This window comes from Lonchura striata, chromosome 1, assembly GCF_050655825.1.
Source record: "Lonchura striata isolate lonStrDom1 chromosome 1, ASM5065582v1, whole genome shotgun sequence".
In the NCBI taxonomy this organism is placed as follows: domain Eukaryota; kingdom Metazoa; phylum Chordata; class Aves; order Passeriformes; family Estrildidae; genus Lonchura; species Lonchura striata.
This window is the reverse complement of record NC_140703.1, coordinates 44,753,869-44,898,047: the sequence shown is the minus strand read 5'-3', so window position 1 is coordinate 44,898,047 and position 144,179 is coordinate 44,753,869. Positions and strand designations below refer to the sequence as shown.

The 144,179-nt window shown below is 36.2% G+C and overlaps 1 long non-coding RNA gene across 1 annotated transcript; it reads right to left on the bottom strand.

Moving 5' to 3' along the window:
- Nucleotides 1–84,652: 84,652 nt before the first annotated feature.
- Nucleotides 84,653–142,214, bottom strand: LOC116183739 (uncharacterized). The gene is made up of 2 exons (XR_004148425.3): nt 141,098–142,214; nt 84,653–84,906 (listed from the first exon to the last, which is right to left on the bottom strand). It is a non-coding gene; the product is annotated as an uncharacterized LOC116183739 (long non-coding RNA).
- Between the last annotated feature and the right edge of the window lie 1,965 nt (nt 142,215–144,179).

The following is a 144,179-nucleotide window of genomic DNA, read 5'->3' as shown; positions in this document are numbered from 1 at the left end:
GTTTTACTGAAGTTTAGTATTTCTTGGGATGATTAGTTCAAGAGCTGTATGGTGAACAAGAGAAGTTTGAGTCTTGCAAAGATGTACAGCTCAAAATACATCTCATAATAGATCATTATCTAAAAGATGGGTGTGTATTTCCAAACTTGCAGCATTACAAATCAATGTACACTGGCTGCTTCTGAGATACCTCTTTTCCTAGAACACATTTTTCCTAAATTTTCTTATATTGTGAGCTTGATGTCTTGCAAAATAACTGATGCCTTGTAAAACAACTGATGTAACAAACATCATTGTGCCTTTAAACACTCTCTAAAGCTGTAATGGGTCTTTTCTTTTGGACTTCCTGATTAAATCTTTCATTTTTAACCTTGAAGTTACTTTAAACTGTTCAGAACTCTGTTCAGAAACAGAAATATTTTGACTTGTCCAACAATATTTTTATATTATTTTGACCACACTGTGAGAGATTATTACAAGGTTAAAGTGTTATATGCCTTAACATTTTTAAAAACCTTCAGCTGCAAAATCTTGAATTATGTTTTCTGTCCTCCTAAACATGCTGTTTAGAGCCCCAGAATAGCAGCAGTACATTTTGTTCCACTTGGCAGCTGGGTGAACAACATGAACAGAGAGTAGACACTAAAAGGGGACTCATGACCGAAAATAGACTTTTTAATTTTTCCTAGTTATTTGCTGCCAGATGGTTTCCAATAGTGTTCCTCAAGTGTTTCCTCTGATATTACAGGGAAGTAAGAATTCAAAGTGCCCTTAGACCAATCTTTGTGCAGTGGATTGATGTGTTCAAATAGCAGGTATGACACATTCAAATAACTCTGAAAATATGTTTACAGGAATCAGCAGTTTGGTTGACTATGCATCATAACAATTCCAATCATTCTGATGTTTATTTCTTACCCCTTTTTTCATTTTTGGAAAGGAGTTTATGAAAGACAATGAACAATTTTAAGTCATTGGTGTGAATATTCAGCTAAAAAGTATTTTACAGAGAAAGTAGTGCAACAAAGTGCTGTGTTTGCTTGCTTATATTTTCATTTAGTTAGACATGGTAAGACACCTGAAATAAAAACTTGCAAGACACTGATTGCTGATCACAGTTGAATTCAAGTCTGCATTATTTACAGAAAACCAAAATTCAACTCAACCAATGAAATTACAAACTTTAGTTTATTCGCTTGCCAAATTTACTTCAATAGTAGATTTCTACAGAGCTAATTGAACCTTCCTAATGTGGATGAAAGTAATGACAATACCAAGCATTCTCTTAACCTTAAAACTGAATGGAGTGATATCTGTAGAAACATAACTCCTGAACTGTAATAACTTGGAATCAATGATAATGACATTTCAAGACAGGAATTGTAATGCTGGTGGAAATATGCAGAAATAATTTAATTTAAACCCATTTCTTCAGTAGGATGTAATTTTTAAGCCCTTCTACATAATGTATTAAATTAATTGAAAATATTTGTTCTTTCTTTTCATTTCACTGCATTTATACTTAATAGATAATATGCTTTGAACTACAACAAAGTCCTTTTTCAAAAGATTTGATAGGGTATTGAAGCACTGTCATATCTGAGGGCAGCAAGTTTCAAAATATATAATATGTCTCTAAGTATTAATAAAACCCAGCAATACTTCAAAGTTTTCAAGTAAATCATAGAATAGTTTGGGTTGGAATGGATCTTTAAAAATCATGTAGTCCAACCCCCCGCCACCACCAGCTGGATCAGGTTGATCAAAAAGTTCCATCCAATCTGACCTTGAATATTTTCAGGGAGAGAATATCCATTATTTCTCTGGGTAACCTTTTCCACTGTCTCACCAACTTTGTTGTAAAAAATATCTTTCTATATCTAGTCTGAATCGACCCTCTTTTGGTTCAAAACCAATACCCCTTGTCCTGTCACAGCAGGCTCTCCTAAAAATCCTGTCCCCATCTATCTTGTAGCCTCATTTAGGTACTGAAAAGTTGTTGCAAGGTCTTCCCCAAACATTTTGTTTTCCAGGCTGAACAGCCCAAGCTCTTCCAGCTTTTTGCCTTGGGATAGGTGCCCCAGTGTTCCTGTCGTCTTTGAGGACCTTCTCAGAGCTTGCTCCAGGAAGTCTGCTCCCTTGACCAGCTGGTCACTCTTCTTTTCATGCAGTCCAGTGTACCACTGGCTTTCTGGGCACCAGTGCATGTCCCCAGTTCATGCCCAGAACCCCCAAGCCCTCCTTGTCAGGGCTGCTCTAAATCCCTTTATCTATCTCTCTTGAATACCTGGGATTACCCCAACCTACATGCAAAACTTTTACACTCGGCATTGTTGAACTTCATGAGACCCTCATGGGCTGACCTTTTGAGCTTATCCAAGTGCCTCTGAATGGCATCCCGTCCTTTGGCCATGTCAACCAGTCACTCAGCTTGGTGTCATCTGCAAATTTGCAGTGTGTACTTATACTGCCTATGCCATTGATGAATGAATGAAAAGTCACACCAGTCAACTGAAATAGCCAGTGACTGGAAAACAGGATGCACAGTATTCGTTTTCTCGAAGGATAGGAAGGAGGACCTGATCCCATTCCTACACAACTAGTGCATCCCTATACTTTTCCTAGGACACCTGTCCCCATTTCCTCTGCCTGTGCATTTCTTTGTCCCCCTTTAGTTTGACCAAAAGTGTGCTCAAACTGCCTCATTGTGCCAGTCTTATCTTCCTTTCCTGATTACTTTCAAGCAATTGGGAGATCTGAAGATCACAAGCTCTTAGCCTGTCTAGAAGATGTCCTTAAAATCTCCTACTCTATTCTACTCCCTTGTCCCTGAGGGCAGCTTCCCAGAAGGTCTTCTTGTCCAGCTTTGCAAAGAATTGGAGTTCTGCTTTCCTAAAATTCAAGGTCCTTGCTTTGTTCTCACCTGACTCATATCCCTCAGGGCTGACTCCACCAGTGCTTAAGACACAAAATGAAAGATATTATTTAGCATGCACTAATACAGATGAAATGCAAACGTACCTACAAAACTAGAAGAAATTTAGAAAAGAAGGTACATGTGTCACAGTTCCAAAATTTTTACAGATTAAAGAAGGGACATAGTAGTTTACAATGTGTATGAGTAACTAGTGGCATTCGGACTCTAATAAGGTGAACTGCAAATAATTTTGTGGCTCAAAATTCAGATCCTGGACTCATAAAAACAGGGTTTGATGTGAATCTTCAGTTAATTGCAGGCATTTTAATCTTCAGTTTCTTGGAAATCAAGTTTGTTTGGGAATAAAGAATTTTCATTGTGTTTAGCTGTCGTGTTTAATACCTTTGATTAATACAATTGATATTGATGGTCTTGTTTTCTGGATTCCTAGACAGTAAAATTTAGGTCCTTTAGGTACAACTAAATAAAACTATAGCAAAATTACATCTTTCCTTATAAATATCTACAGTACCTACCCTTTAGCCCCTCAGAAAAAGATTTGCTTTTGGGAAGAGTACTGATGCTCCCCTATATACATAGGTGCATCAGTTGGACCTATATAATATGAGAGAAACCTGAAATGATACAGCACATTGTGAAAAGACATGATTTTTAATTTTCACAGTACTGCAATAAGTACAGCTTTCAGCTACATCAAAGCAGTAAATCTTGAAGCTAGAAGCAGAAAGGAAATAGTGCCATACTAGTTTAAAGAAATAATTTTACATGTGCTAATAGACATACCTTAACATACAAAATTTGTTTGGCTGCAATAATAAAGTAATTAGAAAATTCTTAAATGTGAGGGTGCAAGATTGACTTTCCAGCTATGCAGCTTCCTCCTGTTGTCTGGGAAAAGATGATGCCTAACATCCTGCTGCTGAGATCAAATGGCTTTTCAGCATTGAATTCAATAAAAAGAGGAGTTTGATCACTGCTTTGAGCAGTATTGCAGCTGCACATTCTGTGAAGAATTGGCAACTAAAGGTCTTGGTGATTTGAAATAACACTGTGGCATTTGTATTACTGCTTTCTATTGACTTCAACCAATATCAGTTGGTATAAGGTGAAATACCTAGATTTAAGAAATAAAGTTATAAACTTGTTATTAAGGAGTAAAATCAAAAATTCCCTCTAAGAAACACCATTATCACAGACTTGAATTCCTTATTTACATATCAGTGATACAGTGCTAAAGCCTTCTGGTAATAAAATGACCATTCAGCTATAAACGAGACAGAAGACATAAAACATTTTTAAAAGAGACTAAAATGCTTTTTCTCAAAGAACATTCTCTGTCTTTTAATTGAAATTAAGCCATGATTTCCCCATTTTGCTATCAGCTAATATAAGCAGCAGTTATGAGTCAGTCAGCTACATAATGTGAGCAGGCATAAGTTCATCCAACTAAATTATTTGAATGTAAGACTTTAAGAAGACAAAGCTCTACAAAACTTCACTCAAGCATATGGAAATGTACATGTAGAAGGATATTAACATGTTGTCTCCTCATGCATCATGATGGCAATTATGGCTCTTGTTAAAGTCTTGCAATTTTTGCCAACAGATCTTAAAATGTTTTGAGGTTTAAAAATACAAATTAACAAGAAAACAGTTCTTTATTCTTGCTTTGTATCAATATACAGTACAGTCAGGTCAAATTGCTGCCATTTTGAAACACATAGTTATTTGGCCTGTGTAAGCTTTTCCTTTCCTCTTCAGATTTTCTATCATTTTCCATAATAATAATAGCCAAAATGTTCAAGATTGATGTATTGAGTTACATAGGCATTTTAATAACATGAAAGTGTCAGACAATTTATAATTTTCTTCCTCTCATCTGTCTATTAAAGCAAGACATATAATAAATTTAGATTCTTATAGAAGAGCAGTGGTTAAATTATTTAGCAGGCCAGGAGAACTTAGCTGTGGATCACTTTAGCAGAACAAGATATGATATGCAATGGTCTTTTAAAATAAAATAAAAAAAAATGTAAAACTAAGAAAATTATTAAACTTTGAGACTGAGTGCCATTAATAAGCTGAAAGATTGGTTAAGAAACATAATCAAAGATATTGATTAAAATAATTATTATAAAAGAACATTTTAAATGGATTCAGGATTTTGTGTTATCTTTTCTCCAACAATTTGTCAGAAAGGAACTTCATTATCAATGTCAAAGAGGAACTTAATGACTGATTCAGATCTTGGTAAATCAAATGATAACAAAATAATAACAAATGAAATTAGTAAGAAATTAAAATAAATTAATATTTAGTACAGAACCTCTGCAATCTCTCACAGATTCAAATTATTTTATATGTGTAAGTTAAGAAAAGTGAAGCTTATTAAAGCATCCAGTCTAGAATGTTTAATTTATAGAAACATTATCTAATAATCTAAATACAAACTTATAAAAATTCCATCTTTACAGGAGCAACAACATTAGGCATCTTTTGATTTTTGCATCTCATAGTTTATATATTTATTATGTAAACAATTATTATGTGAATTACTGCAGAAAAAATGCTAACAAAATATTGTTCCTCTGTGTATATACCAAACATAGAAAATTATTATTCAAAAATCAAGAAAAAATATTAAAAGTGATAAAAAATTCAAAAGAAAAATATAAATAAAGAGTAGAAAATTAGTATTGTAGGAGAAAAATATTGACACTGGTCTTACTAGCAAAAATTATTTTTTTGAATCCCTTGTTAATGTCCATTCTCACAATGTCTACTACAAGAATAGGTTTACAGGCTTTGGGGAAAGTATGATCACCTCTTTTTTTATAATTAAACATATTTTAAGTTTAACTTTTACACAACAACCCATGTTTTTTGGAAAAGGTCTAGCAAAATCTAGGGTTTCCTAGTATAATACATTTGCAACAATGAGTAAAGGCATACAAGTCTATATTTCTTCACTTGAATATACTTCCCAAGGCAAAACGAGTGGAGAGGCTGTTTGTCAAGAGTCCTCCCATAAGGTGAAGTTCAGTTGTTTCTGTCTGGGACATGATCCCATGTTTTTAAAGCTTTTCTAATTATGCAAGTATCAATACATAATCTTTTTAAATCTGACAGGAAAAGCAACAGAGGTATGTTTGGATTTAAAGTTTAATTCCGAACACAACAGAGTATTGTGGCACCAGGCCGTGGAGCACAATATGGGATGGCAACATTCACCCTGTGGTAGCTGTGCTGCTGCAGTGGGGAGAGGAGCCCATAATGAGAATCTGAAACAGGGAACTGGGAGGAAATTTCTATGGCTCTGTAGATGTGCTGCTGGTCTGTGAGAGGGCAGATACAACTTCTTGATCATGCTCTCGGTGCTCTCAGTATTGTTTTTATTGCACACACATTTGTAATATTTCTGCTACATATTTCCACTGTAATTGTTGCTAACCAGAAGAAACACAGTGAGGGGGCACCATAAGCTCCTGAGCAAGAAGCAGGACAGAGTCAGGCATCATTGTCACAAAGCTGCATTCAAAGTAGAGATATTTTAAGTATTACTGTCTTGGATTTAAGGTCCTACATTTTACATTCATCCCATTTGGTGAGCTAAAGCCTTCTCTCTGGATCATAATCTCTGTAATAATATATCCCATCTATGTGAAAGGCAAAGAACATCTTTTCCTTGCAGCCTTTAAATCCTTTGAAGAAAATTCAACTGAGTACAAAGGGATCCAGACTGAAGATACCTTGAATGCTAATAGTACTATTTGTATTGTTTACTTTCAGTATGTTGATATAATTTTATTATGCAAAACATGAACTAAAGAAGAAAGAACAAAGGAGTAAAAAACCAAGAGCAGAACTGTGAAAAATATCGGTTAATTTTAAATTAGTTGAATGTTTCAGCTTCAGCGTTAGTTTTTTAGAAGACTTGGAGAATGAGTAAACAAAATTTTTCAATCATATGATTCTGTCACATAGAGTTTGATGACTTTTTAAATTACATGGCTCTCTCCGTCTCAAAGGAGAAAATGACAGTTAAAATTTGTTTTCATCATGTGAATGATGTTTTTTCCTCCACAGCATTAACTGCATGGCATCTACAGTACTGACAACATGCTATTTGAATACCCAGCATTTCAGTGCCAAAAGAAAATGAATATGTGTTATTAAGAAAATCCCCAAAGTTCTCTTTACCAATGAGGGACTACAAACATGGATGCTGTAATTATGTAAATAATAATTTATATTCAATATTGCCCAAGTGCCACTAAGCTGTTATATCCTCATGCTTGTAGATATATCTTCAAACATATCTGCATGCAACTCATTCATAATCAGAATATGTATTTGATCAGTTGAAGTGCATTTTTGGAAGGCAAATGCCTTGTTTATTGGTAATGAAATGAAGGCCCCAGAGTAGCTAATAGAGACTTAGCTAAAGCTTTTTTTTATACATCCATGTGCCCACAGAACTCCTGATGAACTGTGTGGTCCAGATGATCAGACAGTGTCACACAGGCATTGACTCACACTACTTGTGATTCTTCCCACAGGCTTGACTTGCTCCTGTATTAACCCTTCTCACAGCCCCAGACCTTTGGGAATTACATCTTCCACTAACATCTTATTGTGAGATATAAAATGAATGTCTTTTTACCCTGTAGATGAAATTTTAAACTTTACCTTCAATAGCATTTGAGAAATCCTTTAGAGAACCTTGTATTGCATACTACATCCTGGCCTGTGGACGTATAATCATGATTCAGTTGAAAATTTGACTATTTAAATGTACCTGTTTAAGTATAACTGTAACTGTCTGCACAGCAGTATTGGGTTTGTGTGGAGAGGTTCTGGTAGCGGGGGATCAGTAGAGGTATTTTCTGTGAGAAGTCACCAGAAGCTGCTCCTTCATCCAACACAGCCAAATGCCATCTGGCTCCAAGACGGGTCCTCCACTGGCCAAGGCTGAGCCCATTGGCAATGGTGGGAGTGACACTGGGATAATAGATTTAAGAAAGGAAAAAAAAATACTGCACAACAGCAGGTGGGAGAGAGCAGTGAGAATGTGTGAGAGAAACAACCCTGCAGACACCAGTGTCAGTGCAGAAGGAGGGGAGGAGGTGCTTCAGGCACTGGAGCAGAGATTTTCCTGCAGCACGGGGTGCAGACCATGGAGTGGCAGCTGCGCCCCTGCAGCCCACGAGGCAGCAGAGATCCACCTGCAGTCTCTGGAGATCTCCACACTGGAGCAGGTGGATGTACCCTGCAGAAAGTGGGATCCTGTGGGAAGCTCACGCTGGAGCAGGCTGGAGCAGGACAAGTGGACCCAAGCAGAGAGGAGAGCATTCTGGAGCAGGTTTTCTGGCAGGTTCTGGGATCCCGTGGTGGGAACCCATGCTGGAGATTTTTCTGAGGGACTGCACTGCATAAGAGTCCCCATGATGAAGCAGTTTGTGAAGAACTGGAGGAAGGAATCAAGGAGAAATTTGTGGAGGACTGTCTCATGTGGGAAGAATCCTATGCTGGAGCAGGGGAAGAGTGTGAGGTGGAAGCAGCAGCAGAGACAAAGTGTTATGAACTGGCTAGGAGCCCCATCCCCTATCTCCTTGCACAGCTTATGGTAAGAGGCAGAACAGTCATGAATAAAGGAAGTTCAGCTTGGGAAGATGGGAGTGTTGGGGAAGGGCTTTTTAAATTTTTTCTATTTTTCTCATTATCTTACTCTAATTTACTGGCAATAAATTTCATTAACTTTCCTTATTCAAGACTGTTTTGTTTGTGATGGTAACTACTGAGTGATCTCCCTACATTTATGTTGTCCCCATGAAATTTTGACTGTATTTTCTCCTCTTGTCCTGTTGAGGAAAAGAGCAATGGAGAAGGTTGGAATGCACTCAGCAGTCAGCCAAGGTCAACCCCTGTCTCTTTCACATTATTCTGTATTGCAGCAGTTATTTTGCACTGGGATTTCTGATAGGGAATATGATCATAATATATATAATAGTAAATTTCCCCATCAATTTTAATTTTAATGTTAATTTTAGTGTTAATTACAATATTAAGAGCATGAGACTCTAAAAATACTTATTGCTATTTTTGTCTCTATAGTTATTTTTGTCTTTTATCATATTTTTTCTCTGTGAAATGCTTCCTTTCCCCATGTCCAGTTTCCCTTCTCTCTTCTACTAATCAACCAATCTATCATGCGTATTGGACCACTACAGAGTTCCTTCAAATTAGACTATGGGACACAAGTAGATTTGTGTGCATTTACTTGATCATATTCTTGGCATCCACAAAGTAATAACTTTTTTAAGGATTGCAGTTATCCAAATGACCAAGTAGCATTAAGATCTTCAGACTATGTCTGGATAGAAAGTACATGGAAAACAATATTTTCTGAGAAACAGAGCCACTAAATTCACATCATTGCTGACTGTGGAAAGGAACACCAATGACTACTAAGTTGAAGGGTAAAAAAAGGAATACCAGTTCAGTAGGATAGTGTCCTATTTTCAGCGGTTTCTCTGAGTTGACCCAGTGAAAATATGTTCTGTGCAAGGCCATGTCTTGTGAAACAGCAAGGTTCTGTGCCTTATGTGTTCTTCTTCAAAACAGAAATAATTTATAACAGCAGAAAAAAATTTATTACTGTTATGAGCAACCTTGTTTAATACTAACCACTTTAAGACCCACAGGGAAGAGGGAAACATTAATTTTTCTTCTCATGTATCCCAAGCATTAATGTATAGCTTCATGACACTTAATCTTTCCCTTTTTTGCTCCTGTCAGTCCTGCAACCTTTTTTAGGGAAAGATGTATTGCAACATCAGCCAGGAAAAATGAGTAAGTCATTTCTTTTCCATGCAAGAGGAATGAGCAATCTATCTGGATAGGCTCAGGAAACAAAGATGAATAATGAAATGAATAGTTAGTTCACGAAAAAGTGTAGTGTTGAGGTCATTGAAATGTCACTATTTCTTGAAATGACTTTTTAATAAAGATTGTTTTGAAAAGCTCACATTTTGATCTTGATCTTTTTAAAACAGCATTTTTAAGCTTTTCATTTTAACATTTAATTTCAGGATTTTGTCAGTTCTGGTTAAGAATGTGAGAACTGATTATAAAAAAATATGTCTTCACATTAAATGAATTGATTTTTTTTCTACATTATTTAAGAAATCAACAAAAAGTTTTAATAATGGCATAAAAAAAGTGTCACTGAATGTATCTCAAGCAAAAGTATGTGTAAATAGCTCACCAATCTCAAGCAAAAGTATGTGTACATAGCTCATCAAGAAGTACTGTAATGCAGTTAAATGTATAATACACGCAAAAATTTTCATTTCTCTAAAATGTTGACAGCAGAGGAGACAAATACATGTAAACAGATAACAACGTAAAAATAAATTATATTGGTTCTATCTTACTAATTTCATAATCTAGTTTTTATAAAAAAATATGTTCATGTACAGAAAAATGGAGCAGATAAAGACCATTAATTCAGCAGAAAATTAATATGTCAGTACAATAATATCTACAGCAATAAAACCTTGGGGAAAAATTATTTGCCTGTATATTGACTTCAGAACGCTTGATAAAGGCTTGAAATGCTGCTCTGTGCATGAAGATTTGGCTGATATTTCTGAAATCTGATTGGAGGATTTCCTTGGTGTGTTAAAATCACTAGGCTTAAATCCATTTAATAAGAGTGAAACATAGCAGAATATCAATGCATTGTTACCATTTTTTTTCTGAATCCCTGACAAGGTGGAAGTGACTGGTCTCTCTGGCCTTGAAAATAGCCTTCTAACTGTTAAAAGAGAGGATGGAGTAATCGGATGTCAGACAGAGCAAGCCAAAGCAGAACAGAGAGAAGGAAATAAATCATCAAGCAGGTCTAGAAACTATGACTTAAAAATACATTGGAGCTGCAAATGTAAACATACTGGAGTTGTTTTCTCTTTTAACATTTACAGCAAAATATTTTATTTAAATTATTACTGACTGTTTTCTTTACTTTAAAATATCACATTGAAAGTGCTCAAATTCTAGAGTAGTCCTCTCTTGTTTTTTTGGGATTTTTTAAAGGTACTGAAGATCTGATTCAAGCCTAAAATTAATGATGATTATTGTGAGCCTTCATGATTTTACTATGCTTCTGTGGAAACCAATAACACATTCTCTGGTGCATACCATGAGCTACTTTCACAGGCATAGAGATAATTATAGGCTTAGTCAACTGGTAAATAGCAACTAAAGAGAAAAATGTAAATAATTATTGGAAACTACTTAAGAAGACTTATCAGCTCCTTAAAATACACAACTGTCTAAAGTCTTGTGTATTATTTACAATTATTTGCAGAGAATGAAGATCTCTACATATATTTCAATCAAAACACTCAATTGTTCACTCTCACAATATCCTCCTACTCCAATCTAATTTTTTCTATCTTCAGTTTTCACACTTTCAGCTTCACATTTTCTGCTGGAGTGGAAAGTCCACTGTTATGGGTCTCTTTCCTGAAGAATGTGGTCTAATTACCCACTTATGTTGTTCTTGTTGGACTGAGCTCCTCAGATTTTTCCTTCTAAGGCTTTGTTCAACCCTTTAATGAGCCTTGTTGCACTTCTCTGAGTCCTCCAGTTCACCAGCTTCTGAGAAATGCCATTCCCTCAGCCAGCAACAGCAGAATTAATACATGCAGGGACCACCTTAAGTGTTTGGACTGTGCTACCAGAGTGGACACAGATCTTTCAGAACATCATCCACCAGTATTTTAAGTCTTTTCAAGTGTCACTGCTTTCCCATGAAAATCTTCTGTGTGCTGCTGTGAGAGATATTCCAATATTTGGCCACACTGAAACTCAATCCTACACATATGTATATGTTTACATTAAGTTGATCTGTTTTTTGGTTATCTGCATCTGTCTGACTTCCTCCTAGCTAAACACTTCTCTTTGATGCTATCTGTGGATGCCCAAATCTCCTTTTTTTAACTTACAATGATATTTTTTTTCAACAAAAGCTGACAAATCTTTAAATTATTGTCTGATTAATATTTTTGTTTTCTAGACTCTCTACTAATCACCTAATTGAGGAGTTATTAAAAACTAAAAAGAATATTGACATACAGATCCGTTTTTTTAATACCCTGTTTAACTAGTGTTTAAACCATATGGAAAGCAGTACACTAATTTTGTGTTGCTCAAGTTTCTTAACCCTAAGGTGTGATGTAGAATGCATTACAAAATTCTAATGCATTATCACTTGTGCATCTACCAGATAAACTATTTTCACATAAAAGTGAAATTAAGCTGTTTTGGAATACCTAATTCTCAAAACTATGTGGGAAGTAACATTTATTACATTAACATCTTATTAAGAACCAGATGCTCAATTTCTGAAGCAGCACAACAATCATTACTATTTTCAAATTCAATGAATAAACAGGAGTTAGGAGCTCATCTTTGGAAGTCTTTGCTGACAGTATATATGAGGTTAGATTAGACAGTTGCAGTTACTTTACATTGAGGTTAAGAGGAGCTGCTTAGATGGAAGAATCTATAAAACAGTTTTAAAATTTCTGAGTAGACAGTAAAAAGCCCCTACACCAGGACACATTGAGCATACAAACTATCACTACAGGTTCAAATCACTAGCTAGTGATCATGGGACAAAGACTCTTTCAGGTAACTGAGATGTTTTAAAACAAACAAACAAAAAAAAATCCCAGCTGATTTTCAATGGGTCTTGTGTCACGATTTTACCATACATTAAATGTACTTTCATACATTAAATGTACTACAGTAAAATTAAGTGATGTTTATGAAGCACTACAGGAAACAGACTTTGAGAGGAGGTGAAATGTGATGTGTCATGACTCCTTCTCCAGATTTTCCCATGGCAGGATACACTGAATACACACTTAAAACAAGATAGTGGGTAAGTTCAGTTTTTTTACAGATCTCCTGGCTAAATTCAGCTCTATGGCTATGACTGAAAACCTATTCTTTTAATTTCTGATTGAAAGCAGCAGTGTTGCAGGCAGCTGGGCAACTCTGAGCTCTTCCTGTTTTACTCATCAATGTCAATCAAGGCCAAGCACTGGACCTGCAGACCTGCAGAAGCTGCAAGAACTTGTGTGTACTGACCAGCTGTGCTTTGGCAGCTGTATCCCAATGACACTTTCCAATGTTTTGGTCTGGAACTTTTGGCCACAAAATGGTTTTGTACTGATAAACTCATAGAGGTTTTTTTTCCATATACTTTTGAATTTCACCAGCAGTCAGAGTGATTTCCATGCATTTGTCCATCTGATGCATTCCAATGCAGTGCTCTGCTACTCTAGTCCCAATACATTAGACAACTGCTTTATTACATTAGTGAATATTAGACCCATAAATTTAATGCAAATTTAATTTTTCCCAAGAACAAGCATCTTCTGTGTATTGTCTAACCTAAAAGCAACAGGCTTTCTGCTCAAACTATTTAAAACTTTGATTCCATCAACAATTTAAACATAGTCTTTAATCCATTTTTAAAGTCAAATTATACTTTTTGAACACATTTATGGCTTAAAGGGTTTTTTTTCCCTAACTGATTTCATTTTCAGGACAGGAAAATTCATTCCTTATGGGCAGTTTTATCTTTGAATCTTCTGCCTATCTGTAAGCAGGAGAGTGTCTCATGGATTTTCTTTAATTCCAATTCCTTACTGAAGTTATACATTTAAACTAAAAACAATCCTTTCAGTGCCAATTTAGATCTAACTTTTCCAGACCTAGTGAAATCTTGATGTGAGGTGAATGTATACTGGTATAAGAAATTAGTCACTTTCTTCAGTATTCTTCCTGACGAATTTTTCTTTGATCCTATTAAGACTTTCAAAGCTTTAACATTAGTTAAAGATCTTCAGAAGAAAGCAATCAGAAATTACATATAAAGGAAAATTATTAGACTTTTTCCTAATTATGGTTTGAGGCTCATTTAACAGGCATCAGGGGAATGAAGTATTTTAAAATAAGCTGAGAGGAATTACAGCACTTAGAGGCTGTATTTTTGCCTGCTAGAGATTTAGTTGTGATTTCAGTGAACTCTTGTGGCAAGTAAGAAGATGTTGCATATGTACCAAAGGGACAGAGAGCCCAGGCAAAATACTTTGGCAGAAATCTTGTGGGAGAATTGTGTATGTAGCATGGGAATGTGCCCTGACATTCAGTGCACAGTCTGAAAAAATCCTTTTTCTTATCTAACCTGAGATTCCTGAAGGAACAACTTCTTCAGAAATGAGTCGTGTCTCTGGAAGGACACTCATGAGATGTACACTGCCAAAAGCTGCAGCAGGGTATCTGTAAGTATCTGGGAGGATCATGGAAAAAGAATAATTTTATGGAAATAAAAAGCTTTACCATGTGAATTTTTTTTTTTTTTTTTTTTTCATGTGCTGAAGACACAAATTTTCACAGAGAAAAATCAAACAAAAAATTAAAATTTGTGGCTGGAACTTCATTATTCTATCAATTTTGCTTTTCTAGACTAATGTCTAATATTGGTCCAGTTATTAAAAGTTAAAGATAATTTTGACATACAAGCTGGCTCACATCTTCTGATCCTGAAACTCCATGGAGATATCTAGGTAAAATTATATTGGTTTTATGTATTTTCTCAGATACAGTAGAATACTCAAGGTGTTTTAATAGTATGCTGTATTTTCAATTTTATTTTCTTTCATCATTATATTTTCCCTGGCATCAGAATTCTATCTCTTATTGAGGTTGAGTTTTTTTTGCTATATAGAATTCCATTTCCATCTTCCGTGTTACTGTTTTTCCTGACCACACCTATGTTTTCCTTTTTCTCATATAGTTTGTAGTTTGCAATCTCAGACTGTCTTTGCGAAAAAAGTTTCAAATTGAGATGACTCTTATCCAAAGATTAATTGCAATATAATATTGTTGCTTATCTTCTTTAAAACATTTGTAAATAATAGTGATGGCATTGGAATGGACCTGGGACAAGAAGAAATACAACAGTCTCCACCCACCTTGAAAGAAACAGTGGATATTTCAGGACAAAGAGAACATACATATGGGACATAAATTATCTGGCATAATTCATGGCAAATGCTTTTTCCTGTTTTAATCATATGTAATAAATTTGCAGTTAATTCCTTATCCTAAAAGTCCTTGAAATAAAGTTTTATTACAGAAAAGAGGAGTGAAAATTACTTACCTTAGCTCCTTTCCATAGTACTCAGCTGCATTTTCTTTAATTTTCTAATATGCAAGGCTTATTCCAATCTCTGCAGCTGTTAGCCTAATTGGATGATTTCCTGTTTGAAATGCAGAATAATTTAAAGTGACTAGCAGTTGTTCAGGGAACCTCCCTTTCTAGGACATAACTTAATCTGACATATTCAACGCTCATCAGAGATTCAACATCTTTTCAAACTGATTGCTGCTTCCTTCATCACACTCCAAGTTCCTTGACTTCCATTTAAGTCCTCCAATTCAGAGTCTGATTATTCAAATGAAACTAAGAGGAAAAATCAGCCCTTTTTTCTTCTTTGAATGTGCTTCCTCAAAATGTATACTGCATGCAGTCCTCTGTAATATTTGCTAGATAGCTCATCTTCTGTGATGCAACAGCAAGCTCTGTGTGGAGGGTTTTATCTTTGATGAGATTAAGAAGAGTGATGTGGGAGAAATTTATGTTGCATATGGCTAATATCCACCAGAATTTACCACCAAAGCTTAACCATCAAAATTTAATTTTTTACAAAAAAGGAACAACAATTTCTCTTGATTCATGAATTTCATTAGGGCATAAGTTTTGCAGGAAGAGAAAGTAATAGTCAAATGTTATTTCTTTAATAATTTTTTAGAGAAATTTTAGAGAAATGAAACGTAAAAATTTGAGTCTGATTTTCCAGGCCCAAAAATTCATGTGAGTCAGGTCACTGTGGAATCTGAAAATGCTGATTGTGTGAGAGATTATTCCCCTTACTCAGACAATTACTCAAGCACATGTTCCTCCAAGGAACCTAATTATACTCCTGACAAAATGCTTCTTACCTTCTGACTTGTTTGCTTGTTTTAGTTAATTTTTTATTTGATTTTGTATTTGGCTGTTTTTATTATTTTGCTGTATTGTTGATGCCTACAGAATTTTTCTCTTGGTAGGATAAGACACAATTTTTCTTGAGATCCCCTTGAAAAAAATGAAAGATTTCCTTAAGTAATTTTTCATTATTGTGAAGGATGTTACTTGGCTTAAGAATTATACCTGCAGAATAAGATTTGAATAAAGGAAAAGGAAATTTGAATAAAGGTAAAATAATAGATTTGAATAAAAGTAAAGGAAAAAACATTTGCAAACAGACTATGTCATAAACTCCAAAGGAGGAAATTAGGTTTCTTCTGTGTGGAAGAATCTGGGAGGCATTTACTGAACCATAATGGGAACAGTTTGCTTAAGATTTCATCTGGAAGATTTCATGCTTTTTAAGAATGTCTGTGACATGAGCAGCTCACTCATAAAAATGACTGGAGGACAGAAGAGACAAGTAATATTTCTTAAGATGTACACTGAATCCATGGATATCATTTGAACTCAAACAAATACAACACATTAAAAATTCAAAATAAATAAGTGCATTCTAATACAATGCTTGCATGTGTGCTCATGGTGGAGGAGATCAAAACACCTCTTCAAGGAAAATTTTCTAGCTGGTAATATTTTCTGGCTGTCAACTTGGCAGACTTATGATGAAAAGCAACAATCCTCTCCTGTTTCAAGCTGCCATTCCCTTTTTACCTTACATTGCTATGAGGCAAGGTTTTCCTCAGAGGTAGCAATGAAAAAGAAGTTCAAAAGTTGAGAATAAAAGCTGCCTGGGGTATAAAATATTGAGGGTGATTTTCTTTGTTATTCCTGATAGGTAGAATATGTTTCAACTGTTGGCCATAAGTGGGCGAGTATATATGCAGTTGCACACAATTTTCTGATTATTTTAATGTATTTATTTCTGACTATCATGACTAAATTTTACCAGGTCAAAGCTATAAAAACCCACAAAAACCCAAATTCCTTTTGTTGATGCTCAAGCATAGTGTCTGCCTGAATAATGCACAGGCAGAATGTGTGCAGAAATCTCACTGTCTCTTTGTCATCTTGAGAAGTCAAACTTTTTTATTTAGTTTTCCATTTTTATTGATTTCTACATGAACTCAATTGTGGCATCATGCATAATGAAAGAAAATGTTCATGCAATATTGAGGCATGGATTAAAATGCATCCCATGTAGATACAAAGTGATGTACTAAGTACCTTCAGGCTCCTATGAAGGGATTGCACCTTGCTACTCCAAGAGGAGAAGCATAGAGCTGTGCCTACGTTTGGACACAGTGACAAGATCAGCTGGAATGCACCATCTGCAAGGAAAGCAATTGACAGTGAAGTTCCAGAGAGTTTTTTGTTTGTTTGTTTGTTTGGGCTTTTTGTTGTTTTTTCTTTCTTTCCTTCAGGCTAATTCTATTTTGGCCGATGGACTGAGTGACCACTGGTTCACAGAGTGCACCAGCCATTCTCCTGGAGCTCCTCTTCCAGTTTAACTTCCTCTAAGGTGGTATGGTTCCAGATCTCCAAAGACCACTCCTTGAGAATCCAGAGAAGAGCATGAATTTCACTTTGGAAGTGCACTGCTGACCCAGTCTATTTAGATCTAATCTGTTAGTCCACTGTTCTACATGATAGCAATAATGCATTGATACTGAGACCTCTATATAAAATTTCAGGACTGTTCTTGTGAAATAAATCATTCTTTAATACTCTGCTATATTCTCTTTTCACCACAGTCAAGTGTCAAGTAAACTGGATTGATACCCTTACTGATGACTGGGGCTAATATTTTGGCTTTCTATTTCTGGAAAGGAGATAAATGGCATTTTCTTAGGAAAAATTCTTATAAAATAATTGGCTTTTAAAAATTTTCATAAGTTTATTTTGTACCTCATAATTTTTATGAAGCATATTTAAGATGTGGTGGTGTCTGGCAAGATTAGTCACAAGACATTTAGAACTAGTTAATTAACACTGCTTTACAGAGTTTTTATTTAGTAAAATTAGAGGGCATTGCTTTAGTCTGTTTAAAGGATCCATTATCTTGCAGCTAGAGTCCAGTAATTTGTCTTACATAAGCAGTTAAAGTGAGTTAGAATCTCAATATAGCAGTTTGGCAGAAGTGTTAAATATAGGTATCATCTAAACTCACTGGAAATGGTGATTGTTTTTCCTAAGAACACAGTCCAAAAGTGAACAAAAATGAAAGGGGAAAATTTCCAGCAGGCCTTCTTGGCTCAAATCATAACAACTATGTTAATCAGAGCTTTGTTTTGTACTGCCTGCAATTGCCTTTCCACAGTCAGTACAAAAGTTAGCAAAGCATAAGCATTCATGTGACAAGAATAGCTCCCCTAGGAGTAGGAGCTGAAGCTGACCTTCTGAGGAGAGGACACTGAACAACTGCAAATATAAGTACTTGGGGAAGGCTTGTAGCATGGTAATTTTTGTAAAAGGCTACAGGTATTTGTGTCCAGTTCTCATGGAGAAGTACTTAATTTGTTTCTGTGCACCATGCAGTCTGAAGAAAGAAAGAAAATATCAAAATAACTGTCACATATTTTTACATGAACACTATTTCAGATACCATTTTGTGTCTGTTTTCCCTCAAGTCTCTGAAGTTCCTTGTTATTACCAGAAATCCCTGACTTCAGAGATTACTGACATCACTATTGTGAGGCCACACAAATTGATCAGAGCAGAGACACAAAAAATCCAAAAAAGACTGGGGACAGAGGCATAGAGTGTTGAGGAATGTTTTGGTTGAGCTCCTTTCTTGTCTCTCAGCTATTGAGTGGGTTTCATAATAAGCTGAGAAAATACTATTTTTATAATATCATAAATATAATAAAAGGACCTTGCTCTGAAAAATCAAGATGAGAACAGTACTGATCCTAAACTGGCTGCTGTCAATAAACTTGTGCATGCCGATAACAAGGTATGCTTCTGAAAAGTGATACATCTCAGTGCTTGAAATTAGAATTTAAAATCCATTGTAAATAAAGCAAAAAGAATCTGCAAGGTAGTAAAATAACACACTCAGAGATGCTTGAATAAATAATGAAAAAAGCAAGTGCAAGATAATAAAATAACCTACTCAGGGACATTCTAATAAAATTAAAAAGGCACAGATAGCAAGCTAGACAAAAATGAGGCATATTGTCTGCAATGAGGTAATTATGTTTTAACATATGAGGTGGGAATCCCTATTCTGAACATGATGGAAGTATTCCAAGTTCCCATAATAAATTCCCTCCTCCTTTTGTGTGTGTAGTTGTTTCAGGAAGGAACATTTCCCGAATGAAGAGAAGGGGATTCAATCTAAAGCAAGTAATATAACAGATAAGCAAGAAAAACTATAATCAGAAATACAGGTTTTCAGAAGGAAAGGTGGTAGAAGTAGAAAAGATGAACAAAGACAAAAGAAGAAAGGTACTCTGGGTGGAATAGACAGCAAAGTTTTACCAAATAAAACAGCTTTCAAAATAAAATTCTGATGGAAAAATCTCAAGAACTTTATTAACTACTACTAGGAAAGGACCTATATTCACTTTACCAAAAATTGTGTGGCATTTATAAGGTATGCAATTTCTGCACTTTATACACAGAGTAACATCAAAAGTATGTAGTGTCCTGTTGATGGTTCTTTACTGCTTAAACAGTGTCTGGTTGTTCTTAGGTGAAAAATAAAAACATGCAGGGAGAAACAGTCCCTGAAAATCACCTCTGAAAGAAAGATGATCTCTTGTGCATGAAACATATTAAACACCAAACTGAAGAACAGGAAGATGTTTGCAGCAATAAGAGTTCAAGAGTACTTCTGTTCATCAGCTTTCTCTGAGCTACTTTCCCAAATAGCACAACAAACTTTTAAATAAGCAGAAATTAAAATATTTGGTATTTTTTTCCTTTTTGTTATAATTGATCCAGGATTTTTTCCTTTTTCTCACTAAGCTATTGGAATACTATATCATTAATGTCTTTTTTGAAAAGCAAAATTAAAGGTTTAAGCCTCTAAATCAAAATTAAAGGTTTAAACCTCTCAATCAAGCTATACATTTATTAATTTACTTAAAGACTGAAATCTCCTCACAAACTTATTTTCTTTGACTGCAATTCATTATTTTCCTAACGGACTCCTCTGTATTTGTCATTTGAAGACTTCCACAAAAAATGTGTCCCTTAGACTTTTGCTGAAGAAGCTACTGAATGTTCCCATGACAATTTGCAACAGCAGGATCTCTTTTGGCCTCTGTTTTTGATATTGAGCCTAAACTGCATTATTACTTAGTAAATGGAGCTATTGTTAGAAATTGCTGGAATATGACAGCTCCTATGACAATTTCTGAGACTTTAAAATGCAATTTTTCAACTTCAAAGAGACAGAGAAAAATCTTGCTTTTCTGGAAAAAATGATTGGTGTAAAAAGGTTTATTTTTGTTTTCAGTTTTCATCCTGACCTCTACCTGTGTCTTCAGCAGTGATCAGAGAGCCTTCCTGGAAAGGCAAAACATTTCTTTGGCTAACACCACCAAAATCTTTGTGTCTAAGAAAAGGCTGTCTTTGCAACCTTTCTTTTTGACAGTCAGAGGAACAATATTCTTTAGCAAAAACATTGCTGCAACTTTTTCACAGTTTACTATTCTTCTGCTGGAAAGCAAGTTGCTTTCAAAACTTTATAGAAATTTCTCTTCAAAAGAAAGACTTGTCAATAATCTTTTAATTTAGTAAAATCAAATAAAAAAAATAACAAGACAAAGGTTTCTATTGCATAGTCTGTTGGTCCCTGGGTACTTGTTGGGGCTAAAAGGAAGCAAGATATACTGAAGGAAAAATATACTAAATGGTTAGTATGAGGAATATCTCAGCACACCCAGAAGGCAATCTCTCTAGGATAATTTGCAAGAGTTCTCCTCTGAGAAAAAAAATCCAGAAAATTAATTATTTATGTTATTCTCAAGAGATTAGGGCTTACTTGGAATGTGGAGCATTCCTGCAAACTCTTTACTATTCAATCAATTGATTTAGACTCCAGTGTGATCATAGAATAAATCTGTCTTCAGGTCTTATGGTATGAGATCAAAAGAAAATCCCATGAAGCAAAGTAAGAAGCCAATTTAAACTCATTCTGTATGGTCAGTTCTGCTCAAAAGATGTTGCTGTGCTGACTTTGAAGTCTCAGGCTTTCTCCAGGAATAAGTTTCAATGCATTATCTCTTTTTCTACAAACCTGAAAAGGGCTTAAACACTGTATTGTATGCTTCAATGCTCATTTGAAGAAATGCCAGCAAGCCTTCATTTCTGTCCTTCCCTGCCCTCAGTCTGGATAAAATTTGTATTTTGAGTTATCTGGTAGCATACAGATGCAATATTAATGGTTATTGAAACATGCAAGAAAGGTATATAAATTACTATTCTTGCTATATTCTTAGGCTTTATCCTGTTTTGAAAACAGAACTAAGCAAAAGCCTGTTTATGAGGTTGGGGGAATATAGGTAATGATTCTGTCTTGTTAATTTTTTTATATTGCATTTTAGTTTTTATTCATGAATCCTGTGACTTGTCTCATTTGCTTGTTAATGAAAGCTAGTATTAGAATTTTTCCAGCCTAGTGATGTATTTTTTTTATTAGTTCTGCAGTGTCTTGACTAAAATAGGGTATTGTGTATGCCTTCACCATAGTGTAGAAAGAGACAGGTAATGAGAAATGGCCAGCAAATGAAGAAAGAGCAAATAAGCACTGCTGCCAAGCTGACTGCAGAAAAAAAAAAAATCTCTTTTAAAATCTGAGTAAGGAGAAAAGTGGTATGAGTGCTACAGCTGGGGTTGTCAGAGAAAAGCCACTTCAGAAAGTAAAACATACTGCAGAGATAAGGCTTTTTTTTTTTTCTAACTCATCAGAAAGGAGTTCCAAAAGGAAAATGCAGACCTCACCAAATAAGTAGTCAAAAAGAAAGAGAACCATCTGTTGTATCCCTTTCTATCTGTCCAGGGGGAAGGGAAGATCTTCATAATCAGAGTCAGAAACCAACAAATAAGAGACCTATGGAAGGGGCTTTATTTCCTACTCCAGCTTGGAGAATTTAAAACAGGATGGGAAGAGAAGAAATAAATGCAGAGGGAAAGCATGAAAAAGTAATGAAACAAAAAGAATACCATAACTATTTTAGTTCCTCTTTACAGATATTTGAAGATGTTATTTATAGAGAGGAGTATTTGCAAACCAGTATCAAAAAGCATATATTAGGAGATGTATCCATTGGTGCAAATTTCACAGGAAAACCTGTAATTTTGCTAAAAAATTAATAAAACCATGGGCTTACCAGTTTACAGTGAATTAATGTCATCAAAGATGGATTTCTGCTGAGAAAACACATTTCTTGATCACAAGACCATTTGAAGATGTAGGTAATACTATTCCACTTGTCTTGAACATTCTTTAAAGATTAGGATAACACATATTTTCTGGAAATAGTAGTCAAGAAAAAGGTCAATATTACTGAAGTGTGAAACAATCAATCAATGAACACTGCAGAGTGACTGTAACCTCCATTTCACCTTGAGGCTTCTGTAGATGAAATTTCAGAGCATAATAAGATTAAATATTTTTCTTGAAGGGCTTTCAGCTTATGTCCCATAACTACAACCAGGTCCTACAGGGCAGCCTGGTTTGAAGCTAATGGAACTCTGCAAGGATGCCGAGGTCACTCCTCGCCAAGCCTCTGGGAGAAACAGCCTGTGTCAGGTCTGACAACAGGAGTGATGACAGTAGACAAAATAACCCTGAGGCAAAGCCTGAATCAAAACCAGGTCGCATGTAAAGGAATCATTGGGGTTGCACTTTTTGCATCAGCTGGGAATCTGGTCCTCAGGGAAAGAAGGTTGATGGCAGATGGTGGAGGTTCTGTGGCAAGACTTCAGAAGGGCAGCAAAGCCACATAGCAATGATAAAGATCTTAGGAGTAAAAGTGAAATACTGGATCTTGATTTGACACACTTTTCATTCTTGTCTTCATTCCCTTCTTGCACAAACCTTTTATTTATTTTATATAGTTTTGCTATTTTTCACTCCAAGATCACTCCAAGATCTATTTAAATGTAAATACTTAGACCGATGTTAAAAAGATGTGATATTTTTCACAGTGAGCTCAATTAATATGTGGAGTCCTTCAAATGCTGCTAAAACAGCAGGAGAAAATATAGTTCTGCTGGAATGGACTTAATAAATGACAGCTCTGCAATGTGGTCAAAATCTGTGCTAAGCTATTTGAAAATGAAAGTTAAAAAGTGGTAAAGAGCATCTATTTTTTCTTCCAGAGCAGAGTAAATTAATATCATATTCCCATCCTTACAAAGCACAAAACTAATGGTATTCAATTAAATCAAATCCTCTTGAACCATAGATGGCTAATTGGCAGGACTCATGATCAAGCAAGTATCTGCTACTAAAAATCTGCATAGTATGGCCTAAAATCTAACCTTGAATAAATAGTGTGTTTAAAAAAAAAAAAAAGTTCAGTATTTGAAATTATATCTAGTAGGAAGATAGCAAGGACACTGGCAAGGGCATGGACCCTGGCAGAGCTGGAGAATCTGGTAGGTAGAACACAGCAGCAATGACACTGAGCTGCTTCCCGACAATAAACCCATACCAGCCAACTAAAGAGATGAATGCAACTGAAAGCAAAATCCTTCTCTATCAGATCTTTGTCCTGAAGAATAATAAAAAAAAAAAATTAAAAATTACAGGAAAGCAATTTGGGTCTTGTATGGTGTCTCTTGTGAAGGATTTTCGGATTCAGTCTTCAGTAATAAATTCCTCATAATCAACAATATCTATTTAATGATGAGACTGAGGGTGGTATCAGAGGCATCTATAAAAGTGGTTTTGGAGTTTTTAAAACTACATCCAGATTAAAAAAAGGACCAATTTATCTTCTGGGGTATGCTGTACATGAAGTCCGAAGCACATGAAAACAATAAGAACTTAACTTTGCAGGCACCACATGATACATTTGTCAAGAGCTCACTATATGCAATCATGCAACAGGAAATCAAGGCCTGAATGAAAAATGTAGGTCTGCCTCAGGAAAACTATGGTACCAAAAATCCCATTGTGAACACTGGGAGCCAGGACAGAATTACAATTAACAACCAAAAAACTGTCAAGTAAGATCTTCTTTTTTTACATTTTTTTCTCCCTCATATTAAGTCTTTATCTTTCCCTTGTGAGATTTAAACTTTAAAGACTCTTGCTTAGAGTCAGCTTCCCACACTAATTACAGATACTAAGCATCTGTCGGAATGTCCTCTGGTTATCACTGGAATTTAAACTACCACCATTCCCTACAGTATAGTAGTTAAATCTTAGTGTTTTAAGTCTATATCTCCTTGTACTTAGTATGCAGTGAACCAGTAGATACATCTGAAATATGCAGCTGGGTTCTAACACACGCTGAAAATGAAGGAGATAAAGCAATCATTCACAGGTCTTTTCAAATGAAATACCTCAATCACTCTATTCAGATATGTAACTTCCAGTTACTGTTTGCCTGAGAATTCTCCATACAATACAAAGTCCTCCTTTTGATTTAACCAAAAGAGAAATACCAAATCTCTATTCAGCACTGAAGCTTCATTCTTCACATCTGTTTGATGTGAAGTCTCTGAAAGTTGTTTGCTTTCATTTTGGAACTGCATACTGATTAAAGAAAGCCATTTGCTCAGAAAACTCACTGGTTTGTCTTTCTGATATCTCTGCAAATTTTATTCTGCTTTTAGAACTGCAATTCTCAAAATATTCAATCTTGGCTTTTCTGTTTTATTCAGATAGGGAAATAATAAGAGCTCTATTAATTTACTCAATTCCAATTCTATTCCTTGGAGTTTATCTGCTTTACCTGAGCATGCAATCTTTCAAAATAAATGTTCCTAGCTACCAGCCTATCAGGCATTAGACTTTGCATTTTGGACTTACTGTTCAGTTCTCCAGCTTCCTTCACTCCCAGATTGATTCATTATCTCTGCCCTAAGCTCATTCAGATCCTGCCATCTCACTAGCTCTTTCTAGTACACTGTTATGAAATATTGTGGTCTCTTCATTTTATTTTGTGTGGGAGCTTGACTATTACACTGATTGTGTTGGTTTTGGCTTCTTATAAGACATGTATTTTGAATAAAATAATTTGACCAAAGTAATTTTTTGAGGGGGTGAACTAATATTTCCAACAAACAAGTCCCCTCACTGTATCACCCAAATATCTATCTTAATGGAGCCTTTTCATCTCAGCTACACAGGGTCTCATGCAAAATGAAACTTAGGTTTCCTAAGTCAGATTTCAAAATTTTCATACCTGAATACAGAATCAGGATTTCCCCAACCACTCATTGAGTTGATAACTTATCCTGGGACCATACAGCCTATATTAATATCACACTTTTTAACAGTTTTGTCTCTCACAATATACTGGAATATTCTCATCCTAAAAATGAAGATTTTTAAAATGGGTAAGATTGTCCTATGTCAGTTAAACCCTCTGCAAAAGCAACAGCAACAAGCATTTCTCTTTTTATCTAGCTAGAGGAACTTTATTGTGACTGTTTCTGTTCAAGGATCACCATCTGCCTCCCCTGTCCCAGGCAGAACTGGGGGTCTCACGTGTGCCCTGCCCGGGTGCAGCCCTGTGCTCCTCACACCCACCCAGCTCAGCGAGGGGCAGCTTGTTTGTCAGAGGTGCCTGCTTTTAGCTATGAATTTGTTTACTTAAGCCTTGGGTGGTGATACCTACCCAATTACATCCTGCTCTTCACAGCCCTTTCCAGAGCCATCAGCACAGAGATAATTAATTAAAAATTACTTTGAGTAGTTTTGAAAGTTACTTAATCTCCTCACAAAGTAGTGACCTGCATTTTGAAAGCTCCTGAACTTTGCTCTGATTAATTTTATAGCCACTAAAAAATGGCTCTTATAAAATGAGAAATAGTACATCACAGTAACTTCCTGCAGCTAACTTTGACAGGGTATTGCCTAGCTATATTCTATAGCTGGAGGTGTAACTGTGCTTTGCTGTTCCTGTTTCCTGTTCTTTAAAGCCAGAGCTGCTTTTTTCAGTGTTGGCCTTTGGATAATGAATGACAATAATATCTGTGAAAGAATCCTAACCTACATAGTGAGGCCCAAGTTAGGTTTGTTTCTATTTATATACATTTAAAATTATTCCTATTATTTCAGCTGTAAATGAGTGCAAAAAAAAATCCATGGGAAAAATATATGAAAAAAGCTTTTTCTTTAGTCTCTTAATTGTTAAATGAATTTTAAGTTTTGTTTATGAGGTCTTCTAAATGCATAATCTGTTCTCATTTCTTGAAAGCAGGAAGATATTTAAGGTTTAATGACATAATAAAACATTTGATGGAATACTTCTGTCTGTTAAATGTATTATCTTTCTTGTAATAAAATTTAATAGAACTGAAGAAAATATTTCTCTCATACATTTTATGTTTATAGAAAATAATTGTTATATGCTTAAATCAGTGAGGTAGACTGTGATTCAGTGAAATCTGAGCTATCAGTGAGGTTTAATGATGTTGTAAAATTGTCATAAAATGACTGAATCACAGTTAAAGGCATGTTCACAAAACTATGATTTCTGTAATGCTGTGTATATGTGGAAAATGGTAAGTCTATAAAAGAAATCAATAAAAAGAGACAAAAACAAAATATGCTACATTCACCCCTCTAACATTCATAAACAGTTAAGTTTAAGCTGAATAACAGTTTTGCTATGAAATTCAATGGATTCATGGTCCTCCCTGTCAAGATGAAATCAAGGGTCACAAAAATGCCATTTTGGCCCACCACTAAGAGGTTTTTACCACTGAGAATTACAGCCCCGCCAATGTATCACTAGAACTCTGATAGAACAATTTATTTCCTAAATACACTGGGGTTTTGTAAAATTAAGAGACTTAGAAAACATGTGCAGAAGCCTGAACCAGAAGAGAACAGCAAAAGGTCAAATTGTGATGCTGAAGGTGTGACAGACATTCTCTAGGCTTAGGACTGTAGAACAAGCAATTTCTGCACTTCAGAGAGAAATGCATATAGGGAATAGTGGATATTCTTTTTTGTCTTCAGAGGACTAATTTTCCTTATCCTTGGGGAGCAGAAGCTGTTGAACACAAGAGGAAGAGCTACAGCATAGGAGAAGGTGAATGCAGGTGAATCCCTCCTCCAAGTGACTACCTGCACTGCACCTAATTACCCTGGATTATTCTGTTTCCTCATTTTTTGCCTCTGCCACAAAATAATTTGGAAATTTCTGATACACAGAGAACTTAAAAAAAATTCTCATTGGAATCTGCAATCCCCTACATTTAGAGCAGAGAATGAATAGTGTTTGAATCAATATGCCTTATCACACCAGAAAAATCTAAACATTTAGATATCCTCTCCTACCCATCTCTTTAGGAATGAAGTGACGGGAGAATTCTTAGACCCTTTCAGTGAAACTGAAAGGCACTGTTGAGTGTCAGAAATAAGTGGAAAGAGACAAAATGAACCAAATGTCTAGAATGTGTTGATTAGAGAACTCAGCTAGAAAAGGGAGGCAAGCCTAATTGTCTGTCATTTCCATTGAATGCTTACTGTAAAATTAAAATAATAAAACAATGGCAAAATTTCAGGTTTTCCTCCTCCTCATATGTCCCAAACACTTAATTACAATTACTATTGTGCTTATTTTCCCTTGGGTCTGATGCATATTTAGATATACAAAGTAGAGAGATTTTCCAACAGCAGCAACTGAATGTATTTATTTTCACCCTATCCTGACATACCAAACAGTTCATGTACAAAAAGATATAAAAAATTACGAAAGGCCTGGGTAAAAGTAGCTTTCAAGCAAAGCAGCCACCTGAATCTAAGATGTTCTTAATATCGGTAGTGCCCCAGATACAGTGCAATTGGCAGATGGGCACATGTGCAGACACATTTTAGACAGAGCAGAGTTCTTAGGCTAGCTCTGAAACCACCAAACAGAAGAGGCCCTGCAGGCAAGGACATGATGGCTCTGGAGAGAGAGATCTTCACCTTCTTCCAGGGTCAGATGACATTTTAAGAAAGCAAGAGAGATTATCATAGAATCACAAAATCATAGAATGATTTGGGTTGTAATGGACCTCAAAAATAATTTAGTTATAAGCCCCCTGCATGGGGAGGCTAGGAGAATTAGGGTTATGTATCCAGGCTGTTTGCCTTCTGCATAATTTGGGACTTTGTTTGAAGAGTGAATACACTTTCTGACAATCCTAAACTTTTATTTCAGGTACCTAAAATCATTCAGTTCAATGGCTTCATTCTGAAATAATTCATAGTCCGTCGCAGCAATTACCTATAGATGTTTGCTCTAGGTGATGGCATAGACACTGCATTCAGTTCACTTCCAGAATTCTTTCTCTGGGGGGAAAAAGAATCAAAATATAAATCCTAGGAAATTAAACAATGGATATCAGCTTTTTACCTTCCTGGCTGAACCTCCAGGCCACTGAATCAGGCCCTGCTTTCTGCAGGACCATCATACCCTCCAAACTTCTACAAGATGCATTTTATTGCCTACTTGCTTTAGGAATTGGCTCACAAAATTTCAGATAATGGCCAGAAAAGATATGCAAAATGCATAGGTCATCTGCCACCTGTTTGCTCTCTGTCCAATGCAGAACATATCTCATATGTGAGGTCTGGACCTGCAAGAGTTATTGGTTGCAGTTCTGGAGCTGAGCCATCATTTCCATATATTATATTGCACAGTGGATTGGCTCCAACAGGAGGGGTGGAACATGTACTGTTACCAGGAACACAATATAGACTTCATGCAATCTTCTGAAAAGCAAATGTGAGCTGCAATCCACCCAGGAATGAAGACTTCAATAATAAAGTCATTGTATGGTTTGGGTTGGAAAGAACCTTTAAAAATTTTCTAGTCCAGGCTTCCCACAGAGGCAAGGATGCTTTTTATCAGACCAAGTTACATAGAGCCCTGTCCAATTTGATGTTGGATACTTCCAGGGATGGCACAAATTTTCTTGGCAACCTGCTCCTGTGCCTCACCACCCTCACAGTAAAGAATTTTTCCCAATATCTAATCTAACTCTACCAGATTCTCATTTTAAATCATTATTCCTTTACCTATAGCTGCATTCCCTGATAAAGAGTCTCTTACTGTCCTCCTGTAGGCCCTCATTATGCAGAAGATTATGTAGAAATTCTTGCCAGAGGCACGCCTGAGCTTTGGTTGAAAAAGGAGTTAGATGAATGCATGGAGAATAGGTCCATTTGTGAAGTGGGTTAGCCAGGTGCAGTCTCCAGCTCAGGTGTTGCCAGACAGGGTCTGGAGACCACCAGAGGCATTAAGAGCCTTGCCTGGCCTCCTCCTGCCTCTGCCCACAGCCCCGGACCTCACAGCTGTTCCTGCAGGATGTCAGGTGTTGCCCAGCAAACCACACAGAGATGGTCCCAGCTTCCACCTGTGCTTGGGCCCTCACCGGGGCCAAGCCCAGCCTGGACTTGACCAATCCCTATCCCTATCCCCAGGGTCAGTGCTGGGGGCTTGGGCTGCCCTGGCTGTCCTGGATGCCCTGGTCCCTGTCTGGGGCTGTGGGACCAATCCTGACTGCCAAGCCCTGCCCTGTGTCCTCAGGAGAGGAGCCACAGATTGCTTTAATTGTTCTCAGATGCTTTGGTGTGACAAGAGAAAAAAAAGGGGATGCTGGCTCTTGTGTCTTCACAGCAAGAACATACTTTTTTCAAGCAATAAGGACTTTTCATGAGTCAGTGGATTTACAGTCAGATTGATTGCCTCATCATTTCAACAAGGAACTATCAAGGTGTGATGGAAAATCTTTTCTTTAAAGAGCTTAACACAGAACTGATCATAATTTACGAAGACTCAGGACTCAAGTTAAATTTTCAAGTAATAAGCTGCCTGTAAATATCCTCAGAGCTCATTCTAACATTGACAAACTGAAGAAATAATAGAAAAATAAAAATCTTTCAAGCATTATATACATGAAATAATGGAAAAACAGAAATTGTGTTAGTCAGATTCTGTTCAGATAGCACAAATCAGAAAGGTTACACTATTTTTCATTTCTCTGAAGCTACCACAGGAAAATCTCCTGCAGAAATAGTCCACAGAATAAGGCAGGCATCACAAGGATTATATGAGCAACAGAGGACTCCAAGGCCATAGCCATAGACAGAAGCATAGTACAAAATATTGCATTACAAGACACAAGGTCATAACAATAATTAAAGTGTTGAGAGAAAATTGGCTCACACAACTATGCTGTAGCATACCGAATTCTTCCTCATCAAATCCATGTAGGAAGGCTACCACTGAAAGTTCACTTCAGTAGAAAAAAAAGTGTTATCTTGCTAATACTGCTATAAGGAATGCCACAATTTGCAGATTATGATCTGAGCCAGAGGGGAGACAGGAAAATATCTAGGCAAAGAGCAAAATGCATCGTGGTAGTGGTTTGATCACTGAAAAATACCTCAAAAAGGTACAAAATCAAAAAATAGTAAAAAAAAAAGAGAAAACTCTTAAAAAATACTATGAACTTGCCAAAATTATTTGGGAGCCTGGAAAATGACCTGAGACTAGAGTAGTCTCTGATGATTTCTAATAATAATTAGTATTTCCCCTAAGTATTGGGACTAATGAAACTTGGAACCTGGTATTCTCTCTCTTTCCTGTGACTTTACACATTATAAAGGCTTAGTGTCTGAAGGATCTTTCCTCTACCTAACACCCCTTTGCATCTTGACATCTTTGAGACCTCTACCTCTTCAAATTTTGGCCAGATCAGAAAAAAAAGGAAATAAAATAATCAAGAATCATACTTGAGGGAGCATGAAGAAGAAAAGGTAGTGGTAGAAGGGCACTCATAGTCTTTCTGCTCACGCTTAATAAACAAAGATATTCTGAAGCTTTCTGCTTTTAGTAGGGGAGACTGCCATGTGTTAAATACACTTTCTGTGCAATAACACAAGGATTTTACAGCATGAGTGTAATGATATTTGGTACCGTCAAGATGACCAGATAAATAGAATTCAAATTCCTTATACACTTGATCTGATAGATGGGTGAGAATTACTGACCTGGTCTCTCAGTGTCAAGGGCCACAAGGAACACAGTAATGTTCTGAGCTAGAGAGCACTCAGCATATGCAAAAATCATAGGACAGGAGGGAAATAGTTTGTGAGATTTCCATGTTAAAACATGGAATATTTTTAATTTTTTAAATTTAATTAATTTTAATTTTTAATTTTTAGCCTTACAGAACAAAGAAGCTAAATCTTCAACCAAATTTTTTATGCTGAGTGGTGAATATGATTTTATCAATAAAGGTGTGGTACTTTAGGGTGTCTTGTATGGAAGAACCACCTATGAATAAAAGCAAATCTCTTTTCTGTGTGTTGAAGGGAATTTAGGTTTGATAAATTTGCTGCTCTACTAACTACAAACTCCTACACTTTTAAGAAGGGAACTTTCTCCTATTGCTATCTGATACTGTCAGCATTATATGCTGACTATAAAAGCTTAATATGTGTGTGACCCTACTGAATTTGATTAAGGTGTTGTTTTGTTTAACAAAAGAGGTTTAAAATTGCCTATTTGTGATCTTGCATTGATTTGTAGCATTTTAAGGAAACAAAACCTTTCTTGAGAAAAAGTCAGACTGCTTGAAATAAGACATAAAAGCTTAAGTACCCATAAATTCTTCAGCATTTAGAATCGAGGGAAGTAAGCTTTGTTGCTAGGAGACTGTGACTAGAAGGAGATTGCTTTGTTTTAAAGATTAGAATATGTAAGCAAAATACTTAGGAGATAAAATAGCTATATATAAGAGTTCAGTGCAGACCAGGTGAAGTATGAGGCAAGTACTAGAAAGCTTATGAGAAGTGCAAATCTTAAAAAACTCTTCAGCTATCATGACATAATGGCCTGATAAAAGAAGCTCATTATTTGCCTGCTAATAATTAGGATGAAATTTCAGTTGAACAGTTGAAACGTGAATTAAAGAATAAATATTGATGAATCTGTCAAGAAGAGACTGTGATTTAATTTACTTTTTGTATTTACATGGTACTAATCTGCCAGTCTCTGAAAGTTTTTTTAAATTAATAAAAATCAAACATGTTGCATCTATAGAGAAAGCAAGCTTGTTGACAAGAAAGAAGGAAAAGAAGGAATTATTCTCTGTTATCTCAGATTTGCCAAGTAGCTTCCAATAAAGAAAAGAAGTTTGAAGAATTTTAAGATTTTCCTACCTACAATAAAACACAAATAGCTTTATAATATTTATAGAAAGTTTTGACTTTGTAGAAATTAAAAATAAAAATAATATTTGCAATTTAAAATGTTAGAACCTAATTGAGAAGTAATAATGTATTTAATTTTCTCCTAAAAAAAAAAAGCTCAAGGTTTTTGAGGGCTTTTTTGGGTGGAAAAAGGTGTTATTTTAGTTAAAGTACCTCAGTTCTATTTCAGTGTGATTCAATCAATAGAGAGGCAGAGTTTTCATGAGGTATTAACTATAGAATTACTTTAAAAAAAAACAGTATCTTTAGTTAGTAGCTGTGACACATATCTTGCTGGTGTCCACATCACTTTGTGGCAGAAAATTTTAGTGTGGGAACTCTGTATATGTAATTAATGATTTCTAAAGTTGAAATATTTTTAATTATTAAAATATTATCAAAATAATTTGGCATAAAGTTGTGTTTTAAAATTGCATTGTTTCTGAAATGTTAGAACAAATCTTTTGTTTAATTGTAATTAGGTGGCCTTTTTTCACTCCTACTTCATTTTGAGTTTCCATCTGACATTTCAGTTATTTCACTGGACGATGTTACAGAGGAGTTTGTTCTAAAGATACCATCAGAAAACTTGTTCACATATGAAAGCGCTCCTGAAAGAGCAAATAAAACCTGAGCGTGGCATATGACTTCCCTTGTGCAGTCAGCCATCCTGAAGCACCGGGGTGGTTACTCATGTTTGCTGGTGGGTGGACACCCTTCTGCAATTCCTTCTTCCGTGCCAAGCCAGCCTGCTCAACACAGCAGCCACTCCGCTACACCGAGGCCCCCTCATGTACGAGTCAGAGATTTTAAGTTTGCAGTGTCAAGCCCTCATTCACAGCAAGCCAGATGATTTTCTAGCACCACATGGTAGTCTGGTAGCTCATTTTCAGTTGTGTTGTACAAGGTGAAAGCTCCTCTTTGATTTGTTGTACTTACATACCCATCTACCTTTTGGAAAACACTTGGAAGTTCCCATTAGGTTGAACAATGGAGATAATTGAAGACTAGTGGAATTTACATTTAGTGTTCTTTCATCCTTTCCTATCCTTTAGCATTATTTTTCAAATGTTACCAGTTGAGAAATATCAGAATTAAAAAAAAAAAAAACAAAACAAACTAACAAAAATTTAAATTCTTTGCACTTCTGAAAATCAGAGATCTACATGTCCAAATTTACTTCTCTGGTCATTAAGTATGCTATGATTTTATGATATCCTCCACCTTCTGCTTTCTGAAAGTATTCATCAGGAGGAGACACATTCTCAGCAAACTATGCAGAGTCAAAATCACTCAAGTATTTTGTCTTAGTGCTAATTCAGACAGTGCTTCTTTACAGTGGCAATAGCACCTAATACCAAAGTGCAGTACCTGCATTCTTAAGGAGGATGAAATGATTGAAAAATATTATTTTTTGCTTTAAAGTGTGGTTCTAGTTGGTGCAATTGACAAAATTGGTTGAGTGTTACAAAGTATGTTTTGACACTGAAATACCACAGCAACTTGCATATATATATATATGCCACTGAAGAGAAACTATGTTATTATCAGCAATAATAAAGAAACCCCAGTATGGATCAGGAAAAGAACTTATTAAAATCAATTTAGTGGTTTATTTATTAAAAATTTGAGCACTTTTGTACCAATGCAGTGGCTGAACTGTTCCACATTGAAATGTGATTTATATAGAAAATGAGAGACTTGATTTTGGGAACAGGCTTAGAAAAAGGAAACAACTGTAAAAATAACATAGTTATCCTCAATTTATATGCATCAAATAAGGCACAAGTACACAAATGGCAGGATTTATTCAAGGAGTTGTAGTTTTCCACAGTGTAGATATTCACGTGTAAGCCAATAACTTCAGGGTCCCTTTTAAATCAAGATTGAGAAACGGGCATTTCCAAGATGTAATTCTACTCAACATAAACCAAGTGTCAAAGGTATATCAAAAGTATATAAACTACACCTAAAACTATATTTTTCTCTCCATTGACTATAAAGACAATTTAATTCATTTATCCCTTTTAACATTTACTCTTCACAGCTAGCTGTGGTCCAATTAATTGCTTCTGTATGAGTAAAGTTACCTTACAAAGCTATGACAGACTTGAAGACTGAGTCAACCTTGCTGGAAATACTTGTCAGCTCCCTGTCAAACCCATCTTTTTCTTTGCAAATGATTCTTGATCATTTGAAAGGCAAATTTGAATGCAATGTGTGAATCCCTGTGAATTTTGTCTTTCACAAGATCATTTAAAGATTCTTTAAAATTTTTGCTAATTTCTTAGGAAAACTACAAATTAATTTTTTTTTCTTCATCAGCAGGTAGCTACCAAAGCCAAGATTATTCTTCCTAAGAAAAAACAAGAAGTTTTTTTTAGATTCATTGTGTTTGAAATATTTCATGCTCTCTGCTCAAGGCTCTTAGGCCTTAAAATGAGTACATACCACATGTCCACACTAGAATGTGTTTTTCAGAAACTGCAACTAGACATATAGCTGCAATACAATTTGTCTTTAAAGGTGTTTACCTGAGATAGCATGTTAAATTCAGTTGTTAACATACAGGGCAAAATTCCTGTCATTTTCATTGTTCATCGACTTTTGTGAGGACTGTAGCATTTTGACAAAGAATTAGGGCTATTGACCTGTGCAGACATTTACCAAGAGTGGGTTTTGGGCCTCAGTAAAGTATAGCACTCATAAGAAATCTTTCTGTCTCAGCCATGAAAGCATTGTGCTGTGATCAGAGTTTAAGGCCAGCCTGTGACAGAGGAGTCAGTCTCAGACTGTTAGTGTTGCTGTCATATATGGATTTTGAGTCTGTAGAAGGACAAGTGCAACAGCAAGAATAACAACCTAGCTTGTATGGTTTTGATTGTTTTTGCTTTCCAAAAAACCTGATATGGGGCCCACAAAACAATCAGATATCTTCAGTTAGTCCAGTTAAGGAGGAATTTAAAGAGTCCACTAATTCTCTTCAGTCACTTTCAGTGAGAAATTATGCCAGAGTAATTGAAAATCTGTAGGAGTGAATTTTCCTTCATTACCTCCAATGTACCATTATGTCAAGAAGGTTCTGTCAGGTAGTCTGAAGTAATTGCATTGCAAAGAACAAAGGTTTTAAGATGAATGAATTAAGGTATTAAGTCATCAAAATATATTGTCTGCAATTTCCTAACTTAAAAGTTGTATTTTTTGACTCAAAGGAGCTGAGCTGATAACAGGAACAACTGCAGGTTTATGGCAGTAAGTATTTGTTGCATTGCTTATGTTTGAAATCTAATAAGACTACCCAAGTTGTGCGGTATTCAGAAATTTAAAAAATATAAATTTTGATCTAACTTGCATCTCAAAAGTTTGCTAGTTGATATATTGCTTATTTTATAATTACTTTATTAGAAAATGCTTTGAGGAAAGAACTTCTTTAAGCAAGTTCCCTGGAGCAAAATGCTTCTTTGAGTTGCATTGATGTAAAGTTAATCAACAGACTGCAGCTCAGTAGCTACTTCAGATTTTGTGATTTATTGTAGAGAAATGTTTTCCAAGCCATGTTAGGGGTTTTCTAACTTCTAGAGGACTCAACTCCAGCTATGGATTATATACTAAAAAACCATACCAGTATTATTGCTGTAAGTGATTGAAACTGACAGTCAGCAGTAATCAGAGCACATTGTCCATGTTGCTGCTTTTGTAAGATGTACTATTAATGGCTCTAGGACAAGGATGTATGTGGCACTGTACTGAGCTAATAAAATATTAGTTGCATGAGCTGAGAGAAGCATAGAAGATGCTGAAAAAAAAATTTCAATGGGCAATTCTTGTGTTTCAAAACACGAGATTATAAAGCCTTAAAATGATAAACCCAAAGTGATGAAAAGATCACAGAGCTCTAAATGCAGGTCACAAATGATTGATCATTCCCTGATTGTTAAAGGGGAATTGCAAAACTGGGGAATCCAGTTTTACCCAGTTCCTAGTTTGCGTTATTAGTGCAACCCGGAAACTGGGTAACACTGGATTTAGGACAAATAGAAAAATAACAAGTTAAGATGATTTTTGCAAAAATATAAATAATTACCTGAAACAGACTTAGTATCTAAAATGAAGACAACATCAGTATGACAGTTCTTTAAAAAGTGCAGTAAGGACTTGGGTTAGAGATGACTCACCCTCACTCCAGTTCTTGACAAAAACCTTTTTCAAGCCTAGGATCTACCGCAGAAGTGAAAGACTGAGCATAGTATCAGGGAAAGAGGGGACAGCGGGAAGTCTGTTTGAACCAATTTAGGTTAAATTATTTTGGAGAGTGGGAGGTAAAAATCAGGTTATTTGAATTGTAAGTTTTACTGTCATTATAATCAGGATAATAATCCTTTTTATAAGACTAGTCTGATTAGAAAAAATTATTGTGTTCATATCCAGGGTTTAATACTGTAGCCTATATAAATTGTACATAATGTTTGGTATGGTATCCTATCCTTGAGGCCTGACTGTTAAATCTGAATGCAGAAATTTATGGAGACTATAAGCATTCCAGGCTTTAATTTGCATGTAACAGCTGGTGGAGGACATGGGTATCTTCAGCTGATAAAGTTTGGATGACAATCAGGAAGAATCTCTCTTTGGCCCAGTGCTAATCAAGTACTTTACTGGAAACAAACATAAAACTGTAATGAAATTCGCAGATGAATGAAACTGGTTGAGAGAAAATGAATAATCATGTGTGAAAAACAGTTCCTAAGAGCCCCTTGATGTGCTTTTCTCATTTTAAGCCAACTATAAGTCCATATGCCTAGTAACCTAGAATATAGGTCACACGGGCCTGGTATGCACTTTCCCCAGTTGTGGCTGAGGTAATTCCTGGCATAGAAAGGGAATGTTATGTACAGAATTACTAGGCCAATTTCTGTGCCACATAAACTGATTAAATCAATGCTTCAATGGCCCCTATTAAAGGAGGTCAGAACAAATGTAGAAAAAATTCCAATTTTTTATAAATCCTTGTAGGGTGAGACATCTCCCTCCATTTAATTTAATTTAACTTATCAAAGAAGTGATTTAGTAGCCATGAAATGATGACAGTAGTACTGTGCAGAGCTATCTCACAAAGCAAAGGCATACTGGCATCCAAAGGCTGACAAGAGAGAACTAGGTAAGTTCAGGCCAGAAATCAACATCTATGAGACAATCAGTATGATTAACTCCTAGAAATACTGCAAGGAGTTCAGACAGAGGTTCTGCTACTAAAGTTTAAACTAAAGCTATTTGTCTATTTAGCAGAGTAGCTCATCCAGAGATCATAAAATTACTGGGTGAATAGTTATAGTCTGTGTAAAGTAGGAGATCAAATAGATTGTATAATAGGCCCTTTTGTCCTTAAACTCTGTGATTTATATATCAGATTTTTCATTAGCTGCTATGAGTGTGTTACTAGACTTCAATTCTATGTGTCTTGATTTTAATGTATTTGGTTCCTATCATAAGTTTTCATAAAAGTTTTGCATGACTGCAAATCCTGTTAGACATATACATTTGAATGAAAGGTTTGGCATGCGCTCTGACATATAAAGGTCAAGAAAATGAATTCAAGGTACTGCATGCCAATAAAGACATAAAACCCCCCACAGATTTTCTCAGTAGTCAGAATTAAAGACTATGAATTTCACAGAGGATTCCAGACAATTCACATCACATTTAAAACAGACTTCTTTCAACTTCTAGTAGCTAACCATTAGCTCCCCAAGTCTATTTGTCTTTGTGTTCACTTGTTGCCCAGGAATTGTGTCCAAGTTCTAATTTTTAGTGTCCTTTGAAGGCATTGCAAGCCACCAATTATTATTCATATAATGCACACAAAAATTTTGTTACTGGACTGTGGAAGATTTTTTTGAACGCCTGAAGTTACAAGTAAAAAATATCCTTACAAAGGTTTAAAACGAACCTGCAGTGATAATAGATGGGTTGCAGGCAGGAAGATATATTTATGGGGAAAAGAAATGCTTAAAGTTTATGCAAAGAGTACATATTCCCCCACAATATTTCTAGTTGCTTAGATGAAAGCTAATGCAGTATATACCTCTAAGTACCTCTACTTAGTATGATATCGTATTGCATACGATTGCAACCTTACAATTAATTTCCTTCCTCCTCATACCCAATATATTTTTCTGTATCTATTTGAGGGCTTTAAAGGAGCACCCAAAACAACTGTGGCAAATATAAAGAAATTCAATAAAAATAAGGTCTGGGAAAAGGGACTCTTTCTAGTCTAATATAAAGATTTAAATAGCTTTCACTGAGCAGAATTTACAGGAACAAAAAAACTCAACCAATAAACTGGATGTCTGCTGCCCTTCATATGCATATTTATTAGTTTCAATTAAGTTGGGGGGTCTGACACATTTAAACTTAGCTCTGTTATTCAGTCTCCCCTATGCAAATGAATAGGTTGTATTTGTATGAATCCATTTAGGCATTTTTAGTCAGTTATTTTCTTTCTGTCTTTTAAAAAGAGTGAATAGAAAGGATCCTGATGCTCATTCCACACTTCACAGATGGCGCTAAAAAATCCATTAGTTGAGAAAGACACAGGTTGATCAGAGAGAGCAGTTGAAGGTCAGATTTAAATAGATATATAACATGGCTTGATTGTCCATGGATTTAGCATGTATCTCTGACTATTCAAATATTGATATTGAACAAACACAGAATACTGAATACACTGCTTGAAATTAAAATCAAATACAAAATAGTAAAACATGAGCTTTGAACAATATTTTGAATATATTTATTAGAGAATTGTGGGATAAAAAAATAGTTGCATTTTGTATCAGAAAGAGGATCCTTCAATACAGGGCATGGACTCTTGTTCTGATGTAGTTCTGCTGGTAAGACACATTTGCTGTGCTCCTAGATGTTAGCAGGCTGACTTTTTGCCTGTGGACCAAAGCACCTAAGGGAAATATGGAAAATATGACTCAGAACATCACTTCATTACACTTTGCACTGCTTCTTAATTCTGACTGGTTGTGGACCATGAAGGAATCCCTTGTGTCTCCTCACAGTGTCTCATATCATAGCTAGCTTTTTTAAAACTAATTTCCTGATTAGCATCTTAAGCAAAATCAGCATGCTGGGCAAGGACTACAGGCAGAGTTGAACTCTGAACAATGAAAAAATAATCATAAAACATAAAAGTATTATTCATCTCCCCTTGGAGAGTTGAAATAGTTTATAATATCTTTGGTGAAAAAGATTGGTTTCTCTTTTTCTTGTCTATTTTTTATACCATCCTGTTGGGTGGTGGACCCTGGTTTCTGCAATTCATTTCATTATTTTTATTACAGTCTTCAGGTTTTAGTGTCATCTTGATGGACTGGGCTTCTTTCCCTATTGTCTTTTATGTTTTCTTAATTCTCATTCATATTCTACTTCTGAATGGTGTTCATATTACTGCTTGACATAAAGGTCATCTTGATATTACTTCTTAAAACTTATCCTGAGTATGTCAGTCTTCATTCTTCCCTCATGGTTTATTAATGACTTTTGTTTCTTACCTTAGAAATTACAGTATAATGAGTTTCTGAATAAGTTTTCATGAAATATTTCAAACAAAGCTTTTTAATTAATACTTTTTTCCTAACAAGAACTTAAAATCTTTATGAAATCTTTATTTCATAAAGATGACAGTTTTGAAAAATCATTTCTGGGACAATGATAATCATGCTATTTTCCCAAATATTTAAAAGGTTATAAAAGCAAGTAGAAGAATTTGGTCATCTTCACTGGATTTCTACCACATTTTCTTTTTCATTGCAAGGCTCCAATCTTGATAGGAAAACAGAATTGTTTCTTTTAATATTTCTCTTTCTGAAGTTACGTTCTTTTTGGGACATTAATACCAATATTTTTGTCTTCCTTTAATTGATGAAACCACCAAATTGTTTTGTTTTGCTTTGCTTGCTCTTTGGTCAGTCTTCTGTTTACCATCAATACACAGAAATGAGCCAGTGAATGCCATCAGAAAAATCGGCATTGTAATTTCCCCATAAATCCTTGTGTTAGTTTCTTTATCATCAAACACTCAAAATGCATGAACAGAATAAGACACAGAAAAGCCCTAAACTGGATTGGTTCTCACTAAAAATCACTAAACTATATTTTCCACCATATTTATTCACAGTATTGTTCTATTTGCTACAGCAGAATATCTTTCCATTTTAAGGTATTTGGTTCCTATCATAAGTTTTCATAAAAGTTTTGCATGACTGCAAATCCTGTTAGACATATACATTTGAATGAAAGGTTTGGCATGCGCTCTGACATATAAAGGTCAAGAAAATGAATTCAAGGTACTGCATGCCAAAAAAAGATGTAAAACCCCCCACAGATTTTCTCAGTAGTCAGAATTAAAGACTATGAATTTCACAGAGGATTCCAGACAATTCACATCACATTTAAAACAGACTTCTTTCAACTTCTAGTAGCTAACCATTAGCTCCGCAAGTCTATTTGTCTTTGTGTTCACTTGTTGCCCAGGAATTGTGTCCAAGTTCTAATTTTTAGTGTCCTTTGAAGGCATTGCAAGCCACCAATTATTCGTACAATGCACACAAAAATTTTGCTACTAAGCTGTGGAAGATTTTTTTGAACACTTTCATGCTTTGTCATCTACAACATGCCATAATTTTCCAAAGATAATCTAATGTATTCTGTAGAACTGCTTCATAAATGTAAACATTTTATTTAAAAAAATATCCTGTTGATCTATATCCATTTCAATCTAAATTATTGAAGACAAATTTGCTCTTCATATATAAAGAAACTATTTTAAATACCTCCTTCCTCTGCTTTTAGCTGAGATCTATTTACTTTTTAATATTCTGTGATGCTGAACATTTTTGAAATACACTGGATCTTGTTGCAGGAAGTATAATCAGCTATACTTCAAAATATGTTATAAAGGTGGTGGGTTTTTTAATTTCACATTGTTTTGGAAGCATATGGAAAGTCTGGAGGATTGTTTTTGTCACTTGCTTTAAGCTTTTCTGTGGTTAAATGTATCAAATCTCCAGTATGAAAAAATCAACTTGATCAATACAGAAGATCTGATCTGAGTAATGTTGCTACACATTATAGCTTCCGTTTAATTTTTGATTTAAAGAAACTAAAATTCAGCTGCTCAAAAATTTCATGTGTTGTATGTATAAAGTGTCATCTATCTTGGCTGATAGGGCAGTATGTCCTAAATATAGGACACATCATTCTGGATCCTGCAGACTATATTGGGCTTCATTAAATATCTGACACCTGTTTCAGAGAGGGAGAGAAAGCTAAGAAGGAAGCATAGCATGCAACAACACATGGCTGCTGACATTGCTCATATTTCTTTCCTGGTCCATCAGGAAATCAAGGAAATGTGAGAATGGACCATGGGGTGGACCCTGAATTCTGAAGAGCCCTTTGAACACTATTTTCTTATTCTTCTCTCAAAGACTGGTGATTTTAATGATTACTGAAAAGGACAGGGATGAAGATGAAATTCATATAGCTTTAGTTAAAACAGAGGTTTCTATTCTTCTGAATCTCCTTTTGCAAATAACAGAAAATCAGATCCCTCTGGTGGGCTATTCAAATAATTTTTCTCATTTTTGCCCTTCTGATTGTTGCCTTACCCTGCTGGGGTTTAGCTGCCAACTGTGGGTAACCCTCAGCAGTCCTTTTTAACATGTGGGGGATAAACCCATCCAATTTCAGATTTCAAGAACCAGCAAAGTATTTGAAAAGCTGATAGCCTTATGATTATATTAATGGACTGCAGGAGCTAGGTTCAAGCAGAACTGTTGTGGGAAATTGGTTTGCCCACAAAAATGCTAAATCCAGCAATTTATTGGCTGATTTTCCTTTTTCTCCTGCATATGACCTATTTTAAACCTGAGCTGATCTTGTTTCCAAGATTTGGATTTCATCTGATCAAATACAGTCATCTGCAGTGTAAATTTTAATTTTCTCCTCAAACTCTCTCCATTCCACCCCTTATAGTCAGGGTATGATTATAACAGAACCAACCATATTTAGACTGGCCAATTGTCCACCTACCTCAGGGAAGAGTGAGCATATACATGACCCTTTTCCTGTTTGCTTTTCTGGTCTCTGGCTATTTCAACCAAAAGAGTTTTCATCCTGTGCATATAATTTTGAGATTTTAGCAATTTGCACATTATTTAACCTTCTTTTAACACACATACACTCTTTAAGCAGCCACACAGCCCTTTGGCATGGAAGGCTACAGATACATTTTTAATTCCACTTCCTTTTGTTCATTTTCAGTGCCATTAATTTAATGAGGCTACAGTCATCTTTGCTTAATGTCTTCTATTTTAAATTTTTTTTTTTGCAACGCTAAACAGATTATCTCATTTTACCTTTTTGCATTCATGATTTTGTAGGTCTTAAGCATTTCACATCCTTTCTCCCTGTTGCCAGTTTTCCAGACTGAAGAGTACTAATCTAAAAAATTATTCTTGTTCTCAAATATACATCTATAGCAGATAAGACAAATCACACTTCAAAAGTGCTAATTTCTCTTTACTGATTTCTGAGGGAGCCTAGGATGAGTAAACCAAAAACCAGACATTTATACTGGGTACTTTTAAATTTAGATTAAATCAGTCTCTTTCTCTGTTTCTGGGAGTTATCACATTGTAAATGAGAGATAAAATGTAGAAATTGATGAAAAGTTCCCAGCATGCAAGAAATGAATAGACTTGGTAAAAAAAAAAAAAGAAAAAAGAAAAAAGTAACTATTAAGCAATAAAATTGACTCATGTGTTGTGTACAGAGATATGGAAATGAAAAATCCAGGCTCAGACACTCTACCAGATATAGGTATGTCTTTTTCTTTTATGATTTTTTGCTGCAGAATTATTAAAAAGGTTTTCAGCTAAAAATTCGAAATAAATATCAGCATTAGAATATAAATAGATTTGTTAAGTATTATTCATAACTACTAGATATTTATTTAGAATTACGCTGCTATAATTGTGTTCACTTTTACTCTTCCAGTTCTCTCCCCATCCCACCCAAGGGAGTGAGAAAATGACTTCATGAGGCTTAGTCGGTGTCTGAGATTAAACCCTTACAAAAAGTAAAAAAAAAAAAAATGGAAAAAGCTACAATTCTCAATTAATAAATCCTTTTATTTAATTTGGGGAGAAATAAAATTCAAGCAAGCTGAATTTTCTTCTATTTGTTTATTTTTAAAAAATCAGTTTCCTAATTACTTAATACTTTCCTTGTCTTCTCTAGTCATTATCTAGAGCTGCATGTGATGCACAGAACTACCTGGAATCCCAGATGCCAGGCGGTGATATATGTCCTACCAGTGCCCGTGTCTGGCCACTTGGCAGAGTCCTACATTATCAGCAGTCAGTCATGCTAGCAACTCTCAAAATTGCCTCTGGGTCAGTCATGTGCTCTTGGCTTTTATTAAATCTGTGAGGGGATTTGAGTTCTCCTGGTGCTGTGTTCCATTTAGATTCATAGATGTTAAGGCCAGAAGGGACCATTGTGATCATCGAGTCTGACCCCCTGCTTAACACAAGCTACAGGATGCTCCTGATTTTATTCCTGTTTGAAGTGTATATATTTTAAGGGAGAAAAAATTCAGTCTTATTTAATATTTCCAGAAGAAGATGCTGTGACCTAAGGCAGGTTATTGGAAACATTATTTATCTCCAATGCTACAGTGTACACCTTATTTCTGGCATGAATTAGCATTGTTTCAGCATTAAGCCCTGGGCTTTTGTTGTGCTCTGCTGGATCAAAGAAGACATACATATTTTGTCCTCCTGATATCAGGTCATGCCATAACTTTTCCTTTGTTAAACTATGCACATAGTGCTTAGCTATGAAGCTGTTTTGTATTAAATTGACATGATGCTCATAGATATTATGCATAGGTGCCACCAAAATCCATACAGAACATCAGTGAATATGATGCTAAAATGGTTGCTGATGGAGGTTTCTCTCTATTTAAGCAAACTGGCTATTTTTTATGTGCAAAATACAATGCTTTATTGTGATACAACACTTAACACCCTGAACCAAAACTTGAGGTTTCAAGGAGAAGGAGCAAGGCAGTGTCAGTGTCATTTCAAAATTCCATTCAGGCTGGATGGAGAAAATTTCTTCTATGAGGACACTCAGATAGTGGCAAAGGCTGCCCACATTGTGCAGTCTGTGAACTTGAGGGCTTTTAAGCCTCAACTGGACCAACCTGTTCTGACCCAACAGCTGACCCTGCTGTGAGCAGGAGGTTGGACCAGGGACCACCTGAGGTCTTTTCCAGTTTGAATGACTTTATGATTCTACAGTGTCATAAGATGCTTCAGGACACAGTGATATAAAAGTCTTTTTCAGCTTTTTATATGCTTTTAAAAGCATAAAAATTATATAAGTACCATAGCAAAATGGTTTCTAAAATTATATTTGCATTAAATGTTTAAACATTTTGGTAGCATTGATAATTTAGTTTATGAATAAATAACAAAATGTTTTCTTACTTAGATTTTTTTATTAAAAAGCAAAAAAAAGTTTATTTTTAATGGTGAGACAAATTTAGCAGCAACATATGTGCTGTTTTCTTTTGCACAGTGTAATGTCTGTATATTGTTATTGATTAATGTAATAATTAAGAAAACAGGAAGAAATTGTTTCCTAAGGGAATATAGGGACTAGTTGATTATAACAGAATAGAACAGTTCAATTTGGAAAGAACCTACAGCAACCATGTAGTCCATTTGTCTGACCATGTCAGGGCTACCAAGAGTTAATTCATGTTGCTGCTAAAGGTAGTGTCCAAATGTCTCTTAAACACTGACAGGCATGGACACCTTTCTAGGAAGACTGTTCCAGTGTTTGACCACCCCCTTGGTGATGAAATATTCCATAATATTAAAGCTTGCCTGATACAGTTTTGAGCCATTCCCATAGGTCCTGTCATTGAACACCAGAGTTAGCACCTTATGTACAACTATGTAGAAATTACACTCCATGCAAAGAAAAATCCCAGGATGAAGTTTCATTATCAAAACTACCTTGTGCCGAAATTTTACTGAGTTTGATTCATTCAAATGAGACTATCAATGCACATTTAAAAATGTTTGGATTTTTGGACCTTGAGGTACGAAAATATCTGCTGAGGTGTGCATTGCAGCTTTCTTCCACCTGTCTTGATTACAATTAACCAGGAGTGGCTTCACTTTACTAAATATAGTGTTAAAATGGAATGTGTTATCTTGATATTTTGCTGTTTAGATGGCCATGGAGGAAGAATCAAATCAGAGTGTTACCATCAGCTGGACATCTGATATATCAGACAAATCCCTTTGAAAGTCCTTTGTAAAAAGTCCTTTTCAGAGCAGACAAAGATGGCTTCATGTTAACTACATTAACTTATGTGCAGACAAACAAATAATCCAGATATTTCTACAATTATAACCCTCCCCTAAATTTGTGAATCTCTAAATTTGATCAATAGTTGATCTTTCTTTTCTTTAAAATTGAATTTAAAAAATTGTTTCTTTGACTGTGGATTTTTATGTGTTCAGTTGGAAACCTTTCCTCCAGATGATTCCTTCTTTAAAATTCAAAGTAAAGGCAAATCAGCAGTTTATTTTGTATATCTAATCTGAATCTCTTAATTTTATCATGTTTTGTTTTATCATTCAATATTTTCTTCTACATGGGAAACAAATAAAGGGATTGCTGAACTTATTCTGATGATTGTTACGCCATATATGTCTATCACATTATTTAGTGGATGGAATTTGCTATATATTCAGAATTGAAACTTCTTCATGAAGGCCTCAATCCTGATAACAATAAATTGTCTCAGGATGAGTCCACAGCCAATATGGGACTGCATGTGCCTCCTGGTGTGCAGAGCCTGTGAGGGATGTAGGAGATGGTTGGAGGAAGACTCAGTGTTTTTGGAGAAAGCCCTGCCCTCCATATACCCCCAGACTGTTCCAAAGGCCTCACAGAGCTTGTACCCAGGGAAGGGCTGAGCAGGAATCACAGCAGGGCAGAATAATCTTTTGGTCTCTTTCCTTATGCCTGTGCAAGGCTCTGCCTGAAGGAGAAGGCTCTTTGAGACAAGCTGAAATGAAAAAATTATTAATAGAGTCAGCATTTCTTCTAACAAATGTATTTGAACAATGTCATCATATGCTTGATTGAGACTAAAGCATAAATTTATTGCAGATTTAGACATCATTAGCTTGCTCCAGTGGTATCAAGATGAAGTACTAGATAGCAGAGGCTTAGTACCTGCTGAGCACTTCACTAATTTATACATGTTATTTTCATACTGTAGCTGATTCAATGCTGTTTGCACTTGTTTGTTTGACAGCCCCTTAAGAATTTCTCAAATTTCATTCAAGGGAGTATTTATATTCTTAAATGTATTTTGTGGGAATAATACCTGGTAATTATGAAACACTGTCATTTAAAGTTGGCTTTCAGGGAGAAAGATTGAAAGGAAGGAAAGAGTTTATTCTCTGATTTAGACTTTGGTTGGAAATAAATCTTCACAGCCTCTGTGAGCAACCAGCAAATTAGGATTATTTGGAAAAATAACTGCAATAGCTGACCATACATCAATGTCCAAACCAAGACTGGTACATGTGTGTAAACACATCTGGATAATATTGTAATTTATGTTTCTATGTCTTCTACTACCTTTCTCATTAAATTTGACTGATTGATTTAACTCAAAAGACGATGACAGATAACTGATTGAACTCAAAAGATGATGAAAAGTAGTACCAGGATAGTACAGTGAGGTAGAGATAAAAAAGTACTTAGTTATTTACTAAAAGTAATTTAAATTCTTTCAGAATGATGTCAAAGTACATTTCAATGAATTTTCAAAGGAAAATAAAGACTTTTACTTAGACTGGAGAAAGACAGCTAAATAGTATAAACCACTGTATTTACAAGGTGGGAAAACTGAGCTTTAATGGTGTAGAATATTTCAATTGCTCGAATTAAATTCTGAGAAGCTCTGGTGTTTGGATTTAAAATCTGAAGGACACTATTATGAAAAAAATTTAAATCACCACAGCTGTTTATTTGTAAGTGTCATTTATGCATTTTAACCTGATCTAGATTAATGAATAAATATCTGCGCTGATCTGTCAGATCTGAGGGTCTTAAAAGTCAGTCTGCTTAGGGGTACCCTGCTCCTTTATCACATCCTTAAAACAGTCTTTAAATTTCCTAAAATATTTTCTATTTGATAGCTTATTTGATAGTGGTGATGTGGGCACTTGGAAAGTATGTGGTATGGAGGATATTAAAAGAATCTACACTCATAAAATATAATAGTGCTGTTGGGGTTTTTTCCTTCTAAGATAAACATGTGTCTTTAGTCTTTAGAAGATAATTTAAGGATTTTTTTTTCTGCCTTTGACTAATAAGTCAAGAGAAAATGTACCATTTACCATAATGGTACCTGTATTCAGTAAAGCATCTGAATTTAATTATTTGGATGTTGAGAAACTATTCCTTCTACAGACATCTCAAAGTCAGTTTAGGAGATATTTCTGTGTTTTTCATTTTAGTTACATTTATAATAACATTGCTAGTGCATCAACTCAAACTGATTGTGACTTTCAACAGACTTGCAAACTGGGACATTTTCTGAATAGGGGAGCAAAGATATAAAGACAATTTTATCATCTATGTGTGAATAATTTTTAAAACTCTATAAACTGGAGTGATAAAATTTCATACACATTATTCAAGAATGATGTGAATTACTTTTAATCCTTAGAATTTGTTTTCAATAACAATACTGACAAAACACATTTTCATAAATAAACAGTCACACTGTTGATTTAAAATTCTAGGATGTCTGTTACTCAGATCACCCAATTTCAAAACTCCATGATAAAGATTCATTTTGTATAACTTTAAGACCTTGTACATGCATACTGGGGGTGGAGTGTGTATGTGGAGGAGATAGGGGTAGAAAGAGAGTTTAGATTTAATTGAAAAAAACAGGTACTCTCACAGATAGCTGACCCATTCCTTGCCCACATATTTATAGTTCAAGACGTATCAAAGCTCCAGTGCCTGAAGACTGGATGGAAGTTAGAGGCATTTCTGTGACCTGTGATATAACAATTATTATATTTAATTTTGAAAAAAAATGAAATTGATATGCTGTTAAAAAACCCCAGTTTTGCTTTCTTGGGCCCTGCTTCCTATCCTACCCATCTCCAACACAGAAGCAGCAAGAGGACTCTAAACCCAGACAAGAGAAGTCAGACGTGTCCTTACACATGTAACCAGGTGGCACTGGCAGACTCTTCTCCATTTTCTTGTTTGTTCTTGACATACTGCCTGACTTGGTAGAAGAGATCATAAATTGCAAGAACACTCTACTTCTGAACCTTTGCTTTGCATAGACTAAGTAGGCTAAAATTCACGAGTGTGTCAATAAAGGGATGTTTTCTGGAATTCAGATAAATGTGATCTATTTGCCATTTTTATGAACTATTTCAAATCCAAAAAATACTTATTTGGAACTTAGAAATAATGATATTCCAGTAATGTCACTGACATTAGCAACAATAATATCACCATATAATATGAAATCTTCTTTCTATTATACTTTTGTTACAGATATATTTTAAACCTGTGTGGATGCTCAGCAAAATAAATTCCATGAATTAAATTCCATTTAATTTGATAATTTATTAGATTGCTGCTTGATTTATTTCAGGTTATGGTGCAAACTGAAAATCCAAGGTTTATTTATTTTCTCCTGTCCTTTGCTGTAAAGCTTCCCAAATTTCAAAAGTGGACACTAATTTTAAATACCTTCATTTTTACTTACTTACACTGATATGCCCAGGGGGAATGGGAGAGGATAATGTTAACCATTTCATAATATATTTCTGAGTCTAAACTCATAATTTCCTTCCCCTACAGACAGTAAAGTCAAATAGGCACCTCTAGAGCCTGGAGGCTATAAGATCTAGAATATGCCTGGAAATACCTACATATAAAATCTTTGTATTTATATCACACATGCAGAGTGTATTTTTATTTAATTAAGGTAGATGAAATTAAGAAATGCTGAGTATCAATAAACCACATCAGGACATCAGGATATGTTCAATGGTTATAAAAATTATGCTGAGCTTTGGTCTCCATAAATAAGCAAATTAACAATTAGCCTATTTCACTATCAAAACTCACAGCTGTGATATTAGTCACAGCATTACCTTCATATTTTAGTTAAAAACAAGTTTACATGTTCTACTTTTTACTTTTTACAGAAACAATGTAATAATACTATATTATTATGAACTCAGAAAATACATATTATGATTACAATATGAAAAATGGAGACTCAGCATCTGAGATCAATATTATCCAGGATGTAGGGCTGTACTGTATCTATCTGTTCTGGCAACAAATCCTTCAATTGATTTTTTAAAATACCTCTGGGGCTGTGGGGTGGGCAGGATAAAAATCCTCTCTTTAACTTCAGCTCAAAATTGCTGGGTCTGTGTCTCAAAGTCCTTTTGCTGTCCTATAAATCAGTGGAATGAATGCTTCAACGACTGTGTGTAAATAAGCCTCACACTGGTTATTTGCTGTGCAGCTGTCTAAAATAATCCCCTAAAGGAAGAATTTGGCCCATATTGTCTGCTTTAGAGAGCTATTTGTTTATAATCTTAAAATGGAGGGGTTCACAAAATAGAGGTACAGTATCACAACAATGTCAAGAACTAGGACATTTTTCATAATAGGAATATGCAATGAAACAAAAAAAAAGGATTGAGGTTAGAACATTTCATCATAGGAAATCCTTAGAAGAAATGTTGTAGGTTTGAGGAACATTTACATAGTCAATGATATAAATCAGAAAAGTTCAGCTGTTCTACAGACACACAGCAAAAATATTATTGATTTAAATTTCTCTATCAAATAGATATTACAACAAAGTGAATCATTACAATATTAAAGGTTTTGCTTAAACCTATATAAAACCTCATCCACATTAAAAATAACTATATATACACTTTTTTTTCAGAAAGAAAAACACCTGAAGTGATCAGGCCTTCTGAATATCAAAAAACCCCTGAAGCATCCTTTAAAATAATGTTATTAAGGTACAACAGACTTTGGATCATATGAAAGTATATCAAATTGTGGCTAATCCTGGAAATCAAGTTGGATGTTGTTTTTCATAAAAAATAACTGTGAAAGAAGTAGCTGGCAAGATACCTTGAGAAGTCTTCATATTTTAGAAGCAATTATGAAACAGAATTTTTCAGTACATGAAGGGCATGATTCCCAAAATAAAGGAAGAGTTGCAATGAGGAGAAATTATTCCCTTCATGGTGTGCTCCTCTTATTTACAAGCTCCATGTTGTAGTCCCAGGAACCATTTTTACTGCTGTAAGAATTTTACTGCTATTTCACTCGGTCAATATTTGTTTAGTATTTACAATATAAACACATGCTGAAAAACAAGATGTGATGTTCTAATGAAGATTCTGCAAACCCAACTTTTAAACTTTGCCTAAAATTAGAATACTATATTTTTTCTACTATTATTATTTTTTTTAGAGACCTATTAGTACATAACCTTAATTGGTAATTTTCTGGTCAATATTTATAATTTAGATTATATAACATTGACTTATTCTTTACTTTAGATTAAAGGTCTAAAGTTGAAGCATTCAGCTCTTTCATGGACTGCCAGTAGAAGTAATTACAGATGTACTAATCATCCTTGCTTATGTAAACAGTTGTGACATTGAATATAATTTAACAAGGGCAAGCTTCAGAGCCAAGATTCCTGTAAATACATTGCTAAAATCCAAATGCTTCTAGACCTTCAAAGAAAGATAATGATTTTCCCAAAAATTTTCCCATCATATTTTTTTAACTTTTTACATGTAAGAAAAATGACAAAATATGGTCTCTCATATTCACAACCATTCTTTCCCTGATACAAAAAAAAAAAAACAAACAAAAAAAAACAAACAAAAAAAAAAAAAAAAAAAACAAACAAAAAAACCCACAATGTCAAACTTACACCAAATCAGGACTCCTCTCTACAATAGACAGTCCCTTTTGGCCATATTTATACAGTATCTATTTTTTGGGAAAAAAAAAAGTTCATGTGGTATGTAGATAAATTGCAGTAAGTTTAGCTGAAATTAGAAAAGAATGGTAGCAGTTTAAGACAATATGACAAGTGAGAAAAGACTGAAGTATTTGAGTTTGTTTCTCTTAAAGAGGACACAAGGGTTTCTCCTAATAGTTATAAAGGATACTAAAGCAACACCTTTTTCACTGTGTCTGGGAGGAACATCAAAACTAGAAAGCATCCTAACCTGTGACAAATAAAACTTGGTTAAATATTAGGGCAAATGTTCTCACTATAGGGACACAATAGAGGATACAATGAAACCTCTTAAGTAGGTCATTTTAAAGAAAAGTTGAGAGAAAAGTATTTCCAGATGCCCTGTTTAAAGTCTATTCAAGGGATGGACATTGTCAGACATGGACAGGCTTTCATGGGGTCTTTGCCAGCCTGCATTTTTATTTCCCACATTACAGGCCATTTGAGCTGACAGAAATTCAGAGAAAGCCAGGAGACCTTACCACAGAGGGACTAAATGCTGGCCACCTTTTTGAAGGCATTGTGTTGCTGCATTAGATACCAATTTCATACGTTATCCTGAGTCAGCAGCTCAGACAGGAGCCAGGAAGTGGAAAAATATCACCTCCGTTGCATTTTTCTCTTGCTGACTCTTAGAGCTTGCCCTAATCCCAGGTGCATGCTGTGTGAAGTCTCTAGTTGCTGCACTGTGAAGCCAGGATGGGTGGAAATGACACTCGGAGTGAAAGACCTCATCAAATCTCTTGTCTTGCTCCCCTTGTATAATTCGGTGAATATACTGAACAGCAAAAGAAACAAGTGCTCTGCAGATATACAGACTGTTAGGTGGATTGATGCAGCTTCACTTGGTTTTCTCCATCCATGGCCCTCCTAGCCCTGATCCAAGGTTTGAATCTTATTATTAAAGCTGTCAGTTTATGAGATTGAGTATTAAAGGTCCATCCTACCCCTCACTCATAGATATGTCCTAGAGAACCCACTGTGACCATTGCAGAGACAAAACTGTGGTCATGAGGCAAAAAACATCTTTATGAGCACTAGCTCTGGCACACAATAATTATAACTTCTGATTTTCCATGGTAAAATTGTGTTCAAATCTTCTTTTCTCCACAGTATTTAATAATTTAATAATCCCTTATTAATTTAATAATCCCTTATCATCTGTGTCAGAGGGAATATGGATATAATATGGAATATAAATTCTGCAGATTTAATCTAAAGAGTTCTTAAGTACTTATTTCTGAGTAAAACTTGCAGACCTAAATAAACTTGCTTTTCAGAGGTCCTCAACTAGGAGACAATAAATCAACTCACCTGGGTAAATATTCCATAATGCCGCTGGAAAGTCTGATGAAACCCATTTATTATTTTCTAGGACTTTCACTTAGATCCAGTATTTACTGAATCAAATAAATATTTTGAAATCATCAAAATAAATTTAACAAAACAGCATTTTCTCATGCAGTGGAATTTTGATAAAAAACTCACATCAAGTTGTAATAGCAGAAGCAAAATGGTCTTTGTCTCTGAAGTGCTTAAATGAGCTAAGTCTACCTGTATGGACACATTTGCACTGGCATGGGTTCTGCAAATAGAATGCACAGATTTTTCAACTTCTAAAATGCTATTCTTTAGATACCAGGTTGCATTCTATTGTGTTATAAATGATCCCTTTAACCAATGCTGTAACAACTCTTGAAACATTTTCTTCTGCTTTAATGTTTGGCTGAATTTTGTGCAGATGAAGGCTATGCTATCTTGACTACAAATTATGCCACTTTACTCCATCACATAAGGGTATTTGTTCTATTACACTATTTTAATGCTGTCATACTTTAGGATTTCTTTTCTCTTTACTTCTGACCACTGTTCACTGTTTAAATGCATGCAGCTCTTCCCACCATATTTCAGCTATTTAGTTCTCTTAATGCAATATACGTCTTCACAAAAATTATTTGCTAAATTAGCATAGATAACTTCCAATTGAGAAGTACTGTGATTCCAGTGCAAAGAATTCTCAGTAGAGCTAAAAATGAGATTCAAAGAGGGAGGTTATTTTCTTTTTTTATGCTACTTTTATGAGCAAAGGCATAGTAGATATTACTCAGACAGTATGAAATCTAACAGTACTAGAAGTACATAGCAGGTAATCTAAAGAAAATCTTGGGAAAGGATTTGATTTCTTCTGTCTTAATAAGTTACATCTGATAATCATTCCTGAAGCATTTTTTTCTCACTGAGGGAACTAGATTTAAGCATGACTGTTTCTGTAGTTAGCCTTTTCTATTAGTAATACTCTGAGTTAATGCCACAGAAACTTCCAAAACCGAGCAACAATTACTGGTGGACTCTTCTCACTGTATCTTTGATCCCACCCCAGGAAGGCCAAAAGAGAAAATGACATGATTCAGGTGCACAGTGAAGGCAACTCAGAGGTCTGGTCCTTACTGGCTAGGGTCACTTATGACACATACTATGTAGACATAAAGGTTTCATGTAACAGTGGTAGTCTGAAATCACATCTTAGCTTCATCTTCAGTGCAGCCAAGTGCATTAATTATAAGATCTGTCATGCAAATTTTTGGAGTAGTTTACCCATTCCCATAGCTCTTTTTTGACAATGCCATCTTTCCTTACTGCTATTTTACTACATTTCAACTGTCTTTAAAGAAGTGATTCCCCAGTGTTATTTGCCCTGCTTGGGAGCAGCAATCAGTTACCTATCTCTTACCAGAGATCTTCAGTCTTGACCATTGAAGATCAAGATTGAAGATCTGCTTCAGAATCAACACCTTCCTTCTCAAATTGCCCCAAGAAATGAGTACTACAATTCTTATTCATTTGCATTTCACTTATATTTTGAAGTCTCAGCCATATACTGGAATCTTGTTTGGACTGGGTCTGTAAAAAATGTAGAACAGCCCCAGGGATCACTAGCCAGCCCAGGACTTAAAGAATTATTGACTCATGTAGGACAAGATTTGTGTTCCACTCCACAAGTCTCAGACAGCATTGTCATCAGACCCCAAGCTCACAAGGAATCTAGACCCAGAAACCACTCCATTTCCCTTCCTAACCTTCAGTTCCCCAGAAAGCCATGTGGGTTCAGAGGCTAGGATAGTCCTTCAGCAAATTCAGTCTGAGTTCAGATGTGTACAGGCTTTTCACCTTCCAGGGCACTGAGATTAGAGTCCTGTGGCTGGAACACAACTATGCACAACCACTTCATTACAATGAAGTACAATTTCCTGAGAAATTCAAAACTCAGCAGTAGCACAGCTTCAATTTTGACCTCATTTTCTGCCTCCTTGATCCATCCCAAATCATACTAAATTATCCCAGTATAGGCAACTGGGTAACTTTCTGGTGTATTAAAGAAAAAAATACGTGTACAAGAAGGAGGATGTGCACTGTGTAAGTTGTAGTTAGCCATAAGCGCCATCGCTGCCGCAGATAAAGCCACAGCATCAAATTCTTTCCTGTCACTTCTGGGTTTCCAGGCACTGATTAGCTTGAGTCCTCTTTCAGATAATAAAGATTGGCTTGGTATGGAAAATATTAAGTGTGTTGCCAGGGCCACAGAAAGGTATTTTCATGTAGCAACTTCCACTTAGCATGCATTCATTTTCTCCTACCTGTTTTCCAGCCTCAGTGAAATGAACAAAAGGTTGGAAAAAGGTTGAAATAAGTGGGCATCTGGGGCTTTGGAGCATCACTTCTACCACTACAAAGCAACAGTGGAGAGCTTATAGAACAATGGTGAGGGAAATGGTGAAACTCAGGTGCAGGCTAGGCCCTCTCTTCCCTCTAGCACATCTCACAGTGAGCTGCTACTTCAAGTAGGAGGTAACCTCACTATTTCAGACAAGATTTATTCTACTGACGTACAAATTTCTTTAGGATTATTTCACCTAAGCGGTTACAAATATTTTTGATTTGCTGGGTACACAGAATAATTAGTCAGCTGTAAAAACAGCTGGTTCACAATGTTCCAATATTAGTTATTTCCATGATTTTGATTTAAATTGAAGGGCAGACTATGGAGACCAGGGTTGTAGAAAGAGGATTTTTTGTTATTGCTGTTGTCGGCTCACTTGTTTGTTTCACTTCTTTTGCAAAACCTTTATTTGATGCCTATTCATAAATTATATTGCTATATTATGGTATCTCCTTATCCTTTATTAGCAGAACACTACTAAATTGAAGTTGGAATTATATATCATGCCCTGCATATGGAACAGAGCAGCATATGGAGACTATGCCTACTGCAGTTTTCAAGCATAAAAAAGCAGGAAATTATACAGGATATTATACATATTTCAAAGACTCTCTGCCAAGTGCTTCTGTGCTGTATCCTGTAATTCAGAGTAATGTTTATCTCTACTGTGTCATTTAAAGTTCATATAGTAGAAATACAGTCAGGTCATAATCCATATAGAAAGGAAGGAAAGCAAATTATTTTCCTGAACCTACTTAAAATAGAACAAATCCTAATAGAACTGGTTGTTACATCTCCAGCATCAATCAGAATTACCTCAGAGGGTATTTTCCAACTGGTAGGAACAAATTATTTGTTTAATATCAAAGTACTCTGAGCAATTCAGTCTCACTGACAAAATATAAAGGTGGGAGTGATGCATCCTCTGTACTATCATGAATGTGTTCGGGAATCTCTCCTTTAAAGGGACTGTTGTCTCAGTAGAGACATATTCAATTCTCAAAATGAAAACATTTAAAAGTGTTTACATGTTAATGATCTTGATTAAAGCATAAAGTGAATCATATCTTACGCATTCTGGAAAGGAGTGAGGTTCTTTTCTTTGCAAAAAAAAAACATTTTTGCCAAACAACAAAATTCAAACTTGAGCAAAATATTTCAGTTGTGTAAACATTTCAGATAAAACAATTTTCTCTCATAATATATATTTGTTGGTAATTTTACCATCTTAAAATTTTATTTTATTGTGTATAACAGAACATATAACAACATCATACAACTTCCGGTGAAAAACAATTTTCTTTGCATTTCTCCTTTTCTTGCATGAACAGAGAATAAGATTTTATACTTACTGTGAAAAAATACCTACCTTTAAGACAAACATCACCATAACAAACATGGTAACATAAATACTGGTTTCACTATGTCCCATTTCATCTATATTCAGTAGCAGAGACAGATGGGGGAAATATACAGAAAAAAAAAACACTCTGTAGATTAAAATCAGAAGCATCTTAATCCATAGTGACAGGATGTGGTTAATGAATAATGTCAGATCAAATTTTACTGTGCAATGGACTGTCCATCTATTTTTAGATTGATGGACTCACAGTGAAATCATGCAGTACTATCACCTTTTTTCTGAGACAAGTATTCAGTGGCCTTTAGAATAATTGGTGGGGGGAAAAGAATATATATACAAGCAAAAGAAGTAGAAGAAGAAGAAGATGATGACACATGACAGTATCTCCTTTGATATTGGGCTGAAAATAAATACCAGAAAAATCAGCACCAGCTTCCTGTACTGAAGAATCCTGCAAGATTTTCTATTTTGGGATTCATCCTTCACCTTTTCCCATGACAGTCATAAAGATCTTTCTTCTTGCAGAGCCTCCTAGGGACACCTCAGGGAGCAAGGGTCCTCCTACCAACCAGGGCTCCTCTCCAGATGATTAGGCCTGTGCTGGCACTCACTATTCACAGGGGGCCAGTCCAAGCGGCACATTCTTACTTTTTTCTCAAAAGCCACACTTCCATCTCAGGAACCTTCTATGCATGAATTTTATGTTTAAAAGTAAAAAGCATTATAGGCATACCAGGATAGGAGTATTTCTATTTATGTCAATATGGAGTGAAGAAAAATATGCCTTCTTGACTTGCTCCAGATGATCCTACAATGATCTGCTCTACAAAATGGTGGAGAGCCTTCACTTCTTTGAGCAGTTAGAAGGAGATTAATCTTTTTATCCTCAGGGAAGAAGGTCATCAAGGCCTGCAGAAGAAAATTGTGGTTGAACAACCATTGAGCTCAGGGAACTGCACTATGACTGTTACTATGGAGTCACTCAGAATTTAAAAGAACATATGCAAACACTATCAGATGATAATGTGAAGATCTTACATTTAATAACCCTAAAATATATGTTGAATCCTTTCATTGCAATCTTTTTTTCTGAAGCCTCTTGCACAATGAGAATGGCCACCACTCCAGTGCTTTCCTTCAGAGAAATTAATCAGCATTCTCCTCTATTTCAGGTTCGGACTGTGTTCTTATGACAGTGGAACAAGTAATTTCTTCTTATAACAGTTATTGCTTATTCAAGATTCTGGAAACTAGGAATTGCAGAATTGCCACTGGCCATTGTTTCCTCAGCTAATGTTTTATTTTTTTTTTTTTTAACTGAGGAAAGGGCCAAGAGTTTCACAATGATGAAAGAATTAACAACTCTTTGGCAAGTGTCAGCTCAACCTTCAGGAAAACAACCCTGCTTTGAATAGTTTCATTTATTGTGGTAACAGAAGTAGACAGGGATGTTTCCTTTTCTCTCAACAGCCAGAGGTATTTTGGAAGAAAAGAAAGAGAGAAAGCCAACATCAGTTTTACAATATAAAAGAAGGAATCCCAAAATATCCAGCAATTCAGCCTATTGCACACTCTAGTGAACAGTGTTTGAGGAAGCTATCTCAGGCTCTCCTGTATCTTCATGAAACCCATCAGCACCAGACCTCATAGAGAGCCTGGAAATATCACCCTCCCAAGTACAGAAAAAGGGCCTTGCTGAAAATGCCTCTCATGCAACTTGAACAGTTAAGATTAATATTTAGAGTGTGGTGATGGGATTTTCTGTAATCTGGATTGTGATTTTAGGTAGGGGCATGACTGCTAGGCACTAAAATGGGCTGCTATGAGGCTAAGGGAGCCAGAAGTCATTGGCATCTGGAGGCAGGAGAAGCTGGAAGCTGTGCGCTTGAGGCGCCTATGTGCTGTGTCAAGGGACAGTAGGTCCCTTTTCATTTACACTGGACAGTGGCAGATAAGCACTGCATACACACCAAGTACAAGATGGAGAGAAAAAAGGAATGTCAAGGAAAATTTTTTCAAAAATCAAGAGAATGTCCTTATAGCACAATATTTTCATGAAAAAAGTCTCAATTTTCATGGGAACTTATATATATATGATCTTCTATACTGAGGAGGAAAATTGAAATGTTTTTATATTGATTTTGATAATGCTGACATTGAGCAATCATATTCTAGACAGATATAATAGTGCATCTGCAGTGTCCATGAAAAGATGATCACTAAACAAATGAGGTACTTTTAGAGCTAGATGAAGAGGATGCATTTTGTGAGATTCATCAGCCTTTGCCTTTTTATAAGCACAACTCTTATCATGCATGACTTGCATCTGTATGTGCCATTTGAACTTTTGGCCTTAAAATGTCACTCTTTGTGCATTAGCTAGAAACAAGGAGAAAAAAAATACTGTAGTATTGGAAAAGTTACAAAAGAGCATCTGCCTGTGATAGGAGCCAAAGACAGTAATTTCACGGCCGACATTTCCCTTGATTTTATTCCATATGATTTTTTTATTAATGAGTTTTGGGCAAGCAATCGCTGAGCTTTGGGTTTTGGATTTACTATTTGGGTGAGGGCTGAGATTAGCTTCCAGTTCATTCTCTCCCTAATTAATGGCATCTCATACATTTAGATTTAATTGGAATATCTATCCATTCCCACTATATTAATTAAGACTAAAGAAGATACAGACAGTGGTTTGCCAAGATACCTGACATCTTCCAGCAACCACTCAATATGGAAAGGATGTCCTTTAATAAAGATTTTCTTGTGTTGTTTTGGCTCTATGTAGACAGTATTTGGCTATATGTAGGTCAGCAAAGAGGAACTGATGCATTTTAACACCCTGTTTCCTTACTATGGAGCTTAAAATTTTGAAAAAAGTTAAAAATCAAGGTTCAGGAGAATAAGGAGGTTAGAGAGAGACTAGGAAAGAAAATCACAGGGTTGGAATAGACCTTCAAGATCATCCAGTTCAACCATTGATGTAGCACCATCATAAATCACCCCTAAACCATATGCCCAAGTTCCATATTGAGATGCCTCAAACACTTCCAGTGACTTTACCACTTCCCTAGGGAATTTACTTTAATGCCTAACCATTCTTTCAGTAAAAAAAGATGAAAAAATTCTAACATCTAATCTGAACCTCCTCTGGTACAACTTGATGTCATCTCTTCTTCTCCTTCTACTTGCAATGTCGTAGAAGAGACCAACCCCCACCTCACCGCAACCTCCTTTCAGCTAGTGTAGAGAGCAAGGAGATATAACTTGAGTCTCCTCAGTGTGCTCCAAACTAAAAAGCCAGTTCCCTCAGACATTTCTCATAAGATATATTCTCTAGACCCTTCACCAGTTTTGCTGCCTGTTCAGCGGCAGTACTTCAGCACCTCAGTGTCCTTGTTGAAGTGAAGGGCCCAGAACTAGACCCACCACTTGAGGTGTGGCCTCACCAGGGCCAAATGCAGCAGGGCAATCACTTCCCTAGTCCTGCTGGTCACATTATTCTTTACCCAGGACAAGATCCCATTGCCCTTCTTGACCACCTGGGCACATGCTGGCTCAGGTTCAGCTGGCTGTTAACCAGCACCCCCGTGTACCTTTGTGCTGAACAGATCCCAAGCCACTATTCCCCAGGCCTGTAGCACTGCCTGGGGTTGTGGTGATCCAGGTGCAGGGACCAGCACTTGTCCTTGTTGATCCTCATACTGTTGTCCTCAGCCCATTGATCCAGCCTGCCAGATCCTTCTGCAGGACTGAGGGGACATCCAATGCCTTAATCCAAAATGTCAGCATAGATACTGAACAGGACTGGGTCCTCTTGTTGTTGGATCAGGCATGAGCACTGTTAATACTGAGTTTCCAAACTCTTATTTCTTTGTCTTATAATTGGGCTTTCATTTAGAAATGTAGAAGAGTTCTTGTATCATCTTTTCTACATTGTCTCTCTGTAATACACTGTCACCACAGCTGTGGCACAAGAGGCACTTTACATTACTGCAGAGGTGGCAGCCTCTATGCTACAAAACACTTTCTGCGACAAAGAAATCAGCCAACTCAATATCTTATCTGGTTTTAAGTTCTTTGGAGAAATAAAGAAGCCCTTCAGAGATGATATGTATGGCTAATCTTGCTGTCTATCTGAACTGATAATAATTGTTAGAAACATTTTCTTAGAATGAGGTATTTTTATCTGCAGATAGGCTTTGCAGTATCTTTAAGGAGCATATGTTTTTTCAGGGTTCAGAAGGTGAACACAGGCACCCACTGTAAAGGAGGCAACTCACAGAGTAGTCTCATTCTGTAGGAGGTGGAGGATCTTTAGCTTATTATAGTTGTTATTTTCTATTTAATTTGCTAAAGCTACAAGGTTATAATATTTATTTATTATTTTAATATTCTACTTCTTATCCTTATTTGCTTCCTCTGAGCTGATATGCATTCAGAAATCTCAATATTATTTAATGACATAAATCGGTTGTGTTGCTTCATATTTTGCATAAATAACAAAATATGTGTCCTACTCCTTTTTTGCCTTTTATCCCACATACAGATGAGTTAATCATTGAACACACTTTGATTCCTGTCTCCTTTTGACAGAATGTGTAATCTCACAACAATTACCTTTCTTTTTTAGTATTTGGGATTCCTTTTTCTCAGTAGATGCCTCAGGAAATTTTAAAATATACATATGCCCAAATCATGTCCAAAATCTAGCAGTAATCACTGTTAGTATTTTGTCTTTTAGAATACTTGGAATATTTGTATAAATGTGAAACTATTGCATTAATTTTTTATAGACTCAAAAGCTGCTGATGTTACCACAAAACCATGAATTTCTAAGTCTCTACATAGTTTTAGCCTATGACAAATGACAGTGTCTCAGCCAAATGTCAACAATCAGCTTAGGAGTTAGCACAGTGCCAGGACTGCTCCCCACAGGTAATGCAGATAAATTCACCCTTTGCAGTAGAGCTTGGGCCCTGACTCTCTTCAGTTTACCATGAATGAACTGCTGGAAAAGAAGACTCAGCAGAATGACACACTTGTTAAAGAGCAGAAGTGGTTTCTATGGAAGCACTTTTGTCCAAAATATATTTATGTATCTCCAGCCCTCAGACCACTAAAGACCTGTTTAGTGTGATTGTAGAGGATAATGCAGCAATCAAGACACTTTGCTGAAATGACTTCTGAGATGTGTTTATATTCTCTTTTCTGAATAGGCTGATATAAAAGTTGGATGAGCCACTTCCTGCAGTCTGAGTGTTGAGTCTGTGGATGGGATTGCAGTGGTACCCACAGCTGAGGGACCTCCCTGTGAGCTTCACACTGATTGTGTAGGGTCAGTCCTAGGGTTCACCTCCCCCTTCCACCCAGATGAGGAGCCCTCTGGAGAGGGACTCTAGGTAAGTGATATTGCTGTGAGGAGAGAAGCACATATAATGCAGGTTCTTCTGTTAATTTGGGCTCTTCTCTCATAAACTCACCTTATGCCAGTTGCTACAACAGCCCATGTGCCTCAGCCCACCACATGTAAGCCATGCAAACACAAAAGCCTGTTACTGGTAACTACCAGCCTGACGTCATTCAGCTGCCTCTTCTTTGTCATCACATCACAATGCATACTCTAGTGCTTAAATCTCACATTACCACTGTTTCACAATTTTCTCTGAAATCCTTACTTAAAATTGAATCTCTTATAGACTATTTCTGAGGAGAAAACAAAGGGTTTTATAAGGCAACGTCTACAAAGGGACTCTTCCTTTTGTCTGTTCTTCTCTGCTTTTTCATTCTGTAAAAAAATGGCTGGTGCTTTTGGCAATTCCAGCTATTTTAAAAGAAATTGCAACTAGCTGTGAAGTAAGTTTTAGAAAGACTTTTTAATAGGAAGTAAAAAGATTTATACATAAAAATATTTCCCTTTTTAAAAAAACCCTCTCATTTTCTGAGATAATTTTAATGAAGAATTCTCTGTTATCATCTGAGCAGTTTTTTAGTGCACTCTACATTAACATGTATTAATGAAAATAAGTCAATAAAATATTCAGGGATGTTAATCAAATATATATATATACATAGGTACTGAAACTATTCCATTATCTGTGTGGCTACTGGCAATATCTTTAGCTAAGATTATCCAGTCTTTGTTGAATTTCAATTCCTTGTATTTCATTTTGTAGTCTGCTTTTTTGTTTTATTTTTTGTTTTGTTTGTTTGTTTGTTTTGTGACAAAGGTTGATTTTCTTCTTTTTTCTTTTTTTTCCCTGACTCAAGCTTTCAGCAAAATAACTCAGCCATTCCTTAGGATCAAAACTAGGAAAGAAATTTTCATATAACTTTCCAATATCTTATTGGTGGCTAAAAACAAGCAGGCAAAGATCTCAGTCTTGACTCTGCTCAGTAATAAAGATTTATTTATTGTGAGAAGAATGAATGAGAATGACTATTCCCTGATGCGCTAGTTCCAATGAAACCATTTCACTATGGCTTAATTTCATTGAAAAAGTAAGAAATTCTTTTTTATTTTGTTTTGTTTATTGTTGTTTTCATTCCAGGAGTCATCATTAACTGTTACCACTATATTCAATTCTTCACTTTATTTTGGTTTCTGGAGGGAAAAGCTGAAAATATAAGAATTTCTTTCTTTTCATCTTAATGTAGTTTCCCTTCCTTTCTATTATTATGCAAAGAGGAAAGTTTAGCCTGTGAGATAGCATACCTTGGGGAGTGCAAAATAGGTTAAATAAAACATTAATTATACACTTATCTCTGTCAGAATAAGATTTTCAGAAGGGAACAGAGAGCTGTTACAGGGAAGATTTGTCCTGAGAGAGCTTCATGTGAAGTAACCTGTTCAGGGGTTTTGCGGGGGACTACAGACTATTTGTTAACATTTATAAGCCATTCTCAGATTTTACATATTTTGGGAAGAAAGGGACACAAGAAGGTAAGAACACTTGAGTCCAGTCCTCTTGTTTTTGTGCAGGGCTTCAGCTGCTCAGAGAGCCTAACCCATGGTCTGACCCCAGTGGTAGATACCCTGCATCAGGATCCTCCTGTGATCACAGGAGGTCTTGTGCTCCATCATGGCAGACACGGGATGACAATGCATACTACCACAGACTATTCACATTGAGCAAACCACAGAAGTTCATTATCAAACCAAAAACCCGTGGTTAAGTTTGCAAAAAATCCTTTTTATTTGTGGCATGCTGTCAACCCATGTTAGCCCTCTGTCGATCTCCTGTAAGCATGATCAGGATCAATTTACTCTTTGTATAGAGTAGAATGAGACAAATTAAATTCCCTAGTGAAAAAAGACCAAAACAGCCCAAAACAAAAAACATCAAGGGCTGCACAAAGAACCCTACTAGTGGTTTAAAATTTTTTCTGAGTCAGCTGGACTTGCTGAGCTAGCAGACTTGAATTCAAAGCCTTGGTCTGAATCAGGCAGAGCAGGGATTGGTCTTGTCAGCACTGCCTCCCAAAAAGGTTGCCTAACTGCTGCACTGTAGGATTTCAGAGGTGATACCACTATTACTCAATAATTCTATGAGAGATGACCAGATTTTATGTCATTCCAAAATAAAAATATATTAGAAAAATATTGATAGAATTGATGACAGTATTTATTTATTTATTTATTTATTTATTTATTTATGGCTAATGGACTTTAGCAAGACTCTGACCCTCAGCATCCTCTAGTTAGAATTATAAATGAAAAATACATAACAAATCTCAGCAGGCTTTGCTGATGTGCAAGATGTTTGGCTGCAGGTCTAAAACAAGTAACTCAATAGGAGATGGCTGTAACTGGAAGGAGTGGCAAAAGTAGAGATCTGTGGGAGATCTGGGGACTAGGAAAGAATGGGAAGTGACAAAGGAAGGCAGCAAATAAGAGATATTTTTATTACTTTATTTCATTGAAAAAACTTCTATAGTGAATTTTAATTCACAGGTATTTGTTTGATGCTTAGTTTATTCACTTGCTAAACTTTTAACATCCAGCTAGATTTAATGATATTGGAGAGTTTAATTTATTTGTTTTTCTGAGGCTGAAGCTGTTTCCAAACTAAAATAACACACTATGAAGCTTCTTCATAGAGAATTCTGTTGGAGAAATTCCATATGCTGAGGGTTTTACTGAGGTACCAGTTGTACTTGGAGTACTACCAGATTTGTTTAGGGTTGGTTTAGTGCTATCACTGCTCTTTGTTTTGCTCCATTAGTCTGGCAAAAAATCAGTGATGTGTTTGATATACTTTTTCTAAAACCATTAGTGAAGGCTGCAGTAGACAGTTGAGCCTTGTCCATGGATTTTGGGTGAACAACTACACAGCCGGTTGTTCCTTCTGATTTTAGCATCTCAGAAAGGGCAGGGAGGAACTTGATTATGGTGCTCCAGAAGAAGTCAGTTGCCGCAGTCTCAGAGGCCTCTGAGAAAGAGATGTTGACATCACTATTTCTGTTAGTAAGATCTGGGCTGCAGAATCTGGCATATGTTGTAGGTTTTTATCTTCATGAATTTGCAGGGTAATATCAGCCTCACAGATAGAGAAATTGGTGAATGTATTTTGTCGGGGTATCTCTTTCCTTTGTGGCTTTCCAGCGCTACTTCTGTTCACAAAGTCTGTGTGTTTCCTTTCATTGCTGGCATAGCAAATATTTCACAGTACCAAGATCAATGTACTTGAAAATGCCATTTTCAAACTCCTCTGCCTCCTAAACTCTGTGATGTAGAAAGAAAATTTCTTTCCACACTTTTTTTTTTCCAAGGGATGTAGTGTTTATCATAGATGTTGTACAATTATATTACAGCATATCAAACATTGAAAAAAAAATTGTGCACCAAAATTTTTTGCTTAAAAAATACTTGAACAGGGAATTACACATGTATCCAAGAAGATATACAGTGGTGCTAACATTTCACAGACACAAATGTGCATTTGCATGTAGTTTTTTGGATGTTAAGCCTATTTGTTATCATTCCCTTGCTTCTAGAAACTGGACAACTTCTTCCACTGAGGTTTCAGAGCACAGCGTGTCTACCTTTGTGTCTTTGACTCTTAGTGCAGAGCAGAGAAACACATTCTGAGAAGTTGCATGAATTATATTGCCGTGTGCATATATTTTAGAGAGATATTCATGACCCAGAACATCTGTTTATGTCTAGAGTGTCTTTGCTCCTAGAATACCCATCATAAATTGTCACTGGATTAAGGAGACCATTTTTAAACTTGTAATGCACCTTTGGGGGCCAAATTACATTCAAGTTCCACCAGAGCAGGTATCCAAAAATAGCACATGTAATTTTAAGAATCTCAAGAAATTAAGCTTAGTGGAGATGGAGGGACAATCTGTCCTTCCTGAAACATCATAAGAGTCCTAAGACTCTACAGTGAGTAAATCTTCTCTTTGATCTTCCCCACTATCAAACATTTGCATTTCAAAAGAAAGAGATGTAGTCCCCATCCTGCACAAACTTTTTGTATGCTGTAGTAACAGAGAAATTTTATAGGGATTTCTTGTGAAACAGCTATGAATTACGCTCAAAATACTATTTCTTTACTTCTTATATTCTTTCATGAGCAACACTAAGGTTGAGTTGCAAGTATGCCCTGATATAGAAGAGATACACAGTAAGTTTTGCCTTCTTGCATTTTGCCTGACAACTTTGCTCTGACCTTGCAAACAAAGGCACCCACCTGTCATTAATAATTCATGTTTCACCATCAATTTATAGAGGACTAGGCAGTTTGCCCTATGTCTCTAGCTAGGGAGAAATGAAAAACAGCAAAATCCCTCTTGATTTTTTTTGAGATTGTTACTGAAGACAATTTTAATACTAGTTACTTCTTGGAAGCCATTAGCCAGACATTTGGGGAGTACAATTTTCTCCTCTACAGCTTATTTGAAATTGAAGCAGACTTCTTGTGCTTCTCTTACAAATAATTTCTTTCCCACAGGATGGGATAGGATGATTGATGTGGTAGAGTATCACAGTGAATGATTGGTTTCCTATGGGCATCTGATATTCTAAGTGAAATTTTCTAAACAATCTTTTAAAAATCCCAACATATGAAGGAGCTGTCAGTAATTTTAGAAATCTGTCATTAAATTTTCTAATTAAAGAGAACTGCAAAGGTGGTAAGAACTAATTTTTCTTCTTGTTTCTTTGCTATTTATTTGCTTGTCTTCCAAAAGTATTTGTGTGAACCGCAGCTCTAATATTTATATTTCCCAACTAAACTAACATTCAGTGTTGGAAACTAGCAGCTTACAATTAAATCCATCTTTAGTATTTCACAGAATCTATGAGGACAAACAAATCTTATCTCTGCTTTAAATTTGGCTCACTTTTCTAGGGACAAAACTAGAAGGAGTAACAATGGCATCAGAAAGCCTAAACCCTCCTCAAAGACCCTTTGGACCAGACGTAATACAGAACAAAAGATGGAGAAAAGAAACAGGAAGAAAACAAAGAGACAAGAGAAAACTGAATTCCCATTACCTAGCAGATCAATGTCAGATCCAAGAAGTAAATCCACATCAACTACTTCCTAATATAGTTTCATATATTAATTGAGGTGACCAACTTAAGTGACCACATGGAAACCTCAAATGACCACATTGAGGTGACCAATCCATACTTTCTCCCCCAAGAGAAGCAAATAGAATTTACTTGGCTAAGACTACACCTGCCCATGAAAGTTGCATGCAACATCCCACCTAATGCATGTTCCCAATTAATTTATAAGCAGTGTACCACAACCTAGTTTACAAAGACTCAGCTAGAGGCCACTTAAGCAGACACTTCTGATTAAATGTGGAGATGAAGGTGCTGCCACTTTCAATAGTCTTGCTAATGGGTGGATTTTTTTAAGTTGTAAAAGGCTGCTTGGAGATTGCTCCTGGACTATAATGGCATCCTTGACAATATTCATTAGAACATGCTTGAGTCTCCCTTGTACCAGATTTCATTCCTTAAAGCATTTTAATTCTAAAGCTGGATCTCAGGGGAAATCAGATTTAAGCACCAAACCCAAAAGCTAATGAAATAATATTGTTCTGACTGAAACAACAAAATTATGTCAGGTCAATAAATGTTGTAAACAATTTACCCTTTCTTGAGGCTTCATTTCTGAGATACAAGTTCTGTGCAAATTTCAAGAAGAGAATGAATCTTCTGAATATTTTAACACCTTCCCACATGCTCTCGAAGAACATTACAACTTCACTGGAAAGTTCCATTATGAAGACATGCAGTATAAAATTTATTGTGCTAGAAAAGACCAGTACATCTCTTTACAGAGAGTTTTCAGCTTCACAATGAAAAAAAATTGTTACTGCACATATTTGAGGCACAAGGATGAATAAGCTACTAAAATACAAGTAAATGCACAGTCAAAACCTAAAGAAGAAGCATTGATGTGGGCATCCACTGATCCTCTAAGCAGTCCAATAGAAATCCCCCATGTGGCCAGTGCTGACATGCGTCCAGGCACCCACATGAGGGCTGGGAACCAAAATATTACAAAGGTTTATCTGGAAAAAAAAAAAAAAAAAAAAAAAGGGAAAGCTGAATAATTATTTTATGTTCCCTTACATATTAAGAATAAAAATCTGGGAGGTGTTTTTAATTTTGTAAAGTTATTACATTTGTCCAGTCCTATTCTTCACTTTCATAAATTGGAATTAAAGATGTTTAAAATCTGGATTCTTCCTTATTCCTCTGAAGTGGACAATTGCATCTGTGACTAGAAAGAAATTTCAGAAGTCTATGATGTGGTCCCAAATTTAAATTTAATATGGTAGAAATACACATGGGTTTGTTGTTTTTAATTTAATATAAAAATTTCTGCTACTGAAATCAGTTTTAGAGTTTTTTAAAAGTGTTTCTGCAAATTCTTCTAGAGTTCTGTAAAAAAATTATTAAGAAGGTGAACACAGTTCAAAGTAAATGTCACAACTGAGCTAGGAAAGATGAAAAGTGACAGTCACTCCATATTGCTATGGCTCCATACTTAAAAAGTTCACAAAAGTAAAGTTTTCTATATAAATTATACTAAAACCACCATGCTTTATCTAATTTATAATTAGAATGTGTTTCCACACCTCTGGAAAACTCAGAGTATAGGAATAGCCTGCAGGAGGAAGGATATCTGCATATAAATAATTGCAGCTATAAATGCATGTCTTTTATCTTGACAGATTCTCAATGGTTTTGCCAAATAAAAAAAATAAAGAAAGTGTTCAATATTAATTGCCAAATAAGTTTGAATTTAAAATTAGATAAGCTAAATTCAGTTTATTATAATGAATTTATCCAGGACACACTACCTCTTGTAAAGAAAAGTCCTTGTTGATAATTATAATTGGTCTGGTTCTGAACTACATACAGTACATGAAAAATACAACACATCCAAATCCAAGCAACTCTCATTCTTAAAATCTAAAAATAGCATGAATTCTCTTCTAAATTTTTCACTGAGAAAGGAAGGACTCTTAATGTCCTGTTCTTTCTAGGTATATTTTGCTTGATTGGCGTCACTTTGCTCTTAGTTGGTATTGGTTTCCTTGCAGTCTTGTGTGCCACATTTTCACAAGCAATTTCTTATAAAGTGGCTTGTAGTTCTGCACAAGTTCAGCCTGTCCCTGGTATTTCACTTCACAGGAAATTCAAAAACAATTGCTTAACATGCCTTTTTTGCATAAACTGCCTGCACAGTGTAGATTTGTTTCCTGTTTGTCTTCCAAAGTCATGCTTGCCTTCTCTGATCCTTTCCCGTGTCACCTTCTCTGTGTCATGCTGAAGCTTCCACTTAACACAGGTTTTTCTGAACTGTATTGTGGCCTATCAAAAAATAAAGCTTGGAGTGATTTGGCAGAACAGGCTGTCACCTTTTCAGACCTTAGTGTCATCTCTTATGTAATTTATTCCACTTGAACTGAGCAAAGATACAGAATGACTACATCTCAATAAGAGCAGCTAATTACATATTTACTTGGAAGACAGCTTGCATGAAATACAATTCACCTCCATAAAGAAGATCTATCTGATTTCACAGACCTGTGAAGTGTATTCTTATCTCAGTGTACAGTGGAAATAAACATAAAATTCCCACACAGCAAAGAAAGATTATGTCCAGAAGTGTGCATTCAAAAAGTAGTGGACTTTTCTGATGTTTCTTACAGTTTAGACACTTATTTTATTATGTCTTCAAGGACAACATATGCATGCATTTTCATTTGAAATGTTGTCATTCAAAACAACTATTAGTCAAAAGATATTCACTGTGTTGCTCTCCCATAGTATTTGAAATCAGCACTCAATTCACAGCGTAGTATGTAATCATAACAGAATGACACAAAAACAGTGCAGAAGTAAATATTTATGATGGTCTTGAAGGTTAGTAAGTTCTTCAGACATTCAGACAAGAATTCAAACTATTTGTGTGCCCTTAAATGAAAATTGTCAGTTAAATCCTAAACCTGCTATCTCTGTCTCTGAAAATAGCAAAAAGCATCAAAATATTTTTTAGATAGAAATCTTGGCAGAGAATTATTCTAAGAAAGCTGAGATTAAATACACAGAGTGTAAATGATATTCACTAAGGCTCTTTTGAGTTCACAGTCATAGTCACAAGGCATTCTGTTCCCCAGAACAAAAAAAAAAAAAAAAAAAAAAAAAAAAAAAAATTACAACATCTACCAGTGCTTAACTTGTCAAAAATATAAAGGGTTAATTTTAGTTTTTGAAGAAAAAGTTCTTACAGCTATCTTTTCAACAATACAAGGGTAGTTTAAGAAAGCAGAAATCCAGGAAAATAGTTTCCACAATGAAATCACCATTGTGCCCTGTTCTGCATAAACAGGGCTTCTGTGGGAAATGACAACTTTATAGCTTCACTTGCCCCAAGGTGATTGTTCACCTGGCAAAACAAGCTCTATATAAATATGACCTCTGATTTAATGTTGCATGAAGTCAGTGCCCATGCCAGACTTTGGATTGTCTCTTGACTTCCATATTTGATGTGTTGAGTGTTCCAAGTTCAAATTGTAAGTTTAGTTTAGAGCTTTCAGTTTGCAAGGTGGAAAGTAAAACAGCAACTCAGGTTAATAAACACTGTAAACAGTGAAGTAGTGAGTATGTAAAATAGAAAGTCAACATTTATTTAAATTATAGCTATCTTTATACATTCCAATAAATTTTAAACTTTCATAATACCATACAATTTACAAATACTCTTTCAAAATTTACTATATGTGGTTTGCATCTAAGTATATTATTCAGATTAGATGATATAATGTACAATTTTACAGTTGTCTCTGTAGCAGTTTATGATCCTGCAGTCTGAACAGTTTATTCGTTTATGCTTCTTAACATCTTGTTATCAACATATTCAGATGACAATATCCCATTCCTTACCCAGTTATTGGCTCAGATGAGGAGAGGAGTGAAAATGGAGAGGCTGTGAAAGAATCATCATATGTAGAGTTTGCTAAAGTCATGGCACGCGTTTATAGCAAGCATGAAATCATGGAGTTGAAGGTCTCAAGGGGAGTGAATAAGGCTGGAGCAGAGCACTGGCCCTGGAGTTCAGGCAAACACACTTTGGATCGATCAGGGAGCTGTTAAGTGTCATCCCATGGGAAGCAGATCAGAGGAGAGGAGTTGCTCAGGAAAGCTGGTAGTTCCTTAAGGACTGACTATATGTGAGGGCAAGAATGATCCATTCCAAAACAGACTTATCAGCAAACTGGTGTGGCTAAGATGGGAGTTGGTGGTGGAACAGCATGAGGAAGGGGGAAGCAGATTACAAAGTACTTAGAAACCCTTCCCAAACATACAGGAGTGCTATCCACAATACTAATACTCTGCTGGAGGAGATGTTCACAGGGGAGAGAAAGAACAACCAGAAGACCTACTTTTAGCAGGAAAAAGCCAGGAAGGTGGGGCTGTGGCTGAATGTTTGATTTAGTGACAGTGAACAGAGATTAGTCTGAGGTAGTCAATGCCTTCTCTGCCTCAGTTGTCACCACAAGGTCTCACAGGCCTCTGCTTCTCAAAGGGAACCAAGAAAGAGGATAGCCTGGCTGTAGCTGAGTAAAGAGTTGCTTGAGAAAAATTACAGGATGGCTGTGACTGGAATGCTGAAGATGGTCTAGTCCAAAATCTCTGCTCAAAGCAGAGTCACCTGCACTAGGTTGATCAGAACTGTGTCCAAAAAGGTTTTCAATATCTCCAAGAATAGCTACTCCACAACCTATCTGGACAACCTATTCCAGTGTTTGATGAACCTCAAACACTCCCTCCCCCCCACAAATAAAAGGGCTTTTATTTATGTTTAAAGGACATTTCCATTATTTCAGTTTGCGCCTGTTTTCTCTTATACCATCACTGAACATCACTGAGAAAAACCTGTCTCCATCTCCTTTACTTCCTCCCATCAGGTATTTAGTAAAACCACAGAATGAGTCCTCGTAGCGTACATCTCTGTGAGCATGAAGGAGAAGGTGATCAGAAATGGACAGAAGTGATTTATCAAGTGCAAATCATGCCTGACCAAGCTGTTTGCCTTCTGCAGTAAACCAGACACCCTCATCACCTTTCATAATAAAATGAGTGGATTTGTGGACAAGGAAAAATCTCTAGACATGACTTAGCTTGACTTCAGCAATATTTTCTACACTGTTTTCCACAATATTATTGTATCCATATAAAGAAGTTTTGGTCTCTGGGTAAAGAAGAATGGATGGACAGGAAAATGAATAAAGACACAGTTGAATGGTTGGAGGGCAGTAGTTGTATACCGTACCTGGAGACCAGAAACAGGGGAAGTAGCGCAGGAGTCTGTCCTGGGACCTGCCCTGTTTAACACCCTTATTAATGTTTGCTCTTGACTCTAAACAAGGGGGTGGGGGCAGCTCCTAGACTGCCATCCAGAGCAATTCAAAGGGACTGGGGGAATGGTGCAGTGGGAACCTTACCAACTTCAACAAGAACAAAAGCAAAATTCTGTGTCTAGGGCAGATGAACCCCTCCAAGTGACACAGGCTGGGGATCAACTGTTTGGGAAGCAGGCCTGTGGGAAAGGCCCTAGGCTTCTTGGAGGCAGTAGGCTGGACATTGGCCAGAAGTGTGCCCCAGAAGCAGAAACAGCCAAAGCATCTTGAGCTGCATGAGCAGGAACAGAGCTAGTGATTATTATCTCTACTCACTGCAGCACACCTGCATACCATGTCCAGCTGTCAGCCCACAGTACAAGAAGACATCAGGAAACTGGAGACTATTCAGCAGAAACCACCACTATGGTGGGAGCTGGAGCATTTGTGCTGTGGGGAGAAGTTAGGGGAGCTAAATATGCTCACCTTGGAGAAGAAATAACTTCGGAAGTACCTAATGGTGCTGCAGTGCCTGCAAAGAATTCACATAGTGGGCAGAGTTGGGCTCATCACATTGGTAGAATGGTAAGAGACAACTGACATGAATGGAAACTAGAGAGTCACAATGGATACAAGGAGAGTTATTTTCTTATGAACACAGTCAGGCAGTGGCACAGACTGCCCAAGGAGGCTGTGCAGTTTCTGTCCTTGGAGGTTTCCAATCCCTGAATAGATGAATACCCGAGCAGCCTGGTCTGACCTCAGAGCTGCCCCTGCTGTGAGCTGAAGGTTGAACCAGAGAACTCTTGAGGTCCCTCCCAAACAGAAACATGCTCTGATCCTCTGATTTGTGATAAACAAAAGTTTCTTATAATTTGGCAGAAAGGGTCAAATGCAGTTATGGGAATAATTGCTTCATTACTTCATCTGTGGTTTTCAGACATTTTTCCTGTTAGAGCCATTAGAGTTTCTGACTTGTTTGTCTTGTTTTACAGTCATCCAGACATCAAAACAGACTCAGAAACTCACTACAGAATACATAAATAATAACTTTCTACGCTGCGATGACTCGTTGTGTGGCAAAGACTTTCAAGAGGGTACATTACTTGACTATTCTTTACTCTGCTGAACATGTTCACTAGATCCTGAGCATGGAAGCTTTGAAAACATAATTCAGAGCTCTACTTATTTTATCAGACATTTCATTATTTCATTCATGCATTTGCGTTAATTTAGTTTGACATTATTCCTGGCAGACTGATGTATCACAGTTGCCATTTATACTAAAGGTGGCAGTCTGTCTTCTCCTTTTCATGTGATTTTACTACTCGGTACAACAGAATTTGACTAGTCATTGAAAAGAAGCACAATTAGTTAACATGGAAATAAATAAAATCACATCTAAATAATATCAATGAAAACAAATCCCTGTATTTTAAACAACAAAACTTCAAGCAGCCTTAGGAAAATACATATGGACGAAGTCACAAGGTAGAATGTGAGCAGTGTCCTGCTAAAGCCTTGCTTCTTATACACCAACACAGTAACGTTTTGTTCATTGTTGCCTTTCAAAGAGGAAACAGATGAAAATAGTACAAGAGTACACTTATGTAACACCATGTCTTCTGAACATTGTCATCTTGTTCCCCAAAATTCTGAGCTTTAATACTGACACGCACATGCGGATTGTGGGCACAGTGATTCATCTGTGCAAGAAGGAAGAGTGAATCATCCCAAAATTATCATGGAGGAGGTGGATATGGTGGTACAAGAGGGCACACCAGAGGAAACATGCTGCAGTCTCTGAAAAACATGTGTAGGAATGATTGCACTCAGAAGAAGTCTCTCTTTGAGTATTAAAATTAGAGCAATGTGATTTCTCTATAAATCTACCATGTAGAAAAGTATGTTCTACAAATAAATCCAAATCTTTGGTCCAGAAAAGGCATCTGGGAATGTTCTTACATTTCCATTTCTCAATTGATCTTGGTTTTAAATAAGAGTATAAGTGTGGAAGTGCCACCTATGATGTCCAACAGTCTTATCCTGCACCACGCAGCATGAATGTTGTCATGTAGTTGCCCTCTGTTGTAACTAACAATGACCTTATAGCATCATATCCAGAGAAACCTGATGAATAAACCATTTTCAGCTGTACATTTCTCTTCCTTACATCTGTCAAGCCCTAGAAAGAAACAGTAATATAAAGAATCTGGTCTCATGACCTGCTGTTAGTATGGGTTCATTTAACCTGATTGCCTCTATTACTGCATATTTATTTCTTATTTCCACTTCATCTCTCTGTAAAGTGCCTTATAACTGACAGATGTAGTAAATTACAGTGCACTTATCCCTCATCCATAAGCATTTTCATCAGTTTTGATGGTTCAGGTCAACTTTTGTGACATACAACTAAGATACAGATACAAAATTAATACAGAGTAATAACATTGTATTTTGACTCAGAAACATTAGAATTTCTTTTGATAGGTTTTTTTTTTTAATTAAATAGATTCAACTACACTCTTTTATTATTTTTTTTTATTGAAATAAAATGCCAGTTCTGGGCAACCAGGAATTTACACTCCTTGTGGAAACAGCTGTGCCCATTATTGATCCTGCCAATTGTTCTGGAGTGAGATGTGAAACAGAAAGTGTTTCAGGAAATGTAATGTGTTATATTAAATGATACCTTGCCCTAATATTCAGCACCATGTTATTTGAGCATCAGGGAACACATTAAGTCCACTTTTAATGTGTGACTATAGTCCACACAACTAAGAACAACTAAAGGGTATCTGCAGTAGCATTTCATACAAAGGCCTGAAGACTTTACAAAAAATTTTCTCACTGAAAGAGAGGGGTAAAAGCATCTCAGGAGGGCAACTGATAAATTAATAGATAAACCTGGTTGCTTTTAACTCATTTTATTTTTAACAAGCCTTAAACTGTAACAGACAAGCTCCATTTGAATTTGTTTTGGCTCTGCTCATAGCCTCCATCCCCAGGTGTTTCCCTCCTCTAATCTTTCAGAACTACACTACAGCAAAGAATATAGCAAACCAAATTATTTTTTAACATTTTTGTTTCAGAAAATACTGCTTCACATATATATGTAAAATTCTCAAATGGGATGTGTAGGTGGGAAAGATATCCCAGTGTAGTTAAAAAGCCTAAGGCAGAGACAAGTGATACCTAAATCAAAGTCCCTACTCCAATCCTAAATTGCAATCAGGACTTAAATTTCACAGTCTACTATTGCGGTGGTGTGTTTTTCTTTAATTTGATATTTGTTCAATATCTGTTCACGCCCCCCATCCCCAATCTCCTCCTCTCCCCAGTTGTCAATCTTCCCTAGGTCTCCCCTAACCCCCTCATCTCCAAGTTGTCAATCCTCCCTTTCCCTGCCCCTTTCCCTGGAACCTTCCCTGTCATTCATCCTAGCCCCCTCCTCTGCTTCCAGAGCATTCCCTGTCTATTTAGTGAGGCTCAACACCCTATTGATTACTTTGTGCTATTCCACTCCCTTGCTTCCCCTGATAGGTTTGTCATATGTTAGTCCTGCCCTAAACTCCTCCCCTGCTATTCCCTTAGTGGTTACTGTTCCTACACCCCTCCTCCTGAATTCTTGTATAAAACCTCTGCTCCCGCCCCCGAAGAGGTCTTGGGGCTCACTGAATAAAACCATCCTGTTCACCCCCAAGTCCCGTGTCACCTTCGTCTGTTCCCGTGCCACCGACTGGGACAGCAGAGCTTCGCAGGGGGAGCGGCCGCCCGTTCTCTTCCCTCACCGCCCAGCACGGCACCGCTCGGGGAATCGCGGCAAGGGGAGTGTCTGCCGTGCCACAACATACTATATTAGACAAATACATGCAAGGCTTCTAAAATGAAGATGTCTTCTGGTGTCTCTCATTGTACAAGTTCAGTTTCATTCAGTCACAGAAACAAGCAATAGATTTTCAGAGCAGTAGCTGAATTTTCTGGGCTGCAGTAACATCAAATAGTGAGAGCATCTGAAAGAGTCCATGCAGCCCAGCCTGAGAGCATCTTCACAGAGCTTGGCCTAGGCTTGGTCACTGCTCATCTTGGTCACTGCCTCATCCTGTCCCGCTTAGGACACATATGGTTCTCATGGGGTATCCTACACATACAGCAGATCAGTAAAGAAAATAAGGATTCAAGGTTTAAAATTATTTAATCAGTCTCTCATCAGTCTCTCATCTAGATGTTCATGGTTTGAAAGTTTTGTTTCTTACCTCATTGGGGAGATCCAAGAATATGGGATAAAAAATCAGTAATATGGGAAAAGTAGCAAATAAATTAACCTTTAAACAAATAAATGTAAAAGAATGGTGGTTATCCTAATAAGGATACTTTAAAGGAAACTGTATGTTTATTTTAATTGTATGTATCCTACTATTTGTTCTCTCTATTAAAGGGCAGCCTCAGCTGGTATAGAGAGAAGGGCATGCGGGAACCAAAGGAAATGAAATGCTCATCTGAGTCATGCATGAACTTTGTCTTTCAGAATTACTAAGACATTTTTATCTAATCTCTCAGATACTTTAAAGGGCTTACAAAAACATTGCTTATATAGTCAGAGCTTTAAAGAAGCTTGCATTAGTTAGAAACCCCATACATTATTTAGTCAGTGAATGTTATTTATAATAGTAGAGCTATCATCACATTTATAGAGCTTTCCAGCCATGAATATGTTATATACTATCTCTCTGCCCAAGTACAATGGCTAGATAAATGAGGCCCAAACCAATGAAAACACAGTGCCACCAGGAAAGTTTGGTACTTTGAAATCAGTGACAAATTGCCTGTTCACTTGATTTCACTGGGACAAGGACTTCAACTAGAAGTATCATCACGGATCAAAAATCCATCAAGTACCAATTGAAAATGCACATTAATCATTTCTATTTGTGAGAGAAGTAATTTCTGATCCATTCGTTTGGGCATTTCTACAACATATTAAAATTAATAGCATGCAATGTTTCAGAAAGGCAGTAAAACAGAACCAAAGAGCTTAGTCTGAATCTGATAATTTTAAGGACAACTCATTCATCCTACTCCTTGCTACATAATAACAGCATGGCTAGACAGTCATCCCTTCTCTCTTTTTCCCATCTGCATGGCTCTATTTACCCTGTGAAGGGCCAGACTGTTGAATACACACAGATTAGGTTAAATAGTGAGAAAATTGTTCCAGTCATTATCCAGCTCCTCAGATGTCACAATTATTCCAAAGATTCAACAGCTGCTTCATGTTTACCAGTTACAGCTACAGACTGGTCAGTGGAAAGAAAAACTGTGTTAAATTTCTTTTTTTAAATTGTGGTACATTGCACTTAACTAAATAGCCAATCGGAAGCCTTAGCTAAAATACTGAAGTAAAGAATGGAAGAAAGATATTATTCTCAAACTTGACATTCAAATCAAGTGTTTGGAAAAAATTCAAAACATTAATATAGGACTCAGCAATTTGGTTTGAAGTTAACGTAATTTCCAGAAGTGCCCTGACTTTCTTAGCTGTTGAGTCAAAAATCAGTGCTTGGAAACTGAGCTAATCCAGAGAGACACAGCTGTTAATGTTAAGTTGCTGTCCTACTCTTTATTGTTTTCAAATTACTTTGTGCATCTTATGGCCATCCTCTAAATATTTTTTTTTTTTTTCAAACATCATTACCATTTTGAGTATCTCTAGGTTTTGGGTCAGTCAGCTTAATTTTCCCACATGTCAAACTGTCAGGAAGAGGCAGGAGCATTTTACTGTGGCCGGATTAAATATAAGACAGCCTTGTTTGCTCCAAGCAAGGTATATATTAGAGTCTCTTTTTAAAAAAAAGCAGTAGGTAGATTGTTTAAAGGGAGGGAAAATCCCTAGAATTGGACAGCTGAGATTTCAGTGTGGCATATGCTTTTGGTACAGTTATTTCTGTACTGAGATTTTCAAGAAAGTTAAACAAAGTGCATTTCCATGGTACACCCAAGAACCAAGGGGAGGACATGTACATACTGAAACTCAGTAATTCCTTCAGGCTTTCCCAGGTGGAGAGCACTGTATTAGCCAATGCCACTGTACCCAGCACAATTTATGGAGCTACAGCCTGCCTCATTTCTGCTGCCTTTCCTGACCTTTCCATGGATCACAGCAGATGTAGCTGCTGCATGGTGGTTTGTGTTTTCATGCCATTTTATTCTCTGCAAGCTTCAGCCTCAGCTATCAGACCATATGAAGGGAGGGTGGGGTAATTCAGATTTATTTACTCTGGTACTTGCACTACAGGGAGCCCTCTGGCTGGAGAGAGCACTTGTAGGTTGCTCTGCTCTGCAGCATGGAGTGAGTGGGATGGGGTGGGTGTGGGACCTTGCACTGTCTTTTAAACTGATTGTGCAACATTGGTTCAATGTGGTGTACTTCCTTGCTTTCCTGTCAGCCTTCCAAAACACTCATTGCTCATATACCATTTCTTTTTCATATTTTGGTGTCTAAATATGAGTGATGTTCAAGCTTCCAGGACAGCTATCTAGCTCTACCTAATATGGGTGACAGACTCTATGGAATCAATGTAGACAAGTGAAATAGTCTCTGATCCAATAATTTTAACCTAACATTCACTTCTAAAATATGGTCAGAAAAATCCTACCCCATGACTCTTCCAAATGGTTGCCAAGGTTGCATATCTATAGCTTGCTACTTTGATATCTAATTTAGGAGCTTTATTTTGAACATTTTCTCACAGCAGATATTCCTCATGGGCAAAGGCTATATGAGAAGTCTATATAGGGCAGCTAGTTCTTTCCCATGCTTTTAACCAAAAGACAGTTTGTTCAGATATGATTTGGTAGGCTAGTTCCTCCATAAGCTCACTTTAATATATCTTGAAGCAGTAGAAAATACATTACTATATCATATTTTAATTAGCACAAATAATTGTTCATTTAATTGTCAATCTCATCAGTAAAGCGCCTTTAATAAGAAGATGTAGACAGTTTCAAGCTTGCGTGCTCTTCCACAGTAAAATTCTCAAGGGATATTTTCAATTAAATATTCTGTTAAGTATCACAAGGCTTTCTGAATCAACTGTTTTTGCTTTTATGTCCCAAGGTTAGATGTAATCTGTGCTTTTCCCCAGCATTCTAGTTCCCTGTAAAAGGTATAACAGGGGAGTAAAAGACTCAATCAAATAAGCTTAATAGATTTTGAAATTAAAGAGAACATTATGATCTTTAATAGCCTGACTCCCTAAATAACACAGGCTGAAGAAACTCTCACAGCAATTCCTGCATTCAACAAAAAATATCTGTTTAAATTTTAGCATATCCACAGGATAGTTATCCAGTCTCAATGTAAAAACTTTTTGAAAGTTAAAATCTAGCACATCCCTAGAGATGTTCTATTTGGTAAACTAGTCTGAAAGGTTAAACCATGTGCCAGATAGATTTTATCAGGTTTTCATACCACTTTACATGGCAAGCAGAGATATTGAGTCACTTCCCATACTGTTGTTATTTGTAGATCACCAGCAGATCACCTCTTAATTCCTTTTTGATCCTATTACATGCACTGATTTTACTATTTTCCACACTATAAAAATTATTTTTAGATAGACATAATTCATTAAGTTTTTCTCAGAGACTTTTTCACTCTTTTTTTTTTTTTTATTCTACACATCAAAATGGGATAATGTATGCACAGGTTAAATTTTCAATCTACTTCATCTTAATACTGTGCAATTTGTATTTCAGAGATAACACTTTCCTAATTATGACAATATACTGACAGTTTCCCCTAGGATACCTATGAGTACAACTATGATCTCAGTACTGTCATCAAATTCCCCTCTCAACAGGGGGATTTTGTCTATTGTTCTTAGACATATGGAGCTCTACTTACTACTGTTAATTAACATTTTTTCAATGGAGATCACCCCAGCAATTGTTCCAGACCACTATGTAAAAACAGACATGCATTAAAAATTTTTTATCAGTCTAGAAAATCTAGACAAACTGCCATTGATTACATTGATTTTCTCCCATAAATTAGCTATAAACATAGGATTACTATTAAGGAAAACTCAGATCTCTCTGTCAGGATTGTATATGAGCTATGAAGATGCATTGGCAAACTGCTCTTATTTTTGCATGTAGGTAGTTATCATCCAGTTTTAATGATCTACTCTGATTTAGTGGAATTCTTTTTTTAACAACTGTGATATTAAAGTAAAATATCTTGTCAATATCTGTCAAAATTTCTGAGGGGTTTTTTGGCATCCAAATTTTTTATATCATGGTTGTTTGGCAGAGTTAAATAAAAGTTACATAATCCCTTTTTGATTGTCATTAGTTATTCCAGCATCCTTTTATTTTTAAATGAATGACTTCTATATTAAACAGTCAACTGGTCTCACTGGAGCTTTGAATGCCCTATCTTTTAATGATTGGGTGCCGGATTTCTAAAAAGTGTAAGAATGACTGATTTTGAGCATAAGAGAAATCAACTGAATATTCACTACAATTAGCAAGAAAGCCATCAATATCTTCACTATATTTGGGGGGTAAAGGACTGTTTCAGAAAATGAATACATTAGAAAAAGTTCTGCTATTTGACTACAATTTGGAAAGAGGAAAAAGAAATGCTTTTCCATAGCTTTAACAGCATTAGGCATGTATGTGACCAATTGATTTATTATAAGTATTTGGCATTTTCACAAAAAAACTCATTACTTTAACCTATTTCCAGACAAAAATTATGAGTGACATTATTACGAAGACCAGATTTTCTGTATGCTTATATAACATCAATGCCAATGTAAGTAAAAACTTGTCCATTCTTCATGCCTATTTTTTAATACCATTTTTTTCTTTCTGTTTTTTCTCTGGGAAAACTGGTTAATTACAAAAGCCACTTTTAGTCACTTCACTGGCCATGTTAGCAGCTCTGATCTGATGGTTTGATTTGAGACCTGTAACTGCTGCAGTTTCTCAAAAGGCAGTGAATTTCATCAATTGTCTGGGTTGCAAAGTGTATGTGTAGGTTTATATTTTGTAGAGGGAAATAACACCTCAATTCTTATGATAGCGCCACTTTTCTACAAACTAGTAATGGGAGAATTCCTTTACATCAAGTGATAGAGGATTATGATACTTCTTTTTCTGTTTTTATTTATGAGTTGTAGGCAGCTACTGAGTGAAGAAATTCAAGAGTGAAGAAATCCTGTAGGTCACTAAAGACTGAAACAACAAACTATCCAAGTATTTAGACTATTTTTTTTTTCTTTCAGAAAACAGTGTTACGTGAGAAAAATATAGACTTTTAAGACAATAAAGTAGTTTCCTTCATCATTGTAGTGATTCCTGGTTATTTTCATACAAAGTGAGAAATTAGGTCCATTTTTACTTGCAAAATGTCACAATTTTGCAATATAAAATTTAACTTAAAAAAACCTTTCCCTTTAACGTTGCATTTTTTCACCCAAAACCATTCTCATAGTTTTATTTAAATAGTAATTAAGAATACAGCATATGTGTCATTAGAGGTTATTTTAATCAGGTTCAAAGACAGAATACAAAAGCCACACTTTTACTTCAAATACCAAAAATAATCTGACAGTCAGGGTTGTGTATATTCAGAGTTTTCAATTTCAAAGTGATCCTTCTTTTGGCACTTATTCTTACTTAATTATTTCTTACTTGAGAAGAATTATGCTTTCTCCAGCTGAGGCAGCAGCTGCATCATATTGATGTAATCCAAAAAGGGGGAAAAATTAGTTATTTTTGCTTGGACAGATGACTTGAGGAGAATCTATATAGAGAATGTCATGTAAGTAACAACGTTGTCTCTTGCAGGCAAACCCATCTGCCACTGCAATTACTAAGTTTCTTCGACACACTGAGCTTTCTTTTGATTTTTTTACATTATAAACTTGTATTCTGCTAATTATTCTTACTAAAAGCAGAAAAAGACCTACAAAAACAACACAAAATAAATCTAAAAATCCCATGTTCTACAGGTAAGGTATTTCATACTATCCAGTTTTCCCAGAACAGTAGTTCGATTTTTTTCTCAGGGGAGAGGGTATGTTGTGATTTAGAGAACATGGATTTAGTGCTAAAGTATGAAATTTTGAACACAAAATATATTTTTGACACCAGGAAGTTGTTTGGTAAATTACTTTGTGTTTGGTTTTGGGGTCATTTTGTTCTCCTCTCCCAGCATTTCTTTGTGACACCTTAGCTGTCAAGTCTGATGTCCTGTTTCCAGTGGTGACAAAAAACCAGCTGTAGTTGAAAAGCACAAAGCTCTGTAGGAGAACTTGATCATCATAGCGATTGCCACTTAATTTCAAGCTTAAGCTTTTTATTCTCCTTCACATAAAATAATTTAACAGTAAATATTCATGCAATCTATGTGAATATCAAGTAGGATTTTGAATCCCTGCTTCACTCTTTGTCTTCACTTTCAGAAGAAGCCAGGTTCCAGATACCTACACTTTCAGCTACTGCCCTGAAAACGAATGAAAACAAATAATTTAACTTCCCAGCAGTACCTAATTTCCTTATTTGAAACTTTAAATTCTCGGTTATTGAGCCAATTCACTGCCTCTTTTCCAAACTCTTGAGTTTTATTAAGGAAAAAAATCTGTTTTATATCTCTGGCTATTTATAATAATTTCAATCATCATAATTTAGAATAGCTTGCAGTAATTTAAGCTGCAGCCAATTATGTTCACTAGAGATATTTTAGCTACAGCAACCTCATATGACTTATGGTTAAATCATATCAGTTTACTTTTTACCCTCCAGGTTCCTCTGTTTTTTGTTTTTTGTTTTATCACAAGAACATAGGTCTTACTGTGGTATTTTTGTTAGGTTTATTTTCTGTAGGCAAAGATTTTTTTACTTTCCATTCTATTTTACTTTATTATTTAAGCTTGATTCAGCTTAAGCTCAGATTCTCTTTCTGAGGTTGATTAAGCTATCTCACATGATCTTAAAAAGAACAAAAGGTATACACAATTTGCTACTGAAGACAAATTAGTGCCCTGTAAATTTATTGCATTTTAAAATTACTATTTTGACTCACACTGCAACAACAACGGTCTGCTCCCTTCATCTCCACTCTGTGGAAATTTGTGGCTTTTCAGAAGGAAATGGAAATGGATGATCTAGATGGTGGTACTGCACAACCACAAAGACTGTCAAAATTGGAGAAAAATAAAGATGTTATAAAAGAGGCAAATACTTCTATTATGCATTAGCATACTTGCTAGTGGTATACACAATCTCAGCAGCAATTTTTAATTCAATATTTGTATCCCTCATCATACCTTTTTCATCCTATTTGTTTCAGAATTTTGTCTTAATTAAGAATTAAGACAAAGTTTCTTTCCTTGTATGTGTTATTTCTCAGACTGTATCTGTTTGGAGGTCACCAGGTATAATGAAATTATCCTGTTTGCTCTTTCTCTGATACTTCTTCCTAGCCTAGTTTTCTAAAGAACATTTCATTTTAGGATTAGAAAAGGATATTTTCTTTCTTATCTTCTCAGGAATAAGCATAGTGACTTAAATATTTTATAAGTGGAGTTCCTGCAGTGTTCAAGAAGAATGTTCTGCAAATACAAAATGTGCTTTTGCATCTCCTAATGTATGAAAAAAAACCAATTTCTTGGATTTTTCACAACTTCCATTATGGTCTTCTTCCTTTATGATGACTGCATAGCTTAGCAGCCTCTGCACATACCATGCTTCTGCCTACACTGAGCAGCTGAGCCATTATGTTTGGAATCATGAAAGGCTTCCCACATCCTCTGGATCTTCATCATGGTACTAGATTGCACCTAATGTAGTTCTACTTAGTAGAAATAATATTTTAGCACTGTCACCCAGAGCCACACTGTTTGCATTAATTAACTGCTTATACTGCCAGTCGTCCACAAGGTATTGAAAACGCTGTGTAAGGGTGAAAAGATATGGTTCTATATAAACCAGGTATGTCTTTAATTTAGAAACAATAACCACAAATTAGTTGGATGTCTTTAATTAGTGCCCCTTGGGCACACACAGAAATGCATACATCAGGGTCACGAAGCTCCAGCAGGGAAGGAGATACTACCCATGTGGTGGGCCTGACCATTCAGGATTTGAAAGCTTTAACTCTGCTCTTCCTCCTGCCCACCACATAACTACAGAGAGTTTTGAACCCCAGGTGCTGCTTCTTTCATCCTCTGTCCATAATCTTGCCAGCAGTTTTCTACCACTTTCTTTACTTGATACCTCCTAAAAGAGAAAAAAAAATCTTTTCAGCTACTCACAGAGCCAATGTATGATGCAAAGTCCACTCATGGCATAAACATACAAGAAGATTTTAGGTAAATTATATGTAAGTTAAAAATTATTTTATAAAGATTAATGTCTTTCTACCTTACTTGATTAATGAGACTACTTGCTCTTTAATTGCAGGAGCTGGCTACTTCTGACAGCCTAGCTGCATACTTTGTGCTGGCACCTGCAGATTTGTTAGGTCACATCAACTACAAATGCTTTTAATTTTGAGTCTCAAGCATTTCCTGATGCATGTTCATGAATTTCCAGAGACTGTACAGGAGGCACCATGCTCCCTGGGTGTGTTAGCTGGAAAAGAAATTACATTGCAGTCCAGTTGCAAACACTTAATTTTTGTGAGAAATACACACAGCCAGCACTTGTTTTCTTGAACAAAAAGGAAGAGACCATTAAAAAGTTAGATACATGCACAAATGACCTGTAGCCCAGCATAAGTCATCACTGTTCCTTTGTGTGTAGGATGGAGAAGAAAACAAACATGGAAATGGGGAAGTGGGGAAACTGGGAGAGTGAATAAAAAGAGAGAGTCTTTTTTTTTCCTTCCATCTAACCCCATGCCAGAAGACTCATTTCCAAGTGATTATATGACACTATTTAAAATAACATATGTGCCTGCAAGTAGAATAGGGCTCTATATAAAGTAGGTCTGTTCCCAGAGGAAGCCATACGAAAGCAAAAACTTTGGAATGGCTGTTCCTTGGCAGATGGATCTAGTGCCACTTGCTAGAAACCACCTTTCCTCCTCAATATTACAGAGTATCCATTTTGCATATGACACTACTAAACTTGCCATGGAAAACTATGAAAGTCCTACCTGAAAATAAAAAATAACTTTTCTAGAATAAACTTGCTAATAAAACAAAGAACTTGATCATTGCACTGAGTTGGTGAATTTATAATGCTCCAAATTTTAAAAAGAATACAAATATGTGGAAAAATTATTTTAAAATAAATCTGAAATCCTGACAGTTAGGGGAAAAGCAGTGCCCACAATACAAACTTAGAACTGATACTGAAGTCTTTATAAAGCTTCCATTTTTTCCTCCCCAGTATGTGCCCTTTTAACTTTCAGAGATAAAAAAATTCATCTCTTTTCATAGAGGCTAAAAGTTTTTTTAGGGCTAGTACAGGGAAAAAAAATGAAGAATCCTCCTGACTTTACTTTCTCTTGATCTCAGACACATCCAGATTCCTCAAGTATTTGAAGGAGAATGAGGTGGGACTGGCAGTTGATAAGTACAAGATACAAAGGAAGAAGAATACAAAAGCCAATACTTCTATCAAATTACAATTTGGGTTCTGTCATTTATATATCTCTGAAGGGTAGAGCCTCATGAAAATGGAACATTTTTGCTTAGTTTTTCTATCATTTTTTAAACAACCTATCAAGGACTTATGAGATATCTTTGAATTTCAAACAAATGAAACAAAGTTATTGAAATACATACGACAATCACTCCAGAGTTAATAGAGCTAATTGCTGATAAATAGTGGTGTTATTTTAATTGCATTTTTTCAGTGTAATCCAGTCACCTAACTTCTCTCACTACACAGCTTCACCTGAGAAATGGGAATTTTAACCTGTAATCTCAGCAGCTGGATCCTGAGCAGCTATTAATATTATTGGAATATTTTTGTTTCAGCAAATATCTTTCATTGTCCCATTGTCCATTTTTGATTTTTAACAGGAATAAAAAAATTATTATGCATTACTAACAAGAGTGCTTGCTGTTAGTAGAGAATAGCACAGAAGAGCATGACAAAGCATAAAGAAAGGTGGAAGAGACCTTGTTAAAACTAGAGTATAAAAAGGCACTGAATTGTTGATTGATTCTGTAATGGATTGGTCTGACTGGAAAAGTTTCTCCAGGAAAGAGTCTGTGGTCAGTCAAATTTTTTCTCCATGGAGGAATAGTACCATATTTAATGGAAGCCTCAGTCTGCTCAACCACCATATCTCTGGGACCAGAAGTCCCTGGAACATTTGCAATAGCCATGAGAGGAACTGCAGCATCTTGTGAAATCTAAAGTGAGAAGATGGGAAGCTCCTAAATTGCTTCAGAACTGTGTTTGATACCCTCAACATATTTTGGCCAATAAGCATGCTAGAAGAAAAAACTCTTTTTTTAACTGCTGCCTTCTGGAGAATAATTGCATACTTTTATGTTTGTTCTTAAAGGTTTTTATGTAGACAATTTTTTCCATTTGTGACCTGATCCAGTGGGTAGTTAGTTCATGCTGGGGTAGCACTGAGCACAAGTTAACATATTTCCTTTTTGGCAGGGTCTAAAATCACAGGTACAGGTGTATACAAGCATGATCCAGGTCCAGAGAGAGCCCCTGCAGTAAGACAGTTGTCTACATTCCTTTACAGATGCATTTGCTAGGTTATTCAGGTTTATGTGAAGACAGTGGAGAAAAAGAGCAGTTTCATGTGTAAGCAGATGGGTGGAAATCTTAACATTTGCCATTGGATCTGAATTTGTTAGCCATTTTTTTTCTGACAATTTAGGGACAGTGTCCTCTCTGTAGGTTTCTTATAAACTTAAATATTTCCCATAAGACTTTATACCCATCCGTGTGAACATTAAGGTTATTTTGCAAGATTTGAGACAGGTTTTTCTAATGGAGATAAAAGTCTTGGTGTTGCTAATGCTTACATAATCATCCAGTGAAGATTTTTGAAACATCTTTCTTTATGCTTTATGACTGTTAGTTCATGGAAGGACTTTTTATATATTCTTCAACACATAACAATCAACTTCTGACCAGAAAAAAAAAGTTAAGGAAATTCAAACTACAATCAAAATTCTCTCTTTTTATTTAAATTCCCAACATCACTGATTATTTAAATTTCAAACATCACTCTTTTCAATCTATGCTTAAAAAAATGGAATCAGCATCATATATGTTTGTGGGTCTTCTGCTAAAAATAATTGGAATAGTGCTATACTTGGTCATAGCTGCAAAGAGGAACTATAACATCTGCCTCTTTGAATCTTGAAATATCTGAGCAAGCAACAACTACTATCTATTGCTTGACTATTGAATGAGATGAAGTGCAAAAGGAACAGGAAATTTGAACATGGTATTTATCATTATACTTCCCACCCTCTCTAAATCAATTGTGATTCTAGTGTTCTTGCTTATTTTCTTAGGTAGGCTGTAAAGACTTTCTTTCACAAAGAAGGAGTAAAATTAGTCATCTTGCTTCTAAGATTCATTCATTTTCTAGTATAGCTAGATTTTTCCTTGCTTGACTCAAGTCTGTAATTTAGTCCAAAATGCCATTTTCTTCTCCTAAATTTTGTGGATATTTTAAATTTTATTCCTGAGTTTACTTCTGCTACATGTCTTACTTGTCATATCTGCTGTGCATACACTAACAAAAAATGCAGGAAACTGCATTGGTTCACCAGAGAAAATATTGCATAGGAGAATCTGCATGGCTTCACAAGAGAAAATCATGGATAGAATCCTCTAGGGAATATTGCCAAGTCAAAAGAAGGCTCACAGCAATGCAATAATTTCTTCTCTTGCCATGGATCAGTAATTAAGCATAAATGGATAAAAGCATTAGCTAGAAATGTAGAATTGTCTCATTTTGCATTTTTTTCAACATTTGGCAACTACGGATAATCCATTCTTGTGAGATTTAGTGCATGTTTCTAACAATTAATTGAACTTGTAGGATTTTTTTCCCAAATGCTAAAGAGAGAGCACAGTCACATAGGAAAAAATTTACTCCAGATTTGTGTTGGTTTTGGCTGGGGTAGTGTTAATTTTCCTCATGGTAGCTGATATGAAGCTGTGTTTTGCATTTATGCTGGGAACCGTGTTGGGAAGACAGAAATGTTTTAGTTACTGCTGAGCAGGCCTTTTACTTACACAGAGCCAAGGCCTCCCCAGCCTCTCCCCCTGCCCCACCAGTGAGGAGCACACGGAGTTGGAAGGGGACACAGCTGGGAGAGCTGACCCCAAGTGACCAAAGGGACATTCCAGACCTTATGGTGTCATGTTTAGGATATAAAGCTGGTTAAAGAAAAGAAAGGGGAAGGTTTGCAGGGATGGCGTTTGTCTTCCCGAGGCATGTGATGACAAAATGTGATTTTGTCACATGTGATGGATCCCTGCTTTCCTGGGAATGGCTGAACACCTGCCTGACCATGGGGAGGGGTGAATGAAATGAATTCCTTGTTTTGCTTTCTTTATATGCACAGATTTTACTTTAGCTATTAAGCTGTCTTAATCTCAACCCATGAGTTTTCTCAATTTTACCTCTGATTCTCTCCCTGATGCCATCGCTGTTGGAGAGAGGCAGGAAATGAGCAAACAGCTGTGTGGGCTATTTGTCAGACAGGAATAAACCCTGACATGAACCATAAGGAAGCATAAAGAAAGCCTTGTCCTACAAAGTCTTACTTGCACCTGCATTCCAATGATTTCCATCTAATTCTTCTCCTTATAAATGATGCAACTCATCTAGTAGGTGTTACATATTAACACTTCTTAAATGTATAACGATACCTGGAATTTGTTTAATTTTTCCTGATCCTATAACCAGTAAGTACTCTCTACTCTCTTTTTATACGTTCAGAGTTTAAACAGGTTTCATCCTGAAAACCTCTGTAGTTCTGTGTCACAGGAGATACTGTGTAAATCTCCTCACATAAAATTTTAAAATGCAGTTTTTATGAACTACATACATAATTTCAGCGCACTAGTTTGAATTCACCACAGTAAACCTTATATACTGTATGATTCTGTATATCTGCAGTCCTACAACATCCAAAATAACTGTCAATAGTAAATTTGACAATAGTCAAACCTGTATGGGCCTGGTGTCATGATTAAAATTAGTACAATGAACCTGGCACATACTTTCACTTCTTTGTTCTACAGAGTTAAAAAAAAAATATATATATAAATGTCCTATGGCAGTAAAATAATTTTACATGATATTAAGAGGAGTTTCTCTTGGTGAATATTTGTCTGCATTCAGCAACAGTAGTACTAAGCAAAGAATACAAGTAAAGAGATGCAAGGAGAAATAGGTAAAATGTTTTCAGTGATATTGTTTTTTTGCTTGACATCACATTTGCCAGTTATTAGGGGTTTTGTGCAGTTGGAGATGATAACTAGACAGTGATATTAGATTTTCTTCTGAGAAATTAAAAATATAAGATTTTTTTTACCTAAGTAATATTTGTCCCTTTCCACTAGGTGTTGACTATTCTACACCATCATTAGACATTATTGAAATCAAGGAAAATTATGAAAAATTGTATAATTTAGCATAGTTTAAGGTATAATAATTTAATACAAGATACCTTATTTTTTAAGAGAAGAGTAAATCCTTGTGAAGAGCAGAGTGTTTTTTATGGTATTATCTTATTGTGTCAATTGTTTAAATATTTTTTAACATTTCTTGAGAAAATGTTTTATTTTTATACATATCACATTGCATGTGTGAAAACAGTTTATGTACTTCCACACCCAGGAATTTATTTTAAAGAAAAAAAAATTCTCAGCCCTTTCACATTCAAAAAAGTTTTATTATTGTATTTTATTAAATGAGACATACCTGAATTGGAACAGAATAAGCTGAATGCTCACCTTCATGTCCTCTTTAAGTAGTGAGTGTCTGGAACTTCATTACCAATTTTGCTCTCTGGTACCTTTTTTCACATCAGTTTCTTTAGAGTAACTTTTTCTGTTGTTTCATCTCATCATGACATTTCAAACTATGGCATCACATCCCTTTCTTTCATCGTGCCCTCTTTCTGGCAATTCTCATTTGAATTAGAAAAAGCTGCCTCTGCTGTTTTCATAATTTCTTTTTGTTAAAAAAGATTTCTTTTTGATAACAAGTTATTTTCCAGATCATAGTCGCTATATCAAACTTTAAAGCACAATTTGCTGAGTTCTAGTTCTTACATTAAATGTAAGTTAAGCCAAGCCACTTAATGTATTAGCAAAAAAAAAGCAAACAAACAAACAAACAAACAAAAAACAAAAACACCAGCACCTTAACACCTTAATACAATAGGTTCTTGTATTGGTTTTAATATCAAGGCCTCATTTTTTCTCACAATGGTTACAATATTGATGCTATTTTGTAGAATAGCAGGTACTTAGTTTTTTGCTTTAACAGATGGCAAAATAAGTTACAGCAGCTTGACTGATGCAAGTGAGAAACTGTACCAAAATCTATTAACTGCAGGTGTGGCAGGGTGGGGGCTTGTTTAATTATATTTAGTGGATGAACAGAGACAAACACAACAGTGATTTTTTCAAATTTCTTTTTTCCAGAGCAATTAAGATGACATTTAGTTTGTGCATGCCTTATGGTTTCTTCACAACTGAAGTGATAGGAAAGCTCTCCAGAGCATTATGGAAGAGCAGGAGTTATTAACAAACCTAGCCTTTGAGAACAGACTGTCATATCTGCTGTGAAATTTAAGTTTATCCTCACCACTCTGTCCACAAGACTGGGAAGGGTTCCTGGGTTCCTGACCTCCTGTGAGGTTTTCATTTGAACTGACAGCTTCAAAAAAGCTGTGCTTATGTCCCAATGAAAGCAGAGTTTACCAGTTTTTTTGTTTTGTTTTTTTTTTTCTTCTGTAATAGAAGCGATGAATTAATCAGGCCTGTTAGTGTTAGGGAGATTTCAGAAAGTTAAATTAGTAAAGGGAATTTATTTGAGCTGTTAAGTGCCAAATTGCCATCTGGAAAGCATTACTACACTGTCTATAATGATTGAGGCACCTTGCAAATTAGGTCTTGTCTGTTCATGATTAACAGTACAGCTTTATGTAAAAAATATGGGGTTGTTAGTTATATAATGTTCTCTGATATAACTGAGTGGGATCATGAACACATTCCTCACAAACAATGGACTTTTTTGGACAGAATTGTATACAATAATGTGATCATTTCCTTAAATTAATATGTCATGGAGAGAGTTTGAGAATTGACTTCACAGAATCACAGAATTAACTAAGTTGAAAAAGATCTTTGAGATCTTGAAGGTCCAAAATTTGTCACAAAGGTTGGTTTAAAACCATTCCTGAAATCTGCTCCTGGGAGCTTTCCACATGACCCATTTCTACCATGCTTGGGGAAAATATTTCTGTGTCTGCTGCATGCATGGAGCCCTCACAGCTCAAGCACCAGAAAAGCCTTACAGTGCTCACACCAGTCCCTACCTGTGTGCAGTCTCATGGTGGGTCCTGGCAACTCTCAAAGCCCCTTGCTGTACCTCATTCCTTTCTCACTAGCGTAGAACAGTCACACACCTCAGCAGCCAAGGATAATCCATTAGGAATGCATCCATACATTGGACTAGGGAAATGGAAGATATTGTCTAAAATAGCATCATGAAAAGCAACTCATAAATGCAAGCTTTTAAATAAAAATATCTGGCTACAGTTCTGCCATAGTAAGCAAAATTTCCCATACAGTTTTTAGCTCGGGACATAGCTGGGAAACACTACAGCAGTGAGAGCATATCCATTCAATTAATGGAAAAGCAGTTCAGCAGTTAAAAAAAAAATAAAATATTTCTGGCTATCAAACAGAACAAATAATAATATTAAAAAACTCTGGTGTATTTGGCAACAGATTCCTGCCTCTGAGCCAGGAGCAATACTGTCAAACTTTATCATGTACCACTGCAAACACTTCAATATTTGGAGTCTTGACTGCTGGTGTCATTGCTGACCTGTTACTCCTCCTGATCCCATCGTCCTCTTCTTATATATGGAAACAAAACAGTTTTCATGATAACAGATCAGTCCAGATTTCAAGAATGACTAAAAGTGTTGTAATAAACCAGCAGGGAAAATTTCTATTGATCAATTAAAGATCAGTTAAGAAACTTCTGCACATATTTTCATGGATAACTAAAAATTCATTCATGCTTCAATTCATCCTAGGGACATAACCAAGAAAAAGCTGATTCCATAAGGACAAGTGTGGTAGGTTAGCCTTGTCTGGCTGCCACCCAGATCTCTCTCACTACTTCTCTCCAGAACACAGAGAGAAGATGGAAAGGTCATTGGTTGAGATAAGGACAGGAACATCACTCACCAGTTACCCTTATGGGCAGAAAACTCTCAGGTCAGAGAAGACTATTTTAATTTATTGCCAATTAATAACAGAGTAAGCATAGAGCGATGTGGAATGGGTGTTGTGGTCAGACCACAACACTTTCTAACGGAAATTCCTTCCTTCCAAAGGACTGTACACCATGGAAAGACCTTATTCTGGAATAGGGCCTTTCCATGGTGTACAGCCCTTTGGGAAGCAATTTATTCAGTATGACTCCCCCATGTGTCACAGCTCTATCCAGAAAACCTGGCTCTGTGTGGACTTCTCTCCATAGGCTGCAGGTGCTGGCAGGAGCCTGCTCCAGCATGGGCTTCCAATGCACTTCAGCTTTCTTCAGGATACATCTGTTTGCAGTAGTGCCGTGCCCTCCAGGGGCTGCAGGTAAATCCCTTTGCACACCTGGGGAAATAACACAATGCTTATTCTTCAAAACCTGCTAGCCTATGGAGCTACACGAGGCTTAGTTTGTACCATTGTGTTAAACATTAACCAAGAAGAGCTGGAGTAACCAGCCCAGTTCACCAAGCAGTCGAGGATGACTTTGGGGTCACCGATCACCAGGGACCACCAAAGAGACCCCTGAGACAGAAGAACACATGTGCTGATGGGAAGGAGCACATGCCAGTGACTTTGGGGAAATGATTATTAAATGTGTGTTTCCTTTGGAAAAACCTAAGAATATGCATGTAAAATACAGTATTTAAACAAGAGCTTGTTATGTACTCAGTACACACAGGGTTTTGGAGGAGACACCCCCATGTGCATCCAGCTGAATAAAGAATGCCTCCTTCTTAATACTACATTGGTTATAAGGAATTCTGGTTTTACTGGGTTTTGGTAACAACCCCTGACTGGAATAACCTGGAATCTGAGAAGAAAGTTTTGGTCTTGTTTTACCTCCAAATTTGTTCCTCCTGAGTGATGTCTTTTCAAGCCCAAAGCCTGACAGTTGGAAATGTTTATGTGGAAAAACAATCATTGTAATTTTTTTCCCCTTTATAAATAATGTATGTTCTTTAATGGTCTGATGGCCTTCTTTAGTTTATTAATTAAACATAACATTGTTTTAGCCCATATATAAATATTGATGGAATTAGAATAATGTAAATAATTTACCTTTTTGTCAGAGAGTGTTCTACAGTATCTTGCTGGAGAAAGTGAAGTAATTTATGACTGGCAGAACTTTCAATTTATAAGCCAGAATCACTCAGACAGATGGAGAAAATAAAGAGAAATTTTTGTTTGTCAACAAGAAATTTAAATTAAACAAAAGTAGAATACAAAGTCAGGTAACAAATTATCCCTTTAGAAAATATACCAACTGGGATTGTTCACCTTTATGGTGACATAACTGTAGCCTTCCAGCACCTGAAGTGCCTACAATAAAAAAACTGAGAGAGACTATTTATAGGGGCATGTACTGACAGGGCACAGGGGAATGGGTACAAACTAAAAGAGAATAGGTTGAGGTTAGATGTTAGGAAATTATTCCGTAATGTGAGGAGGGTGAGGCACTGGAAGAGGTTGCTCAGAGAAATTGTGTATGCTCCATTCTTGCAAGTGTTCAAGGCCAGGTTAGATGGGACTTAGAGAGCTTGAATCTGGTCTAGTGGAAGATCTCCCTGCCCACAGTGGGAAGGATTTGATAAAGATCATCTTTCAGATCTCTTCCAAACTACATCGTTATGATTCTGTGATTCTGTGATTTCCATGATTCTATGACAATGACATTATCATTATTATAATTTATGCATTTTCTCTGAAGATGACTTCAGGGTTTAATTCCTGCATTTCGAAAATAGGAATGAACAGAATAAAATTCACACATAGAAACTTTTATAAAAGGTTAGCTACTTCCAAAAACCAAGTTTCAAGTGTCAAAATCAAATGTGAAATTCTTGTGCCAAAATTGAGGACAACATGAAATCTTCCTACACGCAGTTAATACGCATTTGTCATTTAAGCTGCTGTACTAATGCTTTGCATTACTATTGAAATTAGGTGATATGTCTTTTGAAGGAACATTATTACATGCTTATTCTTTCACATCCCTGGAACACTGTAGGTAATGAAATTAGAAATATTTCTTGGTATTCCTATAATTAAACATAAAAAATAAAATCACATGCAGCTTTATTTCAGACATTTTCCTTATTTTTTACACTTGATTGTGAAAACAAAATATTTTTTCCCTTGTTGTTGGTTATCTTATTTTCTCTTGTCTTCTTTTTTTAAGTGCAGCTAAGTACTTTTTCCTAAATCTTCAAATAATCTAGCTTAAAAAAAGAGATGTCTTTATATAAAATCTTACTAACATCTATGTGGACTGATCTCCAGTGAGAATGACATTTTTAGGTACAGCAGTTTGTCTGGGGCAGCAGCAAGCAGCCATCATCTGCATTCTTGGCAGTAAAGGGAAAATGACAAGAGGTGAAGATCTGAGCATTTGATTTCAAAGGAGGGAAAGGAGCTAAAGAAGGAACTTTCTGCTCCACCTACCCCATTTGCCCTGAAAGTCGTCCTGGCACTGGAACTGTCTCTCAGCTTCAGCTACCTTGTTTTGTGGGATTATTAAATTAAATAGGGCCAGAACTCAGGTCTATAAGCACCATCCTGGGGCTGTCTGTAATGATTTATTGCTAGCATTCTCTCTGCCATATTTTAGACAGACATAAGACCACCATAAAGAACACTCCCTTAGGGTTCAAGGAGCAGTAACTGGAACAGGAATATTTCTGGAAGCACTCTGGATAAAGCCACTCTCTTTAGAATGAAAAAGTGTCTATTTTCACATAATGCCTTACTGCTTTTCTCCTGGGCTAGAGGATGAATGCAGTGCATCTTTCTAAAGTGCAAAAACCTCGTTTTATAAACCACTACATTAATTGTGTTTTATTTTAGACAGGTTGGTGTAGGGAACACTCACACAATTAAACATATGTGGATCAGAGGAGAGGGTCGTGTGTCGTCTGGGAGCTGTAGAAAACAGTTAACAATAACCCAGTTGCTCAGTTACCTCTCATTCCAGCAGATCCCAAAAATGAACATCTATATGTAGGCTAAATTCCAAGGTGTAGCATTTATATTTGAGGATTTTATAGCTTTTAGAAACCAATCCATAAATTGAATATTTACCAAGAAAATTAAGTGGTGTTTCCAAAGAGCAATTAAGTGGTTTTTTAGCCCATGAACTGTAACTTTGATCCTGTGATCACTTTAACATTAACATTAAAGAAATAATCAAGTAGTTTGCATTGTCTATTATTCAGAAATTGTCCTTAAAGGTGGCCTGGTATGCAGGTCAGCTACCTAGAGTTCTTACTAAATATTTATTTTTTGAAATTCATAAAAATGTCACTTACTACACCTATTTATGGTTATTACTGACTGGCATGTGTAATAGGAGGGACAACACACAACTCTACATTGTTATTATTTTTATTCAATGTGTAACCTGTTCAAGATAGTAATTTGCAAACATATCATTATGACTCATATTGCAGGGTCTTCAGAACAGCTGCTTTTGAACTTTGATGTGAAACCTCAATGTTTCCATTGATGTAGGCTAAACCAAAAAGACCTGTATGCACTGAAGAATTCTTTCTTTTGCTCATTATTCTTACAGGGTCTCCTGTCCATGAGGGGCTTGCTCTCAGTAGCATTGTCAGGAACTCAGAAGGAAAATGAAGGATTTAATACCTTTTTCCTCACATGACCTGCTTTAACCATGCATTTTGTCTCTTTACTTCAGAGATGGACAGTTAAGGGACCCAAATAATGTGTATGTGTACAAGTATAAACATGGGGAACAGCAAGCATATGATAGGGAACACTTCTGAATGCCAGAAAAGTGAATGATGAATGTAAAAGTCATACTAATAATGTCAGTCAAAGTTAGATATGCAAAAAAAATTCATAAAGCTTTATTTTCATCAAACCTTATCATGAGCATAATTGAAGACATTTAGCTGCATAGTATAGGAAACAGTCTCCTAAAAATAATTTGTTGTACAGATAGTTACCACTTGCTGAACCATTGTTTATGGCTATTAGATAATTACTGAAGTGTACAGCCTTATCTACATAAATGTTCCATACTTCCTGATGAAGAAGATCAGGTTAAGTGCTAAATATGCATAATACAATATTTAATTCACTTACTGTATTCTGGAGTGGTAATAATCTCCAAGAGAAATTGTTGGTTTTCTGCTTTCAGTATCATCTTTTTTATGGAAGGAAAAATATATTACATTATTCAGCTTCACTTCTTAACTTTAGGAGTGACACTTTTTCCAAGGGATAACAGGTGACGCATGAAGTAATAAAAAAATATGTCTCAGCTAATCAAAAGATCTGAATGAACAGCTGCCAGTGAAATAAAGTACTGATTTTTCTTTGGCAGTCATGTTAGCCCCTCAGCCTTCCTTTATTGTTACTTTTTGCAGCTTATTAATTTTATATTTTTTAAAATGCTTTACCTCCAGTTAGAAATCAGCATCCCTCAAAGGCATTTCTTTATTTCAAAGAAACTATTTCTTGGTATCTGTGTATTGTTCTCAGCCTGTTTGATAGGATTCTCATTTTTCTGTGCTACCATTCAGGTGTGATTTTTCTTTACCCTCAAACCTGGCATCAGGTGGTTGGCTGAATTTCAAGACAGATTCAACTTGCATATTATTTGGTTAGGTTTTCATTATACAAAGTAGTAACTATTATTTGGTTAACCAGTTGATGCATAAGACTCAGTCAGGCACAGAAATCTTTGTAATACAGACATGCCTGAGAGTTTATATCTTCATGATTTGTGTTCCTGCACTTGAATTCCAATTTAGTAACTCCTAAGGTAAAGCATATTTTTAATCGTGTAATCATTGAGGAGCAAGGAAGAGTAGTCAACACAAACCTACAAATACCTACAAAGTAGAAAGTTTAGATGATCTGCTCGTTTAATAACTGTTGGCTTCCTCCTTTTCCTGTATGCAGACACTCATGTGAGCACACATCCTTCAGTGTAGGAGTGGTGAGTTCAGTTATCAGCATCCTATTCTGCAGATGTCACTGAGCTGCTTCATTAAATGCTCCGTATTTCTCCAGGTATCATTCTCAAAAAGACATCCTGTACAAAAGCTGCAGTTAAAACCACAGGGTCATAGAGGTCTACCTTTTCTACAAGACAAACTTAACCATAAACGCTTTTTTGTTAGGTTTTTGAAAAAAAACTATAAACTTTGTGGAAGCTAGGAAAACTCATTAAAATGGAAATGTAAACATTAGAACAAATTAGCATGCTTGTCTTAGAAAAGCACGTAATTAGCTGTATTTCTCAGCTTCAGGCTAGCCATACTTTATTTGCATAGCATCACAGTGGTTTAGTTTTTTGAAAAGCTAAATAGTTAGGAAAAAGTTGCACCATTTATTTTATTGTCTTTTCCCTCATCAGTAAATGTTATGGTATGTCATAGTATGGTATGTTTCAAATCATTCAACATCTAGCAAATCATATTTATCTCATCTTACCACAAGAGTTGTAATATCTTCTTGTTCTCATGCATATCTGGCACTGAGCATTTTTTATAAAAAGCAAATAATTTTACTAATTAGGATATTTTTGTCCAAAATAGCAAATACTTTTGAAAGAATTTTCTGTGCTATATTTGAGAACGAAATTCACAGCAACAATCAGAGATCAGTAACATATATCCTATTTTCTTTTCAGATTAAAATCTTTTCTTCATCATCAAAGGTCTCATTGAACACAACAGAAATTGTCATTTGAAAAAAGAGGGAAAGGAAAATAAGGTCTGGAATGAGGAATTTGTTTAAGGTGATAATAGTCAAATAGAAGACATTCCTGAGAATTTGCAACTTTTTTTTTAATTTGTAACTTGATTGCATGTAGAGGAAGGCAGGAATGAATGAACAATGCTTTTGCAAGGATGTCTTCCACCAGCAGTAAAATCAGAGCTGCTGGGGCTGAAATGGACTATGACAGACTAGGAAGGAAGGTCCTCACAAGAGAACTTTTACATCAGGAGTAATATCCTCTTCCCCCTGTCATTTTGTCCCTCTCAGCTCTTTCTGCCTGAGGAAAGTAAGAGGAAAAGGAGTAGGAAAAAAGCAAATAATGGATAGATTTAGGATAACAAAGTTCCCTAAATCCATAATTAGGGTGCACCAATGCATCTTGTCTGCAGGTACAAATGACCAATCTAAAGCAAGAGTATGGAGACAATTTTTAGCAGTGGCTTAGCTAGCCTATGACCTAGACTTAGAGTGCAGTATGTGGCAGTGTAGAAGTGATGAACAAAATGACTGCCTTTGCCCAAGCTAAGGACAAATCTTGAATTCTTACAATGATAAGCATCCTGGTTTTCAGTCTGGTAAACTCAAATCAGTATGACACTTTCTGGGGAAGGCTACTTATTTTGAGCAAGAAGTCTTGGATCTGACTCTCAGGAGTATTTCAAAATACTGGTTATAAAAATCCCAGATCTTCAGCTAACACTGCAATATTTTTTCAGCCACATGTAACCACACATATATAAAATGCTAATCTCTTAACCTCACTTTAACAACCCACTACTTTCTTCTTCTGCTTCACAACTGCTCCCTTCTCCATTATTTCAGTAGAATAAGTTAAAGCCATTGTTGTCGGCTTCCAAGCATCTTGATCCTTCCATTTTCTACTTCAATTTTGTGTTTAAAAGTTCTTCATGTTTTCTACCTTTCCTGCATTTTAACTAAAGCAAATTACTTCTTCTTGTAAACCTTAGCCCAATGACAAAAATGCTAGAGGTCTGAGTCCTAAAGAGCTGCCTGAATGAGTATAAGGCTACACTGGCATTGAGAATTTCAGAGTAAGGTGCAACGTTCTGAATGAGAATTGAAAGGTCTTATTTGAAGTTAATTGCTTGGAAGTAATTTGAAATCTACATCTCCCAAACAATATGGAAGGATATATCTAGTTTGGAAAAGTAGTACCACAAACTCAGGCAATCTCTTTGCAGCCTAGTGTATCCATGTCATTTGGGAGTGTAAAGAGAAGATTATTACAAAACTCTGATTTTATCTTCTATTGTTAGCTGCATTACAATACTAAAAATAATCACATATTATGTACTATGAATTGTTCCTGGGGCTAATGTTTTGGAGGCTTTTTTCCTCATGGCTAAGACTTACCCATCTTTTGGTAAACCATCTGTCAAATGAAAGAATATTGAGCCCTTTCAAACTGCAGGGATAGTAATTCCAGTAGTTAATAACAAAAGATTAAGTAATATATATACTGAGCTAGGCTAGCAGAGTAATTATTGCCTCTTAATAAAGCTAAAGTAGAGAATAATAGGCAACTTATTTAAAATGAAATTATATATTTTTCCACCAGTGACAGCTAGTTTCTGGACAATACCACTACATATGAATCTGAGTACATTTGTCCACATTCTCTTAAACATTAATCATTGCTGACAATGACAATAACCATATAGTAGGAACATCTTCAATCTGCTTAATGGATGAAATTCAGTTTGTGCAGAGAGTCTGAATGGGTCTAGGCAAGAAATATGACCATTGCAATTTTAGATAATGAAATAACAAGGAATTCAGAATATGCTCAGAGAATGTGTGCTCAAAGTCCTCTTGAATCTGACACAGTACTAGTGAAACACTTCCTTTTTTTTCATTAATATTTTTCAGAACTTATAATGTGGGCATATTGCCATCAAAACAAAGCAAATTAATTGTTGTATGTTACATGTTTCTGTAAATGGTCCCAGAACATCAGGACCTGAGCACACCTATGTCTTCAAAACCATTATTTTTCCTTCATGGAAGTTTATTTTGATTTTGTCACAGTTTTTCCATCCAGGAATTGCATATTATGCTGAGCACATCATATAAAATTTTGAACTCTTGTTGAAGCCAATGTTTTGAGATTACTCAATAGAACAGGGAAGTGCAGGTCTTGGCTGATTCTGGGAAGGGCATTTCTGAGCAGACTCATCTGCCACTGACCTCTTGGGCAGGTGAGGACATGGCTGTGCAACACGGCACAGACCTTTGCAGGGAGCAGGACTGTGTGTCAGGCTGAGGGAATACTGAAAGATATGGAGAATTTGGCCTCTTTTTAAAAACAGTATTGATGGCATTTTAGTTAAATACTGTTATTAAGTAGCACTGAAGAAAAAAATGCTTTCTTAATTCATAGGCATAATTCCTTTCTTATCTTCATGTATATGGCATGATACATAAAATAGTTTTTAAAATCCCTTTTGTTTTCAGAAAGGAACTGGTTTTCCTAGATTTGGTCCTTAGTGTGGGAGTCCAGGACTATTCCTGGCAGCAGTCCATCCCTCTGCTGCCCTGGAAGGTCTGAGACCCTGGCAGGGTGTCAGGAACCCCCCTGTACAGAGCCCTGAGAGATGCTGTCTCTGATCCCTGTCCATAGAGAAGAGTTTTCAATCTTACAAGATTAATTACAAGCTTTGAGTGTTTGATATATGTAATAATTAGTATAGCATGGGTGCAAAAGTAAAATTTTAGGATTCTAGATAAAGGGTTCCAAGGGGGCAAGATGGAGAAAATAAGGTGAGCCTTGTCCTTTTCTTCTTCTTCATGTCTTCCATGTTTCACTGTAGTGTTGGCATTTTTCTATTAGTAACTGGGGACACACTGTTAAACATAAGGGATAGATATTGACACGTAATTGTAAATATAGAACATGTAGTTTCTGGTATATAATGTTTGTAACATCCCACTGAGGGGCAGAGCCCTGCACACTGTCCTGAACAGACCTGCTGCAGGTCAGACAAAACATGTTATAGATAAGCAAGAATAAACAACCTTGAAAAACAGGACAAATTAATTACAACTTCTTCTTGAGCAGCAGGACTGAAAGACAGAGACTTTCTACAGACTCGGGAACATTTAAATATCACAGATTCAGACACTTAGGATATGGTAAAAATTTCATAAGCCTTGCTTTCTTCCATTTTTTTTTCATTGAAATAGTTATTTATCCATTGAAATTCATATTTAGTAAATTGTGGTGGTTTTGTGCTTTCATTTGTATTATAGAAGATACATAGACAATCAATTTGAGGTGCAAAAGGGAGCTTTGAAGTAAGTGCACTGGATGGGCATATTTTCAAATATTTTCCCAATATTGTAAAAACTGGGGATTTGTAGATGTCAAAATATAAATTATCTGCTACAACAAAAAAGTCAAAAACACTGACCTCATTATAATGTAGAGTCATAAGTTATATGGAGGTTTGAAAATCAGAAAATATTCATTCATAGACTTGTGGTGAAACAGATGTAAAACCTAAACTGCAGCCACAGAAGAACACTTCCTGCATAACTCACTATATTGATATTTCCCTGCATGAACTCAGCCAGTTTCTTTCAAAGTTAAGTCTAGGATAGGCTTAATTCTGATTGACATCAAATCTGTTTGTGATGTATCTTGATTAAGTCAGTGGAATTATGCTAGGGTAAATTTGGTGCAAGAGCCCTTAAATTTAAGTTCTGATACATATAAACAGTTTTGGAATACTGTATCTAGATTATTTATAAGGGACTTTTAAGGATATTTTCTTCTAAAAAATATTTCCTTTTCAACACTGATGTCAAAACTTTGTGGCATTTGTAGTCTTTTGAGCTAAAACTCTTTTATTAATGGGCTCATATATATTAAAATTCTGTATTTCTCTTACAGGATTTTTTTTTAAAAGATCCTATCCACAGAAGAGTTCTCAGTAAGAAAATGGCTGAAATTTAATTCTGATTGGGATACAGGAATCAAATGGTAAGGAAACTGCTTCTTCCTGTTGTATAAGTACTGGCATACCATCTAATCTTTTTAAGGACGACAGAAGTTATGTCCAACTACAATCACTACCTTTTGTCAAAATGTTGAATACTCTTACTGAAATACTCTAAAATGTGTGATCTTTTCCAAAGCAGCTGTTATTACACATTGCTGAAATGCTAGGATTTTGTTTTCCGTAAGTATTCACTTTCTATTTAAAGTTTCTTTTTTTTTTTGATACCTATACTCATGTAATTTCAGGCTTCTACTTTATTGATTCCCAGGGCAAATCAATGCCATTTGTTTTAAATTATTGCAGAGATTATATAATTCTTTCCCATGCCAGCATGTTATACATTTAAAAGAATGGGTTTATTGCCCCATTTTCTTTTTCATTTTCTTTCCTTTTTTTAAAACTTTTTTTATATTTTTGAAAACCACACAAAGACTATTTTAGTCCTTATATGAAAAAAGCTCAGTTCTCTTATAATTCTGACAGTTCTCTCACGCAGTTCTCCCAGTCTGAATTTTTTTCTTCCTGAACAGAATGACTAAAATTTCACATGATATTCCTAAGGATGTACGACCACTGTGATGTGACTATTTCTGTATCTCAAATACAAATGTCCCAGCTGATGCATTCTGCAATCTTTTTTTTCAGTGTCAAATGGATGGTTTGGTCTTGTGATTGTTAATGTACTTTTATTTCCTCCGCAAATTCTAAAAACTGAATTCTCAATTTATAGCCCAAAGTTTTGGGTATGTATGAACATAATGCTTATTCCTTGAGCTTTTGCTCTATTTACATGATTCCTATACTTGAAGGTGTCTATTTTTTTCTCCTAAAGTGTATTATGATTATTTGTCTCCATGTTTTCTTCCACAAAGGCATTATCAGGGCATCACATTTGCACACTCTATTGTTGTTGCTGTTGTCATCATTGTGAAATTATATGGAGAACTCCACAGTTTTGCAGCATCACTTCTCAATCCCCATGTACAGCTTAGCAAAACTGACACAAGCTGCTGGCAATTTGAGTGTTTGCATAAGAACAAAAATGTCTTGTTGAAACATATACAGCAAAATTCTTGAAAATCCCTTAAGAAAAACTCCGTTGAGTATTAGGAATAATATTGAAAACCATTAGCTGTGAAATGTTCTCTGTGCTCATTTTTCTTCTAAACTGTTTACATATTGTGCTATATTTTGTTAAATTGATGTAGTGAATAACATAATAAATATAACATAGCAGTATTAATATTTCTACTGGGAATGTAAAACTTATATTTCCTGCTTAGAATTTGATGAGATATGAGCAAAACATGTGCCTCATTCTGCTAGAAGCAGTTCTTGCTTTGATATGTTGCAGAAACAAAGTAATGATTTTTTTTTGTGACTGGAACTGTCTCTCTCATTCATGACTGCAATGGTGAGCACAGACTGGGGCTTCTCATAGAGGAGCCAAATGCAGATCTATCATATTAGAAGTCGATATATCCTGTTGCTGTTCAGTGGGTGTCTGGGCTGTAGAAGAGATCCTCAATGTATTAGAAACAGAAGCAAACTGCAACTAAAGCTGCCTCTAAAACAACTGAGAGGTGAGACCTGATGTACTCCTCACACCACTTCACTGAGTGTGGAGGCACCTCTTTTCTCTCCGCGTAAAACCACCCAAGAGGAGACAAGTAGAACCTGAGCAGGCGGGTCAGATTGGGAAGGTCATAAACTGACAGTAGAGATGGGGAAGGGAAGAATAATTATGTTTCTGATAAATAATTCCCAGATAGATGAAAATTCAACAATTTCAATCCCATCTGTCACTTGTAGTTTTTTGTGTCTAAGGCAACAGAGAATGATGCATAATCACTGATCAAAATTTTGCTGATATTTCCTATTAAAAAACCCCAAACTCATGGCTTGGGAGATTTTGAAGAACTAAAGCCAAAGGGAAGATGAGAATCACATCAAGACTCACAAAAATGTTTTGCTTTTCTCAAATTCTGCACACTAAAATACATACCTAAGAGAGCAGTCCAGTGTCTTCATGGTTAATTTGAAATATTTAAATCCCAGAACCCATAAATTTTTTCAATTTCTTCACCCCAATTAAAACTTATTTTACCACAGGTTTATTGGGAATAAGCAATTCAGAAAAATATAAGAGCCTGAGTTTTTGGGACTGGATTTTATATTCTGTTTTGCTCTCTCCTTTGAATAGAAAACGGCTTCGTTGACCACCAAGAATAATGAATAATTCATGTGATGTTATGATATAATGACTATCACGACGCACAGGTCTCACCCTTTTGCACCCCACTCCATTCACTATATTGTGCACACCTTTGATCTAGCCCATAGAAATCAGAATGAAAGTTGGCCTCCCTTAGACTGAGCATGTCCTCCAAGGTGCTGAGCTCAAGATTATAGTGTCCCCAGTATGGCCCCAAGTTTTAGGGCTAAAACACCCAGTGATCCAACAGTGACCAGCAAAGTTTCTCATACTTATCATATCTGCCACATTTGCCCCATTTTGTGCAGATCAAAGTTGCATGCAGTGACTATGTGGTTTTTCAGGTTTTTTTGTACAACCCAGCATTCTACTTGTTGTTTTTACACATACTCTTGGTTTGGCAGCATGGTATAGTGTTCCAAGTAAGACTTGACAAGTAGTAAAAAGAGAACAGTGTGGCTGCCTCATTTTGTTTACACGGACCATATCAAAAAAGTAGAGGCAAAAATAGTACTTGCTTTTATGAACCTGTATACATCTCATACCCTTTTTTTGTTAACAATTATTTTGCCTTTGTAACTTTTCTGATTTCATTACTTAAGGTCTATTTCAAAGCTAAAGGGTTTGCTAGCTCTCTTTTGTACCCACGTAGTATCAGCTGCAAAGAGCATAAATTAAACCTTCATACAATTTGCTATTACTATAGAAAATATCAAATAATAATAACTGAACTCCAAAGAGTCATCCTAGAGCTTTTAAGGTGTCTTGAAACATTGGTGATAAGTATATGTTTTCTGGCCGCCAATTGCACACCACCAACCTGATGAAGATTTCATCTTCACCTCACTTTCTCAATATGCTTCTGAGAATCACACAATTACAGAAGAATCATATCTGAGAATCATAATCACAGAAGTCAAGGTGTCTTACATTTACCACCTTTTCCAAAGCTTGTTTGGTTTGATTTACTCTGGAAGAACTATAGTTTTTTTCACTGTTTTACCTTTTAGATACTTAAACTGATTGCCTAATGATTTGTTGCAGGGATTAAATTTAAGTGCCTTGAGCTATAATTTTCCAAGCTCTCCATACTCTCTCTTTCAAGAATAAATAATATGTTTGGTATTCAGTTTTTCACAATTCTTAAACATAACTGCTATTTATTTAACTATTACATTGTGTAGCTCCTTTATGGCCCTGAGGTCAATCAGGACTTCCTCACTTTGATACATCTATTTCATCTAAAACACATTTAGCCCAAGTGGTGAGTTTTTGCACATTTTATTAAAAAAAAAAAATGATCTGCAGTTGTGCATCCTCGCATTTTTTTGAACCTTTTATGCAACAGAAAACAGCTTAATATGCAATTATATAGACATCACTGTGTCTTATATATTTAAAATTAACTTCTGGACCCCACCCTTTTTCTTTGTAAACAGGGAGCAAAATATCTACAGGCTGAACACAGTACAGTTAATAGCGAGGGTGACAACACTAATCTAACAACACTTCAGAATTTGTACAGCTGTTCAACTTAAAAGGCAATGAAACCCTCTGGTTTTCAAGGTACATAGAAAACTCTGACTTATAAAGACTAGACTTGCCAAAAGGCAAATCAGAATATGACCCCATTACTCCAGCTGCTGGCTTGAATACCTCCTTTAATTTCTTTTGGGTGTTGTTTATTTTGGGGTTTTTTTTTGTTGTTGTTGTTTTATTATTATTATTTTTTTTAATCTTTTATTCTTATTCTTTCTGACAACAAACCTCTTGGTGCTATCACTGTGTTTTTCCCAGACCACGTGCAATGCTGATGAGAAGTTGTATCCAGAAGAAAAATTAAACAGTTAAGAACACTTTCTTTAAAGCTCATAAAAGCCTTAAATACATTTTATCCTTGGAGTCAACAGTTTAAAAGCAAGTTTACTTGAAAGAGTTTGTATAGATTGCTTCCTTTCTTTTAGCAGATGATAACTATATGACTGCATAAGAGTATTACAAATGTTTTTCATAAACTGAAGGTTTCAGCTATAAATATAGAGTAGGTGGTGTGAACAGGATAGCATGTAGCTACACTGAGTTATGTCACTGGCATATCTGAAGCCCACAGCATCAGATGAAATTATTTGAACCCAAATTATAGAAAAAACACATCTTTCACTTAGGTAAGAAATTCCTCCTTGAACCATATGTGACATTACAAAAGGCTATAACCATTTCTTGTCCAATTGAATTGACAAGGGTGGAAGTGAATGTGATAAGTCAAGGTACAGTAAGCACTGTTCGTGCTGTGGAAATGTTACAGATGTAGGTTAAATAATGACCTACAAAAATGACAAAGGCAGGGAAGATTCAGAATCACGCACTCAGCAAACTGAGAAGATGCAGGAAAAATACTTTTGCTGTGTGGACATACAAAATATGCTGAAAGCTACAACCTACTTCTAAAGATGACTATAGTGAATTTACTGCTTAAAAAAACAGTTTTTTCCCTAAGAAATGCTGTAGCTTCTGATAGGAATAAATGAATTAAGCTATTTTCTCAGATATTGCTGTTTTCAGTGTTGCAAAAAAAAAAACCTCAAACCAGTTCCAAATATTCAAAATATTTCTTAGGTTTCTGCTGTACTGGATGCCTAGCTACAGTTGAAGGATTTTATTAGCCATACACACAGCAGCTATTTATTATTTATTATTATTTAAATCTACCTGCATAACTCTTTAGAAATTTCTCTTTTACATGGTCTGTGTTCTGAGCCAGCTACCTGATAAACCAAAATCCTATGAAAATGTACCTGTATACTGATACTTTGTAGATTAGGAATGTTACTATAAAATGAAAAATAAAAAGATTGTAATATAACATTCTTTTCTACATAAATATTTTGCTGATGACTATGTTTCATTTATATCCAAAGTAAAAATATAAAAACCCTTGAAGACACAGGATTTCCATCTTCTGTGAAGCTCTAGTAGCAATTATGTGTCTATCCTAAAGAGCTAAGTCACCTTGAAAAAAAATCTTAGAGAAGACATTAGAAAAACAAGGAGTTCTGTGTATAGAATATTCCACTTGCTATAGAATATGGTATCTCCATGTGTTGCTAAGTGATGAGTCTGAGCAGAAGAAAGCTTCTTCCTTATCTCCCACCTTATTTTTGCAGAAAGAATCCTGCTATTTCTCCGCTACTGCTCGGGGAAAACTACTAGCATTAATAGGTAATACCTGATAACATGATAGGCTATATCAAGCTATTGCATAGTATCAGTCAGTGACAATATTCTGAAAGTAGGTGGTACCACATCCTGAGCATGCATGATCAGTATTTTGCCATTACTTAATGACTACAGAAAAAGAGGAAATCACTTTACAAAGAAAACCAAAGTTTAATATGAAAGAGGGCTTTTCAGGGAAACAGCTATAAGGAAAAAGTGCACCAGTTTGATATGTTTTTCTAAGAGTGAACCCACTTTCTATATTTCAAAAGGAATATAGAGAAGACGTTCATGCATGATAGAGAAAAAAACCCAAAACTGTTTGTGTCTAATGTAATGGAAAATTTGAAATTATTCATGCATGTGAGTATGTATGCAAATCCGACCCTGGTGATACTACCAAGGTCAGTGCATGATGATCTGCTGAGTAAGTGCTAATCATTCAGCTTGAAATGTGACTTTACCAGAACAGCAATTTTGTACAAAATCTCATGCCATTCCCTAGTCGTTTTTCTCCTGTGATCTCCATGCCATGTTTGCTCATTTGTCAAGTTTACATTCAGGACTTTTCCAGCTGAAACATCTCCTTGTCAATCAATTGTATTTCTGCCTTGTGCACTGTTAATGCATCTGAGGGAACAACTTGAAATTACTTGAGCTCTACTAGGGGAGTGACATTCTCTGTAATACATTAGCAGCTAAATCAAAGTGTGGCACAGTAGTTAAAATATTATTTAAATTTCAAGACCAAGGTCTATACTGAAAATGGACCATAGAAGGCCAAAATAAAACTGAATGAGAATGATCATAAACTTCTTGGTACATGCAGTCTGAGGTTTTACAAAAAGGAAGAGCTCATACAAGAGGATCTGGAGAAAGTAAATAAAACAGAAGATAGTATGGTAACAAAAAGAATTGGATGAATTTTTCCTTTAACAACAGAAGAAATTAAGAATTGTTTCTTTAAGAGCCCTAGAAACTTCATGACATTACAAAGCACATAAGCCTTAAAAGCTCTTATTTCAGACCCACTGCAAATGTGTTGGCAAAACTAGTGGGGTATGGTTAAATTAATTTTCTCTACTGTCTGATTAGAGCAGGTGCACCTGCAAGCTCATGATTTACTTGTCATTGCTGTTTCCTTGGCCCACTTCAAAATCAACCTCCAGGAATAACTACAGAGACAATAAAAAAGGCTGGTGATATTTGTTAAATATCACCTTTTTCATCAAATAAATTCTTTTCCACCACTCAGAGATTTATGTTCATTTCTAATCTGAGGTCCTAAGAATATGCTAATTTATTCCTGATAAACCTCTTCAGTGATTCTCATGAAGCAGGTGATGAAAATGGAATTTCTTACTCAACACGAAGTGACAAAATTGCAGATTTCTGAACTGACTCTGAAGGCTGTAATGTCTGGAAGAACTATCTGATAATTTTAAAATGGAGATAGAGATTTGGGATACTCCAGTTCCAGATTTTTTACCAGAAATGTTTACAGCTTTCCTATTTATTAACATCCAGAAAAGACTGTAATTATTGATTTATTAAAGACAAAGACTAGAAATTTGGAATAATTGTGGACTTTAAGGATATGTTCACCATACCTAATATAAAATATTAAGCACCAGATATCTGAGCAGTCATCAAAATTAACCTCAAACACAAAAATCCAAACAGTTGCAAAAATCCAAACCGTTTTTAATTTTTTTTTTTTTTTGCTGTTGCCATTATGTGGACTTGAAGAAACTGTGTGAGATTAAAAGGATTCTGAGCTGAACAATGAACAGAGAAAAAAGATGCTCAGCCAAGTCAGCAGGAACAGAATCAGAAGCTCTGATTCTTTAGCCCAAGAAATTGCATCTTTCTTTATCTGATTTGATTTTCAGCTACCACCTTCTCCTTTTGCTGTGGTCTAGCATGATAAGAGATGTAAGCTGAGTGTTGGAGGTTAAGTTTATACAATGAATGAAAGGAAAAGGTTGAAAATGTTTGTGTAACATTTCCTTTCTGTGCAGTTACCAACACTCTCCTTGAAAGAAATGCATCCTCCGGTGTGCAGTCTACAGCCACCACCTGTGCAAAGGAAGCATTTAGGGAACAGGAAACAACAGGACATTATTAGAATACAGGTCATACAGCCACTCTACAAGGCACATTACATTTTGTTGTTCATATTGACCTGAAAAGAAATTAAAATTAATAGAATAACTTAAGAAAATATTAATTTGTCTAGGTTAATTCTGTAAGTAGCAGAAAATGCTGATTCTAACTATTAAACTTAGACTAGTACTTTTGGCTGTAAAACTAATACCTGTACAATATTTCAACATAAAACATGCAGAGACTTGAAGTCAAAATGTATTTGCACTATTTGGCAAGATAAGCTATAACACAAATCAGTGATGTGAGCAAAATACTTATTTCAAAGAAATCATTGCATTGTTTTTACTGTAAAATATGGATAGTATTAAAGAATAAAACAACTCTAAAGTCGGGTGGTACAGATGAATAATGCAACAGTTCTAAAAGATGAATGCTTAAAATAGTAAAAAAGAGGAATGGAAAACCTTTTTAAGCCTCCTCACTGTAAGAAGGTTTCCAATAGAAATAAATATCAAAATTAATTTCTGGAAATAGTTTTTTCTAACCATTTGTAAAAGATTATTTTTAACAGAATTGGTTTTGATCACATTAAAAAAAAAGAAAATAAGAAGTGTTGGATTTTCTGGTTTGGGAGAACTAGAAAAATGCAATAAATTACTGTTCTAGAGAGCATGATGGAAGGCAACCATACACAGGGAGAGATCAGAAAGGTTCTTGCCTCCCTGAAGCACAAACTTAGACTCTTTCTGCCAGACAATTTCCCCTGTACAAGAGAGCATCAAAAAGTAAATGCTTTTTTAATGTGTTGCTCTGTTTTCAATTATATAGGAAAAGTGCATTTCCAAAGCCCATTTATCTTGAATATGACATTGTCACCCTGTGCTGTTGGTTGCAGGGATGCAAGGAAAATATTGATTAGAAACCAATGTAAAGTTTGTTTTCCTTGGTTTAGGAAGTTTAGATAAATAAAGTGAAGTGCAGAGGGAGAAAAATATTTGTATGACTATGCTCCATGAAACTGATTAAGTGAAACTTTATCAAAGCAAACTCATTTAATTAACTCCTCACCTGGTTCTTAGTTAATCTGTGCAAAATCAAAACCTTTTAAAGTAAGATCAGAGTATAGATTATGCATGAGTTGGAGATGACCCAGAAATCTTAATAGAGCTATTTTGTCCCTGCTGGAATGGGCTCACAGCATCGTAACTGTCCTTAAAAATGCAAAGGAGAAAGGACATAAAGACACTTCATTCCGTTTCCACATATACATACATTCCATTTCACTCACGATAATGGAAGTCTTAACAATGTGATGGTGGTGCTTAGTCTATACATAGGTGATTGATGTGCTCAGGAGTGTGATTATCTAGACACTTAATGGTAGTCCAGTTTGTGAGCAAGTACTCCAGATATTTCAGCTAATAAAATTGCATCTTTGAGATGACAGCCCTGATGTGTTTCACGTGGGCACACATGGACACTATTTACACTCTATGAATTGTTTTCAACAGATACCTAAAAAGAGTAGATGCAAGTATCTACTAAGTGTGAGCTTCTTAGTTACAAATGAAATGTCTCCTTATATTCCCCTAGGGACACTCTAAAAGGAGTTTTCCAAAACTGTCCTCCTCCAGGAAAGTTATTTCTGGCCAGAAGTAGCAGTGCTCCTGTAGTCCACCAGTCCAAGAACTATTATGAATAGAGATCAAGGAAGAAGGAATATTAGCAAATTAAGGATATCATGGCTTAGATAACAGCATGGAGAGCAAGACATGCAGACATCAGAGGGTGAAAAACCTCTGGTCTAATTCTTCTTGCCATGCTTAATTATTTATATGAAATTAAATATCCTTATTAAGAACATATTTCTAGTTCTTAATAAATTTGTTCTTAATAAGAATTTCTAGTTCTACGATAAATTTGATTGGAGCCCTAATGTGGGTGAAATCCTTCCCAGAAAAGAACTTAATTCAATGGGAACCTCCCACATCCCACATTAATTCTCTATTTGTGAGACTGTGGAAAAAAAAAGGAGATGATATGTAGTCATGGGATGTTTGTGAATCTTCTGTTTTCTTCCCTCTTATCTGAAACCATCAGGCCAATTCAGGTAGTTTACCCACACTGCAGTATTTTTCCAGGTGAAACAGGAATAACTTTCCCAGATTTGCTAGGCCAGTACTACTAGGAAGGAATATATTTCTGAGATACTGCTCTTGCCTTGGAAGAGTTGTTGCTTGAACCTGGTTTTCTCGGAAATTAGAGGAGCTAATAATTGCTCTGAATAAGATGTTTTATTAAAAACAACTAACCAACCAAACAAACAAACCAATAACAACCCCCCAAAACTCTCTTGCATAATTACATTGAAGTTATATTACAAGTTACAAACTTTATGTGCTGTAAACACTTTTCAAACCTCACAAGAAAATATACTCCATTAAACCCAGCCCTTTTCCTTAACATGGCCACTATCATAAATGAAAACAGGGAAGGAAAGGCCAAACCAAGTGTACTACTCAGCCAGTGGTCTGACTGGCATAGAGTACCCTCATCCCTGGTGTCACTAGTTGCCTTTGTCCAGGCTCCAGCACACCTGCCCATCACATGTAACACACTGGACATCAGCTCTGACAGCAGGGCAGAAACACCAGCCAAAATAGGAATTACCCAGACCACTGTTATAGGGAAAACTTCAAAGTTTGTCACTTAGGCAGAGTTGTAGAAGGGTGATGATTTTTCCTTCTCCTTCCCAGCTTCTTGTCATCTTTGCCTGCATGTAACACCAGGCTCATCCTGGTACCATACTCAGTGGTTAATGGTAACAATCCCTGCAGGGTCCAGAGGTCCATTCTGTAGCAGCCTGAACTGCTAAAAGTAAATTCCAGGGTAAAGAAGCAGAACGGGCCTTTGCATGGTATCCACAGATGTTTAATTCAGCCACCCAGTGAGATATTTAGAGTTCCCCAGCACACACACACCTCGGCTCTCACAACCCTGTCTGGAGGGGTCAGGGGGTGAACCTGGTCTCTGGGCAGTACAGAGAGGAGGGCCAATCAGGAAATAGGGAGGGAGTGCCTCAGGGACATAGGAATAGACATAGGAATAGGGGAAGGAGCCAATAGAGTTTTAACAGCTTTGAGGGAAGATTCTTGTGTCTCCTTAACTTAGGGGATGCCCTCCAGAGTCCTCACAATGTTCCTCCAGCTGGGTGATATGCTGGAGGTCTCCTGGGCTCATTAGACTCTGTGATGGCAGTGGAGTGGAAGAAATTCCTAGAATTCCCTCAGTGGATAAGCAGTAGAGAGCACAGCCTTACTATGGCTGTAGTGTTGTGTGACAAGTTGTCTCCTTGGCTCTGTCCCTATGCAATATTACTGATGGATTCAACACAGCCATGGCTTTACATGGTACAAATGTAAGAGGAGAACTGGATGCAACTCTTTCCCTTCCAGCCACAAGAACCATCCAGCATGACACAATTCATGTCACATAAGAAAATGAACCATAGAATCACAGAATCTCCTGCAATGGGGTGGGAGGAACACACAAGGATCATCAAAGTCCAGCTCCTGGTCCTGCACAGGACATCACGAAGAGTCACACTGTGTGCCTGAGAGTGTTGTTCAAATCTTGAACTCTCGCAGGCTGGTGCTGTGCCCACTTCCCTGGGGAGCCTGTTCTAGTGCCCAACCACCCTCTGATTGAAGAAACTTTCCCTAATATCCAACCTAAACATCCCTTGGCTGATCTTCAGGCCATTCCCTCAGGTCCTGTCACTGGGCACCACGGAGAAGAGATCAGTGCCTTCCCTCTGCTTCCCCTCACAAGGAAGCTGCAGACTGTAGTGAGGTCTCCTCTCAGTTTCCTCTTCTCCAGGCTGAACAGAGCAAGTGACCTCAGCCACTCCTTGCATGGTTTCTCCTCTAGGTCCTTCATGGCTTCTTTGCAGCACTCTTAACAAATGCTTTCCAATAGTTTTATATCTTTCCCATATCGTGGCATGAAAGACACCAAAGCTCATCAGAGCTCTCAAATCAGCAATGTTGGAAACCCTAGGCTGGAAACCCTAACCTATCATAGCAGCATTTGATTCCCATCTTATTCACTCAAATAAATGCTCAGCCTAAATGTAAAATCTACAAAGCTCAAGGTGATTTAGACACTGTTTATGCAAAAGAAGTGCAGAGAACAGCACTGTTCTTTCATCTTGTCTTTTATAATCCTTAAATCTAATCAGATTATAATGCAGACTCAGCCCTTCTCGTTCATTTATTTTTCATGTAAAAATTTGTAGCTACTCTGTACAGTGCAAAATAGTACCTGAAATTGTAAATTTATTTTGTTTTCATGCTTCTTACAAGTTAAATTTGAGAAACAAACAAGGTCCTTAAAAATCGAGCCTGCAATATCTCGTGTGCATATTTTAGTAAGAAATTAATTTATCACAGAAATTATGCCACAGAAGAAATAGCATTAAAACCACACACACTATAAAAAGTGCATTTCAGACCTCATCTACCTGCAGGTTTTTTTAACAGAAAATGCATTTTCTATGTCTTGCATCTGTACGGACCAGCTGAGATATACTGGACTGGCAAACATTCTACCTCCTTCTGGAAACAATACCAAAATTCATCATTGATGGGCAGTTGGCTTCCTTTTTACTTCTGTCCCTAAAAATTTAATCCTGAATTTTGGCTGAGCACTCTACAACTCTTCCCACAGAGTCATCATGAAATTGTGAACTCTAAGGAGGACAGTGAAAAAGGATTGGTAAATGTACAGGTGTGCTCAGAAAACTTTGGAGAGGTTTTTCTGAGTGAGAGAAAGACTCTGTGTGCTGTGTCTGAGCAGCAAAAAACTGTAATTGTGATAGAAAGACTGAAATAAAATTCCATTCCATTTTAGAGGAACAATATTGATGAAAGAGTAAAGGAGGGGACAATTGGTATATATAGAACATAAGTAAATAAGAATACTAAAATCACTCGCAGGAAATCTTTCATTTTTTCTCACATCTGATGAACCACAGCTTTACCACAGATTAATTTTTTCTAACTGCATTTTCTTTCCCCCACCATTCCTTGACTATAAAGGTAAGAGTAAAAATCAAGGTATTAATGAGACAGCATGTATGCAAAGGAGAGTCAGAAATCTTGAAAACATTGCAAAACTCTAAATCTGAGTGGATCAAAGCCAGTATACTTGTTACCTCTTCCATTATTTTATGCAAATAAATTCAGATCAATGCAAATAGATGAATTTTATTATGTGCCCCCTTGCTCAGTAGTGTAACAGATGTGTAAATAATGGAGCACAGAAATTTCTCATAAGCTACTACTTCTTACAAGTGTCAAAAGAATCTAAAATGGTTTTGCTTCTTAAAGAACAGTTCAATAATAAGAAACTTTCAGGTAAGTGGAAAACGTTCTCTCAGTGGAGACTTTTCTTCTACTCATCTCCATATCTCTGCTTTTCCCCTTATGCCTCTGCTGCTTGAAATCCCTCTTTAATATATATTTTTCCACCTCACTTTCTAGAGATTATCCACTATAAATTGAATATCTACCATGCACCCTATATTTTGACACCTTGTTGAACAGCCTTTTGCTGTTCCACGGGAAATGTGTGTGCTTGTATTATATCACCTAATATATACCAAGCCTCTCTCCTGGGGAATGGTATGTTTTTGACACACAGTCAACACTCAAGAAATAACACATTTTTCCTTTCCATCTTTTAAGGTTTGCCAGTAGCAATTTGCAGACAAGTCCCTCAAGAAACCTTAAAGTGCCATAACAAATAAAAGTCCCGTTTAAACAATGCATTTGAACAATACGTTGCTTCACAGGTCTTTAAGATAACAAACAATATATTTCTGGAGGCTATGGATTGTAATCCATATAGATATAAAACCAGGACAGTTTCAGCTTATGGTTTCCTTGGCAAAGAAGGTTGTTTATTTTCACAAATTGTTGCAGGCACATTTCCATATTTCACAGGGGAGGAAAAGGACAGATCTACCATTGCAGAGAAGCTTTCAGAAGAGGAAATTAATCTTTTAAATGTGTTACTACTACAGCTGGATAAGCAATTTCTTTATTGAGACAAGTATTTTCCTTATATTTTATGCCTCAAACTCTCTTGGAAATTATGTGATTTGCCTTAATGTATTTATGTGTAAATGTCCAGATGAATTGCCATCCAGTGTCATTCATTATTTGTGGTATATGCTTTGGTCATTTTGCCTCAAGAAACTCACTTAAAAGCCAATATCTTTTAGCATTATAATGTCTTTTTTGGTTATAGGCATGGGAAAAGAAGGAAAAAAAATCATGGGAGAGAGCCAAGGAAAGCACACTTTTTGATTTTTCCTTGTGAAAAGTGGGATGATGGCATTTTCTTTTTCCTTAAACCAGGTCTTTTCAAGGAATAATTTTAGAGCACAGATGCATAAGCAAGTGAGTCAGCACCATGTAGGCTGACCTCAGGCAGAGGGAAAGAGGAGTGGCAAGAGAGGACCAGCCAGCTTCCAGTGGGGAGAAAAACAGACATGAGGACTGATACACTGGTGGAAGAATTCACACCACACCCTATATAATGTGGAATCACTGCATTCATTAAAGTTCCTGTTCCTCTTTCTAGGATTCAATACCAAACAATAGCCTTGATTGTCTGGCCACTTAATTACAGACTTTTGTTTAAGAAAGGGATCTGTTCTTTGTAGCACTTTCCTAAAACTTATGTAAAAAAATTAAAATTTCCAAACAGCACCTAAGAAAGCAGGTCCAATTCATTTGTCTTCTACTTACCATTATTCATGAAACAGGGTTGTTTTTTATTTTATTTAGGAATTAACTTCTCTTCAGAAAAGTCTTCAGAGAATTAAACCTTCTTGCTACTTTTAGGCTATAGATATTCTAAAGAAAGGACATTATTTGTGCAATAATGATTATATGTGCAAAAATACCCTGATTTAATATTAATAATTTAATATTTTAAATGGCACTCACACCACTTCTCAAATAGCAATAAACAATGCAAAAAATAATCCTCAAATGCATTTTCCACCTAAGTGATTACATTTTTTCCTAGTGTTACAATTCAGAAAGCTTGATGACAGTTGCTAATAAATAAGGACCAAAAAATTATTACAAACACTTTTTTTTTTTTACCATTTTGAGTATAGACTGAGCCATTTCTCAAAGAACATATCTGTGGCCTGTAAATTTCAAGGTGCTGTTTTGTATGTCTTTCACACCAAGTACCACAGCATATATCCTAAATAGTGTCTGCTGTGTATATGAACAGCAAATCCCGCATCTTTCTACACCACCTAAATGCTCCTGAGCTTCTCCCTATCCTGCTTTCTCCTAGTTTTTGTGTATGTTGATGCTGCCTAACCACTTTGTTTCCTTCAATAACTGTCTTATTTTTCTCTCAGAATATACAACAGGTATTTTCCTGGATATACAAATCTAGCAAATAGTTGGAGATAAATATAAGAGCAATTTTGACATGAAAAGCAAGGATTGTTTTCTTCTGGCTAATGCATTTCCCTGTTAGTCAGAGCTGTTTGTGTATATGGAAGACACATCAGTTGTTATTCACATGAAGCACCTCCCTGCTCTCAAGGGATTTCAGTCAATTTTATATTTCCTTCAGTCAATCAACAAAAACAGTGCATGAAAATATTCAGATGACTACTGTGGATTAGCAGCCCTAGTTCCTAAAACCTATACAATTCATTCAAAGTAGTAAAACTAAAAACGCTTGCCTTCTATCTCCATATCAGTTAACTGTCCTTTGCCATTAGCTTCCAGAAGACTGTTTGTGGGAGGCTCATGAGAGGGAGAGATTTGGTGCAGATCTGAATTTATTGGAGGGTGTGAATAGAGCAGAAGACCTCCCCACATCCCAAAAATAGCATTGACAAATGTATTAATGCCTCAATATCAAGTGAAGCAGTGAAAAATGTATTATAGCCACCTTGGAGCACACTCACTATGATGGAAAACAGGAATGGATAGTGGAATATGCCAAAGATTTGTGGCAGGATGTAAAGAATTTGCATGCCTCTGAGAAGAGTCCCAGGAAAATGTATAGGAAAGGGAAAATATACTTTGTACAATTTCTCTTTCTTTCAAAATGAGGTGCTGTGCTCAGAATTCCAGATATTTTATTTAATGACTGTATGCATAAAATTTATCATTTTCACATATTCAACAAAGAATCGGACTGGAAAACCCCCACAAAGTTAAGACAGCAATAATTAAAATAAAGGTAATCCCAAAGACTGAGAAGCAGCTAGACCTCCCTGAAAAAAAAGACAAAGATAAAAAAAACCAGCCCACTCCAGAGAAGCCTTGCATGCCTGCTGGCTGATTGAAAGGTTTTTCTCTGAGTCAGATGCATCTACTTGCAAAAGAAGAATCAGGCCAACCAACAGCTATGGAAAGACATACAGAGCAGAAAAAGGAATGGTCAGCTTGGAGGTCACCAACCAGGTGCAGCTATGAGGTTTAAATGTCCTCAGGTCTCCCCTCTGTAGGTCCAGCAGTCAGGGGTCAGTTCCTGCCACACTTACATCCTGCACATCCATTCAAAGAAACATGAATGAAACATAATCTAACCTAGCTTTGGGAAGCCTGAGCAATTTGGACACCATGCTTTCCAGTGAAAATAAACAGATGCTGTGCTCCTTTTGAGAATACTGTTTGACTCCTATCATCTAAGATGATAAGATTTGCTGTAGTTCAACTAGAAGAAATTTGAACTAAACAGTACCAGTCATCACTTATGTTTTATGTTCTGAAGAGCTTTTTTTTTTCTGGCAATTTAACTTGTTGAATCTGGTGCAAAAACCAAATGCTTTTCACTTCTCATTTTACAAGCCTACAACAAGTGAAGATTATGTTAAAGCCATCTGTTTATTTCAGAGAAAACTTAGTGATGCAAGTAAAATTTAAATAACAAAATCTTTCCTAGGTACCAATATAAAAATAATAAATTATTTTTTTATGCCTGGTCTCATAAAAATATTGTATATATGTGAAAAATTTTCGCAGGAGATCATCTTGACAAAATAAATGATTCATTGATAACTTCTCAAAGAAAACCATATTTGAGGATCCCATTATTTTCCTAGTTTTTCTATTACAGATGAGGAAGATGGAGAATTTTGCATAGACAATGATGCATTTCTCTTGCTACCAAACAGAAAGAGACTAAATAATTTTTACTAAATAGAAAACAGGACTGTGTGATTCTCATAAAATCATAATAGCACTGAATTAAGTCTGTCCTGGAAATCCTTAGTTAAGAACCTGGCTCCTCTTCTAAGTGGGAAGCAAGTTCAGAGGTATATATAGAAATCTACACCTGAGTTAATGATCTCTTGTCAATGCAGACAAGAGGTACTTGTAGAGCACAATTCATCCTTTTAATAATTTCCTTTCAGCTGGAAATGCCGTGCTTAATAAACTGTCCTTAGAAGTACTTGTTTGTCTTTCTGTGGACAGCAGAATGCTCATGGGTTGCTAGCTGCAATGCAAATGTCACCTGAAAAAGGTCCCTAATTCTTGCTTTGCCATGGTTTTTGTTTGTTTGTTTGTGTTTGGTTTTGTTTCATTTTGTTGTGTTTTTTTTTTCTCAGAGTTTTAGCTCTTAGTATATCATCTGTTCTGAAGATATTTACCAATAGCAGTTAGGAACACAGGACTCAAGACCAAAGCCAGCACACACAGTATGCTGCTAGTCAGCTAGCAATCTTTTTATCCATTTCTCAACTTCATTTCAATTTTCTGCAGTGTCACCAGGACTTTTGTCACATCATTCTTCTCTCATGAAGAACAAGTGGAATAGCATCACCTTCTGGTGGCTGTGAGCATCTTGAAAGGAACTGCAGGTTATTCCATAAGTTCCTAGACTTGCTTGTGCCATTTTTCATTCCCATGCTGTCACCATCTCCCTGACTCCTGGATATCTCCTTTTTATCTTTTCTTGTGATATTTTCTGATGTTTCTTTCTTTTATACTACAGCATGACTGAAGATCAAAATTTAATTCTGTGTCCAAGAATTGGCATTTTGGATCTTCTTGTTCTGGGTCTGTCTGCAAATCTTCAGAGAAGCCTCTTCACACCATCAAGTTTTATAACCCACATATGGACCGAATCACCACCACCAGCCTTATCTCTAGTCTTCTGACTCAATACCCCTTCCCTTCCCTTCCCTTCCCTTCCCTTCCCTTCCCTTCCCTTCCCTTCCCTTCCCTTCCCTTCCCTTCCCTTCCCTTCCCTTCCCTTCCCTTCCCTTCCCTTCCCTTCCCTTCCCTTCCCTTCCCTTCCCTTCCCTTCCCTTCCCTTCCCTTCCCTTCCCTTCCCTTCCCTTCCCTTCCCTTCCCTTCCCTTCCCTTCCCTTCCTTATTCCAAGAGCTTGAAAAAAATTACTTGAGTATTCCATAAAAAGTTGAAAATTACTAATGAAAAACAATCTAAAATGTGATGGGCTTACACTGTTGTTTTAGGCCAGTTTTATGATTTTTTTAATCAGCTTACTCACAGCTCTTGAATACTTACAGATGGGAATACCTTCTGTTTCAGGGAAATGCAGAGAGGCTTGGATATCCATAGTCAAGCTTGATGGAATAGTCAACATGAGTAAGCAACACATAATGTCTATATCCTCCAATTTATGGATTAAAAAAATCAGAAGGGGTTTAACTACTTTCTACAGAAAACAATAGCAATAAATTGAAGAATCTGGGAAAATGCAAGACATGAATAGAAGAAAATAGATGAGTTTCTTTTTTGTCGTTTTTCCACCCTATGACTTTTCAGGATTGCTGCTTATAGAGCTTTAATGTGACATCAGTGTAATGTTTTGCATATTAAATAGATGAAACACTGCTCTACATTTCCATAGATTCAGGTTGGAATTCAGCTGGCATACATGACTCTGTATATTTTGTCATTAAGTCTAATCAAGAAAAGGCTGCCCCATTTTCAAAAATTCGAAATACATTTTTGTTTAGGTGAAAACCTACTGTATATTTGTGTATGTTTTGCTAAGCTGAAATTAAGAAGGCCCATTACTTGTGTGATAAAAAGAAGATTGAAGCAATGAGTTCCTTAAGGTCAAATCCACTTGCCATTATCTGAGTGTCTTTAGCATTAAATTGTGTAGTCCTATCAGAAGCACTGTTTTAATGCACTCATCTGAGATTGATATTTCAAGATGAAAACAAAAGAGACTGACAGGCTAATTACTTCATTAGAATGATTTTGCAAACAAAATTTATGTATTTTTTTCTAATTTCTGAACTGCTTAACTCTTTCCTCATAAATATCTATCACATTTTGTGGGTATCTCAGCTTGAAATGTATTTCAGTTTGTAGCTTCTCTAGGATAGCAGAGCACGTTTTATTTGACATAAGAATCCACAGCTTTTCCTAGTTTATATTATCCAGTTAGCTCAAAGTTGCGAAGATGAACTGTGATGATCCTAAAAGCAAATTTTAAACACATAGCGACGTTACTATCCTTTAGTACTTCCTCACAACATTCAGTGGTTCTTTTGTGTGAAGAATACCAAATTATTCAAATCCAGACATGGCATACACTTTACAGTGAGTACAATATCTCAGAGTTTTCTGAGAAATATCCAAATACCCTGCAGTCCTAGAAAAGCACTGCTTTGTGCAGAAACAATAGCTTGTGAAATGTGATTAAATGTGATAATGCCTCATGGCAGACATTACATGCTTTTGCTAAAATCTCCCAGAAACAAAGAAAATAATCTCTGTCACAGATGTCCATCCAAAAGCTTGTTTATTACTTTTATTTTTGTTATGTAGTCTTTTATATCCCACAAACATCTTTTTTAAGGAAGAGGCTCTACATTTTGAATCAATATTTCTTTGTGTCCTTGGGGCCCTGTTTTGCTCCTTTATTGTCACTTTGCTTTGCAGATATTAACCTCCCACATATAAACTAAAACAACCAGGGACACATTTATCATTCCATATCTAATGTAAAACCTTATGTGTCAAACTGGGACACAACAGTAAAAATAAACATTTTACATATGCTTGAAGTAAATAAATGTGTCCCTTGTCACAGCTTACAATGTTTTTATCATTCTTGTAAACACTCACCAGAGCAAATATGAACAGATTATAACAGGGCTGTGATATAGCAATTACTGCTCTATAAGTTGAGTAGATATTAGCTTTGTAGTAAAATAGGGGGAAAAGAGTTTCATTAAGCAGAAATTCTTCACCTGTACTGGTTGAGTTACATCAAGAAGCTGTAAATACACAAGTTTCAAGTTGTAGGCAGCGCTCAGGTAGGGAAGGCTTGGAGTGTGGCACATGCTCTTGCCCTAGGAGGGCTGACAAAAGAGTAATGATGAGAGGGATTTATGTCAAGGCAACAACAATCTCCTTCCCACATCTAAGAACATGAGGAAATGTGACTGAACCCATCAAAGACCACCAAGAAGGCAGAACTGTTAGGAGGCAACATGCTTAGATAACTACCAAACCAATTTTTTCACAAAAACTATTCCTTCAAATCCCTAGGGGAAAAAAAACCCACATAATAAAAATCCCTAGAAAATAATTTAAAGCAGATCTTCTTAAATAATGCAACTCTGCCTCCCCAAATGAGCATTATTCTTTCTCACACTGGGAGGACAAGGGTACTGAGAAGTATGCAGAAAGTTACAAATAGCAGATCTGCTCATTTCTGGCCTTGGACATATTGTGAACAAATCATGCTGGTTGCCTTCTTTTTCTCTTGGGAATGTTCACAAAACCTTTCTGGTGCTGAAACTTGAGCAATACCACTGCAAGATTACACATAAATCTTAATCCATCTAATAATATTGGATTGAGTTTTCTCCTTTGATCTTTCTCCAATGTTATGCTCTCCCAGGAGGAGTTTGCAAAGGCTTTGTTCTTTCTCAGAAACTAAGCATACTTTGCATATCTAAACTATGTCATTTATTTCTTCTGGGGAGATTGTGCAGAGTTGATTATACAGATAAATAATTAAATAGACTTAAGTGAAAAGCTCAAATAACTTGAAGAGAAATGTCACCTATGGGCAAGCTGATTTCTATAGATTTTTAGTTTATAGTGAATAAAAAGAGTAATGTAAAAGGTATATGTTCTCCTCTCAAGGGCAACAGGGGAGTCTTTCTCTCTGTCCAATTGCAGTAGAAAATCACTCTCTTCCTGATATAATACTGATTACTTTGAAAATAAAGGTGGAATAGAAAGATAAAATACATTCTTCTCATAGTACTATGAACTTTTCGATTTGTCCTACCCAGAGAAATAGGACTACATATTATACTGCCATAATTTATTTAAATGCCTGCAACAAAATGGTCAGTGATTATAAAGAATACACTAGAAGAAAACAAAATATAAAAATGCACAATACAGATTTCTGTAAGATTGAGGAATGCAATTTGCATGTAATACAACTTTAGTGTGATCATTTAGATTTGCTTTCAATCTGAAACTGCAGACTGTAAAATTTGAGTTTAAGATTACCTTGGAAGATAGAGGTTCCCCCTCAGCCTCAGAGGTATCAAACATAGAGGTCTACCCAGCAGCCAGGCTTCCCTAGACATTAAATTACTGCCTTGGTGGAAGGAGTCTGTGTGCATGGAAGAAGGGAACAATGTCCTGCCAAAAGCAGGCAGTCTGTCGAGTCAGGACTAATAGATCAGGAGGAGAGCAAGCACAGCTGCAGCAGCCCAGTGCTGAGGAAGCTCAGCTAGGAGTGAGGAGATCGGGGCTCTTCCTGCAGCATTGCTGTTTTATCTCTGAAGGTCTTGCTTGGGCCTTCGTTTCACTGACACAGGAAAACAAGAAATAAAATATCTTTCTTGTCGAAATGGATTTCTTCCTCAATGGAATGACACCACTTGTTGACAAACAGAAGCCAGGTGGTATAATATATGAGGTTTTACTGTGTGCATCATCTCATGAAATTTTTTTTATAGACTCATATTGCCACTGACAGTAGTATTGACATGCATGCTGAAAAACAGTTGCTTGGTGGAAACAAGGCATAATGAATAATGATAAATATCTATCCTAAAGGCAGATGGTACATGTCAAGTGCTATGTGAGTCACCTTTCTCTGTGGACTTCCTTAATACCTCACTAAACATATTGAGAAATGACATGAATAACATGGCAGGCAAGTCTGCAGATGATAGCACACATGGTTTTTTAATGAGAATTAAGCATTTACAGTTCTGTGAAGGTCATGGCATGGTGAAATTCATTGTGAGGAAAATGCAGGTGAAGTGGGAAAACATAAATGGATATTCATGGCAGGAGAGAAACCTGAAAAGTCAGTAGTGCACAGAGATATATAAATTCCCATTCAGATTTCTACTAATGAAACATGCTGTGCCTATTCTCTTTCACTAAACTTTACCACATGTCAACTTCAAAATTATTCTTCCTTTCATTTACCTTTGCCAAATTTTTTGCTGAAGTCATACTATCCTCCTTTCATGTCTATTCTTGCTTCTTTCCCTTCGGTTTCTTTTCTACCCAAATGTTTTTCATTTCTAATGCCAGAGCTTTCATATGGGCAAAGAAATTATTCCCATACACCAATTCAGTGGTCAGCATCCTCTATAATGCAGAACTGTGCAGTGCTTCCTCTTCCCACTATCTCCTTTGTTTCATTTGTTAGGCTGTGTTAGTGTGAAATGGAGGGAGAATAAAAGCATCTGGACAGAATGAGCTCCCTCCCTCCAAGGGAAGATATTAAATCATTGAATGGCTCTAACTGCATCTTGGAGGTTTTAGATGAGGCTGTCCCATCTCTTCCTTTGGCATCTCTGACATGTTCAGTGTCTTGATTCTTATGTAAGATTGAAGGCATCTGCTCCTCTGATTCTCCTGTCCTTGCATAATGATGCTCTATCTTCAATCACACAAGCTATTTATTTCATTCAGGTGGTCACTTTTCAAAGTGATTACCAGTGATAAATGGGGATTTTTCATTTAGTGTTACAACGTACTGAGAGCTTACACCTTCTTTGCTTAATCCTAGAAAAACGAGGGCTAGATCAGGTTTTGGCTTTGTTTCAAATGTTATTCATCAGGAAAAGCTGTTTTTATGACAGCAGTCATAAGATAAAATCAAGTGATTTCACAAAATAAACATGAAAAAAAACTACATTATGTTAAATAGCCTGAGCTGTGATAAGTTAAATTCCTTACAATGTGCATATTATTTTATGATTTGTTTTTCTTTCACAAGCATACATGTGGATCTGTGATCAGTGACAAATATACATTTTAGATTTTTTTAATTTCCTCTGCTTGTAGGCAAATTTCTGATATTTTCTGACCTTTAATTAGCTCTTATTTGAAATTATTTCATATTTGCTGTCTTAAAGTTTTTTACAGATGGGAGGTACTATATTCTGATACAAAAAATTGAAAGTCATATCAGTACCATTCTTTTCAAATCAGTATCACGATATGTATTTCAGCAGGTTATTTTATATTTAAAGGGCTGCACTGAAGATATAACAGGAAGGGCAGTAGGAACATAGAAAAATTTCTAAATCATAACAGCAGGAATCCAGTTAATGTTTATGAAAATGATGAGATAATTATCACCATCCCATAAAATTTCCCATTAGGGAATAATTCTGTAGCATGTGTTGTGCCAAGGTTGTGAAGTTACCTGTACAGATCAGGAGTGGCAAAACTGCAGAGGTTAGGAGAGGATGGGCATATAACTGTGCACTGCACTACCAGAATTTTACTCATCACTTACTAAAACCAGAGCTCAGCAGTGTCATTCTGCTCACTGCCATGGGAGAGCAGAATTAGGGAAAGCAAGATCAAAATTTCAAAGTAAATAGTAATGGCTTATTTTTATTGTAAGTAATTTTTAAATTAATAATTATTTTGACACATTTTCACAGAGGACAAAAAAAACTATGAAACTACCCAAATCTATCATTTCAGCTGTCATGGGACACTATTCTTATGCCAGTTATCCTATCCTGAGTCCAACAAACAAAGTATGTTTTGCTATGAAGATCAATGTTATTTGCCCTTTAGAAACAGCAGAGTAGTGTGAGATGCCATCAGAAAAACCAGGCAGTATTATCAGATGTTCAGAAGTAGCCAACATTCAATTTAGAAGAGGAAGGGAATACATAGGTAATATTTTCTGATCTAATGCAAGAAAAATCTCCTTCCTGGCCCTAAATCCAGCCATCAGCACAACAGTAAATTTGTCAGGCTGTCCAGCCAGAGCCATGATAGAAATTTTGCTCTGCCTCATAGAACGGGTAAGTACCCTTCCAATGTCCTCCTTCTGGCTCCTGCCAGTCCTTAGCACTTTGAAGGACCTCAGAAATTAATGGATTTGGCCCATAAAGTGTATGGAAAAGCAATCCTTTTTGATGCTGGCAGCGGAAATGACTGAATCCCTGGAGCATTCAGTGCCTCAGTTCAGTGATGACAGTGTTCTGGGTGATGCAAGGCAAGGGCACAGCTTCCTCTCTTCCTTGGCTCTGCGTTAAGGACACGCAGAGCTCATTTGCCAAGTTGGAATGGTGTTTTGAATATGCATGTGGAAAAAAAATATTCTGAGTTTGTTTGCTTTCTTTTAATATTGCTTTCCCAATATTTCATTTGCATTTTCCTCACATTGTGGTTGTCATAATGCTGAAATGCTAAGGAATATCTTCATATAGAACTTCAAGAAATAAGAGAGATTAGTTAGAGGTCAGTGATTGAGTAGTTTTGTACCTTGAGAAAAATAGAAAATATGACAGTAATAATTATGATCAAATCCAAATTGATGATGTGGACTGTTAGCTTTACAACAAGCAATATGGAATGCCAAGACTTTGCACCTGGATGAAAAGTCAGAGAACTCAAACAAGTCAAAAACGGTAAAGGAAGAGATATGAGGCTCTGTAAACATTTGGAAGTGGTTTTTTCTGAAGCCTGACTCAGTTCAAAGGCCTGCCTTCCTCTTCCTCTTCCTCTTCCTCTTCCTCTTCCTCTTCCTCTTCCTCTTCCTCTTCCTCTTCCTCTTCCTCTTCCTCTTCCTCTTCCTCTTCCTCTTCCTCTTCCCCTTCCCCTTCCCCTTCCCCTTCCCCTTCCTCTTCCTCTTCCTCTTCCTCTTCCTCTTCCTCTTCCTCTTCCTCTTCCTCTTCCTCTTCCTCTTCCCCTCCCCCTTCCCCTTCCACTTCCCCTTCCCCTTCCCCTTCCCCTCCCCCTCCCCCTTCCCCTTCCTCTTCTTGCTCTTTTGTGTTTTCCATGGCTCTCTCAGAAGACTGTGTAAGTAATGTCTGATGTGAATTATCCAGTCTGTACCCAGAATGATGCAAGTCTGACAGAATTCCCAGCACATTCCTGTTCAAGTGCAAAATAAGAAGATCAATCTGTGCTGGAATTCTAGTTCAGCTGATCTCATTTAGGAAAGACTTGCATTTTTCAAGTTCTTCTTCATCTGGCAATTGTGTAGTATCTCCCTAATGCTGTGAACTTCACCTTGTTCATTGAGAACATTGTTTAATGATTAATGCATTTTTGGTACAGTTGTGCCCCAAACACATTTTGGCATTTTTGACATAGGAATTTGAGGGTTGAATAAAGTCCTCAACATCTCACTCCTTTTGCTTTCTATTTTCTGTCATCTCTCCTGAAGTCCCACTTCATATTTTGCATTTCATCTGTGTGGAACTTATCCCCACCAGTATGTCATTATCTTCTCCAGAATTCACCACTTCTAGAGTTTGCAAAAGCCCTTCTCAGCTATGCTCAAGCACCATAATCATGAAAAAAAAGCAAACAAAAAAAAGGTTCAAAGACAAGCCAAATTTTCCATAGATGAATACGACCACTCATAAAGCAACACAGTCTTGTTCTCCTTTTTCTCATTCTTAGTTTCCCATGCAACCATTTGTTATGTATTATTCCCTATAGTTTGACCCTTCAATTCCAGCCTCTTTTAAATAATTTTACTCTATGCTCCCTGTTTTGTCAGGAGCTCTGTGCATTAGGTCATGATTCTTGGCAATGACCACAAATTGGGCACTCTGAGTTTTCTTGAGGGAAGATCATTGCTCATCTGTATTTTACTATTTCCATCCTTAGTATTTGAAAACTAATGATATTATTAGCATTCAATTCGCACATGGCCATAGACAGTGTGATTTCAGATGACCCATCAAATATAGAAGTGTTAAATGTTACTTTGAACTTTTTCAATAATATTGATTCTTCAGCATCCTTCAGCAGCTGCCTCCATTATCTAACCATTCTTAGGCTTTCAAGAATTTCTTATTATTGAAACTGTCTTTTTTTCTCATACAAAGTAAGCCAATTATTTCTTATTCTGCTCTATTTGACAAGAAAGGAAGGTGAGGTATGTCTATCTATATTCATAGTGCACTTACAAAGGCCTTCTTTTCCTACTGCTCTCTTTTTATCTATTTTTCTGCTCTCTGTTACAAAAAATTCTCCTTCCTCTTTCTGTCCCTAAATGTTGATAAAACAAAAGATTCAAAGCCAGCATGCCATTTTCTGAACAATTTCTTGAATATCAACTTTCTAATCCCCAATTTTAAAACTACTAGGCGAGCAGAGTCCACTGTGAAAAGCAACAGGAAACCAGGAGGATATTTAGGATCTAACTAAAAAGTTGGAATCATAGTTTTGAAGTGTAAAACCTTCCTGTTTCTAAAATAGCTTTTCTAGCAAGATGAAAAATGAAACAGTCTCATATCTGATAAAATTAAATCTTAAGCAATGCAGGATCTTGCTAGGAATTTTCCACAAGAATCACTAGACTCTTTAATATATCTATTCAAATTTCATCATGTGTAATGCCTCACATGATATTTTCTACTGAATGAGTTTTATATCATGAGGCAATAACATTATCTCTAAAGTCTTGTGTGACTTTAGATGTAGAAGGAGGTGCCAGAGTGATACTTGGAAAATTAAATTCAGTTTATCTATAATGGAGCAGCAAAGATAACTTATAGATACTGTCCCACCACCATGACTCAGCCCTGATCTGTGGGAACAGACAAGCTCTGCTAATTTTCTTGGCCCATACAGTTGCTGTCCTCACAGCAATTTGAAAGAAAAGGAAAATACAGCATTTTACTGCTCCAAGGAATAAGTCAGAACTGAGAGCTACCAAATTCATTACATGTATGGGACAACAAATTTTAAAATAAGAGGAGTTTTTTTCCTCCTAGTGAGATGATTAAGGCAGATGGACTGCACGTGCAAAGATGCATCTCAGAGAAGCAATTTGAATTATTTAGTTCTTTGCTGTTATTCTGACCAGTAATGTAGATGGTGGCAGGTCTCTGTACTGGACTCCTAGACTGCAAATAAAATTCATGGTGGTTTATGGTGTAAACATTTTTTTCAGCATTTTTTGAGACCTTGACTTTTTTCTTCTTCTTTTCTTTCTTTTTCCCCTTCTAGAAAGAGTAGAATAGGAACCTCACATAATTCACAGATCTTGGCTGCAGCTGCACTCAGGATTCTTCTCATTCTAGAAACATCAAACAAATCTTATCAAACTCCATTTCTCCTCCTCACAAAATACTCTACTGTTTCGCTCATCTGCACTTTGTTCTCCCCAAAGAAACTGTGATTGATGTTTTCTATCAGTTTATGCTAAACTACCTCCTAGGGTAATTTATTTTCTTAATAAAAGTTAAGAGCTGGTGGTTTGCTACTGCTTCCTTTGTGCTGCTAATCATCTTGATGAGTAGGCAGTCAAAACCAATTCTTTCCAAAAACAGGGGAAAAATGTGGAAAGCAGATACACAGACCTGCAGATAGGATGTTGGCAGACAATTTTTATTTTTATTATGCTTATGATGATTCAAGAGAACTGCATTGAACTCAGAAGGACTAAGAAGGCTTTGAATGAACTTCATGGTTTACCCAATTTGTGAACGTCTGTCCTAGAAAATATTGAGTATCCTTGCTTAAATACCTCTTAATAGATTTTATCCACTTGGAAAAAAAATAGAAGAAAAAAGTTGAATTTATAAAGAAGGACTAATGTTCAGTGTAACATCAATTTAACCGATTGATATTTAAGAAATACAAACATCTCTGTAGGTGTGTTTCTAAGGAGGAGTTCAGTTTTCTCAGTGATTCATGAGGTGGACCTACTAATATATAAATTAAATAATGAAAATTAAATGCTGGATGAAAAAAAGGTGAAATTTGCTGATCAAGAAACTTTAGATTATTAAATAACTATGATGGCTGCCCCATGGGTAACATCTTAAAGTGTGAGAAAATAAAAAGAAAATAAAAACAAAAATATAAGTAAGGAATGGACTTCAGGAAATTCTAGGGGTTTTTTAATTATAATTTTTATTTTTCTTCCAGCATTTCTCTTAATGATCTCATGAAACACTTTTATGCAAAATACAAATGACCATAAGCCCTGGAATTGCCAGTGAATGGACGATGAAAAATCCAATGACAAGCAAAGCAAGGACACTTAAGTCCATATGGATCACCTATATCTTTCCTTAATTAGTTCTGTAAATCCTGCTTGTACCAGAATAACCATTTCAGAACTGTTTACTGGCAATGCAGATACAAGAAGTGGAATGGGAAGTGTTTTTACTTTCAGGAAAGAGTTATATGTAATGTCATGTAAAAGCAGCTTTTATCACTTAATCATGAAGTTCAGATTTATAGAATCACTATTTGTCAAATTGTGTGTGTTTAGATTATTATTAGTCATAGAATTGATACATTTTCAGGTTGCATAAGACAAGATTTCCTTCCTCTGGCAGTGTAACTAGATGAGCATTTTGAGACAAGTCTGCCCTTGACCAGGAGTTTAGAGGGTGAAAGGGTTATTTCCAGTTTAAATTTTTTTAATGATTCCATGAAACATTGATCAATTTTTCAATGGAAACTTGGATGGATATGAATACAACTCTGTGTGTGTGTGTGTGTGTGTGTGTGTGTGTGTGTGTGTTTGTTTGTTCATTTTTTGGTTTTTTAACACACATGACTATGTCCAGAGGTAATGAGCAGACACCACTCCTTATCTTGTGTCAGAGTATGTTCTCAGTGCTGCCTTGGTGCTTCTGAAAAATGACTTTGAGATTTGCAGAGTGTGCAGATGGAACTCAGATAGTGATATGTATTTTGTAGACTGTCTCCTCACTACAGGGAATAATAACTTGCTGCATTCACTTTGTGCATTCTGGATTGTAAAGGTGGGTCAAGAGAAAAATGCTTCTGGTACAATTTTTCAGGATGCAATCCATCCTGAATTTAAAATCAGCATTTCTTTCCTAAAGATTACACTATTTTCTCTCAACAACATTCTTCCAGATATATTCTGCCAGTCATTAAATGTACAAATAAGGTGTTTGTACAAAAAAGGCAAAAAACCACCATATTTTCAGTTTCTCACTGATTATCTTATCCTAAAGTTACAAGAACTGAAAGGCATTATGAGAAATAAAACAACTTGCATAGTTCTGCCTGTACTGTATTTCCCAGGAATATATCAGAAGGATGTAAACAGTATTTTCTAACCATTTAAGGCTTGCAAATTCTGTCTCATAAAAGCTTTGTAAATAATTAATTAAAAAATCTGCTGTTCTCTACAAGCATTGTAGAAATAAATGTACCTCATTCTGAAAGCAAAACATTTTCTTATGCTTTAAACAGTACTTCTTTGAAACAGCACAATGCTGAACTATATAAAATTGTCATTTAGAGACCAATAGGAAGGATGTGCCCTGTAAAAAAGGGTTTACTCTTCAGTAAGCCAGTTTTTACATCTAAGATGTTAATGTCCAGTTGGGTACTTGTTTAAATTCAAATCAGCAGTTTCTTCTATCTTGTTTTCCCATCAAAATAAACTAGAAATACAATCCACTGTCCATAGAATTTAATCTTCACCTCTTCATGCCCAGACTATGAGTGAAATTAAAGCTCATCATTGACATTTCTGTTAGCGGTTTTTAATTGTTTTGAAAAATTACTGTAGCTGTTCTGTGCAGTTTAAAAACTATATAGTGGAATTTTATATACTGGTTGTAGTGGTGCAGCTTGCTGTTTCAGTTGTTCAGTTCACCTAGACCAAACAGCTGTGATATTGTATCATTTCCTAGCAGCTGACTGAAAGATTCAAAGGAATTTAAAACCAACATAGATGAGCCTATGCATTTAGCTACAGATGTGTGTATAAAGCTTTTTCCCAACCTTCCATCATCTCCAAGTAATTTCAAGGACACTGAATATTGGGTTAGCCAATATTCTGCCATAATGACTGCTGCAAAAGGAAAAAAAAATCCTTCCCTAAATAAAGAAAAGGTCTTCAAAACTTCTTGGAACTAGAAGTGATTTGGCTTTTTTTCCAAATTATGTTTTGGTTAAACATTACTTCTTTAGTGTGAGAAATACTGGTTTATATATGGGCATGAGTAATCTATATCAAGTCAGAGGAGAGGATAAAGAAGATAAAGGTAATGAAATTCCAGATTGAGCCAGGACTGAATAATAGATAGAACATAGAAGACAAAAGGATTCTTCTTCCTTGGTGTGTCTTTGTTTCTTACCTAATATGTAAATTTAATCCCAAATAATCTCAAACCAGTAAATAATTGTATGAAGAGTGACAAAATATATGAAACTGCTTTGACTCAAGCACCAGGACACCACAGGAGGAGGGACATTCAATATGTGATACAAGAACAGCCTTGAAAACAATGCATAGACTGGGAAAGCTAAGGACAGGTTGATTATATCACCTTCACTACAAGAATTCAGAGGCATTAGTTGAAGTCAGCAGGTGACAGATTCAAATGAAGTGAGAAGATATATTTATTATATGGTGCATAGTTACCTTATAGGCCTCTTATAGACCTGGATCTAAATTTCTATATGAGACCAAGAAGCACAAAAAAGAACGCGAAGACTGGAATACATCAAGAACTCTAAATGCATTATTCATTATAAATGCATAAATAAATTCATATATTAAATCCCTCTAGTGTCACCTGTGAGCTGTTAGCCCTTGGAAGAAGGAAGAGAGCTCAGATGGATTCCCATTGTATCAGTGTCAGTACCATGGTATCCTGCGCCCCTTTCCTGTGTTCTTTAGGCATCTGCCACTTGTCACTACTGGAAAAAGAGGACTAGCATTCATAGTCCTAACTAGACATCTGATCTCATCCAGTTCAGCTTTCCTTGTGCTTATACTCCTGGAACATAGAGTGGTGTTCTAAATGTGTTTGTGCATTCCAAACTGAAAAATTAAATTTTAATGCACAGAAAACAAGCTGATCCACGAACTGCAAATTGGTGCAGCCAGGGTTGCTATGAAATTGCATCCTTTTTCTCATCTGCCTCTGGGATGAAATAGAAGGCAAAAGATGTTTTCAAGGGTTTAAATGAATACAAGTGCTGCATGCAGTAGGTGCAAAGCAAATTGACCTCTGGTCCTTCAAAGTAAATGAAAAGTGATGTATCAGCCTGTGTAACCTGTAAGGACTCTTTCCATTACTCACACCAACCTAATGCAATGCCACAGTTTTGATACCTTACATCTTCTGTTAAATTTGTTTGAAATGGTCCTATTACTGCATAAGCGATTAGTGAGGTAACAAATAAATAGGCAAATGAAGATTAAACAAAAGGACAGAGATCTTGACTCTTTATTCCTTTTGTTTTTTCAGAACTTGCTGTGAAGTAGAATTACCCCTTTCCAGTGAGATCCATAGCTTTATTATGTACTTTCTCTACTGATGTATTAGGAACTACATTACATGCAGTCCCTGAATTACTGTGCTTCTTAGATGTTAAGGAGAGTTGTAGAGAACAAAGTTAGCTGCCTCATTTGTCATGTCTTTCTTCTATTACAACCTGTTTGCTGCTACCCATCTGTCATCCACATGAAAAAGAAACTCCTTAGTCTCTTAAATCTGCCCTGAAACACCAAAAATGAGACCTGCAAGAACAAGAAGAAATATACTATTGTGTATAATCTGGGATTCCAGAGAGTCTGGAAACTCCAGAGTCAAGGTGTGTTCCTTTCCAAGGTCTGAATATCCTCTCCCAGTCATAAACATCCCAAGGTAACAGAAGAGTTGGCAATATCAGATGACAAAATAGTTGTCCCTGGAAGGTCCGTAAGGAAGAGAAACTATATCAGAGAAAGGTAAGGCTGTTTCTGGCTTTATTAAGAAGACAGACCTTCCTGTGGAAAGCCAGTAGTCTGTAAACTGTCATGCTTCTCTAAAATAGTGACATGTGAGTTTATTAATGTCTACCTGTCACTTCCATATTCAGCTTCAGAACATTTCTCATACTGGTAGATTGAAGGAGCTGTGAGTGAGGGATCTGTCAAATTGCAGCACAACAAGCTATTTATCCTGTAGGAGTCAGACAATGAGAGTCTCCTCCTTCAGGGGATATCACTTAAACTATCTGTAAGCAAATCCTCACATACCACAGAATCACAGAATATGCTGTGTTGGAAGGGACCCACTAGGATCATCAAAGTCCAATTTCTGCCCTGAAGAGGACCATTTCCAAGAGTCACAACATGTACCGAAGGTATTGTCCAAATTCTTCTTGAACTCTTGAATCCTGTCTCTTGCTATACATGCAACAACCAGCACACATTTCATAAGGACACAGCATGAACAGCAGCTGATCATCTTATTCAAGAAATGTTAGGGGCATTTTTTACTTCCCCCTTGCCCCCTTCCCTTTTTGTTTTTAAATATTCTTTTCATTTCCATTCACCATTTAGCTGCCTGACAAGGTCCTGGTCCCAAGTGCTGAAAAAGATTATGTCCTGAGTATCTGAAATACATTAGCTAAAGTGGAGATTTTAGTAAATTAAGGAGTACAAGAGACAGCCTTAACATCCCTACTATAGACATCATGCCAGTGCACATATACACGCTCATGCATATGTCTATTCCCTTGGAAAATAACCTCAGCCTATGCTGTGACCACAACAGTAGAAAATAAAGCTGCTGTGCTCAAGCCATAACCCTGCAATTAATGCAGCAGGGAGCAGATCCAGCATCATCTGTCATCTGTGCAGAGTTAAAAGTGGAAGAACATTTGCTGTAACTAAAGTATTGGTTGAGCTCCTCTCATCAGAGAACAGCAATTTCCTTTTAAATGTTTACAGGGAAGGAAAAGTTATTATTTTCTGTTTTCATTCCTTTTTGAATTTTTTTTTCTCAAAGGACATAACATTTAAGCTGTAGCTTAAATAAATATTGTGAAAAATCTACGTAGCATGCTTTAGCTCTCTTGTTTCTACAGAGCTATCACTACCAGCTGAAATATCTTACCTCAGAAGGTAAAAATGTTTCATGAGATAACATTTTCCCTTCAGCCCCATGAAGGCCCAGTGGGCATATTTCTGGATGCACTTGAAAGCAGCAGAGCCAGCTGTGTACCTCTATATGTGAAAGGTCTGATCAGAGCAGCCTGATTTAAAAACCAACAGAATTGACAGAAAAATTGTTTTGCTACAACAGAACAATTCACAGCTCCAGTACAGTTTAATGCCAAGTTTTTAAATGCTTTAATGAGTCAAGTGGGCTAGGAGTCAGAACATGATGTAGCTGTGTGGCTTTGCGGCAGGGCCTGACATCCCCAGTCAGCCATAAATTAATTTTCACAAAGGCTAGATGAAGATATGCATAAAGGAGTAATGTGCCCTAATACTGTCAATCTTATCAGTGTGATATTGCATACACATTCTAACCATTAGCTATGAACCTGGGTAATGATTACAAATTAAGTAATAGAGTGAAATTAAGAAAAAATAAATTTTGGAACAAAGAGCTAAAAATGAGCGTGGTCTGCAAGGCAGGAGCAGTCTCAAATATAACCGTGGGAAATCTGATTTCCAGGACTACACTGGACAAGGAGCTAGTGCATATCCTGAGATATAAACCCTACTGTGGCAGGCATTTGGCCTCCAGCTTTAAAAGTTGTACAATATTGCTATAAGAGTGAGATTAAAATCTTTTAGAAAACCTTTTGTTTTGATTTTTTTTTTTTTTTCTGGAAAAGTCTGGTTTGTATACACCAGAACTTTTTTTTCTGTAGAAATACAGCATTTTTTGTGAAACGTTGCCAGAGAACTGTTTCTCATGCCTAGAGCAGAATCACAGGCAAATACCTGAAATGGTCACTTTCTCAGTACAGGACATGGGGCCACTCTGTCTTTGATGAAGCCAGACTTCTACATAGAAACAAATGAGTGAGGCTAGAAAGAAAACAAATGAAAGGGGGAGCCTGTGCCTGTAGGCTCCCCACTTACAGGGATGATCCTACTGGGACTAGAGGTCTCAGTGTCTGGGCCTTTTTTTGACTGACTTATATGTTTTCTGTAAAGGTGAGGTGTTAAAACAAGACACTTTTCACCATCCAAGAGAGATTGAGGTTAAGTACCTTGGAAACATTTTCAAAAAAATTGAGATAAGGCTGTACTTCAGGACTTGGATTTAGGCAGTCCTGAACTATAGGGAGTTTAAACAGCATCCTGACACATAAATACTGCATAGATCCTTCAAAAACACTGCAGTCTCAAGTGGTTTGAAACCAATTGTTTAGTTTTATGGACAGAAACAGTCATTAATTAATTACACTATTTATCCCTCACCAAATTAAGCTGGTCTGTTAATGGTGCAGAATCAATATAACCCATATAGCAAATTAACTCTATTTTGTGCATGTTTCCCATATTTTCTAAAAGCAGGGGAGCAGTAACTTGTTTACTTCTAAAGGAATTAGTAGAAACATGCGTTTCTTATAAAATTGTAACTCAAACACCCCCCAGTGAATGTGGGTGTGCTTATGAAATTCTAAAAATATGTATCTTCCCAGAAAGTATAGGGCATTATCAGTGATTCTTCTTTGCACAAAGACATGCTCATTGCTCCTTGGTGGCATCTGGCATCTTACAGAACAGAGCCCATCTGCTTGTGAATCATGCCATGCCGGTAGTTTGGGAAAGTTTAATTTCTTGGTTATTCTTGCAAAAGTGCAAAAGCCCCAGGGACAGTTGGGAGATCACTGGTCTGATCCATAAGGACCAGGCTCAAGAAGCAGCAAAACCCTGCCTAAGCCCTATCTCTCATTCAGCTGGAAGGTGGCTAGAAACAAAATAGTCATGGCTTTTTAGAGTCCACACACCAGCTGGGATCCCTACAGGGATGATAAAGAGGACACCAGGTCTCAGGGGCTCACTAAAAGGTGCCCCAGCCATTCAGACTAAATATGGATTTGATAGTCCTTCTGGGTTTGTTGCTGTTCCTTAAATGTCGTGTTGCTCTGACACCCTTGAAGTCAGCATGCCTTGCAATGACAATGTCTGCACCAAAGCAAGGCATCTGTGGGGCACCTCCAGACAGAAATTCAGTCACTCCTCTTAGCAACCTGTCTTTGTAAGAGTAAAGCCAGACAACTACACGACACCAAGCCCTAAAACTGCTACCTTACCTGAATGTCCCTCCAATGGAGAGGGGTATCCAACTTTCTTGTATGATACTTTTCTTCCTTAGGTTCCTTCCAGATCTTACACAACTCCTATTTATAAGACTCCATCCAGTTCAAGTTCATAGGGCTGAACTTATTCCATAACTTTAATAAAGTTCAGAGTGCTATGGATAATGTAACCTCACAGACATAATTCGAATGTGTGTTTTATGGAACCAAATAAATGTTTCCACTTAGTCCACCTTTAGCACTACTGAAGATATGACCCTTCATTATCCTGAACTGTAACTGCTAATATAAATAATTTATACATCCATTAAGAGAGTTTTCATAACAAAAATAGGTTTATAGTGCAATTCTATTATGTACAGGCTATTTGCAATTGAGACTGTAGGGTCAATAGATATTTAGACTTTTTATGAGCATCTCTTCAGCTAGTGCAGAAAGTTAATGTTTTTGTTGCCTTAATCTCTAATAATAAAAAAAGGGTAAAGAAGAAAATTATTCTTACTGTGAGTTTCTAGAAAATAACAGATTTTTTCCTTTAGTATTGCTGCAGAGAAAATGAAGAGAAAAGAAATTCCCTGCTCTAACACGTCTTTAAAAGTGTGTGCTGCTTTTCAACATGTGTCATTAAAGCTCCTTCTGTCACCGGTTGTTGTTTACACAGTTGCACTTCTACAAAACTTGAGTCACAAAAGAGAAGATACAAATGAAAATTTAATTAAATTAGGGAAATAAAATGAAGTTCAATCCATCCCCAGCTGGATGGCACTTATGTGTTTGTGTGGGTGCACACATGCAAGTTTGTGTGCATTTGCACAATTTTAGTGTGGGGTTTTTTCATGGCTCTTATCAAAATGTAGAGAACAGCTATTTCTGACACACTTCAATAGGACCATAGGAAGATTCTGCCTTCTTCATTGGGATCTAAAGATCACAGTCACATAGAAAAAGCACAAAAGATAATTTCCTTTCAGTGTATTAATGAGAAGAGCTGTTTTGTACTATAATGCATAACACTATATGTACATGATTGCAAATTTAATTTTTAACTAACACACACAAAGCTGAGGGTTTGCTTAATTAATCTCTGTATGAGCCTAATTTTTATCTTCTGCAGATGTTAGAGCAATGCCAATGGACCACACAGCACACAAGCTCTGCCAGGGATACAGAGGATGGACTTGCCTTTCTTGTGATGCACTGTCTGAAATACGTTCAGGGCACCTAAGACACCTGCAAAGAGCTGGCTGACAGAGCACCAGCATGATCCATGCCCTGCTTCAGCAGCAGCTAGACACCTTTTGAAATGGCAATAAAATGGTTGAACAGAGCTAAAGGAGAATTGGGGTGAGAATCAGTTTAGAAATAAGTCAATTTAGGTAAGGTAGGTGCCTGTATATCAGACATTCCTGTGGTCTCACTGAAATCAGTTCAGTCAGTGCAGATATGCTGCCCAGCCTTTAATTGCTGCCTCTGAGGCTTGTGTCTCCTTAAGATCCTGCTCATGTCCCATCTGCCAGTTACTTACAGATATCCTGCTTGTCCTTTGGCATCAGTAACCCTCTGTGTTAAGGAAGCTCTTTGCTAGCTATAGGGGCAGCTTAGTTATCTATTTGCATAGTCCCATGTAGATACCTAAAGGTAGGTCTGTGATCCAGCTGTGAATTCCTTACACTCTTCACAGAGAAACCAGCTAGGTTTGCATGAAAAATATTCTTTGGATTCTGAAAATTATATTTTATTATTCTGTAGATTTTGAAAATTATATTTTTTATTATATACAGTTCCTCTGATGTATGCCAAGTCTGGATGTGCAAATCCTTTTCTATGATGGAAATGCCTTGCAATGCCAGTAAGCATGGACTGAAGGCTTAGTATCAAAAATAATCACGGGATCTCTCCTGCAAAGCATATAACGTGTTTCATTAGAGGAAAGGCATTGCTAAGACTGAAAAGAGACTGCAGAGGATTATCAACACTATTTAGGGCTTTCAGCTTCTGAGTCATGAGGCAAGATTAGCGGCACAAAAAGAACAGAGATTTCACAGAACTCCATCCCATCTGGAAAACAGCATAACAGAGTCATGTTCAGAAACTCTTTGTTACTGTAACTAATTCAAAACCATGATGCCTTGATGTTGGCCTGCATTTGGAAAAGTGCTTTTAGCAGAAGTTCTGCAAATCTTCAAGTACCACAGTTTATTCAGACAGAAAGGAATCATCATTTTTTCAGTGAGGGAGAAATAACTACAAGGAAAAAATGTCCTCTATTTGTCCTTTAAACCTTTTGATTTTTGAATTCCATAAACCTAGGCTGGAGAGCTGTCAGTTTTACAGGTAAAAGTGTTTTAGTCTGAACTAAAAGAACGGTTTGGTTCTGTTCAGGAAGATTCCTCTACCAATACATTCCTTTGCCAGCATTATTTTTACTTTCCCTCCTGTAGACCGTGTTTCTGCAGCAGTATTGGCAGAAAACTCTTAATTTTTTCTTCTTTGTCTTCTGTTTTTTTCCTGTTTCTGGGATTCTTGTGCATAGGTGCAAGAAGAGACATAGACATAAGGAAGAAAAGTAAATTTAAAGAATCCAGAATAAAATGGGATATGATACAAGAGGGAATGAAGTTTTCTTCCATTCTTCATTACTCTTTTTCTTTAAGTCTGCAGTGAACAGTGATGTCCTTGAATGTCACAGCTGGGTGTTAGGAGCTGTGCTGGAAGGAGCTAAGACATTAAGTAGTATTTTCTCCTCCTGTGGTTCTAATTGCCAAGCAAAGAGAGCATAAGGCCACCTAAAATCATAAATGTAGGAGTTGTACAAAAAAGAGATTGCCAGAACCTGTTCATTTTTGTGCAATTCCACTTTTTCAAGTTTTACAAATTGTCACTTAACTGGCTAAGTTTTCATGGGTTTTCTGTCAAAATTACCTTCATTGTCTTTTACAATGAATTACCTTCATTGTCTTACACCTGCTTCTCCAGTAATGGATATTAGAGGCCAAGTCAACAACATACTGACTTCTTTCTTGCCCTTTGCAAGCCATGAGGTCCTCTGGTAAAAGTCTTGGCTTGAGGAGTTTGGGTGCCATACCTGATCAGCTGTAGCCATCATTCTGTGTACCCCTGTGTACATCTGAGCCATTTGCACAGCATAATTTCTCTTCTGGCACAGAATATTTTCACTGGAAACCTAATGGGAGAGATTAAGGTTAAAACATTCTAAACATTCTAAACCCAAAATCCATGGTCCTGGATCTGAGTATAAGAGCTGTCATTGTTTCAAAAAGAACTCCTTCAGGACATAAATAGTTCACAACCATTCGTTTTAATGACGTGCATTTTTCAAATCTTGACTTAAGGGAAGAGATTGCCAAGTTTATTTCAGACCATTATAGACCAGAAGCAATTTTGAGGACTTTATTGAATATTGCAGATTTATTCTGCAAGATGAATTTATGCAGATTTCAATAATAACAACAATATTGGGTAATTGAGAGACTTGGAACAGACTTGATGGATTATCACATTTTCCTGTCATTCTATGGCACACTACAGAAATGTATAAAATTATTAAATTGAAGTAAGATGTAATGGAGAAAATTTCAAATTACAAATGCAGCTCTTACTGAATGTTATTCAAAAGTGCAGTGCCACACTCCTGGGTCCTCAGGTCTGAAGTGTGTTAGAATTATTGATAAACTCCAATACTGTTTACATTGTTCTCATGGATCTATCAGTGTGGCATGTACTGAATGCATTAAAAAAATTGAAGAGCTGTCTCATCTGTCTTAATCTCTAAAACAACGTCTTTCTTGAGAAAAGTTAGGATTATACAAGAATGACAAGAAACTATACAAGAATTACAAGAAACTTTTTAACCCCAACTCATTCTTTATACCTCTAATTTTCAGAGTTTTGTATTACCCAAAGCTTAATCTCTATTCTCTGTATAGTGAGAAAGTGATTGGTATGATGTCCATTTCAAGTAGTCAGTAAGTGAAGAACCTCCCTTCTATGATGGACTGTCACATCTTTCAATATTTTCTTGACTGGAATTTAACAGAAGAGGTGCAGTCTCAGGAACTAAGGATTCTATAGCATCAAAGTATTAAAATTGAAAGAAAAATGGGATTGAACACTCACCTCCAGTTTAAGACTGCTAGACACTTTATTTGGAAAAATAGAGACCTGAGTAACAATAATGAGGAGAGGAGAGGAGAGGAGAGGAGAGGAGAGGAGAGGAGAGGAGAGGAGAGGAGAGGAGAGGAGAGGAGAGGAGAGGAGAGGAGAGGAGAGGAGAGGAGAGGAGAGGAGAGGAGAGGAGAGGAGAGGAGAGGAGAGGAGAGGAGAGGAGAGGAGAGGAGAGGAGAGGAGAGGAGAGGAGAGGAGAGGAGAGGAGAGGAGAGGAGAGGAGAGGAGAGGAGAGGAGAGGAGAGGAGAGGAGAGGAAAATAAAGACTATAAGTAAAAGAGGGAAAAGATCAGTATTGCTGCTGAACATGGTGCAGTATCGAACCAGAATTTCAGACAGTGATGCACAAAGCTGTAAGAGACTAAATTGGTATGAATAATCTCAATTTTTCCAGCATTCACCATTAAAGACTATCTCACCATTAAAGACTATCAGTATTCTGACTGAACCCAGAGCTCAAGTAACAAGAACAGCTTGATAACACAACATTATCTCTTATTCACTGCACATGTGTTACTAGTGTAACACAATCAGAAATCCTGCTGTTGCCATCACATTAAACCAGAGAAATGTATTTCTAGATGTCTGTAAGGGAGACAAGCCCCTCTCTTCCTCATGTGCTTTGGTCTAAAGCAATACAGATAGTGGGTGCTGGATTTATGGAAACAGTGTAAACATCACTGTTTTTGTGATTCTCATGTAGAAGTCATAGCAACCAACTAGCACAAAAAATAATGATCTTGTTTTGGTTGCTCTCAGAGCAAAAGTGTTTTGGCACACATAAGGTACTCTGCACAGAGGTTTGAGATACTGAGTTTAAATAAAAGTCATCATAATTACTTTGACTTCATTGAAAAAACAGGAGGAAAATAATAAAATCTGCCATGTGGGAAGAAGAGAAACAAGTCTGTATGGGGAAATTATTTTCAGGTTTCTTTTAGGCCACATTCAGTCATAAAAAGGAAAAAGCCCCAAACATAAATCTATTTTAAAAAATCACTTGAGAACAAGCTTTCAAATTAAATTATTTAAATTCCTTTCATAATGGAAGTCTCGTAAAATTAAAATGCATTAATCTCTTCCAGTTGTATTCCACAAAGATTTCCTCTTGACTGATGAAATAGACTTCGCCTTGAAGGGCTGTCACATTAACATTCTCATGCATTCTTTTTATGGGAACATGCTGCAGAAACAGCCAAAAAGAAGCAGTTCTGGTCTCTATGAAGATTTAACTAATGTACACAGAGCTTTAATAAAGCCCTGCTGATGTGAGTCCATACCAAGACTAATCAATTTAAGAAAAGCAGTATTTAGAAATGAGCAAACCCATGATGGCTCAATCATTTGTGCTCTAGTTTGCTTGGTGTGTAAGTGCAGTGTTCCTCATATAACCTCTGTGCTTTGCTCTGGAAATTTGCAGAGGTTGCTGTGCCAGCTTGCACAGTTATTCTCCACATCACCCCACTGACAAGTCTCAGTTCATACAGGTTTTCCATTTCTACACCAAGATGTCCCTCCTGCAGTGATGCATACTTCAGTAAATCATTTCAGATTATTATTCTTATTCAGTGAACTTCTTTCTTTCCTTTCTCTTTTAAACTAATATAAAAGTAGATACTATGCTTTTCTAGCTCTTATATTTTCCTTTCTGCATTGTTTTACTGCAGACCACAATGACTAGAACAAAATGCTTTAATACAATTCAAGAATTTTTTTCTCATCTTTACTTTTATACAGAGGCAAAATCCCCCCACTTACACAATACATTCAGGAGGCAGTAAGTCTTTTGAAAAGAATTAAATGCTCAGGTTATAATTGTCAAAATTGCTTATACCTTATATTAGAAGGAAAGTAAGGTATTTTGGTTATTTTTGTTTATTAAAAGCATGATAACATATGTCTTCAGAGGACGTATGTCTTCAGGACTCTATGGAGATCCAGAAAAGATAGTTCCAAGTCTGTTAGGAACCAGGGATTCCCAG